We start from the raw sequence: 144,179 nt of genomic DNA, 5'->3' as shown, positions 1-144,179 counted from the left end.
CCTGCTAGTCTTTAGCAGAATGTTATATAGCTACTAGCAGGCTGCTAATTGGAGAAAGGAAATGTCTCAAAACTCAGAGATTGGCACCAGGCCCCTCACCCACAACATGCATTTTGAGATAACATTGGCACAAGGTGAGTTGTCCCGGGCCATAAAACGATTGACATGAATCTTGAAGAAAGGCAGGTTTCCAAGCAAATAAAGTGTTTCATTAACATAGATTAGGAGAACAATTGTTCATGAGTAAAACATACTGGTTTGTTGAGCCATTATCGGTTCTGAGTCTCTTTAGCAAACCGACTTGAAGAAACAGTCTAGGGTAAATACATAGTTCATTAACATAGCTTAATAAAAACATTTCCATAAGAAAAATGCATTGGTTAGCTCAAGGTTTGAGAAAACTTCAGGTGGAACCAGGTGTCATCAGAGCAACACAGAATTTTAAGAGAAACCTCCTATACAAAATTAAAATTTTGAATAGAGAAGGGAAAAATATCTGGCAGTTGTAGTTTGTTTCCTCCTCCTGCCGCTTAGAGAAAGATAAAAAATGTTGACACTTGCAGCCTATATCCTCCATTTGGGGACCCCTGACCTTCCTGTGTGTTACCCTCTCACTATGATCATTTCCAGGCCCATTCACTTTTATGTTTAATTTTGTTTTCCCAACATTGTTGAGTATTTCTTGGATAATTCAGTTCAGTTTGTGTTTACTATTTCATATGTGCTAAGTCCTCAGTACATCTACTCTTAGAATTTGGTGAAGACTTTCCCCCAGGTGTCTGGGCCAAACCGTTTTAAGATAACACCACATCTGTCCACATCCGTGTGTACTGTCTGCATGTGGAACGTTGACAATTCACATGCAGCTTTCTTTCTCAGGGCACAGAAAACAACTGACTGCTTTTTCACTTTATTAATGAAGAAAGGCTTATTCTCACCAGCTATTTCTTCACCAGAGTACAGCTGGTAAAAGAGGAGATAAGGGGATAATTTAGTTACATCAGTATGATAGTTCATTATTGTCTAATCATACACATAATATCCAGGATGCTGTGCAAAGACTTTTTTTCCGTGATCACCAGAGAAATAGCAAAATGGAAAATATTTTTCCTAGTATTGAAGCTGCAGAGCAGGGCCCTGTGGGGGTCCCAGGCACAGAGGCCTTTTTGGTTCTCATTTCTTATAGGCAGGACTACAGCCTTCATGACCTTCTGTGAGTTCCAAGGGGCAGAACAGTTGCTAATCAAAGAAGGATCCTCACGCCGGGTCAATTGTGTCCAACTCTCTTGTGACCCATTGGACACAAAATGGGTTGCCATTTCTTCCTCCAGGGATCTTCCCGACCCAGGAATCAAACCCAAGTCTCCTGTACTGGCAGGTGGATTCTTTAACACTGCACTGATTAGGAGACCAGACCACCTAAGACCCTGCACACAACTTAATCTTGTCACCAACCCCATCCTTTTACAACTTTGCAGAGGAAACAAGAATACAAGACTGTTACTGCCTTGATCCTTAGCATATATCCCTAGCAGACGATATAACCTCTCCCTACTCACAAGTAGAGGGCTGAAAGTGTTCCCTTTTAACTTCGCACATATAGAAAGCCACTCTTACTCCTCCATAACTCTGTCTCTGTGTTTGTATTTCAAGTATTTCAGTTTGGCATTTGCGCAGAGAGAGCCAAGATTTTGGCGTCAGTATAACCACTGGGTTCTGGTTCAACCCAGACCTCTAACTTGTTGATTCAGGGGAACATCTTTCAACACGTACTGATGTCTCTAAGATGTGACAGGACTGGACACAACACAGCCCAAAGGAACACGCAGCGCCCCTCACCGACATTCTAAGGTACATACACCGAGGTTCTCAGGCTTTTGTTGTTTTTTTTAGTATTATTGGGTTAATATTCCTAAGGTTCCATTTTTAAACTATTACATGTGTATTTATCTTCTTTGACTTTTCTTGGTATTATAGCTTATGATGACAGAGTTGAAGCTTATTTCAGATCCTGTAATTATGGAAAAAAGCAAGGATTAAAGAATTCTCCCACTTCACTTCCAGGAAAAGGCTTACTGCCAAGAGCCACCCTTCCCCATTATCACTGATTTGAGACCCCCACTAGGCCCCCTGTTTGCCTGGGAAAAAACCAGACACACCCTCCACAAATTCCCAGTCTATGCCCTATCAGTGATGTGTTGTTGTTGCTGTTCTTTAGTCGCTCAGTCATGACTGGCTCATTGCAACCTCGTGGACGCCAGGCTTCCCTGTCTTTCACCATCTCCTGGAGTTTGTTCAGACTCATTGAGTTGGTAATGCCATCTAACCGTCTCATCCTCTATCATTCCATTCTCCTCCTGCCTTCAAAATGGAAACTCTTTCCCAGCCTCGAGGTCTTTTCCAGTGAGTCCGATATTTGCATCACGTGGCCAAAGTATTGGAGCCTCAGCTTCAGCATCAGTCCTTCCAATGAATATTCACGGTTGGTCTCCTTTCGGATTCACTGGTTTGATCTCCTTGTTATCCAAGGGACTCTCAAAACTGATCTCCAGCACCAGAATCCAAAAGCATCGATTTTTCTATGCTCAGCCTGTTAGGGGAAGCACACTGACTGAAACCGCCCACCCTTGCCAGGCACCACAGTAATTATTTGCATGAGTTGTTTTATGACAGGAGATCCTGATAAGGAATGCTGCTGCTAAGTCGCTTCAGTCGTGTCCGACTCTGTGCGACCCCATAGACGTCTGGCAGCCCACCAGGCTCCCCTGTCCCTGGGATTCTCCAGGCAAGAACACTGGAGTGGGTTGCCATTTCCTTCTCCAGTGCATGAACGTGAAAAGTGAAAGTGAAGTCGCTCAGTCGTGTCTGACTCTCAGCGACCCCATGGACTGCAGCCTACCAGGCTCCTCCATCCATGGGATTTTCCAGGCAAGAGTACCGGAGTGGGGTGCCATTGCCTTAATACAGAACTAATAAGCCATCACCAACCGGAATAGTTCAGGAAAGGTCTAAAGGAGACACTGCGTGTCCGTCCACTTCCCAGAATCCCTCTCGCTAGCATCCATCTTGGCTGAGCGATGCGTGTGCCACCAGGAAAGACTGAATTAGAATGATTGGCCAAAGACCACCCGGAAACTAATCCCATCACCATAAAACCCAAGACCGCGAGCCACGCGGCAGAGCAGTTCTGGGTTCCCTTACCCTGCTGCTCTCCACCGGAGTGGCCTTTCCCAATAAAATCTCTTGCTTTGTCAGCACATGTGTCTCCTCGGACAATTCATTTTCTAGTGTTAGACAAGAGCCCAGTTTCGGCCCTGGAAGGGGTCCCCTTTCCTGCAACAAGCCTTCTTTATGGACCAACTGTCACATCACATTTTTAATCACATCCCTAGCTGACTACGGGAAAAACCATAGTTTGTCTATAGGGACCTTTGTTGGCAACGTGATTCCTTTGCTTTTTAATACACCATCTAGTTCTATCATAACTTTCCTTCCAAGGAGCAGTTATTTTTATTTCCTGGCTGCAGTCACCTTTAGCAGTGATTACAGTATTAAACTGTTTCCTTCGCTCGCTGCGCCGCGACGCCGCACCCCTCCCGCCCCTCCGGCCCCTCCCGCCGCGCAGGGACGCCCCGCCCCGCCCCTCCGTGCAGCGAGGTTCCGCCTCACCTTTCAAAGACCCTATGCTGGTCGGGCTTCTCCTCACCAACGACCCCCTGACGGCCCGACCCGGCCTGCTGGCCGGTCAGCTATTTGTCTGCGCTTGCGCGCACCGTGACTCACGCGGAAGCGGAGAGCGGAGAGTGGAGGTCCCAGCGCCGCGTGAGTTTCTGTCTTTGGCGTCAAACCTGCCTCTCGGAGTCTCCTTTTCTTTGTAATCCGGGTCTGAGGGTTGCTACTGACTCTAAATCCCCGCTCCCTCCCCACCACCCCCAGCAAATTCAGACGTCTCCGTAAGCGGTGAAGGGGCGCCTGGCTTTTGGTTTAAAGTCCGCACTGAAGCCGGTTCCTGCTTTTGAAACACTGAAACTCTGCGTTTCTCACCTGTTTCCGGCTTAAAACCGTTTACTGACCTCAAGGACCCCTCTACCCTTTCTGCACCAAATACAATTCTATTAGGCGAGGTGGTTTATTCGCTCCGCGTTCTTCAGCCTCTCCTTCTCGGGCCCTGGAGGCCTCGCCGGCCGCCCCTCTCCGGGAGAGGTCGCGTTCTCTCCCGGGTCCTGGGATTCTGGAGAGCCCGCGCCGCTCCTGAGACCCCCTCCCTCCCAGCCCTCGGTCCTCACGTCTCCTAAGGCCGGTCCTTCTGCCCTTCAGAGTGACCTTTCCCCTGATCCCTGGTTGGGGGAGGTGACCTGAGCCAGCCACGTGACACCCATGGTTCTTCGGCCCCGAAAACCACCCGCTGGAATTTGGCTCTTGCGGGAGGGCCATTCTTATTCAGTCTCCTATCCTGTAAATAGTGGACGGAAGGCGGGATCAGGAGAAGCAGAGACAGCGACTCCTAGAGAAATGGAAAATTGAGAAAAGCATGGACAAGCGATGGCAGTGAAAAGGATTGTGAGGAACTTGGAAGAGACAGCTTCATGAAAGAGAATGAGCCTTGAAGGCAGCGGGTGAGGAAAGGAGAGAAATTCGGAGAAAAGCAGGGTCTCCGGAGAGTTAAGGGTTAGCAACACAGGGAGGTGTGGTTGTTCATTCCGACTCTTTGCGACCCCTTTATCTCCCAGAGTTTTCTCAAATCCATGTCCGTTGAGTCCAGGGATGGTATCTCACCATTTCATCCCCTGCCGCCCCCTTCTATAGCCTTCAAGGGAGAGGGTCTGTAAATCAGGGGTCCCAAAGAGGGCGACAGTGGACAGGTAGTTCTCACAGACAGCCCGCAAAGGGGATACAAGAGTTCGGACCTTGGCTTACAGAGCAACAATATCCTGGTGGGAGAGAAAGGGGACTCCTAGTGATTGGAGGAGCTGAGGAAAAAAGCGAGCTGAAAGGAAGCATAGCCACTTGGGAGTGCCAGAGTTGGAAGGAAGGGAGGGCAGAGATGGAGGAAGAAAGGCAGAAATACAGGGAGACCGAGGATCACCAGGGAGGTTGGAGAGAAAGTAACTTGAAGGCGAACAGATGGCAGAGAGAGGCGGGATAGGAGGCAGGGAAGAAGTAGAGAGAAGGACGGGCACAGCAGGAGAGCAGAGAAAGGGAGACGTAGAAAGAAGTAGGGAAACAGATCAACCAAATGGAGTGGAAATAGCTAGTGTGCAGGTGATGATGGGGACTAGATCCAGAAGAGTGCTGAATCAGTTGGGTAAGAATTATTAAGTCTTTCTTCTTTAAATTATACAGATTAGAATGAGAATTGCAAAACTTCTGTCTGTGAGGCATGTGTATTTTGTAATTATTTGTATTAAAAGAGCATGCATGTGTAGAGCCTGTTGAGGTGCGGGCTGCGGCAGTAACTTGATTCTCTCAGATGTGGGTCACCCCCTTCCCTATTCCTGGTGAGGAGTAGAGGTTATGTGAGAGAAGAAATGGGGCAAGAACTGACTGACTCTTACTACATGATGCCTTTTCAAGGAATTTTAACATGTTCTTTGTGATGGTTTTACTTTTGGCTTTCTGCTTTCTTTACATTTAATTATTTTTGTAGCTTGGGATAAAGATTTGTTAGTTCAATAGCGACTTTCTTGTAAACAGTTCTGGAGATTTGTCTCACTTGGGATAACTTGGATGAATGTAGACAATATTATGGTAAGTGAATTAAGACAGACAGCGAAAGACTGGTATTATATGTCCTTCCATTATATGGAATGTAAAAAAAAAAAAAAAAAGAAACTCACTAGTACCAGAGGGTAGGATGGTGGTCATCTGGGGCTGGAAGGTCGGGAAGATGGCGAGATGTTGGTCAAAAGCTACAGACTTTGAGTTGTGAAATGAGTGCGTCCTGGGGAGGTGTGTGCAGCACGCTGACCGTGGTTAATCCTGTTCTGTTACCGCCTGCTGGGAATGTGTCAGGAGAGTACGTCGTCAGTGTTGTCACCACACACAGAACATGGGGATTTGGACGTGATGGACGTGTTGCTTAGTGGTTTGTTATAAATATTTCATGGTGTACACGTGTCACAGGGTGTATGGTATATGTACACATAACCCTTTCATTAGTCGGTTCTCCCCCATCAGACACTCTCCTCCCCCATCAGACACGCTCCTCAGGTTCTTGTGTGGGGCCTCGCCCCAAGAATGTGCACAGGCCCCAGATGATTCCGATCTGGATCCTGCATTGAGCACCAGGGCTCTTAGCCTCCACTTCTGAGACTCAGATCACGCCCTGGGAGATGGGAGGGCGCTCTGCTCTCAATGGGGCTGGACCAGGGCCTGCTGTGTGACCTGAAGGGCATCGTGTGGTCATCGGAGGTGACCCTGCTGCTGTGTGCATGATGCCTCACCAGGAGGGGAGTGTTATCTGAGGGAAAGTGTGGGAAAGTCCCGTGTTGGTCTCTGTGCGGGAGTTGGCTGTCCTGAGTACCTCCTGAGACAGTGGGCACAGAGGACTGTCTGTTCCCCATGGTGGGGGCTTCCCTGTGTGTGTGGTTGGGGCTCAGGAAGGGGATTTGTTGGGTCTAAACATTAAATAGCATGTTTTCCACCTTCTTGATACCCCATTAAGACTCGTGTTACTTGAGGAAGCCCAGAAGAGGAGGAAGAGGAAAGAATAGGAGTCAGGCATGGCTCTTTCTCAGGTAAGGTCATATTCTTAGTGGATTCTCAGTTTGTCCTTCCTGAAATGCCCTTCCCTGGACTCGCTAATCGTGTCTGACTCTGAAGTATCCTGTTTGAGTCCTATATATGCACACTCACCCGGGGCCTTTCCCTCAGGCTTTGTCATCTCCACTTAGATCTCATCTCCCCATGACCCGGTGACCTGGCCCTTGTGAGGAGGCTCCCCTGGGCACCGTCCTGGGCAGGGCTTCACACCCATGGGTTGGAGATGGAGTTTCAGTGCTGTTGGGCAGCAGGGATTGCTTAGGGCCCATCTCGATTCCCTGTCTGCCTTCTGTCAACCAGGATAAGGAAGCTGCATGCTAGACATAAGGTATTAACATGCACAGTACCTGCTAAAATCTGGAAAAGAGGCCAACAAGGGGAAATCAGATCTGAATTTTTATAGGACATTTAAAACTAAATGAGGACCTCCGTGAAAATCTGAAGTGTTTGGAAATGGAATGGAAAGTTCAGAAACAAACCTCAGGTCTAGAGAGTGTTTTATTACAGCGTCTACTTTAAACTATGAAATATAGTTTGCTAATTATTTTTTCTTCTTTTTTGGCCATACGATGCAGGGTCTTAGTTTCCTGAGGAGGCATTAAACCCGAAACCCAGTGGTGGAAGTGTGGGATCTTAACCAGTGAACTGACAGGGAATTCCCCCAACTTTCCCAATCTTCATGCAATATTTGGTCATGGAGTAAAAAGATACACATTGGATTTTGTTAATAACTACATCCCTTACGTTAAGGATAAAATCATATTACTATTTTTTTTTAATATATTTAAAAATATATATATCGGCTGTACTGATCTTCAATGCAGCAGTGGCTTTTATCTAGTTCTGGTGTGTGGTGGCCACTCTTTAGCTGCAGTGTATGAGTTTCTCATTACGGTGGCTTTTCTTATCTTGCAACACAGACTGTAGAGCGTGCTGGCTTCAGTAATTTCACCAGCTGGGCTCTACAGCTCTTGCTCAGAAATTGAGGCTCATGGGCTTAGTTGCCCCTCAGCATGTGGGATCTTATCAGATCAGGCGCCACTCATATTATTTTTTAAATCTGTATATTATTTTCTGTTTGTATTAATTTTTTTTTTTTTTGAGCTAGTATAAGATAATGTTGAGGACTTCCCTGGTGGTACAGTGACTAAGAATGTGCCTGCCAATGTAGGGTGCATGGGTTCCACCGCAGGGCCAGGAAGATGCCTCAGAGCAACTAAGCCCATGCGCCACAACTACTGACTGTGTTCTACAGCCCGGGGGCCATAACTCCTGAAGCCCACACACTGTAGAGCATGTGCTCAAAAACAAGAGAAGCCGGATTGAGAAGTCCGGGCATTGCAGCCGTAAGTACAGAAAGCGTGCTCACAGCAACAAAGACCCAGCAAAACCAAAATAAATAAGCTTTAAAAAAGACAGAGAATGCTGACAAATTACTGAAGTGCAATTGATTCCTTTTTAATGTCCCAAAGATGCTGAAATACACATGAATAAAAGAAGACAGGAGTATCATCCCAGAATGTGTCAAAAGGCATCTTTTTGGAGAAGGGAACCGCCACCCACTCCAGTATTCTTGCCTGAAAATCCCATGAACAGAGGAGCATAGCAGGCTACCATGAGGTTGCAAAGAGTCTGAACTGACTGAGTATCTAAACAATAAAAACCTCCACACACTGGAGAGTGAGCTCTGAAAAACAAATCTAAACCTCTGATTTACCTCCTGCAGATTCTTCCAAGTGACTTCCAGGTACTTTTGGAATAAAGTCCTAAATCCAAAGACCTTGTAGAAAGCAGCCTCTACCTGGCATCACCCCTCTTTTTGCCACGTCCCAGTCAGACTGACTGGCTTTCTGTTCACTAAATATCTTCCTGCCTCAGAGCCAGCACTCAGGCTGTACTACCTGGTTGCATCACTCTTCCACTTCCCACCTTGCCAATCCACGTGTTTCTTCTTCACAGATACCTTGTCTGATTTATCAATGTAGGTCAAGACTTTCTGTTGAATCTTCTCTTAGCACCAGGCCTGTTTCAGAGCACATATAACGATAGTGATGTTAAAATTATGGATGTAATTGGCTGGCTGGCTGCTAGATGGTAAGCTCCATCACGTTCACTGCTATATTCCCACTTTGGGGTCCAGAGTTGACGCTCAGTAAATTTTGATTGAAAGAAAAAAGTAAAGACAACTCTTCCTTGTTTCAACCAGTTGTGTGTTTATGTGTGCATGTGTGAGTGCATGGATCTGTAATTCCCTGGTTTTATTACAGAACATCATCTCATAAATACGTTTTATGCTTTGTAGCAGTTGAAATTGTATCTTAAGTGTTTTCCATGGCCTTAAGTTTTTTCTACTTCAGCACATGAGTGATGGAAATAGTGGTAAGATTATTGACATTGTGTGGGTTGGTGGGGAGAGGGGGTGACCCTATACAGTAACCATTTATCTGATAGTCATGTCTGCCTCTTTGTGATCCAATAGACCATAGCCCTTCAGGCTCCTCTGTCCCTGAAATTCTCCAGGCAAGAATACAGGAGTGGATTGCAATGCCCTCCTCGAGGGGGATCTTCCCCATGCAGATATCAGCCCCATGTCACCTCCATTGCAGGCAGATTCTTTACTGCTGAGCCTCTGGGGAAGCCCAGATACCTACATATTATACTGTATATTATACTCTTCTCTGGCATTCAGAAGGAGGCAGATAGTAAATTAATTTGTGAATATTTTTCTCTCTGTCTATAATGTCCATCATTTCTTGGCTGACAAAAGATCTGGGATTCTACACCTTCATTGCTCTTCAGCTTTCTTGAACTTGTTTCAGGTATTCTCAGAAAACTCTCTGTGGATGCACTTTCCTGCTCTGGTACTTAACTCATTGGTTCCTTAGGTTCAGTTGTCTCTCCCAACCACCTGACCTCAGGTGCTGTTGCCTCATTTCTTAACTGTTTGATCTGAGCAATTCCTTAGAATGACAAAGTTTTCTCCCCAGTAAGATGGACACGCATCTTTCTCTAATGTGCTGTCATGTTGATGATAAGTTCCTCCGTATAAAGTCTTTAGAGTAATGCTTCGTGTGTAGGACGTGCTGAAACACCTGTCATCAGTGTGATGATGTCATAATCATCACAGTGTGTGTTCTTTTAAAGCCACTGTGGACTTTGTCGTCTCTGAGGACACCAGTCTTGTTATAACTCATCTAGATAGTGAATATCACTTAGTGTGTAGAGTGTAACAATTCTGCCTAGACAACTCACTGATTGAATTTTATTTGTATATTCTTCATGTATTGTCCACACAAGTAACAAATTCATATTGATTGGAAGATGTCATACTCTTATGAAACAACCTGGAGGCCCACAGTTTGTTCCAAATAGCTTTTAATGGATCTGTCATAATATTACAGTACCTGAATTAACCCTTATCCCTCTCACCTTTTCTCATTTCATGTGAAAATAAGAATCCTCCTCAGCGCCTGTTAGTGAAATGTGCTTTCATTTCAGACACAGTTGACCATCAAGGATGTGGACATCAAGTTCACTCCAGAGGAGTGGGAATGCCTGGACCCTGCTCAGAGGGCCTTGTACTGGGACGTGATGGTGGAGACCTACAGGAACTTGCTGTCTGTGGGTGAGGATCACATCCCTGTGAAGTTGGAATCTGGTTTGGGGTATCTCTGTATTTTCCCTCTGTGTCTCTTGGGAGCCCCTGTTTTGCTTGACTGAGTTCGTAGCCTTGTTGATTCAGACTTCAAAAAATTTCGTGATTGGCATCAGGAATTTAAGCTTGTCCTTTCTTCAGGTAATCTGCCCACTGTATGATACACAGTTTTCCACAGATTGAGTATTTATAAAGCTGATTTTGATCTTTGAAATATCCAATTCCCTATTTTCTACTCCTGTGTTCTTGGTTCAGTAGTTCTTGGAAAGGAACTAGATACATGGATGCCTGTGTGCTCAGTTGGTACAGTCGTGCCTGACTCTTTGCAACCCAGTGGACTGTAGCCCTCCAGGCTCCTCTGTCCATGAGATTCTCCCAGCAAGAATGCTGGAGTGAGTTGCCATGCCCTCTTCCAGGGAATCTTCCCCACATGGGGATGGAACCCACATCTCCTGCATGGCAGGTGGATACTTTACCTTTGAGCCTCAGGGAAGCCCAGGTATCTGCATATTATACTTTATATTATACTGTTTCCTGTGCATTCAGAAGGACGCCGATAGTAAATTAATTTGTGAATATTTTTCTGTCCATCTGTAATGTCCATCACTTCTTGGCTGATGAAAGAGGTGGGATTTTACACCTAGCAATGCAGGAGGCACAGGGTCTAGGTCCTCTCTAAAGCAGGCCTCTGAGCTTGCTTCTAACCTGGCTGGACACTGCCCTGACTGTGAGTGTCCTGACTGCCTGCTGTGAGTGCAAGGCTTGCAGCACCAGAGATAAGACAGGGGACAAATATTGAGATTGTCGAGCCCTTGGGGGGCCCTGGCCTACTCAGCTGCAGGCTTAACAATATTGTAAGTTTTGTAAGACAAACAAATAGCATTAACATGCAACCAGAGCTGCTATTTGCTCACAGGTTCCTGATGATATCAGTTAGCGTCCTGGGATTATAAATGGAAACCCAAAACTGCAATCTTTGAAGTCTCACCCATGGCTGTAACAGGCTGCCTGGGATCTTTTCTTCACTTGGTCTCTAGTTGCGCTGTACCGCAGGACTTCCCAGCGCTGTTTGAGTCTGGATGTTGGTCAGAACCCAATTTGGTGTTGTATCTTCTGCTGTTTCTACTTCTCTTTGCTTTTATTGTTAGCATATTGAAAGTTAGCTAGATGATTCTATAATAAGAATTTGTGTTATTTATTTCTACAGAATGAATGGCTTATTTTGTTAACAAATCTTTGAACCTGAGACGAAAGTGACAACTTCTGCAAAACTTTGATTGGCCCTGTGAGCAGTATTTGTGTGACAAAATGCCACTCTGTAAGAATAAAGAGGTTAAGGTTGATGAAGTTTTTGTTCCCTAATGCAAAGATTTGCCTTTCTACTAGTTAGCTAATACATGGGACGTCTTCACTGGATGGTGTGAGAATTGGAACCTTAAATTAAAGAGGGCTGTACCCTTAGAAGTTACTGAATAAACATTCTGCTTTGCTGGATGAGAGGCTAAATCCTCTCTCCTACCATGAGGTACATAAAATGAAAGTGAAAGTCACTCAGTCGTGTTGGACTCCTTGCGACCCCATGGACTATAGAGTCCATGGAATTCTCCAGGCCAGAATACTGGGATGAGTCACCTTTCCCTTCTCTATGGGATCTTCCCAACCCAGGAATCGAACCCAGACTTCCAAATTGCAGGAGGATTCTTCACCAGCTGAGCCTCTGTCATCCCCTTCTCCTCCTACCTTCAATCTTTCCCAACATCAGGGTCTTTTCCAATGAGCCGGTTGTTTGCATCAGGTGGCCAAAGTATTGGAATTTCAGCTTCGGCATAAGTTATAAGGGCTACTCTCTAGTTGCACATGCGGGCCCCTCATGCCAGTACTTTCTCTTTTTGTGGTATGTAGGCTCTGTGCGTGTGCTCAGGAGTTGTGAATCCTGAACTTGAGAGTACAGGATCTTCAGTTGGGGCCCACAGGCTTAGTTGCTCCGAGGCATGTGGGAACTTCCTGGATCAGGTGTGTGCCTTGCATCAGCAGGCAGATTATTCACCTCTGAGCCACAGGGAGGCCCCAAAACTTGTTCCTTTACATGTATCTTGGAGCCAATGAACTGAGTAAATTAAGGTTACTGTATAGAACGGCAATTGCAATATTGAATGGCCATTATTTAAGCAGAGAATGTTTCATTTATTAATTCTTTGTTATTTAAAGATGAAGGTCTTTATGTTTTACACAGTATAACTGACATAAAACGCTTCTAGTTATAAAATGCCTGTATGTGTATCTACGAATAGATTTATAGGAGGTATTTAGAAAAGTGTTCTTTCTTTCTTTTTTTTTTTTTAATTGGGAATTCCCTGACAGTCCAGTGGATAGGATTCAGCACTTTCACTGCAATGATTTTGGTTTTAATCCATGGTCAGGGAACTAAGATCTCATAAGCCCCATGATGTGGGGGGGCAGGGAGACTTTTTTTTTTTTTTTAACAAATTCTTTATTTTCACTATGCAGTATTTGTTGAACAGTTGTCAACTGCCATTTATCTTTTACAATATTCATTAGAATACTTCTTTTGGATTATTTACCATTACACTGTATTTCCTCTTTGATCCTTGCTTACTTAGTCCTGTCTGACTCTTTGTGATCTCATGGACTGTAGCCCTCCAGTCTCCCTGTCAATGGATTTTTACTGTTTTTTTTCTCCTCAGTTATGAGACAGAAGAGTATTTACTACCAAGTAGAATGAGCTTTGAGGTCATGGTGGGAAAATAACTTTTTCTATGAGGCCTGACACGAGTTTGCATAAAATGAATGTTTTCCTGATTCTGTCTTTGAAACTTGGCTACCCTAAAATTAATTTGAATTCTATGTGATTGCTGTTTTTTTTTTTAGAATTCTTTTCCTTTAGTGTTCCTTATATTTTTAAGTTAATAATTGGGAAGATTAATAATTCAGTTCAGGATGGGTATGACTTTTGGTATAATATCATGTGCTCAACATAAAAGAATTTATTTATGAATTGTAATTAATAGGATACCTATGGTTCTTTATATCTTGTAGGTTTGTCTCGTATACATATGACCAAGAAATTACAAGCAAAAGGAAACAGTGGGAAAGGAGAAATTTTGCAAAGAGTGATGTTTGGAAGAGCTGAAACCTATGAAACCAAAGATTATTTCCTCAGGAAGATACAGGAAACTGTGCATGGTTTTGAGAGTCTCTGGACAGCTGCTGAAAGAAATGACAAAGGAATGTCTATATCCCATAACAGAAACCTCACTGGTGGAAGAGATCATCAGAGTAGAAATGATGTAGGAGATAAGCCTATTGAAATGCACAAATCAAGCTTTCATGATGAATTGCAGATGCTTCAGTCTGAAGAGACACTTTTTGAATGTAGTCAAGTTGTGATGAATATCAACAGTAGTGCCTCAGGTTTGCCACCTCAGAGAACATGTAGTGTCCATAAAGGCATTTCTCATAAACATGAGAGTGCTGTTATGCATTCCTCGGAACTGGCACCAGACCAGGAATCACACAAGAAAAAATCTTACAAATGTAATGAGTGTGATATAATGTTTCTTCAGGACTCAGAACTCACTAGACATCAAAGAATCCATACAGGAAGAAAACCATATAAAGGTGACGTGTGTGGCAAGGCCCTTAATGATAATGTGAGCCTTGCAGTTCATCAGAGAAATCATACTGGAGTGAAGCCATATACATGTGATGTGTGTGGAAAGGCCTTTACTCGCAGAGAAAGCTGTGCACTTCATCAGATCCTTCATACTGGAGAGAAACCATATAAATGTGATGTGTGTGGAAAGGCCTTTACTTACAAAAAAAGCCATGCACTTCATCAGACCCTTCATACTGGAGAGAAACCATATAAATGTGATGTGTGTGGAAAGACTTTTACTCGCAAAGAAAGCCGTGCAGTTCATCAGATCCTTCATACTGGAGAGAAACCATATAAATGTGAAGTATGTGGCCATGGCTATACTCGAAGCACACATCTTGCAATTCATCAGAGGGTTCATACCAGAGAGAAACCATATACGTGTGATGTATGTGGCAAGGCCTTTAGTGTAAATGGAAGCCTTACATATCATCGGAAAATTCATTCTGGACAGAAACCATATAAATGTGATGTATGTGGCAAGGCCTTTAGTGTAAATGGAAGCTTTACATATCATCGGAAAATTCATACTGGAGAGAAACCATATAAATGTGATGTATGTGGTAAGGCCTTTAAGGTAAATGGAAGCCTTACATCTCATCGGAAAATTCATTCTGGAGAAAAACCATATAAATGTGATGTATGTGGCAAGGCCTTTAGTGTAAATGGAAGCTTTACATCTCATCGGAAAATTCATTCTGGAGAGAAACCATATAAATGTGATGTATGTGGCAAGGCCTTTAGTGTAAATGGAAGCCTTACATATCATCAAAGAATTCATACTGGAGAGAAACCATATAAATGTGATTGTGGTAAGGCCTTTAGTTTCAGTGCAAGCCTTGCAGTTCATCGAAGAATTCATACTGGAGAGAAACCATATAAATGTGATGTATGTGGTAAGGCCTTTAGTGTAAATGGAAGCTTTACATATCATCAGAAAATTCATACTGGAGAGAAACCATATAAATGTGATGTATGTGGTAAGGCCTTTAGTGTAAATGGAAGACTTAAATCTCATCGGAATATTCATACTGGAGAGAAACCATATAAATGTGATGTATGTGGTAAGGCCTTTAGTGTAAATGGACGCCTTACATATCATCGGAAAATTCATACTGGAGAGAAACCAGATAAATGTGATGTATGTGGTAAGGCCTTTAAGGTAAATGGAAGCCTTACATATCATCGGAAAATTCATTCTGGACAGAAACCATATAAATGTGATGTATGTGGTAAGGCCTTTAGTGTAAATGGAAGCCTTACATATCATCGAAAAATTCATACTGGAGAGAAACCATATAAATGTGATGTATGTGGTAAGGCCTTTAAGGTAAATGGAAGCCTTACATCTCATCGGAAAATTCATTCTGGACAGAAACCATATAAATGTGATGTATGTGGCAAGGCCTTTAGTTTCAATGCAAGCCTTGCAGTTCATCGAAGAATTCATACTGGAGAGAAACCATATAAGTGTGTTGTGTGTGGAAAGGCCTTTAGACAAACTGCATCCTTTGCAGTTCATCGAAGAATTCATTCTGGAGAGAAGCTGAAAGGGTAACATGCAGGAAGGACAGGGGTCTCCAAACAGAGGAAATAGGCTGCAAGTGTCTCTTAAAATTCTGTGTTGCTATGATGACACCTGGTTCCACCTGAACTTAACTTTTCTCTAACCTCGAGCTAAACCTCAAGCATTTTTCTTACAGAAATGTTTTTCTTAAGCTATGTTAATTAAACTATATATTTGCTTTGGAATTGGCCTTTCTTCAGAATGATTCTTCCTAAGACTATCATCAAACCATGGGCTGATGATAGCTCAACAAAACAGTATTCGTATCAGTTTTATGGCTGGGGGATGACACATCTCTTGCCATCCTATCTCAAAAATGCATATTGTGGGAGAGGGGCCTGCTGAAACTCCCTCAGCCTTGAGGTGTCTCTCTTATCTGATGAATAACTTTCTAACCGACATAAAACAGCTTGCTAAAACTAGCAGGGGGGCACTCTCCATCCCCCTTCTGATGTATATGTCAGAAGCTTTCTCTGTCCCCTTTTCACTTTAATAAAACTCTGCTACACAAAAGCTCTTGATTGATCAAGCCTGGTCCCTGGTCCCAAAGCTAAATCTTCTTGGGAGATCACGAATCCCACACTATTCATGAAAAGTTATCAGAACCTTACAAATGTAAGAATTGTGACAAAGGTTTTAGTGCACAGCCAGCCTTAACTCACCATCAGGCAGTTCATTCAGGAGAGAAAGCATAGAAATGTGATGTATGGCTGGTGCTTGAAATGACCATCATAGGAACCATTAGATAATTCATAGTAGAGAAAAACAATTCATCAGAGTATTCATACTGTATAGAAAGCATACAAATGAAATGAATGTGGCAAAGCTTCCATTTCATGTTCAGCCTTAACTGACCATTGGGCCGTTCATACAGGAGAGAAACTGAAGAGGAAAAGTTAAAATTTTACCTCCTCCTTCTGCCTCTGTAATTCAGCTTGCTTCTTGCAAAGTCTAAATCACGTAGGTCTCAGAAAGTGGGGACTCACAATACTAGTAACTGGAGCTTATCCCATTCACCCTTGTCCTGCTGTTTGCAATCACCCTAGCCCCTGCAAACCAGCTTAATCATGCCTGTCCATGTAGAAAAACTAACCTCTTTGTTTGGGGCTCAGAGCTTAGAGTGTTAACTCCTCTGGGCACAGCAGCAAAATAAACCTGAGTTCTCCAACCCCCCAAGTGTGGTGCTTGGTTTCTCGAGTACTGGTTTGTGCAGCATTTCTGGAGGCCCCAGCTAGATTCCACCCACACTGGCCCCTTGAGTTGCTGGACTGGTGGCTTGGTTGAGTCAGAGCAGAGGAGCCCCGAGTCAAATGAGGAGGTGCATCACCTGATAGTATTCCAGGTTCTCTTTCAGACCGTCATTCCGACTCTCCAGATGGCCAAACCCAACCAGACTCACCAGGAATGGCCACAGCATAAGGTAAGGCCCCAGGGCCGGTCCCCAGTTAGGAGGTCCTACCCCAATGGGTAGAAGAGGAGACTGATCACATCCTTAGGAAGGGAGCATCAGATAGGGAGACCTGGGGACTTGGGAAAAGGGACATATTGTGATAAAGTGAGTGATTGTGTATGTATGATTGCTGACTGAAGGAAGTAAAAGTGAGTTTCACTGTCCTCAGAGTACAGAGCCTGAGAGGGTCCAAAACCTGTGGTTCCATGACGACCTCATAAGGCTGAAAGGTGGTGCCAGTCTCTGGGGGATTTGATCCCTCCCTGTGAGGCTGGTCCAGGTCAGGGATTTATACCGACCTGCCAGTGATAAGAGGCGTCTTAAGTCTCCCTCAGGAGAGCGGCCAGGTGGACAAAAAATGAAGGTGAACGACTGTGCGACCTGATTTGCTGGCGCTTCAGGCTCGATTGTGTGGCTTCACGGCCTTCATGGCTATGGAGTCCGAGTTGGCCCTAGCTTGCAGTTCCGTGGCGACCTCATATGGCTCAAGAGTGTGTCAGCCTGCGGGACACATCCAGATCAAGGGTTTATACTGATCCGCCAATGCTATGAGGCACCTAAGTTCCCCCTGGGGACGCAGCCAAATGGGCATCCAAATGGTCTCCTCTTTTGAGAGGGCACCCACCCTTGTTTGTTTCTGTGCCACCGACTCAGGGTGGGATACACAGGGAGGAAAAAATTATTGGTTACCGGTTAGTCTGTCGACTGACTCCTTGAGCCAACATCTAAGAGATTAGGTTTTCCTCAAAACACTGCCAGGTAGATGAGATTTGTCAACATGGATGGAAGTTCCTTGAAGCCAACTGTTTTGGATTGCATGATAAAGAATTTTAAGAAGGGCTTCTTAGGAGATTACGGAGTCAAGATGACCCTCAGGAAGCTCAATAACATGTGAACTTGATTGACCATCCTTTGACATTGGATGGCTGCCAGAGAACACTCTCGACCTGCCCACTGTCTAAGCAGTGCACCAGGTAGTCACTGGGACTCCAGGACATCCAGATCAGTTTCCATACACAGACTCTTGGCTTCTAATAGCACAGACCCTGGCCCCATGGGCAAGATTTTGCATAAACGTACAGGAATAGAGTAGGATATTTGTGGCCCAACCACTCAGAAAAAAGAAGCAGCAAAAAACCCCTATATTCCAGGGAGATCCAGTGGAACACCCACTACTGCCCCCACCATACATTCCCCTGACTCCACAAGCCCTGGCACAACTAGTGCCGGGCCCATTGCCAGACAGTCCACCTCCCTCCGTGTCCCCCTGCATCACCTCATGAACAAGACTCCAGCCCCGAGCCAGCAGGGAAGCAGCTCTGCTCAGCCAAACAATCTAACCAGCTGGCCATGGCCCGTCAGATGCTGCTGCGAGAAACTCAAGGTCCTCAACAAGTGAACGAGGATGGCTTAGTCCAGCCTGGCCGCTCCATCTTCTATTACCAGCCCTTCAGCACTACTGATCTAAACTGGAAACACCATAACCCAGTGTACTCTGATAAACCACAGGCTATGGTTGACCTCCTGGAGTCCATTTTCCACACTAATCAGTCTACATGGGATGACTGTTATCAGCTCCTTATGTCTCTCCACCACTGAGGAAAGGTGGTGCATTTTGACAGAAGCCCGAAAATGGCTCCAAAGACAAGCCCCCGCAGAGGGCTTAGATGTAGAAGGATGGGCATAAGAAGTGATGCCAGAGATGAGACTTAATTGGGATTTCAATACCAGGGAAGGACAAGAAACCCTGGGTTGCTACTGTGATGCCCTTCTACATGGACTTCAAGCAGGAGCCAAAAAGCCCACCAATATGTCCAAAAGTACAACGATAATCCTAAAAGTGGATGAGACCCCCACAGATTTCTGTGAAAGACTGTGTGAAGTGTTCCAGACATAGACCCCGTTCGACGCTGAGACAGCTGAGAATCAATGAATGATTGACCCTGGCTTTGTGGCTCAATCCTGTGCAGACATCCAACGAAAGCTCCCAAAACTGGAAGGGTTTGGCTGGTATGAATGCCATACAGCTCCTGGAGGTAACAAATAAAGTCTTTGTGAATCGAGACTGTGAAGCCCAACAAGAAGCAGATAAAAGAATGAACCAGAAAGCAGCCCTGCTAGCAGTGGCACTGAGGAGGTCAGATCAAGTGAAACAGTTTCCTCATGGAAAGGGGAAACTAAGAAGGGACTACCTCTATGCCACGACCAGTGTGCCTATTGCAAAGAGACCGGACACTGGAGGAATGAGTGCCCCCATAGCAGAGGGACATCTAAAGGGTCGAAGAAGTTCAGTCGACCCAGCACAGAGAGGTACCAGCCTGAGCCAACTGTCCAAAACCTTTTCGGCCTGACTGGAGCAGAATCAGACCAGGGAAGACCAGGCTGTCTGATCCTGGGCCCCCGGGAGCCCACGGTCACAATGAAATTAGGGGGCCAATCAGTGACTTTTATGGTGGATACCAGAGCTGAACACTGTGGTGATCACACCTGTGGCTCCCCTCACAGGCCAAACAGCAACTATTGTTGGGACCACAGGGAACATAGCAGCCTGCTCATTTTGCAGGGCCCGTTCGTATCAGGTAGGGGGCCATCTGGTGACTCATGAATTTCTCTACTTACCGGAATGCCCCATTCCCCTGCTGGGTAGAGACTTACTGACAAAACTGAGGGCAGAAATCACCTTTGCCTCCAGAAAGTCTGTAAGCCTGACCTTGGGGAGACAGTCGGCTCTGATGATGGCCTTGACCATGCCCAGGGAAGATGAATGGCATCTCTATTGCTCAGGGAGGGAACAAATAAATCCCCCCAGACTGCTAAAAGAATTCCCTGATGTCTGGGCAGCAGGGGCTCAGGTTTGGCCAGAAAGTATATGCCCATTGTAGTGGACCTGAGGCCAGGAGCCACTCCTGTTAGAAACAATATCCAGTACCACGGGAGGCACGCCTGGGAATTCGGGACCACATCCAGCGCCTACAAGATGCCAAGATCCTAATCGAATGTCAGTCTCCCTGGAACACTCTGCTCTTACCAATCAAAAAGTCTGGAGGGAACGACTACCACCACCCCCACCACCCCCACTGTTGACCTTTGCGCTGTCAACAATGCAGTCATCACCAAATCGCTACACTCTCCTGAGTCTCTTACAGGCTCAGACAAGCTGGTTCCCCTGCCTGGATCTCAAGGATGCATTCTTCTGGCTCCGACCAACCAACCAACCAGCCCTTGTTTGCCTTTGAATGGGAAGATCCACACACTGGGAGAAAGACACAGCTGACTTGGACCCGACTGCCACAAGGCTTCAAAAACTCACCTACCCTATTTGATGAAGCCCTGGCTGTGGACCTTGCTGCATTTCTCGGAAAAACTTTCAACTGCACCCCACTCCAATACGTGGATGAGCCGTTGCTAGCCAGTCCCACCCAGGGGACTGCTGGAGGCACCAAAGGCCTGCAGGCTCTACTCTCCACCACAGGGTACAAGGTTTCATGGGAAAAGGGCATTGGGTGCTGGGACATGAGAGGAAGCAAGCCATCTGTTCAATAGCTCAGCCAAACACCAAGAAAGAAATCAGTGAGTTCCTTGGGACTGCTGGATTCTGCCAGGTCTGGATACTGGGTTTCTCTGAAATTGCCAAGCCTTTGTTTAAAGCCACAGGAGGGTCTGATATGGACCCCCTGGAGTGGGGACCTGAACAGGAAAAGGTCTTTAAGAAGATAAAGAGAGTCTTGACCAGTGCTCCAGCATTAGGGCTACCGGATGTGACACAGAACTTTAACCTCTTTGTACATGAAAAAGTCACACTGCACTGGGGGGTCCTCACACAAACAGTTGGGCCATGGCAGCGCCTAGTCACATACTTGTCCAAACCACTGGATCCAGTGGCTGCAGGATGGCTGCTATGCCTCTGGGCATTAGCTGTCACTGTGGTTTTGATCAGAGAAGCAGATAAGCTTACTCTAGGACAAAATATAAATGTAAAGGTTCCTCATGCTGTTACTGCCCTGATGAATAGCCAGGGGCATAAGTGGCTGACCAACTCCAGGATGACTCACTCTGAAGAACTGCTTTGCAAAAGCCCACAGGTCCAACTCGAGACTGTGCAGACACTGAACCCTGCCACCTTTTTACCTACAGAAGCAGGAATCTCCAATTGTAACTGTGAGGAGCTCATAGATGAAATTTACTCGAGCAGGCCAGACCTGACGGACACTCCCCTCCAGAACCCAGAACTGGAACAGTTCACTGACGGAAGCAGTTTCATCCAAGACGGGCAGCACAAAGCAGGCTCTGCCATAACAACAACTGACGAGGTAGTGAAGGCCAAGGCCTTGCCACAAGGGTGGTCACCACAGCAGGCTGAGCTATGGGCACCCACCCAGGCACTACAGCATGCCAAAGGGAAAGGAGTCAACTTCTATACCGAGGCAAGGTATGCCTTTGCTACTTTACATGTACATGGAGCCATTTATAAAGAAAGGGGACTATTGGCAGTGGGAGGAAAGGAGATTAAAAAACAAAAAAGAAATCCCTCAGCTGTTAGAAATAGCCTGGAAGCCTTCACAAGTGGCAGTCATCCATTGTAAAGGCCATCAGCGAGGAACTGATCCAATCAGCAATGGGAATCGGTTGGCGACCAGGCAGCCAAGGAGGCAGCAACCCATCCGAGCCCCACAGTGGGCCCCGAGTCAATCTTTAAGGTCCTCTTGGCACCAGAATTGCCTCCATCCCCGAGATAAACCAAGGAAGAAGATCAATGGGCTCTAAATGAGGGAGGAATAAAAGAAAAGGAGGGCTGATGGAAGCTCCCACACCAAAGACTGTTTGTCTCCAGCAATACAGAAATTCAGCTGGAAAAACATCATGAGAAAACGCGTTTAGGAGAAACTGCGCTGGAGAGCTTACCGAGCCACTACTATTTCTTTCCAAAGCTCCCAACCCTGTGTGCCCAGATCAGTGCTAGATGTGTGACTTGTGTGCAAAACAACGCCAGGCAACAACACTTCCGTTTGAAGATCTAGAAGTGGACTTTACTGAATCAAGCCCTATAGGGGCCCTAAGTATTTCATTTCCTTGTGGTAGTCTGCACCTACTTGGGATTGGCTGAGGCCTTCCCCACGTGCACTGAACGGGCACGAGAAGTGGCCAAGGCCCTGTGAAGAGACATGATCCCGAGGTATGGGCTGCCTCTCTCCATAGAGTCTGACAATGGGCCAGTTTTTGTGTCTGGGATAATCCGAACTCTATCCAGGACACTGGGAATCAAATGGAAGCTTCACACTGCTTACAGGCCACAAAGCTCAGGGAAAGTTGAACGCATGAATTATACCCTCGGGACTACATTACCTAAACTCTTTCAGGAGACCAGTTATCTTGGATCGACATGTTACCCCCTCAGCCTTACTCCAAGCCCGATGCACCCTGAGTCCTCAGGCTATTCTCCCTTTGAGATCTTATATGGGAGAAAACCCCCAGGGATAGGAAGACTCAAGGGAAACCCCCAACAACTAGCTGACCTGGAAATGTCCCAATACCTCTGGATCCTGGGAAAAGTCTTGCACCGTATTGCCTGAGAAACCTTAGAAAGGACACCCATTCCTTGGGGCAACTGGGTTCATCCCAATCAGCCAGGAGATGAGGTATGGATTAAAGACAGGAAAAAACAACCACGTCAGCAAGTTGGGACAGGCCCTCACACGGTTGTCCTGGCAACCCCTACTGCTGTTAAAGTTACGGGCATCATCCCTTGGATCCACCACATCAGAGTCAAGAAGGCAGTGGCTTCCTGTAATGAGTACACCTAGAAAATAGTTCGGGACCCTGAAAATCCCCTCAATGTCTGGTTCCAAAAGCAATGGTCCTCACTTATGAAAGATGCTGATCCCTGCTCTAGTCACTCCAGAAGCTGAGTAGTCCACGCAAGGCAGAAGCTTGAGGCTTCTTCAGCCTTGCTCCAGCCACACTCCAGCAGCTGTTTGGTCAACGCATGGCAGAAGCTTAAGGATCTGGCTATCAAAATATCAATGGATATTTATTGTCAACCCTGGCCTCTATCTCTGATTGGTATTATTGCTGTGCTCTTTGCTACAGGACTGGCTTCAGTCACAGCCCAGGACTGGGATTTGGATCAGAAGCTGCAGTTAGCGCTCTGTTATCTCATCATAGTGGGAAGCCTCATTCTTATTAGATGTCTCTTATGATCAATTCTCCAAACTAAATTGCTCCACGGTATAACTGACCCCCCTTCACAATAGGTTCAGTTGCTATAGCCATGACAACCCAAAGATGCGGAGAAAACCTTTTTCTCATGTTCAGTTATCTGTTATGGGCAGGTTGCTTTGCAGCCTTTTGATGTCCCTTGCTGTAACAGATGGTGCCGTTCCTTATCCATCATGCACCTGTCAACATTACAGACAACGCTTGGAAAATCGCTTACTTAACCATCAGCTAAAACAATGTATAGATAGCCAATCCCATAGGCTGATCACCTACTGCCTTCATAACCATGCGATGTTTATCCAGGGCCCTGGTGCCAAAAATGTTTTCCAGTTATGCCACCGCTGCTGCTACCTTTCCCCCACTAGAGGATCCAAACCCTGGGTGGTATTCTGACACTATGGCATTGCCACCATGCCCCCGCACCTCCATCTACCCCCAAATGCCACTAAGATGTTACACACAGAACAGCTGTCTGTCTCCCAAATAAATGGAAAAACCTACTGGACAGGGACAATAATGCAGACAAATGAAATCACAGACCAACTTTGCCCTAAAAATCAGCCTCTGCCTGTTGGCAGTATGATGCAAGTTACAGAGCTAACTCCCCTTAGACCCTTGTCTGTACCAGGTTCTCAATGCAACTCATCACCTTCTTAATGACACCAACCCCCAGCTGGCCAGGGATTGCTGGCTTTGCTTGTCCTTAGGAGCTCCACAGTATTTAGCTAAACCAGTACCATTAAATATTGCAACAGCCATGGGAACTCCTATAGATCCACCCTTACAAGGGCCAGTCTTTTTTTTTTTTTAATATAAATTTATTTATTTTAATTGGAGGCTAATTACTTTACAATATTGTATTGGTTTTGCCATACAGCAACATGAATCCACCACGGGTGTACATGTGTTCCCCATCCTGAACCCCACCCCCCCACTCCCCTCCCCGTACCATCCCTCTGGGTCATCCCAGTGCACCAGCCCCAAGCATCCTGTATCATGCATCGAACCTGGACTGGTGATTCATTTCATATATGATATTATACATGTTTCAATGCCATTCTCCCAAATCATCCCACCCTCGCCATCTCCCACAGAGTCCAAAAGACTGTTCTATACATCTGTGTCTCTTTTGCTGTCTTGCATACAGGGTTATCATTAAGGGCAATGGAGTTAACTCAAAAGGTTCCAGAATGCTTTAAATGATGGAGGAATTAAACCTGTAGGCAGTTTAGCCAGGGACCAATGTAATCATGGATGAGTGGCCAACTGGTCCTCCCACAAACACAATATGGTGCCGCCCCCATCAAGGCCTTTTCTTTGTTTGTGGGACAGATGCTTATGTCTACCAATCAACTGGATGGGTATCTGCACCTTAGCTTTCCTCACTCCCCAGATGAATATTGTCCCTAACAACCAGACTCTCATTGTACCTCTGACAGCACATCCGTGGTCAAAAAGAGCCATCCAGTTTATACCCCTACTAGTTGGTTGGAAAATTATGGCTGGGATAGGTATGGGAATAGGAGGAATTGCTTCATCAACCACCTTCTACCATACACTGTCCAAGGACTTCACAGAAGACATTGAGAGAGTAGCCACATCTTTAGTGGCTTTACAAGACCAACTAGATTCCCTGGCTGAGGTGGTTTTACAGAATAGGAGAGGGCTTGACCTACTAACAGCCGAACAGGGAGGACTCTGCTTCTTCTTGAATGAAGAATGCTGCTTTTATGTAAACCAATCAGGAATGATCAGGGACATAGCCCAACAGCTAAGGGAATGAATCATAAAAAGGAGACAGGAACTAGCGAATTCTTAGGCTAACTGGAAGAATATCTGGAGCTGGGCCATCATGGCTTCTCCCTTTACCCAGTCCTCTCTTCATGTTCATTGTGGTGCTCTTGTTTGGCCCTTGTATTCTCAATGCAATTACACAGTTCATAGGCTCTCGGAAAGAATCCATAAAGTTACAAATAGCAATAGCTCAGTATAGCCCCCCTAAACAATGGAGAGCTCTGAATGTCCTACCAAACCTGAGATGATGCTTTGTACAATGAGTGATAGAAGCATCAAGAAGGGGCAGTGAAGAGGAAAAGTTAAAATTTTACCCCTTTCTCCTCCTGCCTTTGTAACTCAGCTTGCTCCTTGCAAAATCTACATCATGTAGGTCTCAGAAAGTGGGGACTCACAGTTCTAGGAACTGAAGCTTATCTCTCTCACCCTTGTCCTGCTCTTTGCAATTGCCGTAGCCCCTGCAAACCTACTTAATCATGCCTGTCTGTGTAGAAAAACTCTAATCCCTTTGTTCAGGGCTCAGAGCTTAGAGTGTTACAACCTCTGGGCCCGCCAACGTAATAAACTTGAGTTCTCCAACTCTCTGAATGTGGTGCTTGGTATGTTGAGTACTGGCTTCTGCAACAAAACCACACAAATGGAATTTATATGACAAAGCCTGCAGTCACAAAGAATGACTTTGCAGATTATCTGAAAATCAACACTGCAGTGAAAACTTACAAATGTAGTGAATACAGTAAGGTATATGAAGTTTTTGGCCTTCAGAGAAGTCAAACTGGAGGAAAACTGTGGTAGATGTGGCAAAGCCTTGATTCTGTATTCAGACCTAACTAATCCTCAGGTAATTCTGAATTGAAATCTTACCCTCGTAATGCATGTAGTAAGGCTTTTGGAAGGCATTCACTTTTTTACAAAACATGAGAAAATACAGACTGGTGAGAATCCATACATTCAGAGCACAGTCAATCACATCAGTGGAGGAAATCATATAATGTGTGTGGCTAGGATTTCAGTAATGGGCCAATCATTCCCATCATCAGAGAATTAATAATGCAAATAAACCTTAAAAATATAAGAGTGTGGCAAATCCTTCAGGTGGCATTCAGGCCTAAAAAGACATCAGGTGACCCATACTCCAGAGACCTTTCAAATGTAATCAATGTGGCCAGATTTCTTGTTTACACCTTAGGCTTCTTGAGAATATTCACACTAGATAAAAATTGTATCAATGTAATAAGTGTGTCAGGGTTTTTAGGCAACAATCTGAAGTCAGGCTTCAGTAAAGAAGTCATTTTGCAGAGAAAGCTTACAAGTGACATGAGTATGTAAAAGCTTTACTCGGGATCACGTCTCACCACCCACCAGATCATCCATACTAGAGAGAACCTTACCAGTGTAGAACATGTGGCAAGGCTTTTAGGTGCCCCCTGCATCTCAGTGTTCACCAAATGCCTTATACTTAGAAATGCAACTGTTATGGCAGTTGGCACAATTACTGCTCAGTCTTTAGGCTTCTAAGAATAAATATCCTGGAGATAAACCACACTAATACAATATTTGTGGAAAGAATTTTACCCAAACATCAAAGTTGGGGAACATTCTGGAGCAGTGCTTTACAAATGCAATGGAGGTGGAGAAAGTTTCAGCTTGAGTTGAAGTATTAGACAACAAGACTCCACAGTAAAGAGGAGTCTTGGAATTGGGTGGGGAAGGGCTTTCTGCAGGCTTCAGAGTGCACTAGACTTCAGAATGTATGTCTTTCAGACAAACCACACAGAAGTAATATGCACGCTAAAGCTGTAACACAAAGATCAAAATGATGGAACATGAGAGGTTTTATATGGAGGGCAACCTTACACAGATAATGAATTTTTTCATGAGATATTCACGCCTAGGGCATAATGAGGTGATTTATGCAGGTCAGAAATTACAGATACGCTGAATTTGGAAACACATTTAAGAAAATGTATTTCCTCAAGATTCCACCCAAGATTCATATTGGGGAGAATCCTTAGAATTGTAATGACTTTTGTAAAATTTTGGGACAGTTCTTACAACAGATCACATGAGACGATTCATTTAGGAATAAATAAATCTAATTTTCCAACAATTAACCTACTGTGTTCTGGCAGTATAATTATGTTAAGTATGTTGAAACTTCATGACCTGTGGAAATGACCCTTAATCTTTAGTACGTATTTAATTACTTGAGTTTTCTTGAGAAGGCAGCATTATTTTTCATGCCATTTCAACAAGGTTTGAAAACTTAGAGAATTTCATGATGGTTTCTGCAAATAAATCAGTAAAATGAGAGGCAGACTTCATTAGATGTGGATCATTAATATCCATCTTTCATGGGTAAACAGGGACACTAAAATGTCAAATTCAATGGAGTGTGAATTAGGATCAGTGAGGGACAGTGAACCATGTCAAACCATGACATGGCTCAGCATGCTCATTATGTTCAGGATGCCCTTCTGTACACGGGCCACCGTGGTTATAGGACTGAGTGCTGTACCATCTGACCATGTAAAGAGCAAACTGTACATTAAGGGAGTTCGGCTTTTCATGGGAGGAGTGTTGACAGCATAGTGGGGACTGGTTACATGGGAGAAATTGTACCAAGGAAATGTTGGTCATTTTCTCCCTTGACTGGCAATTGCTGTTGCATATAAATAATTAATGGAAAGTTATTCTTGGAATCAAGATTGCCGGGAGAAATAGCAATAACCTCAGATATGCAGATGACACCACCCTTATGGCAGAAAATGAAGAGGAACTGAAAAGCCTCTTGATGAAAGTAAAAGTGGAGAGTGAAAAATTGGCTTAAAGCTCAACATTCAGAAAACGAAGATCATGGCATCTGGTCCCATCAGTTCATGGGAAATAGATGGGCAAACATTAGAAACCGTGTCAGACTATATTTTTGGGGGCTCCAAAATCACTGCAGGTGGTATTGCAGCCATGAAATTAAAAGACGCTTACTACTTGGAAGGAAAGTTATGACCAACCTAGATAGCATATTGAAAAGCAGAGACATTACTTTGCCAACAAAAGTCCATCTAGTCAAGGCTATGGTTTTTCCAGTGGTCATGTATGGATGTGAAAGTTGGACTGTGAAGAAAGCTGAGCGCCGAAGAATTGATGCTTTTGAACTGTGGTGTTGGAGAAGACTCTTGAGAGTCCCTTGGACTGCAAGGAGATCCAACCAGTCCATCCTTAAGGAGATCAGTCCTGGGTGTTCGTTGGAAGGACTGATGCTGAAGCTGAAACTCCAATACTTTGGCCACCTCATGCGAAGTGTTGACTCATTGGAAAAGACTCTGATCCTGGGAGGGACTGGGGGCAGGAGGAGAAGGGGACGACAGAAGATGAGATGGCTGGATGGCATCACCAACTCGATGGACATGAGTTTGAGTGAACTCTGGGAGTTGGTGATAGACAGGGAGGCATGGCGTGCTGCAATTCATGGGGTCACAAAGAGTCGGACACGACTGAGCGACTGAACTGAACTAAACTGAACTGATTCTTGGAAATTGAAGAGAGAAGTTTTTTTGAAAAAAATTGAGTCAAAACAAACAGAAAAGTACGAGTGTGTATCTGCTTCAACATTAACTGCTGCCATTTATGTTGTGCCTCTGTTTTGTTCAGAATGTAGCTTAAGTCTTGTGTCCTAATAAAATTTGTATCATTTTTCCATAACCCTGAATAGATTTAAGTGATATCTCTTTTTGAACTTGGAGCATTCTGAAATAAATTATTTATTTTGTATTATTCATTTATTATTGGTTGAATAGTTGTGGCTCACGGGATAATGCCACAGCATGTAGGAATTTCCCAGACCAGGGATCTCTCCCATGCCTCCTTCTTAGCAGGTGGATTCCTTACCACTGAGCCACCAGGGAAGCCCCAGAAATAGTTTAGAATCCACACTATATGATGAGAATTCTTTTTGCTTGATCAACTAGAAATTTCATATATTCAGTCCCCAACATGTTGGTTCTTGTTACTTTACAGTCACCGAAAGAACAAAATGAAACCAAATCCAAAGTTTGGTTTGGATATTGAGACAGATGAAGGCATATGCTGAAATGTTATGAGAAGGTTTATTAACTGCTGAAGCTTTCCAGTGGGAGCACAGTAGACTTCCAAGCTGTTGGGGAAAAAAATTTGACTAATGAGGAATGGTGACATTCTCAGAGTGCTAAGATGATTACTGGATGGCAAGGAGGGGAGGGTTCCTGCTCTGGTGAACTACTGGTTGGTATCAAAGGAAGGAGGGCTTAGTCTTTTGTCTCAGCCTGCCCAGAGAGGCAGCACAGAAAGTGGTTGTTTTTGAAGTCTAAAGGAGTCAGGAGTCAAACATGGAAAAACCACAGTGAGACTGTGTAAGAAAGCACTGAATATTTACTCATGCTATGAATTTATAACATTCCCTTATGGTACACATATGTTCCATTGTTCATACAGTTGTTGAAAATGGTAGTGGCTTAATATTTATCTATCTTACTAAATAGATAAATTACTGTTTACTATCTATTGCCTAAGGTATTTTTACAGTAGCCTAATGAACATTATATATCTCTATAAAAAAGATCTTCATGACCCATAAAACCACGATGGTGTGATCACTCACCTACAGCCAGACATCCTGGAATGCAAAGTCAAGTGGGCCTTAGGAAGCATCACTATGAATAAAGCTAGCAGATGTGATGGAATTCCAGTTGACCTGTTTCAAATTCTAAAAGATGATGCTATTAACTCTGTGGGAGAGGGCGAGGGTGGGATGCTTTTAGAGAATGGCATTGAAACATGTATAATATCATATGTGAAACAGATCACCAGTCCAGGTTTGATGCATGATACAGGATGCTCGGGCCTGGTGCACTGGGATGACCCAGAGGGATGGTATGGAGAGGGAGAAGGGAGGGGGGTTCAAAATGGGGAACACGTGTACACCCGTGGCGGATTCATGTTGATGTATGGCAAAACCAATACAATATTGTAATTAGCCCACAATTAAAATAAATAAATTTATATTAAAAGAAAGACTATGCTGTTATAGTGTTGCGCTCAATATGCCAGGAAATTTGGGAAACTCAGCAGTGGTCACAGGACTGGAAAAGGTCAGTTTTTATTCCAACCCCAAAGAAAGGCAATACCAAAGAATGCTCAAAATACCGCAAAATTTCTCTCATCTCACAGGCTAGAAAAGAAATGCTCAAAATTCTTGAAGTCAGGCTTCAACAGTATGTGAATTTCAAGATGTTCAAGCTGGATTTAGCAAAGGCAGAGGTACCAGAGATCAAATTGCCAACATCTGTTGGATCATGGAAAAAGCAAGACAGTTCCAGAAAATCATCTACTTTTGCTTTATTGACAATGAGAAAGCCTTTGACTGTGTGGATCACATCAAAATGGAAAATTCTTCAAGAGATGGGAATACCAAAACACCTGACCTGCCTCCTGAGAAATCTGTATGCAGGTTAAGAAGCAACAGTTAGAACTGGACATGGAACAACAGACTGGTTCCAAATTGGGAAAGAAGTACATCAAGGCTACATATTGTCACCCTGCTTATTTTATGTATATGCAGATACATCATGCAAAATGCCAGGCTGGATGAAGCACAAGCTGGAATCAAGATTGCTGGGAGAAATATCAACAATCTCAGATATACAGATGACACCACCCTTATGACAGAAAGCGAAGAACTAAAGAGTTTCTTGATGAAAGTGAAAGAGGAGAGTGAAAAAGTTGGCTTAAAACTCAACATTCAGAAAACTAAGATCTGGTTCCATCACTTCATGGCAATTAGAAGGGGAAACAATGGAAACAGTGACAGACTTTATTTTTGGCCGTTCCAGAATCACTACATACGGTGATTGCAGCCATCAAATTGAAAGATGCTTGCTCCTTGGAAGAAAAGTTATGACCAACATAGAAAGCATATTAAAGATCAGCGACATTACTTCTCCCACAACAGTCCATCTAGTCAAAGCTATGGTTTTTCCAATGGTCATGTATGGAAGTGAGAGTTGGACTATAAAGAAAGCTGAGCGCCAAAGAATTGATACTTTTGAACTGTGGTGTTGGAAAAGACTCTTGAGAGTCCCTTGGACTGCAAGGAGATCCAACCAATCTATTCTAAAGGAAATCAGTCCTGAATATGCATTGGAAGGACTGATGCTGAAGCTGAAACTCCAATGCTTTGGCCACCTGATGCGAAGAACTGACTCATTTGAAAAGACCCTGATGCTGGGAAAGATTGAAGGCAGGAGGAGAAGGGGACGACAGAGGTCGGATGGCATTACCGACTCTATACACATGAGTTTGAGTGAAACTCTGGGCGTTGATGATGGACAGTGAAGCCTGGCATTCTGCAGTCCATGGGGTCGCAGAAAGTCAGAGGTCATTAAGTGAATGAACTGAACTGAATGAACATTATATGTCTGGAAATGTTTCAGATCAGATCAGATCAGTCACTCAGTTGTGTTTATTAGATAATAAATACTAAATAGAAGTCTAGTTTTCCAGAGGATACTAAAGTGTTGATGTCACATTATAGAAATAAATATGTTCCTTGGTTCATTGTCAGTTGTAATAAATTTTTTCTTTCTTTCTTTCTTTTTTTTTTTTTTAATTTTGTGATGGTTTTGCTGTACAGGAACGTGAATCGGCCATAGGCATACATATGTTCCTTCCCACTGAACCCACCTCCCTCCCCACCCTATCCCTCCAGGTCTTCACAGACCAGTGGCTCTCAGTGCCCTGTGTCATACATCAAACTCCTTCTGGCTATTTTACATATGGTAATATACATGTTCCAGTGCTATTCTCTCAAATCATGCCACCCTATTTCTATTTATTTATTTATTTTTCAATAGTTTTTCTTTCAGTTCAATTCAGTTCAGTTCAGTCACTTAGTCGTGTCCTGCTCTTTGGGATCCCATGAATTGCAGCATGCCAAGCCTCCCTGTCCATCACCAACTGCCAGAGACTGCTCAAACCCATGTCCATTGAGTCGGTGATGCCATCCAACCATCTCATCCTGTCCCCTTCTCCTCCTGCCCTCAATTTTTCCCAGCATCAGGGTCTTCTCAAATGAGTAAGCTCTTTGCATCAGGTGCCCAAAGTATTGGAGTTTCAGCTTCAACATCAGTCCTTCCAATGAACACCCAGGACTGATTTCCTTTAGGATGGACTGGTTGGATCTTCTTTCAGTCCAAGGGAATCTCAAGAGTCTTCTCCAACACCACAGTTCAAAAGCATCAATTCGTCAGTGCTCAGCTTTCTTTATAGTCCAACTCTCACATCCATACATGACTACTGAAAAACCATAGCCTTGACCAGACGGACCTTTGTTGACAAAGTAATGTCTCTGCTTTTTAATATGCTGTCTAAGGTTGGTCATAACTTTTCTTCCAAGGAGTAAGCATCTTTTAATTTCATGGCTGCAGTCACCATCTGCAATGATTTGGGAGCCCCAAAAAATAAAGTCAGCTGCTGTTTCCACTGTTTCTTCATCTATTTGCCATAAAGTGGTGGGACCAGATGCCATGATCTTAGGTTTCTGAATGGTCATAGCAAACACCCTCTTCCAACAACACAAGAGAAGACTCTACACATGGACATCACCAGATGGTCAACATTGAAATCAGTTTGATTATATTCTTTGCAGCCAAAGATGGAGAAGCTCTATACAGTCAGCAAAAACAAGACCAGGATCTGACTGTGGCTCAGATCATGAACTCCTTATTGCCAAATTCAGACTTAAATTGAAGTGTTAGGTAGGTAGACTAGGGAAAAGGAGTCCAAAATGGCGGTGGCTAAAAGACAAGGAAGGTCCGAGGACCAGAGTGAAGACTTCAGGCAGAACAAACAGAACAAACAGCACTCCTGGCTAAGCCCAATTTGCATAGGGCAGGCCCAGGTGGAGGAAAAAACATATAAAAGGAGGAGCCAAAGCGCTTTCTCTCGGACTCTCTCTCCCGCGTGCATGCGCTCTATCTCTCTCTCTCTTTCTCTCTCTCTCTCACTCTCTCTCTCACTCTCTCTCCCTCCCTCCCCATGCACTCCTCCACTCTCTTCTCTTCAAGTCTTGGATTCTCCTGCTATCTTCTAAATAAAATAGAGCTGTAACACTGATTTGCCTAAGAGCTGTAGCACGATTTGTCCAAGACCCAAGAGCTGTGACGTGCTGAGGGCTTTAATGTCCGTTGCTCCAAATCTTTCTTGTGTCGAGACAAAGAACCAAGGAACATACACTCACGTGACAGAAGAATGTGGGAAAACCACTAGACACCATTCAGGTATGACCTCAATCAAATCCCTTATGACTATACAGTGGAAGTGAGAAATAGATTTAAGGGACTAGATCTGATAGACAGAGTACCTGATGAACTATGGATGGAGGTTCATGACATTGTACAGGAGACAGGAATCAAGACCATCCCCAAGGAAAAAAAATGCAAAAAGCAAAATGGCTGTCTCAGGAGGCCTGACAAATAGCTGTGAAAAGAAGAGAAACAAAAAGCAAAGGAGAAAAGGAAAGATATACCCATTTGAATGCAGAGTTCCAAAGAATAGCAAGGAAAGATAAGGAAGCCTTCCTCAATGATCAATGCAAAGAAATAGAGGAAAACAATAGAATGGGAAAGACTAGAGATATCTTCAAGAAAATTAGATACCAAGGGAAGATTTCATGTAAAGATGGGCTCAATAAAGGACAGAAATGGTCTGGACCTAACAGAAGCAGAAGATATTAAGAAGAGGTGGCAAGAATACACAGAAGAACTGTACAAAAAAAGATTTTCCTGACCCAGATAATCATGATGGTGTGATCACTGACACTCACCTAGAGCCAGACATCCTATAATGTGAAGTCAAGTGGGCCTTAGCAAGCATCACTACGAACAAAGCTAATGGAGATGATGGAATTCCTGTTGAGCTATTTCAAATCCTGAAAGATGATACTGTGAAAGTGCTGCACTTTATATGTCAGCAAATTTGGAAAACTCAGCAGTGGCAACAGGACTGGAAAAGGTCAGTTTTCATTCCAACCCCAAAGAAAGGCAATGCCAAAGTGTGCTCAAACTACCGCACAATTGCACTCATCTCACACGCTAGTAAAGTAATGCTCAAAATTCTCCAAGCCAGGCTTCAGCAATATGTGAACTGTGAACTTCCAGATGTTCAAGCTGATTTTAGGAAAGACAGAGGAACCAGAGATCAAATTGCCAACATCCACTGGATCATTGAAAAAGCAAGAGAGTTTCAGAAAAACATCTATTTCTGCTTTATTGACTATGCCAAAGCCTGTGACTGTGTGGGTCACAATAAACTGTGGAAAGTTCTTCAAGAGATGGGAATACCAGACCACCTGACCTGCCTGAGAAACCTGTATGCAGGTCAAGAAGCAACAGTTAGAACCGGACATGGAACAACAGACTGGTTCCAAATAGGAAAAGGAGTACGTCAAGGCTGTATATTGCCACCCTGCTTATTTAACTTATATGCAGCGTATGTCATGAGAAACGCTGGGCTGGAAGAAGCACAAGCTGGAATCAATATTTGCTGGGAGAAATATCAATAACCTCAGATATGCAGATGACACCACCCTTATGGCAGAAAGTGAAGAAGAACTAAAGAGTCTCTTGATGAAAATGAAAGAGGACAGTGAAAAAAAGTTTTTCCTTACCTTTCTTTTTCTGTCCACATGTTATTGAGAAAGTCAGTTCCTAGGCAGGTTGATAAGAAGTCTGGGGTCCACGAGGAGAAAGGGATTTGGGGTTCTCAACGAGAAGCTAGGGATCTGGAATTCTCAAGGAGGAGGAAAGGACAAACTTTTTTTTTTTCCTCTCTGCTTTCCTCAGTCTTAGTCACATAAAACAGTTTTTTTTTTTTGTTGTTGTTGTTGGTTTTTTTCTTCTTCAAGCCTGGAACTGATGATCATACAACTCAGTTTAAACTCTGTACTAGGGATTATATAACAACAAAGTATCCTGCTTGAGGACAGTTTCTTCTTCCTCAAAACCTTCTGACTAATCCTGATATCTTAGAATGTATATTATGCGAGTGGGTCTGGTAGGATCTTTCTATTGTTAAGTTCTAATCCTATTATCCTAAAATGTAAATTGTGGGTGTGGGTCTGGTGAAATTTTCACAAACTTGGTTTTTTATTTATTGTAATAACTAATTAAAAACACCCAGTTTCCCCATCAGTCATTCTCTCCCATCAGGAATATTCCATAAGCCTCTTATCCTTCTCCATCAGAAGGCAGACAGACTGCAAACCACAATCACAGAAAACTAACCAATCTGATCACACGGACCACAGCCTTATCTAACTCAATGAAACTATGAGCCATCCTGTGTAGGGCCACCCAAGATGGACGGGTAATGGTGGAGAGTTTTGACAAAACGTGGTCCAATGGATAAAGGAATGGCAAACCACTTCAGTATTCTTGCCTTGAGAACCCCATGAACCATATGAAAAGGCAAAAAGATAGGACACTGAAAGTTGAACTCCCCAGGTCGGTAGGTACCCAATATGCTACTAGAGATCAGTGGAGAACTAACTCCAGAAAGAATGAAGAGATGGAACCAAAGCAAATACAACACTAAGTTGTGGATGTGACTGGTGATGGAAGTAAAGTTCAAGGCTATAAAGAGCAATATTGCAGAGGAACCTGGAATGAATCAAGGAATGAACCTGCAGTGAGTCCATGAATCAAGGCAAATTGGAAGTGGTCAAATGGGAGATGGCCAGAGTGAGCATCGATATTTCAGGTATCAGTGAACTAAAATAGACTGGGATGGGTGAAATTAACTCAGATGACCATTATATCTACTACTGTGGGCGGGAATCCCTTAGAAGAAATGGAGTAGCCATCATAGTCAACAAAAGACTCCAAAATGCAGTACTTGGATGCAGTCTCAAAAAAGACATAATGATCTGTGTTCGTTTCTAAGGCAACCCTTCAATATCACAGTAATCCAAGTCTGTGCCCTGACGAATAATGTTGAAGAAGCTGAAGATGAACAGTTCTATGAAGACCTAAAAGACCTTCTAGAACTAACACCCCCAAAAGATGTTCTTTTCATTATAAGGGACTGGAATGCAAAAGTAGAAAGTCAAGAAATACCTGGAGTAACAGGCAAATTTGGACTTGGAGTACAGAATAAAGCAGGGCAAAGGCTAACAGAGTTTTGCCAAGAGAACACACTGGTCATAGCAAACACCCTCTTCTAAAAACACAAGAGAAGACTCTAAACATGGACATCACCAGATGGTCAATACTAAAATCAGGTTGATTATATTCTTGTGCAGCCAAAGATGGAGAAGCTCTATACAGTCAGCAAAAACAAGACCGACAGCTGACTGTGGCTCAGATTAAGAATTCCTTATTGCCAAATTCAGACTGAAATGGAAAAAAAGGAGGGAAAACCATTAGAGCCTTCAGGTATGACCTAAATAAAATCCTTTATGATTATACAGTGGAAGTGAGAAATAGTTTTAAGGGACTAGATCTAATAGAGTGCCTGAAGATTTATGGATGGAGGTTCATTACATTGAACTGGAGGCAGGGATCAGGACCATCCCCAAGAAAAAGAAATGCGAAAAGCCAAAATGGTTGTCTGAGGAGGCCTTACAAACAGCTGTTAAAAGAAAAGAAGCAAAAGGCAAAGGAGAAAAGGAAAGATATACCCATTTGAATGCAAGTTTGAAAGAATAACAAGATAAGGAAGCCATCCTCAGTGATCAATGCAAAGAAATAGAGGAAAACAATAGAATGGGAAAGACTAGAGATCTTTTCAAGAAAATTAGAGATACCAAGGAATATTGTCATGCAAAGATGGGCACAATAAAGACAGAAATGATACGGACCTAACAGATGCAGAAGATATTAAGAAGTGGCAAGAATACACAGAAGTATACAAAAAAGATCTTCATGACCCACGATGGTGTGATCACTCACCTAGAGGCAGACATCCTGGAATGTAAAGTCACATGGGCCTTAGGAAGCATCACTACAAACAAAGCTAGTGGAGGTGATGGAGTTCCAGTTGAGCTATTTCAAGTTCTAAAAGACGATGCTGTGAAAGTGCTGCACTCAATATGCCAGCAAATTTGGAAAACTCAGCAGTGGCCACAGGACTGGAAAAGATTTGTTCTCATTCCAATCCCAAAGAAAGGCAATGCCAAAGAATGCTCAAAACTACCGCACAATTTATTTCATCTCACATGCTAGCAAAGTAATGCTCAAAATTCTCCTAGCCAGGCTTCAACAGTATGCAAACCGTGAACTTCCAGACATTCAAGCTGGATTTAGAAAAGGCAGAGGAACCAGAGGTCAAATTGCTAATATCTGTTGGATCATGGAAAAGGCAAGACAGTTCCAGAAAAACACTTATTTTGCTTTATTGACAATGCCAAGGCCTTTGACTGTATGGATCACAACAAACTGGAAAATTCTTCAAGAGATGGGAATACCAAAACACCTGACCTGCCTCCTGAGAAATCTGTATGCAGGTTAAGAAGCAACAGTTAGAACTGGACATGGAACAAAAGACTGTTCCAAATTGGGAAAGGAGTACATCAAGGCTGCATATTGTCACCCTGGTCATTTAACGTATGTGCAGAGTACATCATGTGAAATGCCAGGCTGGATGAAACACAAGCTGGAACCAAGATTGCCAGGAGAAATATCAATACCCTCAGATATGCAGATAACACCACCCTTATGGAAAAAAATGAAGAAGAACTAAAGAGTCTCTTGATGAAAGTGAAAGAGGAGAGTGAAAAAGTTGGCTTAAGGCTCAACATTCAGAAAACTAAGATCATGGCATCCGGTACCATCACTTCATCTCAAATAGATGGGGAAACAATGGAATTAGTGACAGACTTTATGTTTTTGGGCTCCAAAACAACTGCAGATGGTGACTGCAGCCATGAAATTAAAAGACGCTTGCTCCTTGGAAGAAAAGCTATATCAACCTAGACAGCTTATTAAAAAGCAGAGACATTATTTTGCCAACAAAAGTCTGTCTAGTCAAAGCTATGGTTTTTGCAGTAGTAATGTATGGATATGAGCTGAGTGTCAAAGAATTGATGGTTTTGAACTGTGGTGTTGGAGAAGCCTCTTGAGAGTCCCTTGGACTGCAAGGAGATCCAACCAGTCCATCCTAAAGGAAATCAGTCCTGAATATTCATTGGAAGGACTGATGCTGAAGCTGAAACTCCAATACTTTGGCCACCTGTTGAGAATAACTGACTCATTGGAGAATACCCTGATGGTCGGAAAGATTGAAGGCGGGAGGAGAATGGAACGACGGAGGATGAATTGGTTGGATGGCATCACCGACTTGATGCACATGAGTTTGGGTAAGCTCCAGGAGTTGGTGATGGACAGGGAAGCCTGGCGTTCTGCAGTCCACAGGGTTGCAAAGAGTTGGACACAACTGAGCGACTGAACTGTACCGAAAAAGTAAATAATTTCCTTGCTAAAGACTATCAAGGGGGACACTCTCTACCCCCTTCCGATGTCTATGTCAGAGGCTTTCTCTGTCCCTGTTTATCCTTTAATAAAACTCTGCTACACAAAAGCTCTTGAGTGAATAAGCCTGGTCCCTGTTCTTAAAGCTAAATCTTCTTCAGAGATCGAGAATCCAACACCGTTCACAGTAAGCTATCATCCTGCAGGCTTGTCTGGAATCTTCAGGAAAAGGTAAGAACGTTCAGAGCTTTAGCCTGTCTGCTTATCAATATACACATTTTCTGCCTTACCTTACTAACTCTACGATGTGCTTGTGTGAATGAATGACACACCCTGCACGAAGAGTGATGAGCCCTGCTCTGTGGTTTCGCAGTGCCTCGTAATGACTGAAGGCAGCCCCCAAAAGGGAAGCCTTGTCGGGGGTTTGTATCGACCTGCCAATGCCAAGAGACAACCAACATCCCTGGGAGGGGAGAGGCCAGAGATGGGCAAAGCGTGTGGACTGAACTTTCCTTTCTCAGTCTTTTCCTGGTCTCTTTGACCATTTTGTAATTGCTTGGGGAATTAGAACAACTGTCGGATCATAGACTTTCAAGGGACTTGTGATCCATGCTGTTACTATGTACTTTTACTTAGACCCCAAGTATGGAAGCGCCTAGCCTTGCTAGGAGCCAAAAATTACTAGAAGCACGTATGGAGCAAGGTGGAACTCTAGCTTCAGGAATGTCTCTCAAGCTAGAGGTCTCTCTTGCCTGCCTGCCTAAGGGGCCAGCGACCTGAAAATGAGTCTTTGTCATGGCTGTGCCTCCTATCTATATGGACAGAAGCACTGCTGGTGACCGTGAGGTTTTTGAGGATGCAGATCGGTAATTGCAGGATCTGAACGGATTGGAAGTACAGTGGGCTTCTTCCTTTGGTAGTGTTGACTGTTAGTGGATCAGAGGAGGCTCTCTAGTGGCTTTTGTCTCAACTCCCTAGATATTTCTTTTGTGGAATCTGGGAATGAACTGGAAGGATTGGCCCTAGTAGCTTGAGGACAAAAATCACTTTTTCCTCACTGGCAAACCCTCCACCACCTCTTTTGCTATCACATATACTGGCGTGGTGACACTCAGAAGGGACATCTTGGTTGCTGTTCATCCCTTTATGACTCATGCCTTCTACTGCGGTCAGGACTGTACTCGGGAATGTGCCCAGGCACACGTAAGACGGATGCTTTCCCTAGTAGTCCTAGCTTGGGAAACATTGTGGGAAACTACTCTGGCAAATCAAAGAAATGTCTTGGTGGTAAGGAACTGAAAAATCAATCTGGGATGCCATCAGGTCTACCCCTGGTGCATCTCCAGTCCGTCTCGGTGGTAAAACTGGGAGGGACGAGTAAGACACCTGTGTCAGTAAGGGACAGACTAAGTCCCACCAGGGAAGGAAAGCTTCAGTGGAGAGTTTGTCTGCACCCCCATCTAGACCAGGGAGGGACGCTTCCGGTGGAAAGAAGCCATGGCTGTGGATGCTGCTTTTTTCTCTCTCACAGATGGGAGCTAACAGTTCCATAACCACTCATTTAAAATGTATTTTTAAAAGTGGGACAAGTTTGATCCCCAGAGTTTAAATAGACATGCCTGATCTTCTTCTGTGATACCGAATGGCCACGGTATCCTTTGGAAGACTGGGGACGCTGGCTTGTTGAAGGGTCTCTTAATTAAGATACTGTTTTACTAGACCAGTTCTGTGGAAAACAAGAGAAATGGGTAGAAGTGCCATATGTGTTGCTTTATTTTTCTGCGAGACATTCCAGACTTGTACCCTAAGGGTGCAGATTTGGGTGTAAAACCTTCAGCTCCCTCCTGTCTTCTTACTTTCCTCCTGTATCTGGGACTCCCAACTGAACAGGCTGAGAGTCAGGGCACCCTTCCAGGAGGGGTTGCCTCAGTCTCGGTAGAAATTCAAATAGTACCAATTGCAATCGAGACTATTGAGAGGATCCAAAAAGTACACAGAAGACTTTAAGGGACTAACTTTACTTTATGAGCTTACTTGGAGAGATGTAATGTATGTCTTGGGACAGATGCTAACTCCTGACTCGAAAACTTGAGTTTTGGAGAAGATGCTACTTTTGGAGATGAATGGCTTGAACATAAAACAAGGGAAAGGGGGAACATGAAATAGCCCTCCTTCCTATTAGGAGCCAAGCAGTTCCTATAACAGAGCCACTTTGTTAGACGTATTCTTGAAGGACTCAAGGGAGCATGTGCTAAGACTGACATATGCTAAGTTGTTTGACATAGAACAGGGAGAGAAAGAACAGGGAGACATAGAACAGGAAGAGAGAGAAAGTCCTGGTAAATTCCTAGATAGACTAACGGGAGGCTCTCCGCAAGTTTACTGATGTTGATCTCAAAATTACAGAGGGGGAAATGATCTTAAAAGATCGATTTCTCAGTCGGCTCCAGATATCTGCCATAATTTATGAAAACAGGGTATGGACCAAATAAGTCTTTAGATAATCTGTTGCAACTGGCTCAGACAGTATATTATGGTAGAGAATACAAGGAGGAAAATAGGAGGAAAAAAAGAACCAGGCAAAATATTGAAGCCCCAACAATGGCTGTTAGACCTGCTCTGAAATAGCCTGAGAAAAATGCCCAGAGGGACCCAGGTGAAAAGGGATGAAATTGTTATTACTGTGGGAAGGAAGGACATCTCAAGCAGAATTGACCCCAGCTCCATGTCCAGTCTGCAAGGGACCACACTGGAGAAGAGACTGCCCTCTGAGGTTTAGGTCCCAGGGGTCAGACTCTCAAGACAACCAGGACCGAAGGTGTCCAGGGGTCCCCACACAAGCTCCCAATCTATTAACTCCTGAGGAACCCCGGGTATTAATAACTGGAGGGCCAATCAGTCGATTTTCTTTTGGACATCAGGGCAACTTCTGCTCCTTAAAGCCCCTGATCTGCTTTCTTCCTGATCTACTACAGTAATGGGGCTGTCTGGACGAGCCAGATCTATTTCAATCATTGATTTGAAGGATGCTTTCTAGAGTTAAAGCTATATTAGATCATCCTCTACCTATGACTTTAAGACAATTGAGAGGATTCTTGGGCATTACAGGCTACTGCCACATTTGGATTCCAGGTTATGGGGACTTACCCGTCCTTTATATAAACTTATAACTGGGATTCAGCAGGCCCAAACCAACAAGCTGGTTTCGTCCTTAAAGACTCCAAAGGCTTTTAAGTCTCTTTAAACTGCTCTCTTGCAGGTCTGACTTTGAGCTTGCCCATAGGATCAGAGTTTGTTACTGAAGAAAACCAGGCTATGGCCACATTAACAGTAATTGTTATTATTGTTTTGCTAATTCATAAAGCTCAAAAGTTTACTAATGGGTGAAATTTTACTGGACTGACTTCTCATGATGTAAGTGGGATCTTAAACTCCGAAGTTCAGAGCAACAATGCTCCGTTTTTAAAGCTTCCATAACTCAAGAGTTGTCAAAAATTCTAGGAATAGAATATCACTTACACAGTTCCTGGAGACCCCAATCTTCAGAAGTTGAAAAGGCTAATGGCATTATTAAGAGGCATCTGTGTAAGCTAACTCAGGAAACACATGACAGTTGGTTTAAAGTTCTACCCGTAGCTTTAATGAGGACTTGAACTGCCACTAAGAAGGTATTCTCTCTATGACAGACTGTTTTCATGCACAGATCCTGAAGCTTTAAAATTAACTATGTGACTTAGCTTTTAGCTTTTCAACAGACATTACCAGGAGGTTAACTCCTGACTTAGCCTTTAAGTGAAACTAGCCACTGTTTGGGAAAATGCAATGGCAACCCATTCCAGTACTCTTGGCTGGAAAATCCCATGGACGGAGGAGCCTGGTGGGCTGCAGTCCATGGGGTCGCTAAGAGTCGGACACGACTGAGCAACTTCACTTTCACTTTTCACTTTCATGCATTGGAGAAGGAAATGGCAACCCATTCCAGTGTTCTTGCTTGGAGAATCCCAGGGGCAGGGGAGCCTGGTGGGCTGCCGTCTCTGGTGTCGCACAGAGTCGGACACAACTGAAGCGACTTAGCAGCAGCAGCAGGAGCAGCCACTGTTTGAGCCAGGAACCAAGATGGGCCTGAGAATCTAGGTGGGCTTGCTTTTGCTGACTCCAAAAATCCTGAGTCTGCCTTTGACCCTCAAGACAACACCTTCCTGTCCTGGACTCATTCTTATGCTGCATTCCACAATCTATCTAATTGCTGGGTCTGCAGAGCACTTCCCTCTTCATCAATTGAAGATTTCCCATGGTGCGTTTCTCTACTTTAAGGAAAGGACTTTCTTCAACTCTGTGATAACATCTAAGAAGCCTAAGATGGACAGGTATAACATACTGTATCTTAACTATGGAGATAATGTGGCTTTCAACTTTGATTATACATTACCTTGGTTTAATGATTATTTTGCTGCACATAAGAAAGTAAATGGCTCTAGATCTGGTGGTTTTCTACTTCGTGTTTATCAAATATGGAATGAGGTCATATGGCTAACTCCTAAAAAGGGACGCCTACTATCTAATGGTCCCATATGCAGGGAACAAATAGAACCAACCCCAGAAGTTAGCTGATGACTGATTATAATGATTAGAAACAATTGGGATTTTTTTCTCAAGAAATATGCAATGTAATCATTCCTGTGTTTTCCAGTCCCAGTTCAGGTCCTCCTTTTGCCTGGCCAGGCACTGATTGGGACTGGATCCCTCAGCCATGCTGTCTTGCACCAAACAGGACCTACTGGATATGTGGCTCTTACCAATGGGCGTGGCTTCCCCCCAGCTGGATAAGTGTGGTGGTCTCAGAGAGGTTTGGAAAAGAATTTCCAGACATGAGACAGAATGAAAGAAGAATACAGTTTATTAGAGTGGGAGACACTGTTAGAACAGCAGGACAGCTCAAAGGAGAAGCTACGTTGAATGTTGAATGGGGGTCCTTAGTCCACTTTTATACCCAGGGTACAAGGAGTGGGATAGGGGTCTTGCAGGTCATTTGCTGACTGGATGAGGCACATACGCATACTGGGTGGGGGGAGGAATAAGGCAAAATACCTCCTCCCTATGGGGTAGGAGGGGAGACAGTTTATACTGTTCTATTAATACTTACAGTGGAGGAGGGAAGGATGATAAGAGTCTGGTTTCTCCATTCCTGCATTCCAAGACCCTCCTTGGTTATCTGCTCTTTTGTCTTTGGGTCACCACATTCGTCCCTCTCTCTATGTTTAGGGCCAATTCTTTGGCCCCTTTTAGTACCCTGCTCATGTCTAACTGTCTACCTATTTCCCTTCTCAAGCATTTGGGAACCCAGTCTCAGGGTAAAATGGGCCATGACCACTCTGTCTTCTTCAGGCTGTACAGGGGTGTCATGGGGCTCTGGGTTCTCTTTGCCTGCTCTCTGTCAGGGTACATTTACAGTGGAAGATGAGAGTCCATGGAATGATAAGGTGGCTTGTTCCAGCACTGTCTGGGTGTTGGCCAGGGAATGTTCTTGTCAAACTATCACTTGGAGATTTGTTGTATTCTAGAAGAAACAAACTTAACAAGAAATTTAAAGGTACATGGCCCAAAGATTAATAGAAATAGAAAAGCTGCTCAGGGGCTAGTCAGGAGAATCAGGACTAGACATTGGTTTGTGATGTTAATATTTGTCTAGGTTTGAGAAGATGCAAGAATTTGGGCTCATAAAATCTTTACTTGAAAACATCTGACTATCTGAAGGCCGGTTCTTGTGGGGGTTTTTCCCAGAGCACAGCGTGCTCTGATCTCCACCCTGAACTCCTTTCAGGGGATGTTGAAGGTCAGCAGCTTGTAGTGGTCACAATGTAATTCTTGTAGAGGCAGCTGGCAAGTGCCAACTTCCAGTCAGCAGGGGCCGCTTATTTGACCATGCTTTGGGGGCATTTCATGGCCATTGTGTCCCACGGTGCTGGGAAGGCTCATTCCCAGGTCTAATGAAGATTCCTTTGACAGGCCACTCAGTGTGCTATTATTGGACCAGGCCTTGCGAGTAGCAAAAGTCTCTGGACCCTACCTGTCTTACTAGCCTCTTGGTTCAGGAAAATATTCCCTCTTGTTGCTTCTTCCCATATCTAGAGTTACTTTATTACAATCATTGATACCATGTGGAACTGCACATCAACATTTTATCACAGACTCAGTCACACATTTAGTAACGTAAGAAACAATCTTCTGAAACAAGTGACATAGAAAATAATATAGTTATAGCTAGCAGTTATTAGTAAGGCCATAAGTAAGAATTATAAGTCAAGGATTTTCATTAGGTATAGCCCAGTATACTCTAGGTCATCTGACTTCATTTGTTAAATGACTATACCCTGATGTTTAAACTGTGGTGTTGGAGAAGCCTCTTGAGAGTCCCTTGGACTGCAAGGAGATCCAACCAGTCCATCCTAAAGGAAATCAGTTCTGAATGTTCATTGGAAGGACTGAAGCTGAAACTCCAATACTTTGGCCACCTGATGTGAAGAGCTGACTCATTTGAAAAGACCCTGATGATGGAAAAGATTGAGGGCAGGAGGAGAAGGGGACAACAGAGGATGGGATGGTTGGATGGCATCACCGACTCAATGGACATGAGTTTGGGTATGCTCTGGGAGTTGGTGATGGACAGGGAGGGCTGGCGTGCTGCAATTCATGGGGTCACAAAGAGTCGGACACGACTGAGTGACTGAACTGAACTGAACTGGTGTTAATCTCCTGGTTGTACGTCATGGAGCATCGGATCTTTATCTGAAGATTGCTTCCTGAGATAAGCTTTAGAAACATACGTAGAGTGTCCGTTTTAATAACTTAATTAACTCTTTTAGCAATATAACATAACAACAAGGAACTATCTCAGAAGTGTGTCTTAGTAAACACTATACCTTAATTAACAAAACTAGAAACTTAGTTTAACAATTAACAAAGCTTAATATTCAGTGAAACAAAATTTTTTCATTATGAGAGCATTAACCCTGTGGCCAGGGAAGGCTTTAACCCATCAAAAAAAAAAAAAAAAAAAAAATGAGGTTTGTCAGGGAACTGGAAAAATCCAAGTGGCCATCTTTGGATTTCCCATAGCCCTGACTCTTTGATTATAGCTATTGTTCACCCATTTTTAATGCCCGACTTAGGAGTAGACTGTTGCCATATTTTAAGGACATCAGGATAGCAAAAGTCTAACCATGAGGGTTTATTTTTTTTGTAATTTCTATGATATCTATATAAGTAACATCAGCCATACAATATAACCTGAGAAGATTCATCACTCCTCCAACAATACTTCCCATGTAATTTAACATGTCAAATGAACTCAGGTAGTTTAATATCTCTCTTTGGGATGCTTCAGGGGCCCTCTGAAGCATCCCAAAGTTAGCTAGAAGGAAAATGATTTAGGAAGTGTTTTCAATAAACATCAAAAGGGTTTATAACACTCAGTCAGATAGAATCATAGAGATCACTGTGAAACAATATATTCACTTAGCCAAAGTAACAAAGAAGATTTCAAAGGTGAACATAGAACAGATCACTTCAGAGGTAAAGAAAATTACAACCCATTATCAAAGGCAGCTCAACATCTCAAGAAAACTTGTATTTATGCACAAAACTCTTCCCTTGGGGTACACTTTCTGTCAAACCTTCTTATCACTTTCTGTACCTATGACTTTGTTCTCCCATCTTGAAAGAGCCACCTATAAGTCAGACCTACTTCCTTTTACCTTCATAAAATGTAATTTCATTCCCCATACCTTCTTTACTGAAAACACACATCATATTTTCCTTAAGCAACCAAGAACTGACCTTTATATTAGCATTCTATAGATTGGTGAACATAAATACCAGTGATAATTTCTAAAAAAAAAAAAAAAAATTGCTTTCTTATAGAGAACATCTCAGGATGGCATCAAACATTATTCATGAATAGTCCAAAATCTTTAGTTTCTCTGTAAGAGGAAGTTAGTGTTTAGTAATTAATGTTTCAAAACCTTATTTTAATTGGATATGATCTAGCTATTAAACTTCTAATAAACTTTCGTCACCTAGTTTAGCACAACCCTAGAAATTTCAGGTTACCAAAATCTAGAGAGGCTGTTTTAGACAGACATTTCTAAAGTGTAATATTCTTAGTAGAGTTTATCTAAATGCTCATATCTCATTTACATTTTTTTTGAAGTTTCTTCACTTGAGGTACTTTCCTTTCTGACAAACTTGTAACACATATAACAATATAACAGTATTTAACTTATAATAAACCTAGGCACAATGAAAACATTATGCTTAATGTTAATGACTCTTAGACATGTCTATATTAGATTAGCAAACAAACATTAATACTAGATATTTAATATTGAATATTTCCCAGTTAACATGGTATTCATTTAGGTTAATTTCTCTTGTATTTAGAATTGTTTGATTTGTAAGCACTTACTTTTCTTTAGGCCAACTAAATTAGAACTCATTTACAACTTCAGCAATAAAAACAAAAACAAAAACAAAAAACAAAGACACACACTGAGACATACACAAATCCAGACAGACGGACAGATCTTATAGTTTTCCGATTGAGATTTAAAATGTTTGATACACCCCCTCACCTTTTTTTTTGGTTTAAAGTTTTAATCTATCCTAAGCTGAAGTCTCAGACAAAGTGGGCAATGTATTTCAAGGACATGGAAAAGGTTAACATCAAGTTTTTCCCTAGGAAGGCATTTTAACAAGCTATTTGTTTTTAATTGCATATACAAAAAGAACCGGTTTTGCAGTTTCCAAGAAAAAAAAATTTCATTTTAACCAGTTTTCTCCGGAGTCTAAAGAATATCATTGCCATCCTGTGTCAAAGTCATCTTTCATTTCTGTAGTCATAATTTTATAGCTAAAATATAGACCAAATAGTGCTCAAATTTACTCTGATATCAGGAGCAGATCAGCTGATAAAAATCTTGAATTGTCCCTCTGGTGGGAAGTGAGGTCTTTGTCCTATCAGACGAATTTGAAGGGTTAAGGGAATTTGCAGGAGTGCTGCAATCAAGATTGCCGGGAGAAATATCAATAACCTTAGATATGCAGATGACACCACTCTTATGGCAGAAAGTGAAGAGGAACTAAAAAGCCTCTTGATGAAAGTGAAAGTGGAGAGTGAAAAAGTTGGCTTAAAGCTCAACATTCAGAAAATGAAGATCATGGCATCCGGTCCCACCACTTCATGGGAAATAGATGGGGAAACAGTGGAAACAGTGTCAGACTTTGTTTTTTTGGGCTCCAAAATCACTGCAGATGGTGACTGCACCCATGAAATTAAAAGACACTTACTCCTTGGAAGGAAAGTTATGACCAACCTAGGTAGCATATTCAAAAGCAGAGACATTACTTTGCCAACAAAGGTCCGTCTAGTCAAGGCTATGGTTTTTCCTGTGGTCATGTATGGATGTTAGAGTTGGCCTGTGAAGAAGGCTGAGCGCCGAAGAATTGATGCTTTTGAACTGTGGTGTTGGAGAAGCCTCTTGAGAGTCCCTTGGACTGCAAGGAGATCCAACCAGTCCATTCTGAAGATCAGCCCTGGGATTTCTTTGGAGGGAATGATGCTAAAGCTGAAACTCCAGTACTTTGGCCACCTCATGCGACGAGTTGACTCATTGGAAAAGACTCTGATGCAGGGAGGGATTGGGGGCAGGAGGAGAAGCGGACGACAGAGGATGAGATGGCTGGATGGCATGACTGACTCGATGGACGTGAGTCTGAGTGAACTCCGGGAGTTGGTGATGGACAGGGAGGCCTGGCGTGCTGCGATTCATGGGGTCGCAAAGAGTTGGACACGACTGAGAGACTGAACTGAACTGAACTGATGTAAGTTAATACTGCTGCTGCTGCTGCTAAGTCGCTTCAGTCGTGTCTGACTCTGTGCAACCCCAGAGATGGCAGCCCACCAGGATCCCCGTTCCTGGGATTCTCTAGGCAAGAACACTGGAGTGGGTTGCCATTTCCTTCTCCAATGCATGAAAGTGAAAAGAGAAAATGAAGTCGCTCAGTCGTGTTGACTCTTAGCGACTCCGTGGACTGCAGCCCACCAGGCTCCTCCGTTCCTGGGATTTTCCAGGCAAGAATACTGGAGTGGGGTGCCAAAGTTAATACATTGCCATATAAAATTTGGTGTCCTCAACCAATAACTGGGTGATCTAAAAACCAGGAGACAATTCTCTAAACTTATCTGGACCTGCTGAGGAGGAAGATGGGCCCAAGCAGCCCTTCCAGGTCTACCAAGGCCAGAATGTCCAAAGCACAGAATGGTGCCTGCTTTTCTCAATCTTGCATTTCCGTCAGGGTGCACTGTCGCTGGGCCACTGCAGTGACTACTAAACTTGATCCTTGGATAAGTGGTATGTCAAGACATTTTTCTCCCTAGAAGTGTTAGTATGAAGCAGCCAGCCCATTTTAAGAGTTGTGTGGTTTATATTCTAGCTTGTCATTCCCACACAAATCCAGTTCTTCTTTACTTAAACTGCTTACATTAATTCTAATAGCAGGAATATTCCTGGGTCCATCCACCACCCCACATCAACCCCCACCCCACCCCCACAACCGCCTCACATCAACCCTCACGCACCCTCAGCCGTGCGGCCACACCAGGTTTCAGTTCCCTGACCTCTGAATCGCTTCAGCCTCATCCGCAGGAATCCTATTGTTAAGAGACAACCTTCTTCGTTTCAAACGTAATTATCCCACAGAATTTTACGCTTTTACTTTAAAACTGTTACAGTTATTTAAACTAATGAAGAATCTATGGTGCAACCCAAGACGTGTAAAACCCTCTGTGTGCGTGTGTGAGTTCTTAGTCTCTCAGTCGTGCCCACCTCCTTGGGACGCTACGGACTCTAGCCAGCCATGCTCCTGTCTATCGGGATTCTCCAGACAAGAACAGAAGTGGATGACCACGTCCTCCTTCAGGGGATCTTCCCAACCCGGCGATGGAACCCAGGTCTCCCGCATTGCAGCCGGATTCTTTTCCGGTCTGAGCCACCAAGAAGCCCTCAGGTACTTCTCAACACTGATAAGATGCCTCGGGAACCGAATGTAGAAGTGCGGTGGTGTCCTCTAGGCTCCGCTCGGTCCGGCTGGTCGCCGCTCGGTTCATTTCGGGCCACTTCGGCCCCGCTCGGCTCCGCCCTTCGCAACCCCAGACAGAGGCAAGTCCTACGCCACGCCCCTCACACGCCCAGATGCAGGGTGGGGGTCCTATGCCCCGCCCCTCACGATCTGGACGCAGGCCTGTCCTACTTCCCGTCCCTCACAAGCCCAGAGGCAGGCGAGTGTCGTACGCTCCGCCCCTCGCTGAGGCTTTAGTCTTGTACCAAGGCCGGAGGATTTTTTGGCGTCTCTACACGACGCAGGCGAGTTTACAGCAAATTCTGAAGCCAGCTATTGGTAGGTGCGGTCGCCCCAGGAATCGTGAGGTAGTTTTATATTTTATTTTTCTTAACTTGCGCCTGCGGTATCCCCCTCTCCTCCATATCCGTGGTCTTGGGTCACCTTGGACCTCCTTGTTCCCCCACCGTTCTGTCAGAGATAAGAAATCGTTGAAAATGCTTCCAGCTAATAGAGCTTTGATGGAGTTGAGTAGGAGTGGGTTGTCTTCTAATTAAAATTAATTGGAGAAGGGAGATTGTTTTAGAATTGGGAAGATGGTAACAGGAGTGCTGTACATAGTTGTGCGGGATGTAGATGTAGTTGTGCGGGTTATTAATAGGCTCAGGTCTTGGTGTGCAGCATGTGGGCGGATTGAATAAAAGATCTGTAGAGTAGAAGCCTGTTGAGGAATGGTATTCCTGTTAATGGGAGACTTCATATGAGGGCTGTTGCACGCATTGCTTCCAGCAGTTTATCTGCTCAGAGCGGAGGATACTGATTTTACTGTGGTTAGAGTGGCCAGAAGCTTTGGAATCTAAGGGGGTATGAAGGAGGCCCCCCTGTCCTTAAAGAGCTGGAGTATCTTCCATTTAGGTCTAAGTGGGGGAGGACACTGGGCAGTGACATTGGGGCCTCTCTCTCTTTGTGACTTCTTCACTGAGCTCAATCCAACCAAATCTCAGGGAGCTAAACTTTGAGATGTCCCCAGTTGCTGGCAGGTTTTCCCTGGAGGACCAGCTTCTTGGTCTCCGTACTGAGTGCCCAGTGTCCTCGGAGTTGCAGCTTGTGTGTTTCTGTTGCAATGCCCATGCCCAGTGGTCTCTGCCGTGTAGCCCTATTGCTCAGCTGTGCATGAAAACTGGTGAAAAATGGGAGAAAGTGGAGGGGAGCGTTGGGGTCTGCAGGAGAGCTGTGGGAAGAAGCAAGTGTGAGCCTCTGGTTGAGCCCCATGCGTGGCAATGGGTATGTTCCAAGATTAGTGGTGTGACCAAGTTCAAGCTGACTCTGTCCCCCGTAAGACAGGCCAGTGCTTCAGAGTGATTGTCATGGTCCGTGCACAGCTTGAAAAAGGATTTCCAGACATGAGGCCGAAAGGGAGGAGAATAAAGTTTATTAGACTGGATGACAATGTTAGCACAGAAGGTCAGCTCAAGGGAGAGTGGAACACTTTCCCAGGCTTGCAGCCAAGTTTTATAGCCCTAAGACAGAGAAAATTCCTACTGGAATGGTAGCATTAGGTGATTGCTTATGATGCTGTTGTTGTTCAGTTGCTCAGTCATGGCCCACACTTTGCAACCCCATGGAGTGCAACAAGCCAGGTTTCCCTGTCCTCCACCATGACCCAGAACTTGCTCAAACTCTTGTCCATTGAGTCAGTCTTGCCATCCAACCATCTCATCCTCTGTTGTCCCCTTCTCCTCCTGCCTTCAGTCTTTCCCAGCATCAGGGTCTTTCCTAATGAATCAGCTCTTTGCATCAAGTGGCTAAAGTATTGGAATTTCAGCTTCAGCATCAGTCCTTCCAATGAACATTCAGGACTGATTTCCTTTAGGATGGACTGGTTGGATCTTCTTGCATCCAAGGTACTCTCCAACACACAGTTCAAAAGCATCAATTCCTTGGTGCTTATCTTTCTGTATATTTCAACTCTCACATCTACATATGACTACTGGAAAAACTATATCTGTGACTATACTGACCTTTGTCAGCAATGTAATGACTCTGCTTTTTAATATTCTGTCTAGGTTTGTTACAGCTTTTCTTCAAGTGAGCAAACGTGTTTGAATTTCATGGCTGTGGTCACCATCTACAGTGATTTTGGAGCCAAGAAAATAAAGTCTGTCACTCCACTGTTTCCCCATTTATTTGCCATGAAGTCATGGGACCTGATGCAGTGAAATCAACAAATGTCTTTAAAAAAGAACTCAGAAGTGTTTATTAGACGCTGAGTCTGTGGTTCTTTTGTTCTAACCAATATGTGCTTGAGCCTTTCTCTTGTGTGTCACTGGGTTCTGGGAGACTTCAGCTTTTCTATCAACAAGAGACAGAAGAGAAAGACATATATCACATGGTATCACTTATCTATGGAATCTAAACAAAGGGTACAAATGAACTTCTCTACAAAACAGGAATAGAGTTGCTGACATTCAAAACAAGGTATGGTTATCAGGACGTGAGAGGTGAAGGAATAAATTGGGAGATGTGGATTAACATACCTTTCACTTCATCTCGCTACTATGCATTAAGTGAATAAGGAATGAGGACCTACTATATAGCACAGGGAATTCTACTAAATACTCTGTAATGAGCTATATGGAGAAAAAAAACCTTAAAAAGAATGGATATATGTATATGTGTTCTGTTGTTCCCTTGCTCAGTGGTGTCCAGAGTTTACGACCCGATGGACTGCAGCATGCCAGGCTTCCCTGTCCTTCGCTGTCTCCTGGAGTTTGCTCAAATTCATGTCCATTTTGTCAGTGATGCTATCTAACCATCCTGTGTCACCCCCTTCACCTCTTGCCCTCAGTCTTTCCAGATCATTGTCTTTTCCAATGAGTCCGATATTTGCATCAATTGGCCAAAGTATTGGAGCTTCAGCATCAGCATCAATCCTTCCAGTGAATATTCAGGGTTGATTTACTTTAGGACTGACTGGTTGATCCCCTTGTTGTCCAAGGGACTCTCAAGATTCTTCTCTATCACCACAATCCAAAAGCATCAATTCTTTGGTCAACTTTGTTTATGGACCGACTCGCACATCTCTACCTGTTACTGGAAAAACAACAGCTTTGGCATTAGGGACCTTCGTTGGCAAAGTGATGCCTTTGCTTTAAAATACACTGTCTACTTTTATGATACCTTTCCTTTCAAGGAGCAGGCCGTCTTTTCATTTCCTCACTGCAGCCACCTTCAGCAGTGAGGCCCCGGCCGTTGCCCCCTGGCCGCCTCACCCTCCCACTGTCCCTACAGAAGCCTGACTTCTCAACGGCCCGCGCCCCTGACCGCCGGGCTTCGCTCGGCCCCGCCTCCAGGCCGCTCCGCCTTTTCACTGCGCGTGCGCACAACGTCACACACCCGGAAGCGGAGAGCAGCGAGCAGAGGTCTCAGCGCAAAGTGAGTTTCTCTTTTTCTAGTCAAGTCTTCCTCTCGCAGTTGTCTTTCCTCTGTACCGTGGGTTGAGGGTCGCTGCTGCATCTAAATCTCCGCTCCCGTCCCACCACCCCCAGCAAATTCAGATTTCCCTGTGTAGTCAAGAGGCGCCTCCATTTTGCTTTAAACTCGCTCTGAAGCGGATGCCTGCGTTTGTTCCCTGAGACGTCTCATTTCGCAACTCTTGGCTGCTTAAAACCAATTTCTGATCTCAGTGACTCCTCTGCCCTTCCTGCACCGCATGAAATTCTCTTGGGCGATGTGGGTTTATTCGCTCTGCGGTCCCCAGGCTCGCGCTCTCGCTCCCAGGAGGCCGCGCCGGCCCCTGCTCCCGGAGAGGCCCGGTTCTCTCCCATGTCCTGGGATTCTGGAGAGCCCGCCCTGCTCCTGAAACTCCCAGCCGCTCAGTCGTCGCGTCTCAGCTGGCCGGTAGTTCTGTTCCTCAGGCATACGTTTCTTAGACCGTCTCCCCCGACCCTGTGTTGGGGGAGGTGCCTGGGCCAGCCACGTGACACCCATGGTTCTGTGTCCCAAATACAACCCGCTGGAATTTGGCTCTTGCGGGAGGGGGCTTCTTATTCAGTTGCCATCCCTTTAAATAGTAGGCCAGAAGGGGTCAGGAGAAGCAGACGGCGACCTCGAGAGAAATAGAAAATTGAAAATATCATGAGGGAAAAGTGATGGCAATGAAGAGGATTGGTGAGGGACTTGCGAAGAGATAGCAACATGAAAGAGCCTTGACGGTAACGGTGGATAAATGATAGAAATTTAGAGAAAAGCAGGATCTCCAGAAAGTTAAAGGTGAGCAACATATGGAGATGGTGGTGTTGAGTGTGAGTCTTTGCGACCCCTGTATCTCCCAGAGTCTGCTCAAATTCATGTCCAGGGATGCTGTGTAACCATCTGACCCTCTGCCGGCTCCTTCTATAGCCTTCAAGGGAGACGGGCTGTAAATCACGTGTCCTAAAGAGGGCGACAGGGGAGAGGCAGTTCACACAGAGAGCCGGAAAAGGGGATACAAGAGTTGGAACCTTGACCTACAGACAATATCATGCTGGCAGAGTACTAGTGAACAGAAACAGTGACAGACTTTATTTTCCTGGGCTCTAAAATCACTGTAGATGGTGACTGCAACTATGAAATTAAAAGATACTTACTCCTTGATAGAAAAACTATGACCAACCTAGACAGCGTATTAAAAAGCACAGAGATTACTTTGCTGACAAAAGTCTATAGTCAAAGCTGTGGTTTTTCCAGTAGTTACGTGTGCTTATGAGAGTTGGACCATAAAGAAAGCTGAGCGCCGAAGAGTTGATGGTTTTGAACTGTAGTGTTGGAGAAGACTCTCGAGATTGCAGGGAGACCAAACGGCCCAATCCTAATGGAAATGTGTCCTGAATATTCATTGGAAGGGCTGATGCTCAAGCTGAAGGTTCAATACTTTGGGCTCCTGATGAGAAGAACTGAGTCACTGGAAAAACTGTTGCTGGCTAAGATTGAAGGTGGGAGGAGAAAGGGCTGGCATCACCGACTGGATGGACATGAGTTTGAGCAAACTCCGGGAGTTGGTGATGGACAGGGAAGCCTGGCATGCTGCAGTCCATGGGGTCCCAGAATCCGACTCTACTGAGCAACTGAACTGAGTGATTGGAGGAGCTGAGAAAGAAAGTGAGCTGAAAGGAAGCATTGCACTTGGAGGTGCCAAAGAGTTGGGAGAAACGGAGGGCAGACGTGGAGGAAGAAAGGCAGAAATACAGGGAGATTTTGGATTATCAGGGAGGTTGGAGAGAAAGCATCTTTATGGGGAACAGATGGCAGAGAGAGGCCAGATGGGAGTCAGGGAAGAAGTAGAGAAGAGGACAGGCACAGCAGGAGAACCGAGGAGAAGACAAAAGGAGACAGAGAAAGAAATAGGGAAACAGATAAACCAAATGAAGTGGAAATAAGTAGTGCGCAGGTGGTGGTGCAGACTAAATCCAGAAGAGTGCTGAATCAATTGAATAAAGAATTAAGTCATGATATATTGATTTTTAGCTTTACAATTAATAAATTTAAATCTTGCTCCTTTAAATTATACAGAGGAGGATGGGAATTGTAATACTTCTGTCTGTAAGGCTTGTGGTTGTTGTAATTATTTGTATTGAAAGATAATATCCATGTGTAGAGTCTGTTGAATTGGGGAGTAAGGCAGTGACTTGACTCACAGAGGTGGGTCACCTGCTTCCCTTTTCCTGGTGTGGAGTAGAGGTTGTGGGAGAGGAGAAGTGGTTAAAGAATTGACAGACTGTTACTGCATGGTACCTTTTCAAGGAACTTTAAACATGTTCTTAGTGATGGCTTTCCTTTTTGCTTTCTCCTTTGTTTACATTTAATTCTTTTTTAGCTTGGGTTAAAGATTAGTTCATCTCAATATCTACTTTGTTGTAAACAACTATTCACATCTGAAAAGATTTCGTGGTCTCCTGAAATTAGTTCATGTTATTCTTTTGTAAATATGCTGTCTTATCAATTGGTTTTTATTTTTCTCCACTTTGTACCAGAGTTTTTCAAAGAAAAAATTTTTAATAAGCTGATTAACTTAGGTTTGCTTCACATTTATTTGAAGCCCATTTCCTGTCTTCTCTTTACATTATATCTTGGAAACATTTTTTTGGTAACTAGTAAATAATTGTAAACTGTTTTGATGAGTACTTAGTAAGGATGTCAGTGATCTTTTTTCTTGAATCAGGACCAAATTTAACCAGTTAGTATGATGGTCTATTTTCCTCTCTTTCATGTGGTCTGGTGACTAGTGAGCCGTGAGTTAATCTGATATTTACTCAGGCCCAGAAGCTGAGCTAAAGTGACTCCTGAAATGATTGGCCAAATTGGGTGTGTGACTGTGTGTGGCAGTTTTTCTTGGAGGGAGTTCCCACTTGTTATTAGAATTTGAAATGAATCCCAGTTTTCCACGATGCAAAGGACAACTGTAGGATGGAGGTGGGAGCATAAGCTCAGAGTCAGAGAGAATCATGAGCTGTCTTCTGTGAATAAAGGTCGATGTGAAGGGAGGCCTCCCACCTCCACTGGCTTCCCGGTGTCCTCAGAGCAGCATCTTGACTCCTCAGGTGGCTCCACAGCCCTTTGTCATCCTCAGGTCGCTGCCAGGGTCTCCAGCCTCATCCTGAGAGCTGATCCCGTTCTCATGGTCAGTCTGTCCTGGTCACATTTACGTAGTCCTTGTTCATAGACACCAAAACCTTCTCTGTCTCGGATCTTAGGTTTTTCTCCTACCTTTGGTCATTAAATTGTGACCGTGGCTCTCTCTCTTTCTGTTCCTTCAGCTCTAGGCTAGCGAGGTCTCCGCATCTCCTTCTGATATTCGCTGTCAAGTTAGCCATGTTTACTGCCTCTGTATCACCTTCATCAGGCATGCCCTTCTCCTTTAATTATTTGGAGTGGTTCCTGTTTTCCCTTTATGGAGTGTGCACCGTGTTCCTGTTCCTCCCAGGGTGCTTTCAGCATTTCACTCTCGGGGTGAGGACTAGGACTGTGTGATGGGCACACACTTCTTATTCTAGCTCCACCTTACTGCAGCAGGAGTCAAAATGAAGTCAAAATAAAGAAAGTCCCTGAATTTCTCCTTTGGTCTCTTAACTAATGCAGTTGATTAAAGAGCCCAGGTTCCAGGTCAGTAACATACACACAAGTGAACACACAAGTATATAATGACATATTGTGTACCCATAAAACTGACGATTTTTGTCACTTGGGACAATTGGATGAATGTAGAAAACATTGTGTTAAGTGAATTAAGACAGACAGGAAAAGCCTGATTCAATATGTGCTTCCATTATGTGGAATGTGAAAAAGTGAAAATCACTAGTAGCAGACGGTTGGATGGTGGTTATCTGGGGCTGGGAGGTTGGGAAGAAGGGGAGATGTTGGTCAAAAGGTACAGATTAGAGCTGTAAAATGAGTGCATCCTGGGGAGGTGTGTGCAGCATGCTGACCGTAGTTAATCCTGTGTTACTGGAAGTTTGACAGGAGAATAAATCATCAGTGTTGTCACCACACGCAAAGCACGGGAATTTGGAGGTGATGGATGTGCTGGTTAGTGATCTGTGATAAATATTTCAAAGTGTATACATGTGTCACATGGTCACAACATGCATGGAATGTATACACAACACCTTCTTGATAGGCCGTTCTATGTCAGTAAAGCTGGTAAAGAAGAAAGTGGCATGTGGGCTGGACTTGAATCCTTGAGTGGCATTCAACCCAGGCTTCACATGAGATCATGAGGCATTTTGCCTGGGCATGTTTTGTCCCCTCCCCCCATCAGATACGCTCCTCAGGTTCTCCGCGAATGTTTCCAATCTACATTGAGCCCAGGGCTCTTAGCCTCCACTTATGAGACTGAGATCAGGCCCTGGGGGAGGGGAGGGCTCTCTGCTCTGAGTGGGGCTGGACCAGGGCCTGCTGTGTGACCTGAGGGGATTGTGGGGTCAGCGGAGTTACCCCCTGCTGCTGTGTACATGAGGCCTCACCAGGAGGGGAGTGTGATCCGAGGGAAAGTGTGGGAAAGTCCTGTGTTGGACTCTGTGCAGGAGTTATGGTCCTGAGTCCTCCTGAGACAGTGGGCCCAGAGGACTGTCTGCTCCTCATGGTGAGGGCTTCCCTGTGTGTGGGGTTGGAGCTCAGGAAGGGAGTGTGTTGACTCTAAGCATTAAACACCATGTTTTCCACCTTTTTGATATGCCTTGAAGATTCGTGTTACCTGAGGGTGAAGCCCAGAAGAGGAGGAACATGAAAGAAATCAAGTCAGGCATGACTCTTTCTCAGGTAAGGTCATATTCTCAGTTGATTCTCAATCTGTCCCTCCTGAAATACCTGTCTTTGGACTGGCTAATCTTCTCTGACTCTGAAGTGTCCTGTCTGACTCCTGTACATGCACACTCACCTGGGCCTTCCCTCAGGGCCAGTTGTCTCCACTTAGATCCCATCTCCCCATGACCTGATGACCTGGCCCTTGTGAGGGGGCTCATTGGCCACTGTTCTGGGAAGGACTTCTCACCCACCGGTTGGAGAGAGGGTCTCAGTGCTGTTGGGCAGCAGTGATTGCTTAGAACCCATCTGGATGCCCTGTGATTGCTTAGAACCCATCCGGATGCCCTGTCTGCTCTCTGTCAACCAGGGTAAAGAAGCTGCACATAGATGTGAGGTACTAACATCCACAGTACATGCTGAAATCTGGAAAAGAGGCCAAGGAGGGGGAATCAGTCCTGACTTTTTATAGTACATTTAAAACTAAATTAGGACCTCCTTGAAAATTTTAAGTGTTTGAGAGTGAAATGGAAAGTTCAGAAACAGACCTAAGTGCTAGAGAGTGTTTTTAAACTATGAAATGGAGTTTGCTGATTATTTATTCTTCCTTTTTGGCTGCACGATGCAGCTTGCAGGGTCTTAGTTCCTTGAGGAGGCATTGAACCTGAAACCCTGTGGTGGAAGTGCGAGATCTTAAACCCTGGACCGATAGGGAATTCCTCCAACTTTTCTAATCTTGATGGCAATATTCGCTCATGGAATAAAAAGATAAACTTTGGATTTTGTTAATAACTACATACGTATCACTAACAATAATATCATATTATTATATTTAAATATACTTTTCTGCCGTACTGGCTCTTCATTGCTTCAGTGGCTTTTATCTAGTTCTGGCGTGTGGTGGCCACTCTCTAGTTGTGGTGTGTGGGCCCCTCATTATGGTGGCTTCTCTCATCTTGCAGCACATGCTCTAGAGCGCACTGACTTCAGTAGTTTCACCTACTGGGCTCTAGAGCTCTGGCTCAGAAATTGAGGCTCACAGGCTTATTTGCCCCTTGGCATGTGGGATGTTACTGGTCCAGATATCAAACCCGGGTCTCTTGCACTGGCCAGTGGATTCTTTACCACAGAGCCACCATGGAAGCCCTCATATTATTTGTAAATACAGGTATTTTTATTCTGATTAGAATAAATCTTCTGTATATTATTTCCTCCTTGTTTTTCATTTTTTTGAAGTAGTATAAGATAATGTTGAGGATTTCCCTGGTGGTACAGTGGATAACAATATGCCTGCCAATGTACAGTGCACGGGTCCCATCCCGTGTCCAGGAAGATGCCTTAGAGCAACTATGGTCATGTGCCACAACTACTGAGTGTGAGCTCTGGAGCCCGGGAACCATAACTACTGAAACCCACACACTTTAGACCCTGTGCTCCAAAACATGAGAAGCCCATGCACTGCAGCTGCAAGTACAGAAAGCCTCCTCACAGCAACAAAGGCCCAGCAAAACCAAAATAATTAACTTTTTAAAAAGACATAGAATGTGGGCAAATTACAGAAGTACAATTGATTCATTTTTAATGTCCCAAAGATGCTGAAATACAGATGAATAAAAGAAAATGAGAGTGTCATCCCAGAATGTGTCAAAAGGCATCATCTTGGAGTAGGAAATGGCCACTCAGTCCAGAATTCTTTCCTGAAAATCCCATGAACAGAGGAGCATGGCGGGCTACTATGAGGTTGCAAAGATCTGACACAACTGAGCAACTAAGCAACAACAACCTCCACAAACAGCAGAGTGAGCTCTGAAAAACAAATCTAAACCTCTGATTTACCTCCTGCAGATTCTTCGGTGACTTATAGTTACTTTTGGAATAAAGTCCTAAATCCAAAGACCTTGTAGAAAGCAGCCTCTACCTGGCATCACCCCTCTTCGTTCCCTGTGTCCCAGTTAGACTGGCTGACTTTCTGTTCACAAAATACCTTCCTGCCTCAGAGCCAGCACTCAGGCTGTTCTCTCTGCTTGCAACACTCTTTCCCACCTTGCCAATCCTAACTGTTTCCTCCTCATGGAGACCTTGTGTGATTTCTTGATGTACGTCAAGACTTTCCAATAAATCTCTTAGCACCAGGCCTGTTTCAGAGCACATGTTGCAATAGTAACTTTAAAATTATGGATGTAATTGGGTGGCTGGCTGCTAGACTGTAAGCTCCATTATGTTCACTGCTGTACTCCCAGTTTGGGGCCCACGTTGACACTCAGTAAATTTGGATTGAAAGAAAAAATAGACAGGTCTTCCTTGTTTCAACCAGTTGTGTGTTTACATTTGCATGTATGAGTGCATGGATCTGTAATTCCACGGTTTTATTACAGAACATCATCTCATAAACATGTTTTATGCTTTGTAGCAGTTGAAATTGTATCTTAAGTGTTTTCCATTCCCTTAAGTTTTTTTTACCTCTTTACGTGAATGATGGAAACAGTAGTAAGAGTATTGACATTGTGTGGTTGGTGGGAAGAGCGGGTGACCCTGTACAGTGACCATTTATCCTATAGTCGTGTCCGACTCTTTGTGACCCAATGGGCCATACATAACCCTTCAGGCTTCTCTATCCCTGAAATTCTCCAGGCAAGAATACGGGAGTGGGTTGCCATGCCCTCCTCCAGGGGGATCTTCCCCCCGTAGATATCAACACCATGTACCCTGCATTGCAGGCGGATTCTTTATTGCTGAGCCTCAGGGCAACCCAGATACCTACATATGATACTGCATATTATAGTGTTCCCTGTGCATTCAGAAGGAGGTAGATAGTAAATTAATTTGTGAATATTTTTCTGTCCATCTATCATGTCTGTCTTTCCGTGGCTGGCAAAAGATCTGGGATTCTACACCTCCATTGCACTTCAGCTTTCTTGAACTTGTTTCAGGTATTCTCAGGGAACTCTCTCTGGATGCACTTTGCTGCTCTGGTACTTAACTCACTGATTCCTTAGGTTCAGTCGTCAGTCCCAACCACCTGACCTCAGGTGCTGTTGCCTCATTTCTTAACTGTTTGAGCGAATTCTTAGAATGACAGAATTTTTGCTCCAGTAAGATGGACACAGATCTTTCTCTAACGTACTGTCATGCTGATGATAAGTTCATCTGTGTAAAGTCTTTAGAGTAATGCTTAGTGTGTAGGAAGTGCTGAAACACTGTCATCAGTGTGATGACATCATAATCATCACAATGTGTGTTCTTTGAAAGCCCCTGTGGACTTTGTTGTCTCTGAAGACACCGGTCTTGCTGTTACTCATCTAGATAGTGAATGTCACTCCATGTGTAGAGTGTAACACTTTTGCATAGACAACTCACAGATTGAATTTTATCTGTATATTCTTCATGTATTGTTCACACAAGTGACAAATTCATATTGATTGGAAGATGTCATAGTCTTATGAATCAACAGGAAATTAGAGAGCCACAGTTTGTCCAAATAGCTTTTAATGGGTCTATCAGAATGTTACATTACCTGAATTGATCCTTACCTCTCTTACCTTTTCTCATTTTGTGTGAAAATAAGAATCCTCCTGAGCGCCTGTTAGTGAAATGTGCTTTCATTTCAGACACAGTTGACTGTTGAGGATGTGGACATCAAGTTCACTCCAGAGGAGTGGGAATGCCTGGACCCTGCTCAGAGGGCCTTGTACTGGGATGTGATGGAGGAGACCTACAGGAACCTGCTGTTTGTGGGTGAGGATCGCTTCCCTGTGAAGTTGGAATTTGGTTTGGGGGTATCTCCGTGTTTTCCCTCTGTGTCTCTTGGCAGCCCATGTTTTGCTTGACTGAGTTCATAGCCTTGTTGACTCAGACTTGAAAAAACTTTGTGACTGGCATGAGGTGTTTAAGCTCGTCCTTTCTTCAGGTGATCTGTGCGCTGTGTGATACACAAGTTTCTCCACATCTTGAGTATTTATAAAGCTGATTTCCAACTTTGAAATATTGAATTCCCTGTTTTCTACCCCTTTGTTCTTAGTTCAGTAGTTCTTGGAAAGGAACTAGATACACGGATGCCTGTGTGCTCAGTTGGTACAGTCGTACCTGACTCTTTGCGACCCAGTGGACCGTAACCCTCCAGGCTCCTCTGTCCATGGGATTCTCCTGGCAAGAATACTGGAGTAGGTTCCCATGCCCTCATCCAGGGGGATCTTCCCTCTCAGGGGTCTAACCCACGTCTCCTGCGTGGCAGGCGGATACTTTACCTTTGAGCCCTGTGGAAGCCCAGTTATCTGTATTATACTGTATATTATACTGTTTCCTGTGCATTCAGAAAGACGCTGATAGTAAGTTAATTTGTGAATATTTTTCTGTCCATCTGTAATGTCCATCACTTCTTGGCTGACAAAAGAGGTGGGATTCTACACCTAGCAATGCAGGAGGCACAGGGTCTAGGTCCTCTCTAAAGCAGGCCTCTGAGCTTGCTTCTAACCTGGCTGGACACTGCCCTGACTGCCTGCTGTGAGTGCAAGGCTTGCAGCACCAGAGATAAGACAGGGGACAAATCTTGAGATTGTTGAGGCCTTGGAGGGGCCCTGGCCTACTCATCCCCAGGCTTAGCAACATTATAGGTTTTGTAAGACAAACAAATAGCATTAACAGAAAAACAGAGGTGCTATTTGCTCACAAATTGCTGATGATAACAGATAGCATCCTGGGATTATAAGGGGGAACCTGAAACTGCAACCTTTGAAGTCTCACCCACGAGATCGTAACATGCTGCCTGGGACCTTTTCCTCACTGGGTCTCCAGATGGGCTGTGTCCCAGGACTTCCCAGCGCTGTTTGAGTTTGGATGTTGGTCAGAACCTAATTTGGTGATGTATCTTCTGCTCTTTCTACTTCTCTTTGCTTTTATTGTTAGCATATTGAAAGTCAGCTTGATAATTCTATAAGTATGTGTATTATTTATTTGTACAGAACAAGTCACTAATTTTGTTAACAAATCTTTGAACCTGAGACGAAAGTGACAACTTTTGGCAAAACTTTAATTGGCCCTGTGAGCAGTATTTGTGAGACAGAATGCCACTCTGTAGGAAAAAGGAGATTAAGGTTGATGACGTTTTTATTCCCTAATGTGAAAGTTCGCCTTACTACTAGTTAGCTCATACATGGGACGTCTACACTGGGTGGTGTGAGAATTGGAACCTTAAATAAAGAGGGCTGTACCCTTAGAAGTTACTAAATGTTTGTGACTCTTGCCCATTGAGAAAGGATAAGAATCTGCCCTGCTGGCTGAGAGTCTGAATCCTCCTCTCCTATCATAAGGTACATAAAATGAAAGTGAAAGTCACTCAGTCCTGTTGGACTCTTTGCGACCCCATGGACTATAGAGTCCATGGAATTCTGCAGGCCAGAATATTGGAGTGGGTAACCTTCCCCTCCTCAGGGGATCTTCCCAGCACAGGGATCAAACCCAGGTCTCCCCTTCATTGCAGGAGGATTCTTTACCAGCTGAGCCACCAGTGAAGTAATGTGAGGTACATAAAGGTAAATTATAAAATTGTCAGAAAAGAAGTTACACCTGGAAACAGAATTGTGCAATTAGTGAGGATGATTGTCCATATTACAATGTCAAATTATATTTCAGCTGATCAGCTCCTCACTTTTTAAGTGGGCTCTCTCTTGAGCTGACCCACAGCTTTAACAGTGTCCACCACTGCCCTTTCTGTCTCTGTTAAAAATCTTTGTCCTGTTGTGGCCTTTCACCCCTCTCAATCCCTCTGTCTCCCTCTCCATCAGCTAGTCCCCTGATGAAGCTAACTTCCCCTGTGTCTCAGTGGGGGGATGGGGGGGGGGCAGCTTCCCCCACTGCTGTCCCCACCCTGGCAAATTTCTTTACCCCTTCAGATTGTTCTGATCAAGTGAAGACCCACATCTACCCAGAGGGACAATCCAAGATTTTCATCATCCATGTGTCCCTGTTACCACAGTCAATTTGAGAACTATTTGATCTGTATTTTAGATATAAAACTATGACTATAGAAAGGGATGATAACGTTTTTGACACAGGGATTGCTGTGATATTCTTTAGAGTCTGGAGAATACTGGTTAAAATGATTTTTCTTTTTTCTTTGAGAGTACAAAACAATTTCTTTTTGCATATGGAATAAAAACAGCTGGCTTCTTAAAAAGCCCTGCCTACAGAAAAGCTTGCAGTTAACCTTTACCAGGGATCCGAGATGACTCTAGTGGTAAAGAAGCTGCCTGCCAGTGTGCGAGACGCAGGAGATGTGGGTTCAATCCCTGGCTAGGGAAGATCCCCTGGAGGAGGCAATTGCAATCAACTCCAGTAGCGTCAGAGAGACGTTTTAAATCTGTCTGGATTTATGTATGTCTCAGTGTGTGTCTTTGATTTTGGATAATATTGCTGAGGTTTATTTGTAAATGAGCTCTTACTCAATTGGCTTTAAAAGAAAGTCAGCACTTGGCTCAATGGTAAAGCATCCACCTACCAGTGCAGAAGATGGATTCGATCCCTGGTCTGGGAAGATTGCACATGCTACAGAGCAACTAAGCCTGTGCAGCTTTAAAAGAAAGTCAGCACTTGGCTCAATGGTAAAGCATCCACCTACCAGTGCAGAAGATGGATTCGATCCCTGGTCTGGGAAGATTGCACATGCTACAGAGCAACTAAGCCTGTGCAGCACCACTACTGAACCCCCGGTGCTCTAGCGCTTGTGGTCCACAAGAGAAGTAACTACAATGAGAAGCTTATGCACCACAACTAGAGAGAGTAGTCCCCACTCGACACAAGGAGAGAAAGATGGAGCAGCGACAATGATCCATTGAAGCCAAAAATAATAAATAAATTTTTAAAAAAAACAGTAAGTGCATACAAATCAGGTTCATGTGAACTGAGAAATATTCGATATTAAATATGTAGTATTAATGTTTGCTCATCTAATAAAGACATATCTTGAGTCATCCACATTGTGTAATACTTCTATTGTATTACACTGAGAGATTTTGGACTATTGATGACTATTCTGAGATGCTGTCTATAATAAAGCAAATGTTTTTAGAAGCTATCACTGGTATTTTTGTTCACCAATCTAGAAAATGCTAATAGAAAGCACAGTTCATGATTGCTTAAGGAAACTAAGATGGGTGTGTTCAGTAAAAAAGGTATGAGAAATGAAATTGAGTTTGGATGCTCATAGCAGTGAGCGGAAGCTGGAAGCAGTGTCTTTGTTTCTCAGACTGAGAGTCCTGATCATTGGACCACAGCAGCCAACAGTTAGGGCTAAGGTCCCTAGTCTTGCCTGCCTAGTCAAGAAAGAATTCAGATGAAGAGGCACAAGGTAAAGAGTAAAGGAAAAAGTTTATTGAAAGGAAAAGTACATGCAGAAAGACACATGGGCTAGCTCAGAGAGAGAGCCCCACCTTTGGGAAGTGTCAATTCTTTAGAAAGGTACAGTTTTCCAGGTCTTCGTGTCCCCTCAGGCCAGTCACCTTCCTTTGTCCCCTCTGGTTAATTTGTCTCAGCACTCTCCCCTGGGGTGCAGACGCATATCCTAGCCAAGATGAATCTCAAAGTGGAGGCTTCTGGGAGGACCAAGACTCATTATGGCCTGGAATTATCCTCTGACTTGACCTCAACGAACTTTTGTGCACATGTGTAGTGTCTACCTTAATGGAAAGGTTTTTTTCCCTTTCTTTGTCCTTTCCATGATTATTCCCTTGAGGTAAGAGACAAAGACTGGCCATTTACCCTGTTTTTGTTATAGATTCCTCAACTGGAGGCCAGCTATGTCTTATCTCAGCAAGTGCAGAGATGAAGAGACTGATTGTAGATATTCAACCTGTAGCCCATCTGTCTCCTATGTGAAAATTATATTTTATTAGGGAAAAACAAATTAAGTCTGATTTACAAGTGGCTGTTTATAAATGAAAAAAGTCATTTAAGGAAAAAAAGAGTGAGAGGTTTATGGAAATTGGATTCCAAAGAAAGAAGTCCCAAAGGGTAGGTCTTTATATGATCTTTACAGTGTGTCATTTGACTCCTGTTAATGTTGTTGCTTCACTTTGGGGAGCATGTAATAAGGTGTTTCAAAGGGGTCTGTTTCCTGTTTGTCCCCTTTCTGTGGTGGATTCCATGGGATGTCCACTTTTGGTCCATGTAGAGCAATGGTAACACCTCCAGAGCCATAATCCTTGGAGCCAGCCTGGTTCTCTTCCTATTTGCTGCACTTGGGAGACCTCATTGGAAGAAGGGGAAAGACTGGCAGCTCTTCAATTGCATTTGGTGTCTCAGCTCCTACACAGAGCTGCCTTCAACCTGTCTTCCTGTTCAGAGCCCTCAGCTAGTCCTGTTGTTACTGCATTTACTACAACCTTCAGGGGTGTAAGTAACAGGAATGTGGTTTGGATCTTCTGTGATTGTAACTCAGGAAACCTGTAAGGACAGTGGACATTGAGGTCCTGTCTTGGATCCCCAGTGATGCATATATGAATCAGGCGGCATGTTCCCTCCTTGCTCATACTGTACGAAATGACCCGTGCTCATCCACTGAACCACATTTTCAGGACATGACCTGAATTGAAATGTGGAGGGTGGTACCTTGGAAACCATTTCTAGGTGAGATGGCTGAGTAGGGCTGTTAGTTACGCAGATCAGTTCTTGTGTCTCACTTGACCTTATCTTTTTAAACTCCTGGAGTTTGTTGTAACCTTTAGTAATCTGCTTTGCCCAAGTGGGCCCTGTTGGTTAAGAACATGTATGAGTCTGTAGGTCTGGGTTTCAGCCCTGCTTTGCTCATTCCTTTCATGTACCATGGGTTGTGTACATGAACCCTGTGTATCCACTACCTTTATTTGAAAAATTGAGTTAATTCATGCTCTTAGTTATCATAGAATTTTGACTGTTTTACTGAAAAGGTCAGAAGTTACTTTTTTTTTTTTTTCCTGAACCATGTGGCAGATGTGATCATAGTTCTCCATTCAGGGATGGAATCTGTAACTCTTCAGTGTAATCATGTAATGCTATCCACTGGACCATCAGGAAATTTGCCTCAAAGGTTACTTTTACATAAAATGTCTATTTACTTCATGTCATGGTTATTGTAGCATGTCTCTTTGTCTGCATTACATATTGTATATTGTTAGTTTATATTTCCCTTCCAAGAGTTTGCCTCTGACTCTAGTTAATAAGTTTTCAAATAATATTCCTTTTTTTTATAGCAGGTTCTTTACCTCTGAGCCATAAGGAAGTCCCCAAAGCTTGTTCTTTTACATGTATCTTGGAGCTCATGAACCGAGTAAGTTAAGGATTCTGTATAGATAGGCAATTGCTGTATTGAATGGCTGTTATTTAAGTAAAGAATGTTTCATATTTTTAATTCTTTGTCATTAAAAGATGATGGTCTTTATGTTTTACACAGTATAACTGACATGAACCACTTCTTGTTATAAAATGTCTATATGTCTGTTTGCTTATAGATTTATAGGAGGTATTTAGAAAAGTGTTCTTTCTTTTGTTTTTAAAATTATTTTAGGGAATTCCCTGACAGTCCAGTGGACAGGATTCAGCATTTTCACTGCAGAGATCCTGGGTTTAATCCATGGTCAGGGAAGTAAGATGTCATGAGCTTTGTGATGGGGAGTGGGGGGCCGGGGGTTGAGCTGTTTTAACAGATTCTTTATTTTCACTATGCAGTGCTTGTTGAACAGTTGTCAACTGCCATTTATGTTTTACAATATTCGTTAGAATGCTTCCTTTGGATTATTTACCATTACAGGGCATTGCCTTTTTGATCCTTGCTTGGTCAGTCCCTCAGTCCTGTCTGACTCTTTGTGATATGGAGTGTAGCCTGCCAATCTCCTTGTCCACGGAATTTTTAGTGTTTTTTCTCCTCAATTATGAGACAGAAGCGTGTTTACTGCCAAGTAGAATGAGCTTTGAGGTCATGGTGGGAAAATACCTTTTTCTTTGAGACTTGACATGAGTTTGCATAAAATGAGTATTTTCCTGATTGCATCTTTGAAACTTGGGTATGCTAAAATTAATTTGAATTATGCGTGATGACTTTTTTTTGTTAACAAGTTCTATTTCTTTGTAAATGTTGCTTATATTTCTAAGTTCATCATCGGAAAGTTTCTTAATTCTGTTCAGGATGGGTATGACTTTTGGTATAATATGTGTTCAATATGAAAGAATTTATTTATGAATTGTAATTAATAGGACACCTATGTTTTTTATATCTTGTAGATGTGTCTCATATACATATGACCAAGAAATTACAAGCAAAAGGAAACAGTGGAAAAGGAAAAAATTTTCAAACAGTGATGTTTGAAAGAGCTGAAACCCATGAAATCAAAGATTTTTTCCTCAGGAAGATAGAGGAAACTGTGCATGGTTTTGAGTGTCTGTGGACAGATGATGAAAGAAGTGACAATGGAATATCTATATCCCATAACAAAAATCTCACTGATGGAAAAGATCATCAGAGTAGAAATGATGCAGCAGATAAGCCTGTTGAAAGGCTCGGATCAAGCTTTCATGATGAATCTGAAGGGACAATTTTTGAATGTAGTCGAGTTGTGACGAGTATCAACAGTAGCGCCTCAGTTTTGCCAATTCAGAGAACTTGTAGTGTCCGCAAAAGCATTTCTTATAAACATGAGAGTCCTGTTGTGCATCCCTCAGAACAGGCCCCAGACCGGGAAGCATACAAGAAAAAATCTTACAAAACTCGTGATTGTGGCATAACCTTTCTTCAGCACTCAGAACTCACTAGACATCAAAGAATCCTTACAGGAAGAAAACCATATAAAGCTGACATAGGTGGCAAGGCCTTTAATGATAATGAGAGCCTTGCAGTTCATCGGAGAAATCATACTGGAGAGAAACTGTATAAATGTGATGTATGTGGCCACAGCTTTAAACAGAACACAGCCCTTCAAATTCATCTGAGAGTACATACTGGAGAGAGACCATATAAATGTGATATATGTGGCCACTCCTTTAAGCACAAGACACACCTTCAAAATCATGGGAGAACTCATACTGGAGAGAAGCCATATAAATGTGATGTGTGTGGAAAGGCCTTTACTCGCAAAGAAAGCTGTGCACTTCATCAGATCCTTCATACTGGAGAGAAACCATATAAATGTGATGTATGTGGCCGTGGCTATACTCGAAAGTCACAACTTAGAATTCATCGAAGAGTTCATACTGGAGAGAAGCCATATACATGTGATGTGTGTGGAAAGACCTTTTCTCGCAAGGAAGGCTGTGCACTTCATCAGATCCTTCATACTGGAGAGAAACCATATAAATGTGATGTGTGTGGCCGTGGCTATATTCGAAAGTCACAACTTGGAATTCATCAGAGAATTCATACTGGAGAGAAACCATATAAATGTGATGTCTGTGGAAAGGCTTTTACTCGTAAAGAAAGCCATGCACTTCATCAGATCCTTCATACTGGAGAAAAGCCATATAAATGTGATGTGTGTGGACAGGCGTTTACTCGCAAAGAAAGCCATGCACTTCATAAAATCCTCCATACTGGAGAGAAACCATATAAATGTGATATATGTGGCCGTGGCTATACTCGAAGCACACAACTTGCAATTCATTGGAGACTTCATACTGGAGAGAAACCATATCAATGTGATGTATGTGGCCATGGCTATCCTCGAAAGTCACAACTTGTCATTCATCAGAGAATTCATATAAGAGAGAATCCTTATAAATGTAATGTATGTGGCTGTAGCTTTACTGGAAAAAGACAACTTAGAATTCATCGGAGAATTCATACTGAAGTGAAATCTTACAAATGTAACAATTGTGGTAAACATTTTTTTGCACTGTTTTCCTTAAATAAACATCAAGCAGTTCAAACAGATGAGAAAGCATGTAAATGTAATTTGTGTGGGAAGATGTTCAGTTCCAGGTGTTATTTAGCAGTTCACCAGAGAACTCATACTGGAGAAAAACCATATACATGTGATGTGTGTGGAAAGGCATTTACTCGCAAACAAAGCCATTCACTTCATCAGATCCTTCATACTGGAGAGAAACCGTATAAATGTGATAGGTGTGGCCATGGATATACTCGAAAGTCACGACTTGTAATTCATCACAGAGTTCATACTGGAGAGAACCCTTATAAATGTGATGTATGTGGCTGTGACTTGAATGGAAAGAGACAACTTAGAACTCATTGGAGAAGTCATACTGAAGTGAAATCTTACAAATGTAATACCTGTGGCAAAAGTTTTTTTGCACTGTCATCCTTAAATAAACATCAGGCAGTTCAAACAGATGAGAAAGCATGTAAATGTAATTTGTGTGGCAAAATATTCAGTTCTAGGTGTTATTTAGCAGTTCATCAGAGAACTCATACTGGAGAGAAACCATATAAATGTGATTTATGTGGCTGTGGCTATCCTCGAAAGTCACAACTTGTAATTCATCAGAGAATCCATGCTGGAGAGAATCCTTATAAATGTGATGTTTGTGGCTGTGGTTTTACTGGAAACAGACAACTTAGAACTCATCGGAGAATTCATACTGAGGTGAAATCTTACAAGTGTAACAACTGTGGCAAACGTTTTTTTGCACTATCATCCTTAAGTAAACATCAGGCAGTTCAAATAGATGAGAAAGCATGTAAATGTAATTTGTGTGGCAAAATATTCAGTTCTAGGTGTTACTTAGCAGTTCATCAGAGAATTCATATTGGAGAGAAACCATATAAATGTATTGTGTGTGGCTGTGGCTATGCTCGAAAGTCACAGCTTGGAATTCATCAGAAAGTTCATACTGGAGAGAAGCCATATAAATGTGATGTATGTGGCTGTGACTTTACTGGAAGGAGACAACTTAGAAATCATCAGAGAATTCATACTGAAGTGAAATCTTACAAGTGTAACAACTGTGGCAAACATTTTTTGGCACTGTCATCCTTAAATAAACATCAGGCAGTTCAATCAGATGAGAAAGCATGTAAATGTAATTTGTGTGGCAAAATGTTCAGTTCCAAGTGTTGTTTAGCAGTTCATCAGAGAACTCATACTGGAGAGAAACCATATAAATGTGATGTATGTGGAAAGGCCTTTACTCGCAAAGAAAGCTGTGCACTACATCAGATCCTGCATACTGGAGAGAAACCATATAAATGTGAAGTCTGTGGCCATGGCTATACTCGAAAATCACAACTTGAAATTCATCAGAGAGTTCATACTGGAGAGAAGCCATATAAATGTGATGTGTGTGGAAAGGCCTTTACTCGCAAAGAAAGCCATGCACTTCATCAGATCCTTCATACTGGAGAGAAACCATATAAATGTGATGTATGTGGCCGTGGCTATATTCGAAAGTCAAAGCTTGGAATTCATCAGAGAATTCATACTGGAGAGAATTCATATAAATGTGATGTATGTGGCCGTGGCTTTACCGGAAACAGACAACTTGGAATTCATAGGAGAATTCATACTGAAGTGAAACCTTTCCAATGTAACAGCTGTGACAAACGTTTTTTCACTCGGGCATCCTTAAAAATACATGAAGTAGTTCATACAGATGAGAAAGCACGTAAATGTACTTTATGTGGCAAAGTCTTCAGTTCCAGGTGTTACCTTGCAGTTCATCAGAGAACTCATACTGGAGAGAAACCATATAAATGTGATGTGTGTGGAAAGGCCTTTACGCGCAAAGAAAGCCATGCAGTTCATCAGATCCTTCATACTGGAGAGAAACCATATAAATGTGATGTATGTGGCCGTGGCTATACTCGAAGCACACAACTTGCAGTTCATCAGAGGGTTCATACTGGAGAGAAACCATATAAATGTGATGTATGTGGCAAAGCCTTTAGAGTAAATGGCAGCCTTACATCTCATCGGAAAATTCATTGCCGAGAGAAACCATATAAATGTGATGTATGTGGCAAGGCCTTTAGTGTAAATGGAAGCCTTAGAACTCATCAGAAAATTCATACCGGAGAGAAACCATATAAATGTGATGTGTGTGGAAAGGCCTTTAGAGTAAACGGAACCCTTACATCGCATCAGAAAATTCATACTGGAGAGAAACCATATAAGTGTGATGTATGTGGTAAGGCCTTTACTATAAATGGAAGCCTTGCAACTCATCGGAAAATTCATACTGGAGAGAAACCATATAAATGTGATATATGTGGCAAGGCCTTTAGTTTAAATGGAAGCCTCACATATCATCAGAAAATTCATTCCGACGAGAAACCATACAAATGTGATGTATGTGGCAAGGCCTTTAGAGTAAAAGGAAGCCTTACATCTCATCAGAAAATTCATACTGGATAGAAAGCATATAGATGTGATGTATGTGGCAAGGTCTTTAGTTTCAAATCAACCCTTGCATTTCATCAAAGAATTCATATTGCAGGGAAATGTTACAAATTAACAATGGTGACAGAGGTTTTAGTGCATAGTCGTCCTTATCTCTCCATCAGGCAATTCATACAAGAGAAAAGCATAGAAATGTATCTATGAAGCAAAGTCTTCAATTCCAGCTGTTACTTTGCAGTTCATTGGAGAACTGATATTTGAGCGAAACCATATAAATGTGATGTATGTTGGAAGGCCTTTAGTCAAACTGCAAACCTTGCAGTTCATTGGAGAATTCACATTGGAGAGAAAGCATATGAATGTGTTGTCTTTGGCAAGGCCTTTAGTCATATTGGTAAGCTTGCAGTTTATCCAAAATTCATACTGGAGAGAAACCATATAAATGTTTGTGGCTGATGCTTTACTTGATGTGCACAACTTGGAATTCATCTGGAAATGAAATCATACTGGAGAGAAAACACATAAATATTATCTCAAGGTCAAGGCTTGTAATCTAAATGCAAACCTTATGGTTCATCGAGAATTCATGTTGGAGAGAAACCTTAAAATTGAAACAATGGTGGCAAACGTTTTAGTGGACAGTCAGTCTTAGCTCACCATCAGGGAGTTCATACAGGAGAGAAAGCATAGAAATGTGATGTGTGTGCTTTACTTGAAATGACCATCATAAGAAGCATCAGGTAGTTCGTAGTCGAGAAAACTGTTACAAATGGAACAACTGTGAGAGACATTTTAGTGCAAATGTAATGAGTATGGCAAAGCCTTTAGTCTTAGTTCAGGCCTTATAATTCACCAGAGAATTCATACTGTCTAGAAGGCATAAAAATGAATATGGCAAAGTTTCTAGTTCACGTTCAGCTGTAACTGACCATTCGGCAGTTCATACAGGAGAGAAGCCACATAAATGGGATTTGTATGACAAAGCCTGCAGTCACAAGGAATGACTGCAGATCATCTGAGAGTAGTGCAGTGAAAACTTACAAATGTAGTGAATGAAGTAAAGTATATGAAGTTTTGGGCCTTCAGAAAAGTCAGTCTGGAGGAAAACTGCATGAATGTGGTAGATGTGTAAAGCTTTGATTTTGTATTTAGACCTAACTGATCCTCAGGTAATTAATGTGAATTGAAACCTTATCCACGTAGTGCATGTGGTAAGTCTTTTGGAAGGTGTTCAGTTTTTTACAAAACATGAGAAAATTCCTACTGGCAAGAATCCATACATTCAGAGCACAATCAATCCCTCCAATGGAAGAAATCATATAAAGATAATGTCAGTGGCCAGGATTTCAGTAATGGGTGGATCATTCCCTTCATCAGGAAAATGCATTATTCCTTCAGGTGCCATTCAGGCCTAAAGACATCAGGTGATGCCTACTTGAGGGACCTTCCAAATGTTATCAATGTGGCCGGGCTTTTTGTTTATACCTTAAGCTTCTTGAGAATATTCACACTAGATAAAAACTGTATCAGTGTAATAATAAATGTGTCAGGGGTTTTAGGCAACAATCTGAAGTCAGGCTTCAGTAAAGAACTAATTTTATAGATAACTCTTACAAGTGACATGAGTATGTAAACCTTAACTTAGGATCACATCTCATGATCCATCAGATCATCTATACTAGAGGGAACCTACCAGTGTAGAATACGTGGCAAGGCTTTTAGGTATCCCCTGTATCTCATTGTTCACCAAATACTTTGTACTTAGAAATGCAAATTTTATGGCAGTTGTGACAATTACTGCTCACTCTTTAGGTATCTAAGAACATATATCCTGGAGATAAACCACTAATACAATATTTGTGCAAAGTTATTGTGAAGAAACTTGAGTCAAAAGAACCAGAAAAGTATGCATATGTATCTGTTTCATCATTGATTGCTGCCATTTCTGTTGTACTGTTGTTTTCTTCAGAATGTATCATAAGTCTTGTGCTCTAATAAAATTTGTGTAATTTTCCCCATAACCCTGAATGGATCATGTTTCTTCCAACAACACACAGTTTTTGCCATCTCAGTACTTCATAACAGAAACTAGCAACACACCAAAGGCTCTCAAGGTTGAAAGAACATATGAGAATTTCTTTTCATGATTAAATCAAACAATAGACAATTTTGGGATTATATTCTAATAATTTGCACTTGAGTTATTCTTTCCACACTCTGTACGTAACAGTGCAGTTATATTTCCTGAGTCCTCTTGTGCCAAAATGAAACTAATAGCATGTGCCTAATTTACATGAAATGAAAATAGGAATAATAACTGCAAAAATGAAATAAAAAGCTTTGGAAATAAGGTTAAAAGTGAACTGGGAGCATTCTGAAATAAATTATTTTTTATTATTCACTTGTTATTAGTCATATAGTTGTGGCTCATGGGATATCTGCAAAACATGTAGGAATTTCCCAGACCAGGGATCTGTCCCATTTCTCCTCCTTGGCAGGTGGATTCCTTACCACTGACCACCAAGGAAGACCCGGAAATAGTTTACAATCCACACTATATGATGGGAGTCTTTATTGTTTGATAAACTAGAGATTTCATATATTCAGTTCCCAGCATGTTGGTTCTTGTTTACTTTGCAGTCACTGAAAGAAGGTGGAACCACACCCAAAGTTTGGTTTGGATATTGAGACAGATGAAGCCATACGTTGAAGTCTTATGAGAATGTTTAACTGCTGAAGCTTTCTAGTTGAATCATGGTAGACTTCCACGTTGTTCAGTTTAGTCACTTAGTAGTGTCCGACTCTTTGCGACCCCATGGACTGCAGCATGCCAGGCTTCCCTGTCCATCACCAACTCTTGGAGCTTGTCAAACTCATGGCCATCAAGTCGGTGGTGCCGTCCAACCATCTCGTCCTCTGACATCCCCTCCTCCTCCTGCTTTCAATCGTTCCCAGCATCAGAGTCTCTTCAAATGAGTCAGTTCTCATCAGGTAGCCACCAGTATTGCAGTTTCAGCTTCAGCATCAATCCTTCCAATGAGTATTCAGGTCTGATTTCCTTTAGGATGGACTCGTTGGATCTCCTTGAATTCCAAGGGACTCACAAGAGTCTTCTTCAACACCACATTTAAAAGCATCAATTCTTTGGTGCTCAGGGTTCTTTATAGTCCAAATCTCACATCCATACATGACTACTGGAAAAACCATAGCTTTGACTAGCCAGATTTTTGTTGGCAAAGTAATGTCTCTGCTTTTTAATATGCTGTTTAGGTTAGTCATAACTTCTTCCAGGAAGCAAGTGTCTGTTAATTTCATGGCTGCAGTCACTATCTGCAGTAATTTTGGAGACCAGGAAAATAAAGTCTGCCACTGTTTGTGATATTTCCCCATCTATTTGCCATGAAGTGATGGGACTGGATGCCATGATCTTAGTTTTTGGAATGTTGAGTTTAAGCCAACTTTTTCACTCTTTCACTTTCATCAAAAGGCTCTTCAGTTCTTTGCTTTCTGACATAAGGCTGGTGTCATCTGCATATCTGAGATTATTGATATTTCTCCTGGCAATCGGAGAAGGCAATGGCAACGCACTCCAGTACTCTTGCCTGGAAAATCCTATGGACGGAGGAGCCTGGTAGGCTGCAATCCATGGGGTTGCCAAGTGTCGGACACGACTGAGCAACTTCACTTTCACTTTTCACTTTCATGCATTGGAGAAGGAAATGGCTATCCACTCCAGTGTTCTTGCCTGGAGAGTCCCAGGGACGGCGGAGCCTGGTGGGCTGCCGTCTCTGGGGTCACACAGAGTCGGACACGACTGAAGCGACTTAGCAGCAGCAGCAGTTCCTGGCAATCTTGATTCCAGGTTGTGTTTCATCCAGCCCAGGATTTCTCATGATGTAGTCTTCATATAAGTTAAGTAAGCAGGGTGACAATATACAGTCTTCATATACTCCTTTCCCTATTTGCAACCAGTCTGGTGTTCCATGTCCAGTTCTAACTGTTGCTTCCTGACCTGTATACAGATTTCTCAAGAGGCAGGTCAGGTGGTCTGGTATTCCCAACTCTTGAAGAATTTTCCTGAGATTGTTGTGATCCACACAATCAAAGGCTTTGGCATAGTCAATAAAGCAGAAGTAGATATTTTTCTGAAACTCTCTTGCTTTTACAACGATCCAACAGTTAGGTTCAGTCGCTCAGTCATGTGTGACTCTTTGTGACCCCATGAACCGCAGCAAGCAAGGCCTCCCTTTCCATCACCAACTCCCGGAGTCTACCCAAACTGATGTCTATGAGTCGGTGATGCCATCCAACCATCTCATCCTGTCATCCACTTCTCCTCCTGTCCTCAATCTTTCCCAGCATCAGAGTCTTTTCAAATGAGTCTGCTCTTCGCATCAGATGGCCAAAGTATTGGGAGTTTCAGCTTCAACATCAATCCTTCCAATGAACAGCCAGGACTGAACTCCTTGCAGTCCAAGGGACTAAGATTCTTCTCTATCACCACAATCCAAAAGCACCATTTCTTTGGTCAACTCTGTTTATGGACCGACTGTCACATCTCTACCTGCTACTGGAAAAACAATAGCTTTGACATTAGGGACCTTCGTTTGCAAAGTGATGCCTTTGCTTTAAAATACACTGTCTACTTTTATGATACCTTTTCTTTCAAAGAGCAGGCTGTCTTTTCATTTCCTGACTGCAGCCACGTTCAGTGAGGCTCCAGCCGCCTCACCCTCCCACTGTCCCCAGGCAAGCCTGACTTCTCTCCAGCCCGCGCCCCTGACCGCTGGCTCCACTCGGGCCCCGCCTCCAGGCTGCCACGCCTTTTCACTGAGCGTGCGCACAGCGTCACACACCGGACTCGGAGAGGGGAGAGCGGAGGTGTCAGCCCAAAGTGAGTTTCTGTCTTTCCTGTCAAATTTTCTTCTGGTAGTTAGTTTTCCTCTGTAATGTGAGTTGAGGGTCGCTACTGAACCTAAATTCCCGCGGCCGTCCCACCACCCCCAGCAAATTCAGATGTCCTTGTGTGGCGAAGAGGCGCCTCCATTTTGTTTTAAACTCGCTCTGAAGCGGATGCCTGCGTTTGGTCTGAGACGCTTCTTTTCGTACCTCTTTCCTGCTTAAAACCAATTTCTGAGCTCAGTGACCCCTTTGCCCTTCCTGCACCACGTGAAATTCTTTTGGGCGACGTGGGTTTATTCGCTCCGCGGTCCCCAGGCTCGCCCTCTCGACCCCTGGAGGCCGCGCCGGCCCCCGCTCCCGGAGAGGCTCGGTTCTCTCCCTGGTCCTGGGATTCTAGAGCGCCCGTCCCGCTCCTGAGACCCTCAGGCTCCCAGCCGTTCAGTCGTCGCGTCTCATCAGGCCGGTAATTCTGCCTCTCAGGCATTCCTTTCTTAGAGCGTTACCCGGACTCCGTGTGGGGGGAGGTGGCCTGGGCCAGCCACGTGACACCAATGGTTCTGTGTCCCAAATACAACCCGCTGGAATGTGTATCTTGCGGGTGGGGGCTTCTTATTCGGTCGCCATCCCTCCCTGCAAATAGGAGGCCAGGAGGGTTAGGAGAAGCAGAGAGAGCGACTCCGAGAGAATTAGAAATTGAAGAAAGCATGATGGAGAAACGATGGCAACGAAGAGGATTGGTGAGGAACTTGGGAAGAGATAGCAACATGAAAGAGCATAAGCCTTGAAGGTAACGGTGGGTAAAGTAGAGAAGTTTAGAGAACAGCAGGGTCTCCAGTAAGTTAAAAGTGTGCAACATAGGGAGGTGGTGTTGAGTCCAGGGATGCTGTCTAACCATCTAATCCTCTGCCGCCCTATTCTATATCCTTCAAGGGAGAAGGGCTGTAAATCAGCGGTCCCAAAGAGGGCGACAGTGGAGAGACAGTTCACACAGAGACCCCGCAAAGGGGATACAAGATTTGGAACCTTGACCTACAGACAATATCCCGCTGGCAAAGAAAGGGGACTACTAGTGAATGGAATCAGCGATGCACTTTATGTTCCTGGGCTCCAAAATCACTGCAGACGGTGACTGCAGCCATGAAATTAAAAGACACTTGCTCCTTGAAAGAAAAGCTATGGCCAACCTGCTGCTAAGTCGCTTCAGTCGTGTCCGACTCTGTGTGACCCCATAGACGGCAGCCCACCAGGCTCCGCCGACCCTGGGATTCTCCAGGCAAGAACACTGGAGTGGGTTTTCATTTCCTTCTCCAGTGCATGGAAGTGAAAAGTGAAAGGGAAGTCGCTCAGTTGTGTCTGACTCTTAGCGACCCCATGGACTGCAGCCTACTAGGCTCCTCCATCCATGGGGTTTTCCAGGCAAGAGTTCTGGCGTGGGGTGTCATTGCCTTATGAGCAACCTAGACAGCATATTAAAACATGGAGACATTAATTTATTTGCAGATGAAGTTTTATATAGTCAAAGCTATAGTTTTTCCAGTAGTTATGTATGGATGTGAGAGTTGGATCATAAGGAAAGCTGAGCACAAAAGAATTGGTGCTTTTGAACTGTGGTGTTGGAGAAGACTCTTGAGAGTCCCTTGGACTGCATGGAGATAAAACCACTCAATCCTAAGGGCAATCAGTCCTGAATATTCATTTGAAGAATTAATTGATTCTGAAGCTGAAGCTCCAATACTTTAGCCAGTTGTTGCGAAGAGCTGACTCTTTAGAAAAGACCCTGATGCTGGGAAAGACTGAAGGCAGAAGGAGAAGGGGATTACAGAGGATGCGATGGTGGAATGGCATCACCAAGTGGGTGCATGTTCAGCAAACTCTGGGAGTTGGTGAAGTGAAGTCGCTCAGTCGTATCCGACTCTTTGCGACCCCATGGACTGTAGCCTACCAGGCTTCTCTGTCCATGGGATTTTCCAGGCAAGGGTACTGGAGTGGGTTGCCATTTCCTTCTCCAGGGGATCTTCCTGACCCAGGAATTGAACCCCAGGTCTCTTGCATTGCAGGCAGGGGATTTACCCTCTGAGCCACCAGAGAAGCCCAGGGAGTTGATGGACAGGGAAGCCTGGCATGCTGCAGTCCATGGGGTCACAAAAAGTCCAACGCAACTGAGCAATTGAACTGAACTGAATGATTTGAGGAGCTGAGAAAGAAATTGAGCTGAAATGAAGCATTGCACTTGGAGGTACCAGAGAGTTCAGAGGAAGGGAGGGCAGAGATCGAGGAAGAAAGGCAGAAATACAGGGAGATTTTGGATTATCAGGGAGGTTGGAGAGTAAGCATCTTTATGGGGAACAAATGGCAGAGAGAGGCAGGATGGGAGTCAGGGAAGAAGTAGAGAGGAGGACAGGCACAGCCGGAGAGCAGAGGGAAAGAGGAAAGGAGACAGAGAAAGAAATAGGGAAACAGATAAACCAAATGAAGTGGAAACAACTAGTGTGCAGGTGGGGGAGGGGACTAGATCCAGAAGAGTGCTGAATCAATTGGATAAAGAATTAGGACGTGATACATTGATTTTTAGCTTTACAGTCTAATAAATTTAAATCTTCTTCCTTTAAATTAAACAGAGGAGGATGAGAATTTCTAAACTGTCTGTAAGGCTTCTGGGTGTTGTAATTATTTGTATCGAAGGATAGCATCCATGTGCAGCGCCTGTTGAAGTGGGAGCTAAGACAGTGACTTGACTCTCAGAGGTGGGTCACCCGCTTCCCTTTTCCTGGTGTGGAGTAGAGGTTGTGGGAGAGAAGTGGTCCAAGAATTGGCAGACTCTGTTACTACATGGTACCTTTTCAAGGAACTTTAAACATGTTCTTAGTGATGGTTTTCCTTTTTGCTTTCTCCTTTTTTTACATTTAATTCTTTTTGTAGCTTGGGTTAAAGATTAGTTCACTTGGTACCTACTTTCTTTTCAACAACTATTTGCTTCTGACAAGATTTCGTGGTCTCCTATAATTAGGTTGAGGCATTCTTTTCTAAATATGCTATATTAACAGTTTTTTCTTTCACTTTGCACCAGAATTATTCAGTGAAAAATTTTTAATAAGCTGATTAACTTTAGGTTTGTTTGATATTTATTTGAGGCCCTTTTGCTGTCTTCTCTTTACGTTATATCTTGGAAATGTTTTTTGGTAACTAATAAATATTTATAGACTATTTTGATGAGCACTTAGTAAGGATGTCAGTGATAATTTTTATTGAATCAAGACCTAATTTAAGCAGGCAGTATTATGGTCCATTTTCTTCTCTTTTATGTGGTCTGCTGACTAGTGAGCTATGAGTTGATCTGATGATGTTTCCTCAAGTCCAGAAGGTGAGCAGCAGTGACCCCTGAAATGATGGCCAAATTGGGTGTGTGACTGTGTGTGGCAGTTCTTGGAGGGAGTTGCCACTTGTCCTTAGAATTTGAAGTGCATCAGTTTTCCACAATGCAACAAGGACAAAAGTAGGATGGATGCGGGAACATAGGCTTAGAGTCAGAGACAATCATGAGCCATCTTCTGTGAATAAAGGTCAATATGAAGCGATGCCTGCCACCTCCACTGGCTTCCCCGTGTCTTCAGGGCAGCATCCTGACTCCTCAGGTGGCTCTACAGCCCTTTGTCATCCTCAGGTCTCTGCCAGTGTCTCCAGCCTCATCCTGGAAGCTGACCCTATTCTCATGGTCTGTCTGTCCTGGTCACATTCACTTAGTCCTTGTTCATAGACACCAAAACCTTCTCTGTCTCGGATCTTAGTTTTTCTTCTACCTTTGATCATTACATCACCATGGCTCTTGCTCTTTCTGTTCCTTCAGGTCTAGGTCAGAGAGGTCTCCCCATGTCCCTCTGATATTTGCTGTCACATTAACCAGATTTACTGCTTCTATATTAATCACATTCATCAGAGATGCCCTTCTTCCTTAATTATTTGTAATCTTTCCTCTTTTCCCTTCACTGAAGGATGCCCCATATTCCTTTTCCTCCCAGGATGCTTGCAGCATCTCACTCTGGGGGTGAGGACTGGGAATGTGGGTTCAGCTGAAGAATTCTCAGAGGAGACAGAGGGCAAAGGGTAGGTGATGATGGTTGCTATATCTGTTCTAGACATTTCAAGTCTAATTGATCCTTACCCCATGTTCACTTAATTACTCAATAACAAAAAGATGTGAGGAATCCTGAAAAGCCCGATAGATCTATTGTCTTGAAGTGCCACCTTGTTTTAGTCTGCTGTGTCTGCTCACTGCAGCCCCCAGGTCTTCTAACCTCTGTCCATCCAGGGACTGTTTGCCATCTTGGACGGCAGCTTTGCCTTCTAGCAGTTCATCTACTCAGAGCAGGGGATGCTGAGTTTACTGTGGTTAGAGTGGCCAGAAGGTATGGAAGTTAAATGCATATGAAGGAGACATCTCCCCATCGGACAAGCACACACCCCCTTAATGACCTGAGGTATCTGGCAGTGAGCTGTGAGCACAGAGAAGAGGAACCAGTGAGATGGGACCTCTCTTTTGTGACTTCTTTACCAACCATCCCTCAACTGCATAAAGTCTGCCATTGCTGATAGGTTTTCCCAAGAGGATCAGGTTCTTGGTCTCCGTTCTGAATGCTCAGTGTTCTTGGATTTACAGCTTGGGCGCGTTTCTGTTGTGATGCCCATGCCCAGTAGTCTCTGCTCTTTAGCCCTCTTGTTCAGCTGTGCCTGGAGAAGAGGCAGTGAAAAGGGTTTCAGGTCAGCTGAGGTGCCCCCTGCTGCTGTGTACATGAGGCTTCACCAGGAGGAGAGTGTGATGCCAGGGAACGTGTGGAAAAGTGCCTGTGTTGGACTCTGTGCTGGAGTTGACTGTCCTGCATCCTTCCTGAAGCAGCGTGTGACAGAGAACTGTCTGTTCCACATGGTGAGGTCCTCCCTGTGTGTGTGGTTGGGACACAGGAAGGGGCTGTGTTAACTCTAAGCATTAAACTGCATGTTTTCCACTTTCTTGATACCCCTCTGAAGCCTCCTGTTGCCTGAGGATGCCCAGAAGAGAAAGAAGAGGAAAAAACAGTTAGGAATGGCTCTTTCTCAAGTAAGATCGTATTCTCAGTGGATTCTCAGTCTGTCCTTCCTGAAATACCCATCTTTGGGCTCGCTAATCTTGTCTGACTCTGGAGTATCCTGTCTCACACCTTTACATGCACACTCAACCAGACACCTTCTGTCAGGGTCTGTCGTCCTCACTTAGATCCTGTCTCCCCATACCCAGTGACCTGGACCTTGTGAGGAGGTTCCCCTGGGAACCATCCTGGGCAGGGCTTCTCACCCACGGGTTGGAGACAGGGTCTCAGTGCTGTTGGGCAGCAGGGATTGCTTAGGGCCCATCTGGATGTGCTGTCTGCTCTCTGTCAACCAGGGTAAGGAAACTGCAGGTGGACGTCAGGTATTAACATGCACTGTACGTTGTAAAATATGGATAGAGGCCACTAAGGGGAAATCAGTCCTGACTTTGTGTAGTACATTTAAAAGTAATTGAGCCTCCTTGAAAATCTTAAGGATTTGGGGATGGAATGGAAAGCTTAGAAAGAGACTTCGGGGCTAGGGTATGTTTCATTATAATATATAATTGAAACTATGAAATCAACATTTTTAAAAAAATTTATTTTCTGGCCACATGATGCAGCTAGTGGAGTCTTAGTTCCCTGAGTAGGAATTGAACCTGAAACCCTGCAATAAAATATGAGTACTTAACCACTTGACCCCCAGGAAAGTCCCCAACTTTCCTAATCTCAGTGTAATATTTTGTTCATGGAATAAAAAGATAAGCTTTGGCTTTTGTTAATAACTGGATACCTAACATTAAGGATTAAATCGTATTACTGTTTTTTAAATATATTTATTTGTTGTACTGGCTCTTCATTTTTGCAGTGGCTTTTATCCAATTCTGTGTGATGGCCACTCTCTAGTTGCAGTGTGTGGGCATTGTTGGGGCTTCTCTTTTCTTGCAGCATAGGCTCTAGAGGAGGCTGGCTTCAGTGGTTTCACCTTCTGGGTTCTGGAGCCTGGCTCAGAAATTGAAGCTCATGGGCTTAGTTACCCCTTGGCATATGGAATTGTTCCAGAGCAGGAATCAACGCCATGTCTCTTACACTGACCAATGGGTCCTTTACCACTTTGCTACCAGGGAAGCCCTCATATTATTTTTAAATATAGATTTTATAGAGATTGTAGTTAAAGTCTTTTGTATGTTACTTTATGCTTACAGTACTTTTTTTTTTTTTTTTGAACTAGTATAAAATAATGTTGAGGACTCCTCCTAGTACAGTGGAGAAGAATGTGCCTGCCAATGTAGGGTGCACAGTTCCACCCCAGGTCCAAGAAGATCCCTCAAAGCAACTAAGCCCATGCGGCTCAACTACTGAGCCTGTGCTTCTAAACAAGAGAAGGCACTGCAGTGAGAAGCCTGTGCACTGCAGCCTCAACTGGAGAAAATCCGCTCATAGCAATGTTCTGTGTGGCAAGGGCTTTAATCAAACTGCAGAGCTTGCAGTTCATCAGAGATATCATGCTGGGGAGAAACTTTGTAAATGTGTGTGTGGAAAGGACTTCAGGCAAACTTCAAGCTGTGCGGTTCATGGAAGAATTCATACTGGAGAGAAACCTGACAAATGTAACAATTGTGACAAACGTTTTATTGCACAGTCATCCTTAACTCCGCATCAGGCAGTTCCTATAGGAGAGAAAGCATAGAAATGTAATTTGGTGGAGGAGTCTTCAGTTCCCGCTCTTACTTTGCAGTTCATCAGAGAATTCTTACCGGAGAGAAACCATGTAAATGTGATATCTGTTGCAAGGGTTTTAGTCATATTGGAAAACTTGTAGTTTATTGAGGAAGTCATACTGGAGAGAAAGCATATAAATGAGATCTCAGCAGCAAGTCCTTTAATCTAAATGCAAACCTTGAAGTTCATTGTAGAATTCATACTGGGGAGAAACCTTAGAAAGGTAACAATTGTGCCAAACATATTAGTGAACAGTCAGCTTTAACTCACTGCCATGCAGTTCATGTAGGAGAGAAAGCATAGAGATGTGATGTATGTGGCCAGTGCTATATTTAAAATGACCATGTTAGAAATCACGGATAATTGATAGTGGAGAAAAATGTTAAGAATGAAACAATTGTGAGACACATTTAGTGCAAATGTAATGAGTATGGCAAAGCCTTTAATCTGAATTCAGGCCTTATAATTCATCAGAGAATTCATACTGTATAGAAAGCATTCAAATTTGGCAGAGCTTCTAATGCTTGTGCAGCCTTAACTGACCGTTAGGCGGTTCCTAGAGGGGAGAAACCACATAAATGTAATTTATGTGACAAACCCTTTGGTCACAAGGAATGACTTTGCCGATCATCTGAGAATCCATATGGCAATGAAAACTTACAAGTATAGTAAATGCAGTAAAGTATATCCACTTTTTGACTCTCAGAAAAGTCAAACTGGAGGAAAACCACATGAAATGTGCTAGGTGTGGCAAAGCTTTGATTCTGTGTTCAGATGTAACTAACCATCAGATAATTAATTAGAATTGAAATCTTACCCATGTAGTGCATGTGTTATGTGTTTCGGAAGCCATTTGGTTTTTACAAAATTCATACTGGTGAGAAGCCATACATTTAGAGCGCAGTCAATCCCTCCAGTCTAGAGTGGAGGGAATCATAAATTTAATGTATGTGGTCACAGCTTCAGTAACAGGCTGATCATTCCCATCATCAGATTATTCATAATATAGAGAGACCTTACAAGTGTACGAGGGTGGCAAATCCTTCAGTTGGCATTCAGGCCTGAAAAGATATCAGGTGATTCCATACTGGAGAGACCATCCAAATGCAATCAATGTGGCCAGGCTTTTCAGGTGTTTACACATTTGGCTTCTTGAGAATATTCTCTAGGTAGAAGCTATATCAATGAAATGAGTGCATCAGGGGTTTTAGACAACAGTCTGAAGTCAGGATTCATTAAAGAACTCATCTTGGAGAGAAAGCTTACAAGTGACATGAGTGTGTAGAACCTTTACCTCAGGGTCACACCTTACCAACCATCAGATTCTAGTGAGAACCTTGCTAGTGTGCAGAATGTGGCAAGGCCTTCAGGTACTGCTTCAAACTCGTGGTTCACCAAACACTTTATAATTAGAAATGCAGTGACTATTATAGCTTTCAAAATTGCGTCTCGCTCTTTAGGGATTCTGGAATTATATATGTCTTTTCTTTTTAATACAATGTCTGGTTTTATCATAACTTTGCTTGCAAGGAGCTGCTGCTACTAAGTCACTACCATCGTGTCCGACTCTGTGCGACCCCATAGACAGAAGCCCACCAAGCTCCCCCGTCCCTGGGATTCTCCAGGCAAGAACACTGGAGTGGGTTGCCATTTCCTTCTCCAATGCGTGAAAGTGAAAAGTGAAAGGGAAGTCGCTCAGTCGTGTCGGACTCTTTGCAACCCCATGAATCGCAGCACGCCAGGCCTCCCTGTCCATCACCAACTCCCGGAGTTCACTCAGACTCACGTCCATCGAGTCAGTCATGCCATCCAGCCATCTCATCCTCTGTCGTCCCCTTCTCCTCCTGCCCCCCAATCCCTCCCAGCATCAGAGTCTTTTCCAATGAGTCAACTCGTCGCATGAGGTGGCCAAAGTACTGGAGTTTCAGCTTTAGCATCATTCCTTCCAAAGAAATCCCAGGGCTGATCTTCAGAATGGACTGGTTGGATCTCCTTGCAGTCCAAGGGACTCTCAAGAGGCTTCTCCAACACCACAGTTCAAAAGCATCAATTCTTCGGCGCTCAGCCTTCTTCACAGTCCAACTCTCACATCCATACATGACCACAGGAAAAACCATAGCCTTGACTAGACGGACCTTTGTTGGCAAAGTAGTGTCCCTGCTTTTGAATATGCTACCTAGGTTGGTCATAACTTTCCTTCCAAGGAGTAAGTGTCTTTTAATTTCATGGCTGCAGTCACCATCTGCAGTGATTTTGGAGCCCCAAAAAATAAAGTCTGACACTGTTTCTGTTTCCTCAACTATTTCCCACGAAGTGATGGGACCAGATGCCATGATCTTCGTTTTCTGAATGTTGAGCTTTAAGTCAACTTTTTCACTCTCCACTTTCACTTTCATCAAGAGGCTTTTTAGTTCCTCTTCAGTTTTTGCCATAAGGTAGTGTTATCTGCATATCTGAGGTTATTGGTATTTCTCCCCGCAGTCTTGATTCCAGCTTGTTTCTTCCAGTCCAGCATTTCTCATGATGTACTCTGCATATAAGTTAAATAAGCAGGGTGATAATATACAGCCTTGACGTGCTCCTTTTCCTATTTGGAACCAGTCTGTTGTTCCATGTCCAGTTCTAACTGTTGCTTCCTGACCTGCATACAGATTTCTCAAGAGGCAGGTCTGGTGGTCTGGTATTTCCATCTCTTTCAGAATTTTCCAGTTTATTGTGATTCACACAGAGGTGATTACAGTAATGAATTGTTTCTCCCCGCCGCCCACCCCGCCCACTGCGCCCGGAGTCCCGGCCCCCTACGCCCCGAAGTCCTCCTAACACTTCCGCTGTCCCCACGCGTGTTCGGCTTCGCTCAACACTCCGCCCCCCGGCGGCTAGGCTCCGCTGAGTCCCCGCCCCAAGGCCGCTCCGCCCTTTCACTGCGCGTGCGCGCAGCGTCCCACAAACCAGGAAGCGGAGCCGGGCGAGTGGAGGTCTCAGCTCAGCGTGAGTTTTTCTCTTTCTAATCAAACCTGCGGCCTGCTGCCTCATTTCCTCGGTACCACGAGCCTCAGGTTCGCTAGTGACTCTAAATCCCTGCGCTCGTCCCCTCAACCCCAGCAAGTTCAGACGTCTTGGTGAGCGGCAAAGGGGCGCCTCCATTTTGCTTTAAAGTCGCTCTGAAGCCGCTTCCAGCTTTTAGTCCACAGCGACGCTGCTCTTTCCTGCTTCAAACCATTTACTGACCTCACTGACCCCTCTGCCCTTCCTACACCATATACAATTCTCTTCGGCGAGGTGGGTTTATTAACTCCGCGGCCCCCATCCTCGTCCTCTCGGCCCCTAGCCGCGCTGACCACCTCGCTCCCCGGTCCTGGGATTCTGGAGAGCCCGCCCCACTGCTGAGACCCCTTCCCTCCCAGTCCTCACCTCAAGCCTCCTCAGGCGGGTCCTTCCGCCCTACAGGCCTTGCCTTCATAGTGACGTTGCCCTGACCCGTGTCTTGGAGGTGACCTGCGCTAGCCACATGACACCCGAGGTTCTTCCATTACAGATTCCACCCATTGCACTTTGGCTCTTGCGGGAACTGGGCTTCTTATTCAGTCGCCATCACTGCAAATAGGAGGCGGGGGGGGGGGGGGGGGGGGGCGGTCAGAAACAGCAGAGACAGCGACTCCTAGAGAAATATTTAATTGAGATAAGCATGAGGGAGAAGCGATGGCAATGAACAAGATTGTGAGGAACTTGTGAAGGGACAATAGCCTGAAAAAAAAATCGGCCTTGAAGGTAGCGGTTAGGGAAAAAGTTTAGAGAAAAGCAGAATTTCCTGAGAATTAAAGGTGAGCAGGATAGGGAGGTAGTGGTGTTCATTCCAAGGCTTTACGACCCCCCTATTTCCCAGAGTTTGCTCAGATTCATGTCTGTTGAGTCCAGGGATGTTATCTAACTATCTCATCCTCTTCGGCCCCCTTCTATAGCCTTCAAGGGAGAGGGGCTGTAAATCACGGGTCCCAAAGAGGGCAACAGTGGAGAGGCAGTTCACACAGAGAGCCCGCAAAGGGGATACTAGAGTTGGGATCTTGACCTACAGAGCAATATCCTGCTGGGAGAGAAAAGGGACTCCTAGTGATTGGAGGAGCTGAGAAAGGAAGCTGAGAGGAAGCATAGCCACTTGGGGGTGCCAGAGAGGGGAGGAAGGGAGGCAGAAATTCATGGAGGTTTAGGATCATCAAGGAAGTTGGATTAGAAGCATTTTACAGGGAACAGATGGCAGAGAGGCCGGATGGGAGTCAGGGAAGAAGTAGAGAGGAGGACAGGCACAGCAGGAGCGCAGAGGGGAAGAGAAAGGGAGACGGGGAAAAAAGTAGGGAAACATAAACTAAATGAAGTGGAAACAACTGGTGTGCAGGTGGGGGAGGGGACTAGATCTAGATGAGTGCTGAATCGATTTGATCAGGATTTTTAAGTCGTGATACATTGATTTTTGGCTTTAGAATCTACTAAGTTTAAAACTTTCTCTTTTAAATTATACAGATGAAAATGAGAATTGCAAAACTTCTATCTGTAAGGCTTGTGCTTCTGTATTAAAAGATAACATCCATGTGCAGAGGCTATAGAGGTGGGGGCTGCGGCAGTGACTTGATTCTCTCAGAGGTGAGTCACCCCCTTCCCTTTTCCTGGTGCAGAGTAGAGGTTATGGAGAGGAGAAGTGGGGCAAGAACTGACTCTCTTACTACATGATGCCTTTTCCAGGCACATTAAAAATATTGTTTGTGATGGTTTTACTTTTTGCTTTCTCCTTTCTTTATATTTCATTATTCTGTATCTTGGGATAAAGATTAGTTCATTGAATACCTACCTTCTTGTAAACAATTATTCACTTGTGAAATAAGATTTGGTGAACTCCTGTAATTAATTCATGTCATTCTTTTCTAAATACTCTATATTCTGAATTTTTTTTTTTTTTACTTTTATACCAGAATTCTTCAATGAAAAAAATTTTAATAAGCTGATTCACTTTAGGTTTGTTTCACATTTATTAGAGGCCCATATGCTGTTTCTTGTTTATGTTATATCTTGAAAACATTTTTTGGTATCTAATAAATAGTTATAGACCACTTTGATGAATGTTTGGTAAGGGTGTCAGTGATCTTTTATATTAAGAGTCACAACCTAATTTAAGCAGTTAGTCTGATACTCCATTTTCCTCTCTTTTATGTGATCTAGTAACTAGTGAGCTATGATTTGGTCTGATGATGCTTTCTCAGGTCCAGAAGCTGAGCAACACTGACCCCTGAAATGATTGGCCAAATTGTGTGTGTGACTGTGTGTGTGGCAGTTCTGCTTGTAGGGAGAGCCTACGTGTTATTAGAATTTGAAATAGGTCCCAGTCTTCCAAAATGAAAAAGGACAACAGTAGGATGGAGGCGGGAACATAAGCTCAGACCCTGAGAGGAAATCATGAGCCATCTTCTGTGAATAAAGCTCAGTCTGTAGGGAGGCCTCCCACTTCTTGCCAGGGTCTCCAGCCTCATCCTGGGAGCTGACCCCGTTCTCATGGTCAGTCTGTCCTGGTCACATTCACTTAGTCCTTGTTCATAAACACCAAAACCTTCTTGTCTCGGATCTTAGTTTCTACTCCTACCTTTGGTCATTATATCACTGTTGCCCTAGCTTTTTCTGTTCCTTCAGGTCTGGGCCAGAGAGGTCTCCCCATCTCCTTCTGATATTCTCTGTCATGTTAACCAGGTTTACTGCTTCTGTATTAATTACCCTCGTCAGATATGCCCTTCTCCTTTAATTATTTGGAGTCTTTCCTCTTTTCCCTTCGTTGAAGTGTTCACCGTATTCCTCTTCCTCCCAGGATGCTTGCAGCATCTCACTCTGGGGGTGAGGACTGGGACTGTGGGCTGGGCTGAAGAATCCTCAGGGATGATAGAGGTTATAGGCTTGGTGATGATGGCTCCCATATTTGTTCTGGACATGTCAACTCTGATTGATCCTTTCCCTATGTGGAGACTTAATTACTCAAAAGCAAAAGGATGTTGGAGTCCTAAAAGGCCTGGCAGATCCAGTGTCTTGAGGTGTCCCCATGTTTTAGTCTGCAGTGTCACTGCTCACTGCAGCCCCCAGGCCTTCTAAGCTCTGTCCATGCAGGGACCAGTTGCCATCTTGGACAGCAGCTTTGCCTTCAGTTCATCTGCTCAGCAGCAGATGCTTAGTTTCTTGTGATTAGACTGGTCAGTATCTTAAGGGAGTATGTAGGAGAGGACACCTCCCTATCCCCAAACCACCCTTCCCCCGTTAATGAGCTGACTTATCTTCCAGTTAGCTATGAGCAGGGAGAACAGGAGCCAGTGAGATTGGGGTCTCTCTCTCTTTGTGACTTATTTACTGAACGCAGTCCAACCATCCCTCAACACATAACGTCCTTGTTACTGAGTGGTTTTCCCAAGAGGACCAGCTTCTTGGTCTCCATACTGAGTGTCCAGTGTCCTTGGATTTGCAGCTAGGGCACATTTCTTTTGCAACGCCCACGCCTAGAGGTCTCTGCTCTTGTTCAGCTGTGCACGGAGAAGGCGTAGAAAAATAGGAGAAAGTGAGGGGGAGCGTGTTGGGGTTTCCAGGAGGGTTGTGGGAGCAGGAGTGTGCCTTTTAATGAACCCAATGAATGGTGTGTGTGTGTGTGTGTGAGAGAGAGAGCATAGTTGTGGGATCACGGGGCGTGTGGACCTGTTGACAAAGGCGGTCCCAGTTCTGGCTGGAGGTCCTGGACTTGGGCTCATGGCTAATTGTGGGCTGCGTGGAATGGTGGGTGTGCCAGTGTCTTAGCTCAGTTTTCCTGGGACACAGATGCTGTGACTGAGGTTTGCATGATTGGGTTTAATTGGGAATCTTGTGATCACACCTGTGGAGGAAGGAAGGCTGTGGGTGTTGGGGGCCAGAGTGAGGCACTTGGCTCATGGCAAAGGTCATGAGGAAGGAGGCTCGACATACACAAAGGTGGGATCGATCCTCAGGAGTCCCCCTGGAAATCCTCAAGCATCTACCCTCATAACCAGAGCCTGCCTGCTTTACTACTTTGTGCTCCCACCTACACCTCTGACTTTACGGGGGGCTGTCCCCCACCACCTCTTTCGGAGAAGGAGTTAACCTAGAGCTCCAGTTAATAAAAACTCCTGGGTGTGACAAGGGTGTTTTAACCTACAAACTCCTCTGAAGGTTCTCTATCCTGCCTGACAGGCTTGTCCGGCCACATGTGATTGCTCACAGCCTCCCAACCGTGAGAGGCACGAGATGCTTTAAACCTTCTAAAAACAGGTTCCTTAGAAAAGTTAGAAAACTATTAGCATAAGTATAGTGGGCTGATTAGAAATTGTATTGGTGAAGGGTTTTTCATTTGTTGTGCCAATGTTTGTTGCTAAGTCTCCATATCTCCTGCCCTTACACGCATTAATGAATATATAGAAGAAATAAGTATTAAAATTTGATATTAATCACATTAGACCTTAGGCTAAGTAAATTCTTTCCTTAACTAAAACCCACCACAACCTCACCCTATAGGAGTGTAACTTTATTTGGGTGGCGTCTGTTTTAAGAATAATCACCCCTGGAGAAATAAGTGTCCTGGTTGACTGACCGCTGTCACAAGGAGAGGGTCATAAATTGTCAGCAGGCCCCCTGGCCAGAAGATGATGTAACACCCCTAAGACCTCTGTATACATTTGTATGAAGCACCTGACTTTGATAAAAGTCAGGACTGTTGACCCCGCGTGACTTTTGCATAACATCTCAGTGTATAAAAGTAGACCATGGAAAATAAAGAATTGGGATCAGTTTCTCGAAAGACTGGTCTCCCCATGTCTCTCTCTCTCTCACTCTGGTTGAGTCTCCATCTGGAGCGCGGAACCCGCCATGCTTACTAATTATGCCTGGGCTTCTAAGATCCGACCGGGGAGGCCTCAGTGTCTCCTCTCCTTTGGGAGAACGGAAGGACACCTGCGGCCTCCGTAAGTGGTGCAAACTTCTTGTCTTGAAGTTTTATTGGTCTCCCGCGTAAACCAAGATACTCAGCCTCTTTTCTCCACTGAATTTTCCTACTGAGCTATCCTTATTCTATTACTCTTTATATCTTTAATTAATATCTAATTGAAGCTATTGTATCCTGATCCTCGCCGACACCGTCCCTGCTTTGAATACCCTGAATCAGCCGGGGCTGGACCCCGGCATGTGGGATTGGGAAGAAGAATGTTATCCTGCAGTGTGTTAGAAGCAAGGCTTGAGCTGAGCCCACAGGGAGGTCTGGGTGCAGGAGGATGGGCACAGTGGTCCCAGAGAAGGGGGATGTGATCCCAGAGGTGCCCCACAGCACCCCCTCCACACAGTGGATTTTTTGTGGTCTTTAGGGAAGGCGAGAATTAAGTATGCAACCCATAGAATAACTGTCAGTAAAACCCCAGAGACACTTTGTGGGTTACCTTTGGTATTTCTGTTATTTTGAGTTGCTCATGAAGAAAGTTTCAGATGCAATTTGGAAGTTAAAAAAAACCACAAAACTTGGAGTGTTTCTGTGGAAGATGTTGAAGTCACATTGAGATATGTGCATCAGCCTACGTATCTGATGTACATATCTCAATGTGATATCTCAAAAAACTTTGTCTTTTATTATTAGAGTTTGGAGATAACAGTTTGGGGACTGGCTGGTGTCACTCGTGTCTGACTTTTGCAACCCCATGGCCTGTAGCCTGTGAGGCTCCTCTCCATGGAATTCCCCAGGCAGGAATACTGGAGTGAGCTGCCATTCTCTTCTCCAGGGCGTCTTCCCAACCGAGGGATCAAACCCGGCTCTCCAACATTGACAGTGGATTCTTTACCGTTTGATCTACCAGAGAAGTCCTGGTTGGTAGCATACACTCAGAGAAACACAAACATGTATATAATGACATGCACCCATAAAAATGGCGATTTTTGTCACTTGGGACCACTTGGATGAATGTAGAGAATATTATGGTAAGTGAATTAAGGCAGGTAGGAAAAGACTGATTGTATGTGCTCGCTTATATGTGGAATGTAAAAATCTGAAACCACTAGTAGCAGACAGGGGGATGGTGGTTATCTGGGGCTGGGAGGTGGGGAAGATGGGGAGATGTTGGTCAAAAGGTAGAGACTTTGAGTTGTGAAATGAGTGTGTCCTGGGGAGGTGCGTGCAGCACGCTGACCGTGGTTAATCCTGTTCTGTTACTGCCTGCTGGGAATGTGTCAGGAGAGTAGTCATGAGTGTTGTCACCACACACGGAACATGGGGATTTGGAGGTGATGGACGTGTTGGTTCATAGATTGTGATAAATATTTCACAGTGTAGACGTGTGTCACATGGTCACATCGTGCATGGTATGTATACACATCCCTTCTTGTTAGTCCGTTCTATGTCAGTCAGGCTGGAAAAGAAGAAAGTGGGAGGTAGGCTGGACTTGACCCCTTGAGTGGTGTTCAAACCAGGCTTCACATGAGATCATGAGGCATTTTGCCTGGGCATGTATTGTACCCCTCCCCCAACAGACACGCTCCTCAGGTTCTCGTATGGGGCCTCGCCCCAGGAATGTGCACAGGCCGCAGATGATTCTGATCTGGACACTGCATTGAGCACCAGGGCTCTTAGTCTCCACTTCTGAGACAGATCAAGCCCTGGGAGAGGGGAGGGCACTCTGCTCTGAGTGGGGCTGGACCAGGGCCTGCTGCATGACCTGAAGGGCATCGGGTGAACCCTGAAGGGCATTGGGTGAACGGAGGTGCTCCCTCCTGCTGTGTACATGAGGCCTCACCAGGAGGGGAGTGTGATCCGAGGGAAAGTGTGGAAAAGTCCCGTGTTGGACTCTGTGCGGGAGTTGACTGTCCTGAGTCCCTCCTGAGACTGTGGCCATAGAGGACTGTCCGTTCCACACGGTGAGGGCTTCCCTGTATGTGTGGTTGGGGCTCAAGAAGGGGATGTGTTCGCTCTAAGCATTAAATACCATGTTTTCCACCTTCTTGACACTCCTTTGAAGACTCCTGTTACCTGAGGAATAAGCCCAGAAGAGGAGGAAAAGTGAAAGAAAAAGTGTCAGGAATGGCTCTTTCTCAGGTTAGGTCATATTCTCAGTGGATTCTCAATCTGTCCTGCCTGAAATACCCATTTTTGGACTCGCTAATCTTGTCTGATTCTGCCGTGCCTTGTCTGACTCCTGTACATTCACACTCACCTGGGGCCTTCCATCAGGGTCTGTCGTCCTCACTTAGATCCCATCTCCCCATGACCCGGTGACCTGGCCCTTGTGAGGAGGCTCCTCTGTGCACCGAACGGCTTGGCTTCTTACCCACTGGTTGGAGACGGGGTGTCTCAGTGCTGTTGGGCAGCAGGGATTGCTTAGGGCCCATCTGGATGTGTTGTCTGCTCTCTGTCAACCAGGCTAAAGAAGCTGCATATAGATGTGAGGTATTAAAATGCTTAATACATGCCAAAATCTGAAAAAGAGTCCAATGAGGGAAAATCAGGCCTACTTTTTATAGTACATTTAAAACTAAGTGAGGATCTTCTTGAAAATCTTAAATGTTTGGGAGTGAAATGAAAAGTTCAGAAAGAGACCTCAGGGCTAGAGAGTGTTTCATTACAGCATCTAATTTAAACTATGAAATATAGTTTGCTAATTATTTATTCTTCCTTTTTGACCACACGATGCAGCTTGCAGGGTCTTAGTTCCTTGAGGAGGACTTGAACCTCAAACCCTGTGGTGTAAGTGCAAGATCTTAAACCCTGGACCGATAAGGAATTCCCCCAGCTTTGCTAACCTTGATGCAATATTTGGTCATGGAATGAAAAGATAAACTTTGGATTTTGTTAATAACTACATACCTAACATTAAGAATAAGATAATATTACTATATTTAAATATACTTTTCTGCTGTACTGGCTCTTCATTGCTTCACTGGCTTTATCTAGTTCTGGCGAGTGATGGCCACTCTCTAGTTGTGGTGTGTGGGCTCCTCATTACAGTGGCTTCTCTTTTCTTGCAGCCCAGGCTCTAGAGCATGCTGGCTTCAGTAGTTTCACCTGCTGGGCTCTAGAGCTCTGGCTCAGAAATTGAGGCTCACAGGCTTAGATGCCCCTTTGCATGTGAAATCTTACCTACCAGGGATCAAACCTGTGTCTCTTGCACTGCCCGGTGGTTTCTTTACCACTGAGCCTCCAGGAAAGCCCTCATATTTTTAAATACAGCTATTATATACAGATTAGAATGCATGTTCTGTATGTTACTTTCTGCTTGTATTTTCATTTTTTTAAACTAGTATACTGAGTGACTGAACTGAACTGAACTGAAGATAATGTTGAGGACTTCCCTGGTAATACAGTGGATAAGAATGTACCTGCCAATGTATGGTGCACGGGTCCCATCCCAAGTCCAGGAAGATGCCTCAGAGCAACGACGCCCAGGTGCCACAACTACTGAGCGTGAGCTCTGGAGCCCGGGAGCCATAACTACTGAAACCCACACACTCTAGAGTCTGTGCTCCAAAACAAGAGAAGCCACTGTAATGAGAAGCCCATACACTGCAGCTGCAGATACAGAAAGCCTGCTCACAGCAACAAAGACTCAGCAAAACCCAAGTAAATAACTTAAAAAAGACATAGAATGAAGATAAATTACTGAAGTACAAATTGATGCATTTTTAATGTCCCAAAGATGCGGAAATACAGATGAATAAAAGAAAATGAGAGTATCATCCCAGAATGTGTCAAAAGGCATCACCTTAGAGTAGGAAATGGCCACCCACTCTAGTATTCTTGCCTGAAAATCCCATTAACAGAGGAGCATGGCTGGCTACCATGAGGTTGCAAAGATCTGACACGACTAAGTGACTAAGGAGCAGCAACCTCCACACACAGCAGAGTGAGCGCTGAAAAACAAATCTAAACCTCTGGTTTACCTCCTGCAGATTCTTCAGTGACTTCCAGTTACTTTTGGAATAAAGTCCTAAATCCAAAGACCTTGTAGAAAGCAGCCTCTATCTGGCATCACCCCTCTTTGTTCCCTGTGTCCCAGATAGACTGGCTGACTTTCTGTTCACTAAATATCTTCGTGCCTCAGAACTGGCACTCAGGCTGTTCTGCTTGCAACACTCTTCCATTTCCCACCTTGCCAATTCTAAGTGTTTCCTCCTCATGGAGACCTTGTGTGATTTCTTGATGTACATCAAGACTTTCCAATAAATCTTCTCTTAGCACCAGGCCTGTTTCAGAGCACATGTTGCAATAGTAACTTTAAAACTATGGATATAATTGGGTGGCTGGCTGCTAGACTGCAAGCTCCATTATGTTCACTGCTGTATTCCCAGTTTGGGGCCCACGTTGACACTCAGTAAATTTGGATTGAAAGAAAAAATAGGTCTTCCTTGTTTCAACCAGTTGTGTGTTTTCATTTGCATGTGTGAGTGCATGGATCTGTAATTCCATGGCTTTATTACAGAACATCATCTCATAAACATGTTTTATGCTTTGTAGCAGTTGAAATTATATCTTAAGTGTTTTCCATTCCTTTAAGTTTTTTCTACCTCATCACGTGAATGATGGAAACAGTAGTAAGAGTATTGACATTGTGTGGTTGGTGGGAAGAGCAGGTGACCCTGTACAGTGACCATTTGTCCTATAGTCGTGTCCGACTCTTTGTGACCCAATGGGCCATAACCCTTCAGGCTCCTCTGTCCCTGGAATTCTCCAGGCAAGAATATGGGAGTGGGTTGCCATGCCCTCCTCCAGGGGGATCTTCCCACCGTAGATATCAACACCATGTCCCCTGCATTGCAGGTGGATTCTTTACCACTGAGCCTCAGGGCAACCCAGATACCTACATATGATACTGCATATTATAGTGTTCCCTGTGCATTCAGAAGGAGGTAGATAGTAAATTAATTTGTGAATATTTTTCTGTCCATCTATCATGTCTGTCTTTCCGTGGCTGACAAAAGATCTGGGATTCTACACCTCCATTGCACTTCAGCTTTCTTGTATTTGTTTCAGGTATTCTCAGGAAACTCTGTCATGCACTTTGCTGCTCTGGTACTTAAGTTGTCAGTCCCAACCACCTGACCTCAGGTGCTGTTGCCTCATTTCTTAACTGTTTGATGTGCATGAATTCTTAGAATGACAGAGTTTTCTCTCCAGTCAGAGGGACACAGATCTTCCTCTAATGTGCTGTGATGTTGACGATAAGTTCATCTGTGTAAAGTCTTAGAGTAGTGCTTCATGTGTAGGAAGTGTTGAGACACCTGTCATCAGTGTGATGATGTCATAATCAAAACAATGTGTGTTCTTTAAAGCCGCTGTGGACTTTGTCGTCTCTGAAGACACCAGTCTTGTAACTCATCTAGATAGTGAATGTCCCTCGGTGTGTATAGTGTAACACTTATGCATAAAGAACTCACTGATTGAATTTATTTGTATATTCTGCATGTATTGTCCATACAGGTGACAAGTTCATGTTGATTGGAAGATGTCATAGTCTTATGAAACAACAGGAAAATTACCTGAATTGATCATTACCCCTCTAACCTCTTCTCATTTCATGTGAAAATAAGAATCCTCCCGAGCGCCTGTTAGTGAAATGTGCTTTCATTTCAGACACAGTTGACCATTGAGGATGTGGACATCAAGTTCACTCCAGAGGAGTGGGAATGCCTTGACCCTGCTCAGAGGGCCTTGTACTGGGACGTGATGGTGGAGACCTACAGGAACCTGCTGTCTGTGGGTGAGGATGACTTCCCTGTGAAGTTGGATTCTGGTTTGGGGATATCTCTGCATTTTCCCTCTGTGTCTCTTGGGATCCTCTGTTTTGCTTGACTGAGTTCATCTCTTTGTCCTTTCTTCAGGTGATCTGCCCACTGTATGATACACAAGTTTCTACACAGCTTAAGTATTTATAAAGCTGATTTCAAACTTTAAAATATCCAATTCCCTGTTTTCTACCCCTGTGTTCTTGGTTCAGTAGTTCTTGGAAAGGAACTAGATACATGGATGCCTGTGTGCTCAGTTGGTACAGTTGTGCCTGACTCTGCGACCCAGTAGACCGTAGCCCTCCAGGCTCCTCTATCCATGGGATTCTCCCAGCAAGAGTACTGGAGTAGGTTCCCATGCCCTCGTCCAGGGGGCTCTTGCCCCGCAGGAGTTGAAGCCACATCTCCTGCATGGCAGGTGGATACTTTACCTTTGAGTCCTGGGGAAGCCCAGATATCTGCATATTATACTGTATATTTTACTGTTTCCTGTGCATTCAGAAGGACGCAGATAGTAAATTAAGTTGTGAATATTTTCTGTCCGTCTATATTGCCCATCACTTCTTGGCTGACAAAAGAAGTTGGATTCTACACCTGGCAATGCAGGAGGCACAGGGTCTAGGTCCTCTCTAAAGCAGGCCTCTGACCTTGCTTCTAACCTGGCTGGACACTGCCCTGACTGTGAGTGCCCTGACTGCCTGCTGTGAGTGCAAGGCTTGCAGCACCAGAGATAAGATAGGGGACAACTCTTGAGGTTGTTGAGCCCTTGGAGGGCCCCTGGCCTACTCAGCTGCAGGCTTAGCAACATTATAAGTTTTGTAAGACAAAGAATAGTATTAACATGCAACCAGAGCTGTTATTTGCTCACAGATTACTGATGATATCAATTAGCATCCTGGGATTATAAGGGGGAACCCAAAACTGCAATCTTTGAAGTCTCACCCATGACCGTAACATGCTGCCTGGGACCTTTTCCCCCCTGGGTCTCCAGATGGGCTGTGTCCCAGGACTTCCCAGCGCTGTTTGAGTCTGGATGTTGGTCAGAACCCAATTTGGTGATGTATCTTCTGCTGTTTCTACTTTTCTTTTATTGTTAGTATATTGAAAGTCAGCTTGACAATTCTATAATAAGTATTTGTATTATTTATTTCTACAGAACGAGTGACTTATTTTGTTAACAAATCTTTGAACTTGAGACGAAAGTGACAACGTTTGGCAAAACTTTAATTGGCCCTGTGAGCAGTATTTGTGAGACAAAATACCACTCTGTAAGAAAAAAGAGGTTAAGGTTGATGAAGTTTTTATTCCCTAATAGGAAGATTTGCATTACTACTAGTTAGCTGATACACGGGACGTCGTCACTGGATGGTGTGAGAATTGGAACCTTAAATTAAAGAGGGCTGTACCCTTAGAAGTTACTGAATATTTGTGACTCTCACCATTTGAAAAAGGATAAGAATGTAATGCTGGATGAGAGGCTGGATCCTTCTCTCTCCTACTGTGAGGTACATAAAATGAAAGGGAAACTCACTCAGTCATGTCGGAGTCTTTGCGACCCCATGGACTATAGAGTCCATGGAATTCTCCAGGCCAGAATTCTGCAGTGAGTAGCCTTTCCCTTCTTCAGGGGATCTTCCCAACCCAGGGATCGAACCCAGGTCTCCCATTCATTGCTGGAGGATTCTTTACCAGCTGAGCCACCAGGGAAGTACAGGAGATACATAAAGCGATCTTAAAATTGTTTGAATAGAAGTTACAACTGGAAACAGAATTATGCGATTAGTGATGATGGTTGTCCATATTACAATGTCAAATTATATATTAGCTGATCAAATTCTCACATTTTAAGTGGGCGCTCTCCTGTGCTGGCCCACATCTCTTAACAGTGTCCCCCACTGCTTTTCTGTCTCCATTATGTCCTGTTGTGGCCTTTCACCCCTCCCACCCCTCTGTCTCCCTCTCTATCAGCTAGTCCCCTTCTAACTTCTCCTGTCTCCAGTGGGGAGGGGGAGCCCAGCTTCCCCCACTCCTGCCCTGACTCTAGCAAATTTCATTTCCCTTTCAGATTCTTCTAATCAAGTGAAGACCTCCATTTCCCCAGATAGACAATCTATGATTTTCATCATCCATCTGCCCTGGTTAATCACAGTCAATTTGAGCACTGTTTGCTCTGTATTTTAGATATAAGACTGTGACTATTGAAAGGGAAGATTTTTTTGACACAGGGATTGCTGTGATATTCTTTAAACTCTGGAGAAAACTGGTTAAAATGATTTTTCCTTTATTTTTTTGAAAGTACAAAACCATTTCTTTTTGCATATGGAATAGAAACAGCTAGCTTCTTAAAAGCCCTGCCTACAGAAAAGCTTGAAGTTAACCTTTACCAGGAATCCCAGATTACTCTAGTGGTAAAGAAGCTGCCTGCCAGTATGGGAGACGCAGGAGATGTGGCTTCAATCGCTGGCTTCTGAAGATCCCCTGGAGGATAACAACTCCAGTAGAGTCAGAGAGACATTTTAAATCTGTCTGATTTATGCATGTCTCAGTGTGTGTCTTTGATTTTGGATAATATTGCTGAGGTTTATTTGTAAATGAGCTCTTACTCAATTGGCTTTAAAAGAAAGGAAGCACTTGGGCTTCCCTGGTGGCTCAATGGTAAAGAAGCCACCTGCCAGTGCAAAGGACAGGTTCTATCCCTGGTTCAGGGAGACGCCACGTGCCGCAGAGCAGCTAAGCCCCATACACCACCACCACTGAAGCCCACGTGCTCTAGAGCTCATGATCCACAAGAGAAGTAGCTACAATGAGAAGCTCATTCACCACAACTAAAGAGTAGTCCCCGCTTGACACAATGAGAGAAAGACAGAGCAGTGATGATGACCCAGTGAAGCCAAAAATAATAAATGAATTAAAAAAAAAAAACAAAACAGTAAGTGCATACAAATCAATTAGAAGGGAAGTTAACCTAAATGAATTTCAGGTTTATGTGAACTTGGAAATATTCAATATTAAATATCTAGTATTAATGTTTGCTCATCTAATTAAGACTTATCTTGAGTCATCCACATTGTGTAATACTTCTATTGTATTACATTGAGAGATTTAGGACTATTGATGAATATGTTTGGTGCTACCTTGAGATGCTGTCTATAAGAAAGCAAATGTTTTTAGAAGTTATCAGTAGTATTTATGTTCACTAATCTAGAAAATGCAATATAAAGCACAGTTCATGGTTGCTTAAGGAAAGTAAGATGTGTGTTTTCAGTGAAAGAGGTGTGAGAAATGAAATTGAGTTTGGATGCTCATAACAATGTGTGGAAGTAAGTGGAAGCTGGAAACAAGGTCTTCGTTTCCCAGGCCAAGAGTCCTGACCATTGGACCACAGCAGCCAATAATTAGGGCTAAGGTCCCTGGTCTTGCCTGCCTAGTCAAGAAAGAATTCAGATGAAGAGGCACAAGGTAAAGAATAAAGGAAAATGTTTATTGAAAGGAAAAGTACATGCAGAAAGGCGCATGGGGCTAGCTCAGAGAGAGAGCCCCACCTTTGGGAAGTGTCAATTCTTTTTAAAGGTACAGTTTTCCAGGTCTTTGTCTCCCCTTGGGTCAGTCACCTTCTTTTGTCCCCTCTGGTTAATTTGTCTCAGGCCCCTCCCCTGGGGTGTGAATGCACACCCTAACCAAGCTGTATCTCTAAGTTAAGGAAGGCTTCTGGGAGAAGCAAGACTCGTTATGGCCTGAATTACCCTCTGACTTGACTTTAAGCAACCTTTCTGCACATGTGTAGTGTCTCTGTTAATAGACAGGGTTTTTTCCTTTCTTTGTCCTTGCCATGATTATTCCCTTTAAATAAGAGACAAAGACTGGCTATTAACCCTGTATTTGTTGGCTATAGATTCCTCAACTGGAACCCAGCTATCTCTTATCTCAGGGAATGCAGAGAGAAGGGTGACATATTGTAGATATCCAATCTGGAGCCCATTTGTCTCCTACGTAAAAATTACATTTTACTAGGGAAAAAGAAATTCGGTCTGACTTACAGGTGGCTGTTTACAAATGAAAAAAGTGATTTAAAAAAAAAGGAGAGAGGTTTATGGAAAGTGGGCCCCAAGAAAAGAGGTCCCAAAGGGTAGGTCTTTCTATGATCTGTAATTAGACTCTTGTCAATGTTGTTGCTTGACTTTGGGGAGCATGTGATGAGGTGTTTCAAAGGGATCTAATTCCTCTTTGTCCCCCTTCTGTGCTGGATTCCGTGGGATATCCACTTTTTGGTCCATGTCGAGCAATGGTAACACCTCCAGAGCTGTAATCCCTGGAGCCAGCCTGGTTCTCTTCCTATTTGCTGCACTTGGGAGACCTCATTGGAAGAAGGGAAGAAAATGGCCAATCTTTGATTGCATTTGGTGTCTCAGATCCTACACAGAGCTGCCTTCAACCTGTCTTCCTGTTCAGAACCCTCAGCTATTCCTGTTGTTACTGCTTTTACCACAACCTTCAGGGGTGTGTGTAACAGGAATGTGGTTTGGATCTTCTGTGATTGTAACTCAGGAAGCCTGTAAGGACAGTGGACTCTGAGATCTTCTCTTCGATCCCGTCTTGCATATATGAATCAGGCTCCAGGTTCCTTCCGTCCATGCTCATACTGTACAAAATGACCCGTGCTCATCCACTGAACCACATTTTCAGGACACGACTTGATATGTGGGGGGATGGTACTTGGGAAACTATTTATAGGTGAGATGGCTGAGTAAGGCTGTTAGTTACACAGATCAGTTCTTGTGACTCACTTGACCTTATGTTTTTAAAGTCCTGAAGTTTGTTGTAACCTTTTGTAATCTGTTCTGCCCAAGTGGGCCCTGGTGGTTAAGAACATGTATGAATTTGTAGGTCTGGGTTTGACTCCTGCTTTGCTCTTTACTTTCATGTGCCATGGAGTTGTGTTCATGAACCCTGGGAATCTACTACCTTTATTTGAAAAATTGAGGTAATTCATGCTTTTAGGTGTCATAGAATTTTGACTGTTTTATTGAAAAGGTCAAAAGTTAACTTTTTTTTTTTTCTCCTGAACCATGTGGGAGGCGGGATCTTAGTTCTCCACTCAGGGATGGAATCTGTACCCCCTACAGTGTAATCATTTAATGCTATCCACTAGACCATCAGGAAATTTGCCTCAAAGGTTACTTTTGCTTAAAATGCATATTTACTTCATGTTATGGTTATTGTGACATGTCTCTTTGTTTGCATTACATCCTGTATATTGTTAGTTTACATTTCGTTCTGAAGAGTTTGTCTCTGACTCTAATTAGTAAGTTTTCAAATAATATTTCTCTTCTATAGCAGATTCTTTACCTCTCAGATGTAAGAAACGCCCCAAAGCTTGTTCCTTTACATGTATCTTAGAGCTGATGAACCGAGTAAGTGAAGGATACTGTTTTGATAGGCAATTGCTGTATTGAGTGGCTGCTATTTAAGTAGAGATTTCATTTATTAATTCTTTGTCATTTAAAGATGATGGTCTTTATGTTTTACACAGTATAACTCACATGAACCACTTGTTATAAAATGCCTGTATGTCTATCTACTTATAGATTTATAAAAGGTATTTAGAAAAGTGTTCTTTGTTTTTTGTAAAAATTATTTTAGGGAATTCCCGGACAGTCCAGTGGATAGGATTCAGCACTTTCACTGCAGTGATCCTGGGTTTAATCCATGGTTAGAGAACTAAGATCTCATAAGCCCTGATGGGTAGGGGGACTGTTTTAACAAATTGTTTATTTTCACTATGCAGTGTTTGTTGAACAGTTGTCAACTGCCATTTATGTTTTACAATTTTCGTTAGAATGCTTCCTTTGGATTATTTACCATTACAGTGTATTGCCTTGTTGAGCCTTTCTTGCTCAGTCACTCAGTACTGTCTGACACTTTGTGGTGTCATGGACTGTAGTCCACCAAGCTCCCCATCCATGGAATTTTTACTATTTTTTTGTCCTCAATTATGAGACAGAAGTGTGTTTACTACCAAGTAGAATGAGCTTTGAGATCATGGTGGGAAAAAATCTTTTTTGTTGAGAATTGACATGGGTTTGCATAAAATGAATGTTTTCCTGATTGTGTCTTTCAAACTTGGGTACCCTAAAATTAATTTGAGTTCTGTGTGATCGCTCTTTTCTTTTTTAAAGAGTTGTTTTCCAATAGTGTTCCTTATGTTTTTAAGTTCATCATTGGGGAGATTCATAATACTGTTCAGGATGGGTATGACTTTTGGTATATCTTGTGTTCAACAGGAAAAAATTTATTTATGAATTGTAATTAATAGGATACCTATGGTTCTTTATCGGAGAAGGCCCTGGCACCCCACTCCAGTACTCTTGCTTGGAAACTCCCATGGACGGGGGAGCCTGGTGGGCTGCAGTCCATGGGGTCTCTAAGAGTTGGATACGACTGAGCGACTTCACTTTCACTTTTCACTTTCATGCATTGGAGAGGGAAATGGCAACCCACTCCAGTGTTCTTGCCTGGAGAATCCCAGGGACGGTGGAGCCTGGTGGGCTGCCGTCTATGGGGTCGCACAGAGTCAGACACGACTGAAGCGACTTAGCAGCAGCAGCAGCAGCAGCATGGTTCTTTATATCTTGTAGATGTGTCTTGTAGAGATATGACCATGAAATTACAAGCAAAAGGGAACAGTGGAAAAGGAGAACTTTTTCAAAGAGTGGTATTTAGGAGAGTAGAAACTTGTGAAATTAAAGATTTTTTCCTCAGGAAGATACAGGAAAATGTGGCTGTTTGGGACAGTCTGTGGACAGATAGTGAAAGAAGAGACAACGGAATATCTATATCTCATAACAAAAATCTCACTGATGGAGGAGATCATCAGAGTAGAAATGATGCAGGAGATAAGCCTGTTGAAAGGCTCGGATCAAGCTTTCATGATGAATTGCAGATGCTTCAGTCTGAAGGGACAATTTTTGAATGTAGTCAAGTTGTGACGAATATCAACAGTAGCACCTCAATTTTGCCAATTCAGAGAACTCATAGTGTCCGTGAAGGCAGTTCTCATAAAAATGAGTGTGCTGTTATGCATCCCTCAGAACAGGCCCCAGACCCAGAAGTACACAAGAAAAAATCTTACAAAAGTAATGAGTGTGGCATAACCATTCTTCAGGACTCAGAACTCACTAGACATCAAAGAATCCATACAGGAAGATTACCATATAAAGCTGACGTATGTGGCAAGGCATTTAATGATAATGTGAGCTTTGCAGTTCATCAGAGAAATCGTACTGGAGAGAAAGCGTATAAATGTGATGTATGTAGCCACAGCTTTAAACAGAACACAGCCCTTCAAATTCATCTGAGAGTTCATACTGGAGAGAGAGCATATAAATGTAATGTATTTGGCTACTGCTTTAAGCACAATGCACACCTTCAAAATCATGGGAGAACTCATACAGGATAGAAACCGTATAAATGTGATGTGTGTGCAAAGGCCTTTACTTGCGAAGAAAGCCGGGCACTTCATCTGCTCCTTCATACTGGAGAGAAACCATATAAATGTGATGTACGTGGTAAGGCCTTTAGTGTAAATGGAGGCCTTGCATCTCATCAAAAAATTCATACCAAAAATAAACCATAAAAATGTGATGTATGTGGCAAGGCCTTTAGAGTAAAAGGAAGCCTTACATCTCATCAGAAAATTCATACTGGATAGAAAGCATATAGATGTGATGTATGTGACAAGGTCTTTAATTTCAAATCAGCCATAACTCTCCATCAGGCAGTTCATACAGGAGAGAAAGCACATAAATGTATCTATGGGGCAAAGTCTTCAATTCCAGCTGTTACTTTGCAGTTCATTGGAGAACTCATATTCTAGAGATGTTTGTGGCAAGGCCTTTAGTCAAACTGCAAACCTTGAGGTTCATCGGAAAATTCATTCTGGAGAGAAAGCATATGAATGTGTTGTCTGTGGCAAGGCCTTTAGTCATATTGGTAAGCTTGCAGTTTATCCAGAATTCATACTGGAGAGAAACATATAAATGTGTTGCATGTAGCTGATCCTTTACTTGAAGTGCACAACATGGAATTCATCAGAGAACTAATACTGGAGAGAAAACATAAATGTGATCTCAAAAATCTAAACACAAACCTTGTGGTTCATCAGAGAATTTATATTAGAGAGAAACCTTACAGTTGGAACAATGGTTACAAACTTTAGTGCTCAGTCAGCCTTAATGGAGAGAAAGCATGGAAATGTGATGTATGTGGCCAGTGTTTTACTTGAAATGACCATCATAGGAAGCATCAGATAATTCATAGTGGAGAAAACTGTTACAAATGGAACAATTGTGAGAAGCATTTTATTGCAACTGTAATGAGTGTGGCAAAGCCTTTAATCTGAGTTCAGGCCTTATAATTCATCAGAGAATTCATACTGTATAGAAAGCGTACAAATGAAATGAATGTGGCAAAGCTTCTAGTTCACGTTCAGCCTTAACTGACCATTCAACAGTTCATACAGGAGAGAGCCACATAAATGGAATTTATATGACAAAGCCTCCAGTCACAAGGATCATCTGAGAATCAGTACTGCAGTGAAAACATACAAATGTAGTGACTGAAGTAAAGTACGGAAAGTTTTTGACCTTCCGAAAAGTCAAACTGGAGGAAACTGCACAAATGTGGTCGATGTGGGCAAAGGCTTGATTCTGTATTCAGATCTAACTAATCCTCAGGTAATTAATTCTGAATTGAATCTTACCCACGTAGTACATGTGGTAAGTCTTTTGGACGGCATTCAGTTTTTTACAAAAACAAGAAAAAATGCCTACTGGCAAGATTCCATACATTCAGAGCACAGTCAATCCCTCCAGTGGAGGGAATCATGTAAATGTGTGCAGCCAGGATTTCAATAACAGGCTGATCATTCCCATCATCAGAGAATTCATAATGCAAAGAAATCTTTGCAAATATGAGTGTGGCAAATCCTTCAGGTGGCATACTGGCCTAAAAAGTCATCAGGTGACCCATACTAGAGAGGATTTCCAAAGATAATCAATGTGGCCAGGCTTTTTGTTTACACCTTAGGCTTCTTGAGAATATTCACACTAGATAAAAATTGTATCAATGTAATAAGTGTGTCGGGTTTTTAGGCAGCAATCCAAATTCAGGCTTCAGTAAAGAAGTCATTTTGCAGAGAAAGCTTACAAGTGACATGAGTATGTAAAACCTTTACTCGGGGTCACATCTCACCAACCATCAGATCTTCCATGCTACAGAGAAGCTTACTAGTGCAGAATATGTGACAAGGCTTTTAGGTGCTCCCTGTATCTCAGTGTTCAGCAAATACTTTATACTTAGAAATGCAACTTTTATGGCAGTTGTCACAATTACTGCTCCCTCTTTAGGTATCTAAGAACATATATCCTGTAGATAAACCACACAAATACAATATCTGTGGAAAGAATTTTACCCAAACATCAAAGTTGGGAAAGATTCTGGAGCAGTGCTTTACAAATACAATGGAGGTGGAGAAAGTTTCAGCTTGAGTTGAAGTATTAGACAACAAGACTCCATAGTAAAGAGGAGTCTTGGAATTGGATGGCAAAGGCCTTTCTGCAGGCTTCAGAGTACACTAGGCTTCAGAATATATGTTTCAGAGAAACCACACAGAAGTAATGTGCTCACTAAAGCCTTAAGGCAAAGATCAAAATGATGGAACCTGAGAGGGCAAGCTTACAGAAGTAATGAATTTTTTCATGAGATATTCACACCTTGGGTGTGATTTATGCAGGCCAGAAACTACAGATACACTGAATTTGGAAATACATTTAAGAAAACGTATTTCCTCAAGATTCCCCCCAAGATTCATATCGGGCAGAATCCTTAGAATTGTAATGACTTTCGTAAAATTTTGGGACAGTTCTTACAACAGATCACATGAGATGATTCATTTTAGGAATAAATAAATCTTTAGTTTTCCAACAATTAACCTCCTGTGTTATGGCAATATAATTATGTTAAGTATGTTGAAACTTCATGACCTGTGGAAATAATCGCTAATCTTCAGTGTATATTTAATTACTTAAGTTTTCTTGAGAAGGTGACGTTATTTTTTATGACATTTCCGCAAGGTTTGAAAACTTTTATAGCTTTCTTAGGGATTTTCATGATGGCCTCTGCAAAGAAATCAGTAAGATGAAGGGGCAGACTTCATTAGGTGTGTTTCGTTAATATCCATCTTTCATGGGTAAACAGGGACACTAAAATATCGAATTCAATGGTGTGTGAAGTAGGATCAGTGAGGGACAGGGAACCATGTCAAACCATGACATGACTCAGCATGCTCATTATGTTCAGGATGCCCTTCTGTACACAGGCCACCGTGATTATAGGACTGAATGATGTACCATCTGCCTATGCAAAGAGCATATGCAAAGAGCAACCTGGACATTAAGGGACTTGGACTTTTCATGGGAGGGGAGTTGACAGGTTATTGAAGACTGATTATGTGGAGAAATTATAGCAGGAAAATGCTGGTCATTTTCTCCCTTAACTGGCAGTTGCCATTGCATATAAATGATTAATGGAAACTTCTTGGAAGTTGAAGAGAAATGGGATCAAAAGAACCAGAGAAGTATGCGTGTGTATCTGTTTCATCACTGATTGCTGCCATTTATGTTGTACTTCTGTTTTCTTCAGAATGTATCCTAAGTCTTGTGATCTAATAAAATTTGTATCATTTTCCCCATAACCCTGAATGGATCATGTTTCTTCCAACAACACAGTTTTTCACCACCTCAACTTCATAACAGAAACTAGGAATGTACCAAAGGCTCTTCAGGTAGAAAGAATGTAGAATTTCTTTTCATGACAACATCAAACAATAGACAATTTTGGGATTATATACTAATAATTTGCACTTCAGTTATTATACCACACTCTGTCCATAACAGAACAATTATATTTCCAATGTCCGCTTGTGCCAAAATGAAACTTATAGCATGTGCCTAATTTACATGAAGTGAAAATAGGAATAATAAATGTGCAAAAATTAGGAAATAAAAAAACTTCGGAAATAAGGTTAAAAGTGATAGCTCTTTTTGAGCTGGGAGGATTCTGAAATAAATTATATTTTGTTATTCATTTGTTTTTGGTTGTATAGTTGTGGCTTAGGCATATCTCCAAAGCATGTAGGAATTTTCCAGACCAGGGATCTGTCCCATGTCTCCTATTTGGCAGGCGGATTCCTTACCACTGAGCACCAGGGAAAACCCAGAAATACTTTAGAATCCACACTATATGATGGAATTTTTTTTTGTTTGATAAACTAGAAATTTCATATATTCAGTCCCCAATATGTTGGATCTTGTTACTTTGCATTCACAGAAAGAACAAGATGGAACCAAACCCAAAATTTGGTTTGAATTTTGAGACAAATCAAGCCATATGTTAAACTCTTATGAGAATGTTTGTTAACTGCTGAAGCTTTCTAGTAGAAGCATGGTAGCCTACCAAGCTGTTTGGTTCAGTTCAGTCGCTCAGTGGTGTCTGACTCTTTGTGACCTCATGGACTGCAGCATGCCAGGCTTCCCTGTCCAGCTTTCAAAATTGCTTCTCACTCTTTAGGTATCTGAGAATATATATTCTGGAATTAAATCACACAAATACAGTATTTGTGAAAAGGATTTTACTCAAATGACTAAGTTGGGGAACATAACTGGAGCAGTGCTTTACAAATGCAGCAGGACTGGAAAAAGTTTCACCTTGGATTGAAGTATTAGGTAAGAGTCCATAGTGAAGAGGAGTCTTGGAAATGGATGGTCAGGGGCTTTCTGTAGGGTTCCGAGTGCACTAGACTTCAGAATATATGTCTTTCAGAGAAACCACACAAATTGTGCACACTGAAGCTTTAACCCATTGATCAAAACTGAAACGTGAGAGGATTTATATGGAGAGCAAGCTTGCACAGGTAATGAATATTGTGTGGTTTTTTACATCAAATATTCACCTTGGATATAATGAAGTGATTTGTGCAGGTCAGAAACTGTACAGATATACCGAATTTGGAAACACATTGAAGAAAACCATATTTCCTCAAGATTCCTCCCAAAATTCATATCGGGGAGAATCCGTATAGCGGTAATGAATTTGGTAAAATTTTGGACTTAACAACAGATCATATAAGAGATAATTCATTTTAGGAATAAATAAGTCTTTAGTTTTCTAACAATTAACCTATTATATTAAGGCAGTATAATTATGTCAGGTGTGTTGAAACTTAATAACGTGTGGAAATGACCCATTATCTTCAGTGTGTATTTAGTTACTTGAGTTTTCTTGAGAAGGTGACATTGTTTTTCATGACATTTCCACAAGGTTTGAAAACTTTTATAGCTTTCTTTGAGACTTTCATGATGGTCTCTGCAAAGAAATGAGTAAGAGGAAGGGGCAGACTTCCTTAGCTGTGGTTCATTCATATCCATTTTTCGTGGGTAAACAGGGCCACTAAAATATGAAATTCAATGGTGTGTGAATTAGAATCAGTGAGGGACAGAGAATCATGTAAAAAGTTAAGACATCATTCATATTAGGGTGCCTTTCCATAGACAGGCCACCTTGGGTTATAGGACTGAATGCTGTACCATCTGACCATGAAAAGAGCAGGCTAGACATTATGGGACTTGGGCTTTTCTTGGGAGGAGAGTTGACAGGTTACTGGGGACTGACTGTGTGGGAGAAGTTATACCAGGGAAATGCTGGTCATTTTCTCCCTTAACTGGGAACTGCTGTTGTATATAAATGAACTGGGAATTCCTGTTGTATATAAATGATTAATGGAAACTTATTCTTTGAAATTGAAGAGACCAGTTTTCTTGAAAATTTAGTCAAAAGAACCAGAAAAGTATGTATGTGTATCTGCTTCAAAATAATTGCTGTCATTTATATTGTGGCTGTGTTTTATTCAGAATGTATCATAAGTCTTGTGCTCTAATAAAGTTTGTATCATTTGTTCCATAACTCTGAATGGATCTTGTTTTTTCCAGCTACACAGCTTTATGCCACCTCAGTTCTTCATAACAAACTAGGAATGTGCCAAAGGCTCTCAAGGTTGAAAGAAGGTAGAAGAATTTCTTTTCATGATGAAATCAAAGAATAGACAAATTTGGGATTATATACTAATAATTTGCACTTGAGTTATTCTCTCCACACTGTCCATAGTGGAGCAATTATATTTCCTGATGCCTTTTTTTGTGCCTGAATGAAACTAATAGCATGTGCCTAATTTACATGAAGTGAACATAGGAATAATAAATGGGCAAAAATTAGGAAATAAAAAACTTTGGAAATAAGGTTAAAATGATAGCTCTTTTTGAGCTTGGAACATTCTGAAAGTATTATTATTATTTATTATTAGCCCAATAGTTGTGGCTCATGGGGTCAGTAACTCCACAGCATGTGGGAATTTCCCCAACCAGGGATGTGTCCCATGTCTCCTGCATTGGCACGTGGATTCCTTATCACTGAGCCACCAGGGCAGCTGCGGAAATAATTTAGAACCCACACTATATGATGGAATTTTTTTTTTGTTTGATAGAGTAGAAATTTCTTATATTCAGTTGACAACGTATTGGTTCTTGTTACTTTGCAGTCACCCACTGGAACAGGATGGAATCAAACCCAAAGTTTGGTTTCAATATTGAGACAGATGTAGCCATATGCTAAAATGTTATGAGAATGTTAACTGCTGAAACTTTGTAGTGGGAGCAGGGTAGACTTAGAAGCTGTTGGGGGAAAAAGCTTGACTAACAAGGAATGGTGACATTCGTGGAGTGTTAAGATGATTACTGATGGCAAGGAGGAGAAGCTATCTGCTTTGGTGAGTTACCAGTTGGTATCAAAGAAAGGAAGCCTTAGTCTTTTGTCTCAGTCTGCCCAGAGAGGCAGCACAGGAAGTGGTTGTTTTTAAAGTCTAAAGAAGTCAGTAGTCAAACATGGAAAAACCACAGTGAGACTGTGTAAGAAAACACTGAATGTTTACTCATGCTATGAATTTATAACATTCCTTTTACTGCAGTACCAATATGTTCCATTGTTCTATACGGTTTTTGAAGATTGTAGTAGCTTACTATTTGTCTATCTTACTAAACAGATAAATTACTATTTACTGTCTCTTGCCTAAGGAACTTTTACAGTAGCCTAATGAACATTAATGTTTGGAAATATTTATTAGGTAATAAATACTAAACAGAAGTCCAGTTTTCCAGAGGATATTAGTGTTAATGTCACATTATAGAAATAAGTAATATGCTCCATGGTTCTTGTCAGCTGTAGTAAAATTTCTTTTCTTTTTTTTTTTTTTTTTTTTTTAACAATATTGTGATGGTGTTTGCCGCACATTAACATGAATCAGCTGTAGGCATACATAGCTTCCCTCCTTCCTAAACCCACCTCCCTCCCCAGCCTATCTCACCAGGTTGTCACAGAGCAGTGGCTCTGGTGCTCTGTCATACATCAAACTCCCACTGTCTGTCTATTCTACGTATGGTAATATACATGTTTGAATGCTATTCTCTCAAATCATGCCACCTTATTTCTTTTGTTTTCTCAATGGTTTTTCCTTAGCATTCTTGTCTGTCCACATGTTGTGAGCTAGGTTTAATGTTTAATTTCTATTTCTTCCATGCCTTACACTAACAAATACATTAGTCTATAGGTTATTTTGAGACTTGTAAGATTAAAATGCACATAAGACAATGAAAGGGGACATAGTACATGCCTTATAAATATGAAGAAAGTTCCTTTAGGACTTGAGTTCAGTCTGTTAATAAATGTAGAAGTATTTATAAATAGTGCAAAGTTGATAATTTTGGTGAAAATAAACTTTTCTCAAGACTTTATATTTTACAGTCTTTGTTGTCCACATCTGACAGCTTTCTGTAACAACAAAGAAAAGAAAGAAAATATATTACAATGTTTAAACAAAAAGTAACTGATATTCCCTTTCATTGAAGAAGTATTGACTGAAGTATTATATATTATGATGTATACAAGTTTTTCTCAAAAGTATTTGAAGCTATGTCATCACAAGCATGGAACAGAAACATTTTTTATAAAGAAGGCAGTTCTCGGTGAAGGGTTTTTTTTTTCTCTTTAATAATTATAAAATGTATTTTTGGCTGTGGTGGGTCATCATTGCTGCACTGGCTTTTCTCTCCTTGCAGTGAGCAGGGGCTATGAATTTTGTACATAAAATACATAAACCTGGCTGGGGCTTGCTTGGACACAGGAGGCCTGATGCCCCTTGTTTTGGTCAGTGCACAGCACTCAATGTCTTCTCTGTTTCCAGCTGTGCTGATTTGGTTTTGCTGCACGTGGACTTTCTCTAGTTGCAGCCAGCAGGAGCTACTCTCTAGTTGCTGTGTGAAGGCTTCTCACTGCTGTCGCTACTCTTGTTGCAGAACACAAGCTTTAGAGGACAAGCTCAGTACTTGTGTTGCACAGGCTTGTTGCTCCTAGACACGTGGTATCCTCACAGACCAGGGACCAAACCCATGTCCAGTGCATTGGCAGGTGGATTCTTTACCACTGGACCACCAGGGACGTGCCACTAAGTGTCCTTCAACTGAGGAAATCCCAGTATCTTTCAACCAGGATCCTCATGCACCTTTTAACTGGGGGGCTATGTATGTTAATATAGTGCCAAATAAAATTTGGTGTCCTTAAGCAATAACTACGTGATCTGAAACCAGGAGAGAATCCCCCAAACTTATCTGGACTGCCTGAGGGGGAGGATGGGCCCAAGGGCCCTTCCTGGTCTACCAAGGCCGGAATGTCCAAAGCACAGAACAGTGCCTGCTTTTCTCCATCCTGCATTCCCCTCAGGGTGCACTGTCGCTGGGCCACTGCAGTGACTACTAAGCTTGATCCTTGAAGAAGTGGAATGTTAAGACATTTTTCTCCTTAGAACCGTTAGTATGAAGTAGACCATTCTAAGAGTTGTGTGTTTTATATTCTAGCTTGTCATTCCCACACAAAGTTAGTTCTTATTTACTTAAACTGCTAAATAATTCTAATTCCTGGAATATTCCTGGGTCCAGCCACTGCCCTACATTAATCCCCACCCCACTCCCACCTACCCCCAGCCCTGTGGCCACGCCTGGTTTTAGTTCCCAGGCCTCTGAATCACTTCAGCCTCATTCGCAGGAAACTTTACTTTTGGCAGTTATTATCCCACAGAATTTCCAGCTTTTATTTTGAAACTGTTACCGATATTTACTTAAACTAATGATGAATCAGTGGTGCAACTCAAGACGTGAAACACTGTGTGGGTGCTTAGTCTCTCAGTCATGTTAACTCTTTGGGTCCACATGAACTGTAGCCTGCCAGGTTCCTCTGTTGATGGGGTTCTCCAGGCGAGAAGACTGGAGTGGGTTGCCATGCCCTCCTCAAGGGGATGTTCCCACCCCAGGGAGCGAACCCAGACTCCTGCATTCTGGGTGGATTCCTTTACCATCTGAGCCACCAGTAAAGCACCAAGTACTTCTAAAGGCTGACAAAAGGCCTCGACAACTAAAGGATGGAACATGCCAGTATCTGCTCTGGCCCACTTGGGCCCGCCCCTCATGCCCAGAAGCGGCGTTCAAAGCAAATGGTAGGTGTAGTCACTGTAGGAAACATGTGGTACTGTTTTTGTTCTTTTTTTCTTGTTAAACTGCGCCTCTGCTCCCTATCTGTGGTCTCGGGTCACTGGACTTTCCTACTCATCCACCCATTCCTCCACCCCAAGTAAATTCAATTGTGGACATGAGAGGTTTGATTCCTTTCCATGTAAAATCCTGACACACATAGTGCATAAAATATACAGTAAATTTTGGGGAAAATCATTTTAATTAAGACATGACACTTAATAATTTTACAAATATCCTGAAATAAGTGTTCAGGAACTAGTTTAGAATTTCAACTTTCGGGACCGGTGATGGAGCTGGAGTTTTTTCTCCAGCGTTAGGGAGGCTTATTACTGTCCTTTTCTGGTTTATATGACCAGAGTAATAAATTGACTACAAAGACTCTTCATTTTAGGAGATTATTTTCAGTGATGCTAGGTACTTGTATCAGCACTAGAATCATTGTATCAGCACTAGAGTCCAAGAGAAATATAGAATGGTTGCTGTGCTCTGTCGCCTCTGACTCTTTGAAACCCCATGGAGTGTAGCCCACCAGGCTCTGCTGTCCATGGGATTTTCCAAGCAAGAATACTGGGGTGGGTTGCATTTCCTAATCCTGGGGATCCTTGACTCAGGGATTGAAGCCCCATCTCTTGTAGCTTCTTCATTGGCCGGCAAATTCCCAACTGAGCCACCTGGGTAGCCCATATAGTCTGACACTAGTGTAGAAAATTTTCTATGAATTAAAGAAGTGGGTTTTTGTTGGATGTTTTCCAGTCAATGAAACCCAGTGGGGATAGGGCTGAATTTTGGATTGCTGACATGTGCGGTGGGTTGTGCTGTGTAATAGTGGGGAAAGATCCTAAGAGATTGGAGAATGTGAAGACATTTGAGGGGTAATTTTACATGTTGTGCATTAAGGTTGATTGCCAGTGCTGGACTCAAGCCTGAGATGATTTTATGGCATGGGTGGGGCGAGGAGCAGTTATTGTTCAGTACCTCAGTCGTGTTCGGCTCTTAGCGACCCCATGGACTAAAGCAGCCAGGCTTCCCATCCTGCATCTCCTGGAGCGTGCTGAAACTTGTCCACCCAGTCGGTGATGCCATCCAACCATCTCGTCCTCTGTTGTCCCCTTCTGCCTTCAGTCTTTCCCAGCATTCGGGACTTTTCTAAGAGTAAGGTTTTCCCATCAAGTGGCCAAAGTACTGGAGCTTCAGCTTCAGCCTCACTCCTTCCAATGAACATTCAGGACTGATTTCCTTTAGGATTGACTGGTTTGATCTCCGTGCATTCCAAGGGACCCTCAAGACTCTTCTTCAGCACCACAATTCAAAAGCATCAGTTCTGCGATGCTGAACTGTTGGGGGCCGGCGTGAGGCACTCCGCCCATGGCAAAGGTCATGAGGAAGGAGGCTTGACATACGCAAAGGCGGGATCGAGCCTCAGGAGTCCCCCTGGAAATCCTCAAGCATCTACCCCCATAACCAGAGCCTGCCTACTTTACTACTTTGTGCTCTCACCTACACCTCTGACTTTACGGGGGGCTGTCCCCCACCACCTCTTTCGGAGAAGGAGTTAACCTAGAGCTCCAGTTGATAAAAACCCCTGGGTGTGACAAGAGTGTTTTAACCTACAAACTCCTCTGAAGGTTCTCTAGCCTGCCTGACAGGCTTGTCCGGCCACATGTGATTGCTCACAGCCTCCCAACTGTGAGAGGCACGAGATGCTTTAAACCTTCTAAAAACAGGTTCTTTAGAAAAGTTAGAAAATTATTAGTATAAGTGTAATGGGCTGATTAGAAATTGTATTGGTGAAGGGTTTTTCATTTGTTGAGTCAATGTTTGTTGCTAAGTCTCCATATCCCCTGCCCTTACACACATTAGTGAATATATAGAAGAAATAGGTATTAACGTTTGATATAAATCACGTTAGACCTTAGGCTAAGTAAATTCTTTCCTTAACTAAAACCCACTACACCCTCACCCTATAGGAATGTAACTTTATTTGGGTGGCGTCTGTTTTAAGAATAATCACCCCTGGAGAAATAAGTGTCCTGGTTGACTGACCGCTGTCACAAGGAGAGGGTCGTAAATTGTCAGCAGGCCCCCCGGCCAGAAGATGATGTAACACCCCTAAGACCTCTGTATACATTTGTATGAAGCACCTGACTTTGATAAAAGTCAGGACTGCTGACCCCGCGTGACTTTTGCATAACATCTCAGTGTATAAAAGTAGACCATGGAAAATAAAGAATTGGGATCAGTTCCTCGAAAGACTGGTCTCCCCATGTCTCTCTCTCTCTCACTCTGGTTGAGTCTCCATCTGGAGCGCGGAACCCACCATGCTTACTAATTATGCCTGGGCTTCTAAGATCCGACCGGGGAGGCCTCAGTGTCTCCTCTCCTTCGGGAGAACGGAAGGACGCCTGCGGCCTACGTAAGCGGTGCAAACTTCTTGTCTTGAAGTTTTATTGGTCCCCCGCGTAAACCAAGCTACTCAGCCTCTTTTCTCCACTGAATTTTCCTACTGAGCTATCCTTATTCTATTACTCTTTGTATCCTTAATTAACGTTTAATTAAGCAGTTGTTCCCTGACCCTCGCCTAGGCCATCTCTCCTTCGAATACCCTGGATCAGCTGGGGCTGGACCCCGGCACTGAACCTTCTTTATGGACCAAGTCTCAGATCCCTGACTACTGCAAGAACCATAGCTTTGAGTATAGGGACCTTTGTTGGCAAAGTGATGTCTTTTCTTTTTAATACAATGTCTGGTTTTATCATAACTTTCCTTGCAAGGAGCAGGCCTGTTTTAATATTCTGGCTGCAGCAGCAGCAGCAGCAGCAGTCACCTTAAGAGGTGATTACAGTAATGAATTGTTTCTCCCTGCCCACCGCACCCCAAGGGCCTGCCGGCTTAGACCTGTGCGCCCCGCCCCGCCCCGCCCCCGCCGCGCCGTGCCGCCCCGCCAACTGCGCCCGGAGGCTCGGCCCCCTACGCCTTGAAGCCCCTCCTTACACTTCCTCCGTACTCCCGCGTGCTTGTCCTCGCTCAACGCCAGGCTCCCCGACGACCCTGCTCTACTGAGTCCCCGCCCCCAGGCCGCTCCGCCCTTTCACTGCGCGTGCGCGCAGCGTCCCACAAACCCGGAAGCGGAGCGAGGGGAGTGGAGGTGTCCCAGCTCAGCGTGAGTTTCTTTCTTTCTAATCGAACCTGAGTTCAGTCTCCTTTCCTCTGTACCCCGAGCCTCAGGTTCGCTAGTGACTCTAAATCCCTGCGCCCGTCCTACCATCCCCAGCAAGCTCAGACCTCTTGGTGAGCGGCAAAGGGGCGCCTCCATTTTGCTTTAAAGTCGCTCTGAACCTGCTTCCAGTTTTTGGTTCATAGAGACGCTTCGTTTCGCAACTCTTTACTGCTTCAAACCATTTACTGACCTCACTGACTCCTCTGCCTTCGTACACCGCATAGGATTCTCTTCGGCAAGGTGGGTTTATTAGCTCCGCGGCCCCCACCCTCCTCTTCTCAGCCCCTGGCCACGCCGACTCCCCCCCTCCCGGAGAGGTCGCGCCGGCTCCCTGTTCCTGGGATTCTGGAGAGCCCGTCCCGCTGCTGATACCCCTTCCCTCCCAGTTCCTCTAACCTCAAGCCTCCTCAGGCGGGTCCTTTCGCCCCGCAGGCCTTGCCTTCATAGTGACGTTGCCCTGACCCGTGTCGGGGGAAGTGACCTACTCCAGCCACGTGACACCCGAGGTTCTCCGTCCCAAATTCCACCCGTTGCAGTTTGGCTCTTGCGGGTGGGGGGCTTCTTATTCAGTCGCCATCCCTGCAATTAGGAGGCCAGGAGGGGTCAGAAGCAGCAGAGACAGCGACTCCTAGAGAAATAGATATTTGAGAAAAGCATGAGGGAGAAGCGATAGCAGCGAAGAGGATTGTGAGGAACTTGCGAAGAAACAATAGCATGAACAAGAATCGGCCTTGAAGGTAGCGGTTAGGGAAAAAGTTTAGAGAAAAGCAGGATTTCCTGAGAGTTAAAGGTGAGCAAGAAAGGGAGGTGGTGGTGTTCATTCCGAGTCTTTACGACCCCTTTATTTCCCAGAGTTTGCTCAAATTCTTGATCGTTGACTCGGTGATGGTATCTAACCATCTCATCCTCTGCGGCCCCCTTCTATAGCCTTCAAGGGAGAGGGGCTGTAAATCAGGGGTCCCAAAGAGAGCAACAGTGGAGGGGCAGTTCACACACAGAGCCCGCAAAGGGGATACTAGAGTTGGGACCTTGGCTTACAGAGTAATATCCTGCTGGGAGAGAAAGGGGACTCCTAGTGATTGGAGGAGCTGAGAAAGGAAACTGAGAGGAAGCATAGCCACTTGGGGGTGCCAGAGAGGGGAGGAAGGGAAGGCAGATATGGAGGAAGAAAGGCTGAAATACAGAGATTGAGGATCACCAGGGAGGTTGGAGAGAAAGCATCTTGACGGGGAACAGATGGCAAAGAAAGGCAGAATGGTAGGTAGGGAAGAAGTAGAGGAGGACAAGCACAGCAGGAGAGCCGAGGGGTAGAGGAAGGGAGACGGAGAAAGAAGTAGGGAAACAGATAAACCAAATGAAGTGAAAACAACTAGTGTGCAGGTGGGGGAGGGGACTAGATCCAGACGAGTGCTGAATCGATTTGATCAGGATTATTAAGTCGTGATACATTGATTTTTGGCTTTAAAATCTACTAAGTTTAAAACATTCCTTTTTAAATTATACAGATGAAAATGAGAATTGCAAAACTTGTCTGTAAGGCTTGTGCATTTTGTAATTATCTGTATTAAAAGATAACATCCATGTGCAGAGGCTATAGAGGTGGGGGCTGCGGCAGTGACTTGATTCTCTCAGAGGTGAGTCACCCCCTTCCCTTTTCCTGGTGCAGAGTAGAGGTTATGGAGAGGAGAAGTGGGGCAAGAACTGACTCTTACTACATGATGCCTTTTCCAGGCACATTAAAAATATTCTTTGTGATGGTTTTAACTTTTTTCTTTCTCTTTATATTTCATTTTTTGTATCTTGGGATAAACACTGAACACCTACTTTCTTGTAAACAATTATTCCCTTGTGAAATAAGATTTGGTGGACTCCTGTAATTAATTCATGTCTTTCTTTTCTAAATATTCTGTATTCTCAATTTTTTACTTGGCACCAGAATTCATAAGTGAAAAAAAATTTTTAATTAGCTGATTCACTTTAGGTTTGTTTTACATTTATTAGAGACCCATTTGCTGTTTCTTGTTTATGTTATATCTTGAAAACATATTTTGGTAACTAATAAATAGTTATAGACCATTGTGATGAATACTTTGAATGTCAGTGATCTTTTATATTAAGAGTCAGGACCTTATTTAAGCAGTTAGTCTAATACCTCATTTTCCTTTCTTTTATGTGATTTGATAACTAGTGAGCTATGAAGTGATCTGATGATGCTTCCTCAGGACCAGAAGCTGAGCAACACTGACCCCTGAAATGATTGGCCAAATTGGGTGTGTGACTGTGTGTGTGGCAGTTCTTCTTGTAGGGAGAGCCCATTTGTTATGAGAACTTGAAATGGGTCCCAGTCTTCCAAAATGAAAAATGACAATAATAGGATGGAGGTGGGAGCATAGGCTCAGAGTCAGAGAGAATCATGAGCCGTCTCCTGTGAATAAAGGTCGATGTGAAGGGAGGCCTCCCACCTCCACTGGCTTCCCTGGGACTTCAGGGCAGCATCCTGACTCCTCAGGTGGCTCCACAGCCATTTGTCATCCTCAGGTTGCTGCCAGAGTCTCCAGCCTCATCCTGGGAGCCAACCCCCTTTCTCTTGGTCAGTCCGTCCTGGTCACATTCACTTAGTCCGTGCTCATAAACACCAAAACCTTCTCTGTCTTGGCAGATCTTAGTTGCTACATCTACCTTTGATCATTATATCACTGTTGCTCTTGCTCTTTTTGTTCCTTCAGCTCTAGGCCAGAGAGGTCTCCCCATCTCCTTCTGATATTCTTTGTCATGTTAACCAGGTTTATCGCCTCTATATTAATCACCCTCATCAGAAATGCCCTTTAATTATTTGGAGTCTTTTCTCCTTTCCTTTAATTGAAAGATGCCCCTCCTCCTCCCAGGATACTTGCAGCATCTCACTTTGGGGGTGAGGACTGGGAATGTGGGTTGGGCTGAACAATCCTCAGGGGAGACAGAGCATACAGGGTCGGTGATGATGGTTCTTGTATCTGTTCTGGACATTTCAAGTCTAATTGATCCTTACCCCATGTGGACACTTCATTACTCAAAACCAAAAAGATGTGAGGAATCCTGAAAAGCCCGAAAGATCTAGTGTCTTGAGGTGTCCCCATGTTTTAGTCTGCCGTGCCACTGCTCACTGCAGCCCCCAGGTCTTCTAAGCTCTGTCCATCCAGGAACCAGGTGCCATCTTGGACAGCAGCTTTGCCTTCCAGCAGATCAGCTGCTCAGCGGCGGATGTTAAGTTTACTCCGATTAGACTGGTCAGTATCTTAAGGGAGTATGTAGGAGACAACACCTCCCTATCCCCAAACCACCCTCTCCTCTTTAATGAGCTGGGATATCTTCCAGTTAGTATGAGCAGAGAGAACAGGAGCCAGTGAGACTGGGGCCTCTCTCTCCTTCTGACTTCTTTACTGAACTCAGTCCAACCATCCCTCAACTACTTAACATCCCCGTTGCTGACAGGTTTTTGCAAGATGACCGGCTTCTTGGTCTCCATTCTGAGTGTCCAGTGTCCTTGGATTTGCAGCTAGGGCGCATTTCTTTTGCAATGCCCACGCCTAGAGGTCTCTGCTCTTGTTCAGCTGTGCATGGAGAAGAGGTAGAAAAATGGGAGAAAGTGAGTGGGAGCTTGTCGGGGTTTCTAGGAGGGTTGGAGCAGGAGTGTGCCTTTTAATGAACCCGATGAATCGTGTGTATGTGTGAGAGAGGGAGAGACAAGCATTGTTGAGATCACGTGGTGTATGGACCTGTTGACACAACCGGTCTCAGTTCTGGCTGGAGGCCCTGGACGTGGGCTCATGGCTAATTGTGGGCTGCGTGGAATTGTGGGCATGCCAGTGTCTTAGCTCAGTTTTCCTGGGACACAGATGCTATGACTGAGGTTTGCATGACTGGGATTAATTGGGAATCTTGTGATCACACCTGTGGAGGAAGGAAGGCTGTAGGATTGGGAAGAATGTTATCCTGCAGTGTGTTAGAAGCAAGGCCTGAGCTGAGCCCACAGGGAGGTCTGGGTGCAGGAGGATGGGCACAGTGGTCTCAGAAGGGGGGCGTGATCCAGGAGGTGCCCCACAGCACCCCCTCCACACAGTGGATTTTTTGTGGTCTTTAGGGAAGGTGAGAATTAAGTATGCAACCCATAGAATAACTCAATAAAACCGCAGAGATCATTTCGTGGGTTACCTTTGGTATTTTCTGTTATTTTGAGTTGCTTATGGAGAAAGTTTCAGATGCATTTGTAAGGTAAAAAACAAAAACAAAAACAGAGCTTGGAGTGTTTCTGTGGAAGATATTGAGGTTGCATTGAAATATGTGCATCAGCCTACACATCTGTCTTTTATTATTAGAGTTTGGAGATAACAGTTTGGGGACTGGCTGGGGTCACTGACTAAAATGAAGATGCCTTGAGTCTGGTCGGTGTTTGGCTGTCTTCTTGAGTATTATTCCATCATAAGTGCAGGAGTTGTTAAGACTTTGAACTTTCTGGGGTTTGCATAGCAGGGTCGATTATTACTAGGTGTCTGGGGAGTGTGTTGGAACAGATGGAGGTTTGAAAGTTTCAGCCTTGAAGGGAATTGATTGGCCCTGGGCGTTGATGGCAGAAGGATTCTGTCAGGGTGGGGCCTTCAAATTGCCTGATGTCGGGAAGGAGTGTTCCTAGAATCCAGAGACCTCAACTCTACAGCAGCTTATACTACAAAGGCTTGTTCTGGACGTTCAGTGCGGAGGTTCCCCAATGATTAAAAACAGAACATACATAGGATCTCACATTCTCACTCCTGATTCTATTTCCAAAGGAAGAAAAATCAGAATTTTTAAAAATGGTTATGTATTTGGCTTTGCCTGCGTCCTGCAGAGTCTTTAGTTTCGGTGCACGGACTCTCTAGTTGTGGTGCTCGGGCTTAGTTGCTCCACCGCATGTGGGATCTCAGTACCCCCACCAGCGTTTAAACCCACATCCCCTGTGTAGCTTGGCAGGTTCTTAACTACTGGGCAACCGGGGAAGTCCTGTGCAAAACCAGTGTTATGAAGGAGTTACCTGCTCTCTCATAACCAATACTGCATGATTTACAACAGCCATTTGTTAGAGAAACAACCTGAATGTCTGTTGTAGTCAAACTGGATAATGAAAACATGTTGTGTGTATGACACAGTCTGTGTCCTGGGGCCCTTTACTGCACTGCTTGCACCTGGACGAACCCTTTGACAACAGACCACAACGAAAGTGTAACAAAACGAAGAAACCATAACCACACTCCTGTGGGGTCAGCAATTCTGAACAATAAGGAGGAAAAGGGCCAAAACCAACTGTGATCTGAGTCTCCAGAAGCAAAAGAGGTCACTGCCTGTTACCCCTGCCCACAGCACTACCAGAGGATATGGGGGACAGATCACCTCAGCTTCTGACCTTAACCACCAATGCACACCTACCTGCACCCTCACTTAAGGGACCAGCTTGCCCCCTTTTGGGGAGGAGCAAGGACACTCACTTCTTGTTCTCACTTCCCCTTACTGCAGCAGGAGTCCCAGTAAAGCCTTCCCTGAATTTCTCCTCTGATGTCTTATCTATTTGTATTGATTAAAGAGCCCAATCATCCAGGTTGGTAACCTGTAAGTGCAAGTAAGTGTAACTTAGTCATTCAGTTGTGTCTGACTCTTGCAGCCCCATGGAGTGGAGCCTGCGAGGCTCCTCTCCATAGGATTCTCCAGGCAGGGATACTGGAGTGAGCTGCCATTCTCTTCTCCAGGGCATGTTCCCAACCGAGGGATCGAACCCGGCTCTCCAACACTGACAGTGGATTCTTTACCGTTTGAGCTACCAGAGAAGTCCTGGGTGGTAGCATACACTCAGAGAAACACAAACACGTATATAATGACATGCACCCATAAAAATGGCGATTTTTGTCACTTGGGACCACTTGGATGAATGTAGAGAATATTATGCTAAGTGAATTAAGGCAGGTAGGAAAAGACTGATTGTATGTGCTCGCTTATATGTGGAATGTAAAAATCTGAAACCACTAGTAGCAGACAGTGGGATGGTGGTTATCTGGGGCTGGGAGGTGGGGAAGATGGGGAGATGTTGGTCAAAAGGTAGAGACTTTGAGTTGTGAAATGAGTGCATCCTGGGGAGGTGCGTGCAGCACGCTGACTGTGGTTAATCCTGTTCTGTTACTGCCTGCTGGGAATGTGTCAGGAGGGTAGTCACGAGTGTTGTCACCACACATGGAACATGGGGATTTGGAGGTGATGGACGTGTTGCTTCGTGGATTGTGATAAATATTTCACAGTGTAGACGTGTGTCACATGGTCACATCGTGCATGGTATGTATACACATCCCTTTTTGTTAGTCCATTCTATGTCAGTAAGACTGGAAAAGAAGAAAGTGGGAGGTAGGCTGGACTTGACCCCTTGAGTGATGTTCAAACCAGGCTTCACATGAGATCATGAGGCATTTTGCCCGGGCATGTTTTGTACCCCTCCCCCAACAGACACACTCTTCAGGTTGTTGTGTGGGGCCTCGCCCCAGGAATGTGCACAGGCCACAGATGATTCTGATCTGGACCCTGCATTGAGCACCAGGGCTCTTAGTCTCTACTTCTGAGACTGAGATCAAGCCCTGGGAGAGGGAAGGGCACTCTGCTCTGAGTGGGGCTGGACCAGGGCCTGCTGTGTGACCTGAAGGGCATCGTGGGGTAAGCGGAGGTGCCCCCTGCTGCTGTGTACATGAGGCCTCACCAGGAGGGGAGTGTGATCCGAGAGAAAGTGTGGAAAAGTCCCGTGTTGGACTCTGTATGGGAGTTGAGTGTCGTGAGTCCCTCCTGAGACTGTGGGCACAAAGGACTGTCTATTCCACGTGGTGAGGGCATCCCTGTATGTGTGGTTGGAGCTCAGGAAGGGGGTCTGTTGACCCTAAGCATTAAACAGCATGTTTTCCACTTTTCGTAATAGACCTCTAAAGACTCGTGTTACATGAGGAAGAAGCCCAGAAGAGGAGGAAAGTGAAAGAAAACGTGTCAGGAATGGCTCTTTCTCAGGTAAGGTCATATTCTCAGTGGATTCTCAGTCTGTCCTGCCTGAAATACCCATCTTTGGACTCGCTAATCGTGTCTGACTCTGGAGTATCCTGTCTCACTCCTGTACATGCACACTCGCCTGGGGCCTTCCCTCAGGGCCTGTCGTCTCCACTTAGATCCCATCTCCCCATGACCTGGTGACCTGGCCTTTATGAGGAGTCTCCCCTGGGCACCGTCCTGGGCAGGGCTTCTCACCCACAGGTTGGAGACGGGGTCTCAGTGCTGTTGGACAGCAGGGATTGCTTAGGGCCCATCTGGATGTGCTATCTGCTTTCTGTCAACCTGGATAAAGGAGCTGGACATAGACGTGAGGTATTAACATGCACAGTACATGCCAAAATTTGGAAAAGAGACCAATGAGGGGGAATCAGTCCTGACTTTTTATAGTACATTTAAAACTAAATGAGGACTCCTTGAAAATCCTGAGTATTTGGGAGTGAAATGGAAAGTTCAGAAAGAGATGTCAGTGCTAGGCAGTGTTTCATTATACCATCTAATTTAAACTATGAAATATAGTTTGTGAATTATTTATTCTTCCTTTTTGGCCACATGATGCATCTCGCAAGGTCTTAGTTCCCTGAGGAGGCATTGAACCTGAAAATCTGTGGTGGAAGTACGAGATCTTAAACCCTGGACTGACAGGGAATTCCCCCAACTTTCCTAATCTTGATGGAATATTTGGTCATGGAATGAAAAGATAAACTTTGGATTCTGTTAATAACTACATACCTAACATTAGTCAGGAAGCAACAGTTAGAACTGGACATGGAACAACAGACTGGTTCCAAATAGGAAAAGGAGTACGTCAAGGCTGTATGTTGTTACCCTGCTTATTTGAGTTATATGCAGAGTACGTCATGAGAAACGCTGGGCTGGAAGAAGCACAAGCTGGAATCAAGATTGCCGGGAGAAATATCAATAACCTCAGATATGCAGATGACACCACCCTTATGGCAGAAAGTGAAGAGGAACTAAAGAGCCTCTTGATGAAAGTGAAAGAAGAGAGTGAAAAAGTTCGCTTAAAGCTCAACATTCAGAAAACTAAGATCATGGCATCCAGTCCCATCACTTCATGAAAAATAGATGGGGAAACAGTGGAAACAGTGTCAGGCTTTATTTTTCTGGGCTCCAAAATCACTGCAGATGGTGATTGCAGCCATGAAATTAAAAGATGCTTACTCCTTGGAAGGAAAGTTATGACCAACCTTGACACCATATTAAAAAGCAGAGACATTACTTTGCCAACAAAGGTTCGTCTAGTCAAGGCTATGGTTTTTCCAGTGGTCATGTATGGATGTGAGAGTTGGACTGTGAAGAAGGCTGAGTGCCGAAGAATTGATGCTTTTGAACTGTGGTGTTGGAGAAGCCTCTTGAGAGTCCCTTGAACTGCAAGGAGATCCAACCAGTCCATCCTAAAGGAAATCAGTCCTGAGTGTTCATTGGAAGGACTGATGTTGAAGCTGAAACTCCAATACTTTGACCACCTGATGGGAAGAGCTGACTCATTTGAAAAGACCCTGATGCTGGGAAAGATTGGGGGCAGGAGGAGAAGGGGACAACAGGGGATGAGATGGTTGGATGGCATCACCCACTCAATGGACATGGGTTTGGGTGGACTCCGGGAGTTGATGATCGACAGGGAGGCCTGGCATGCTGCAGTTCATGGGGTCGCAAAGAGTCAGACATGACTAAGCGACTGAAGTGAACCTTACATTAAGAATAAGATCATATTACTCTATTTAAATTTATTTTTTTGCTGTACTGGCTCTTCATTGCTTCAGTGGCTTTTATCTAGTTCTGGCGAATGGTGGCCACTCTCTAGTTGCAATGTGCGGACTTCTCATTGTGGTGGCTTCTCTCATCTTACAGCACAGGCTCTAGAGCCCACTGGCTTCAGTAGTTTCACCTGCTGGGCTCTAGAGCTCTGGCTCAGAAATTGAGGCTCATGGGCTTAGTTGCTCCTTGGCATGTGGGATCTTACCGGATCAGGGATCAAACCTGTGTCTCTTGGATTGGCCAGTGAATTCTTTACCACTGAGCCACCAGGGAAGCCCTCATATTATTTGTAAATACAGGTATTTTTATACTAAGTAGAATAAATCGACGGTATATTATTTTCTGATTGTATTTTCATTTTTTTGAGGTACTATAAGATAATGTTTAGGAGTTCCCTGGTAGTACAGTGGATAAGAATGTACCTGCCAATGTACGGTGCATGGGTCCCATCCCAGGTCCAGGAAGATGCCTCAGAGCAAGTACGCCCATGTACCACAACTACTGAGCATGAGCTCTGGAGCCTGGCGGCCATAAGTAATGAAACCCACATACTCAGGAGCCTGTGCTCCAAAACAAGAGAAGCCACTGCAATGAGAAGCCTGTACACTGCAGCTGCAAATACAGAAAGCCTGCTTACAGCAACAAAGACCCAGAAAAACCAAAATAAAGAACTTTAAAATACATTAAATGAAGACAAATTACTGAAGTATAAATTGATGCATTTTTAATGTCCCAAAGATGCTGAAATACACATGAATAAAAGAAAACGGGAGTATCATCCCAGAATGTGTCCAAAGGCATCTCATTGGTGTAGGAAATGGCCACCCACTCTAGAATTCTTGCCTGAAAGTCCCATGAACAGAGGAGCATGGTGGGCTACCATGAGGTCGCAAAGATCTGACACGACTTGGAGAAGGAAATGGCAACCCACTCCAGTGTTCTTGCCTGGAGAATCCCAGGGATGGAGGAGCCTGGTGGGCTGCCGTCTGTGGGGTCGCACAGAGTTGGACACAACTGAAGCGACTTAGCATCAGCAGCAGCATGACCCATTAAAAGAGACATACACACACGAAGAAAGGAAAATTTGTACTTTGTACCAATAGGAAAATGAACCAATAATAAAGTTTTCAGACTAGGGAAATGATGTTAAACAAGAAACAAATTTGAGTTCAAAATGAGTCGTAAAGCAGTGGAGACAACTCGCAACATCAGCAACACATCTGGCGCAGGAAGTGCTAACCAATGTACAGTGCAGTGGTGGTTCCAGACGTCTTGCAAAGGAAATGCGAGCCTTGAAGCTGAGCGTAGTGACTGGCCGTTGGAAGCTGACAATTACCAATTGAGAGCCGTCATCGAAGTTGATCCTCTTACAACTACAGGAGAAGTTGCTGAAGAACTCAACGCTGACCATTCTACAGTCATTCAGCATTTGAAGCAAATTGGAAAGGTGAAAAAGCTTGATAAGTGGATGCCTCATTGCATATAAAAAAATTGTCGTTTTGAAGTGTCACCTTTTATTCTACCCAACAACAGTGAAACATTTATTGATTAGATTGTGATGTGAGATGAACAGTGGATTTTATATAACAACCAGTGATGACCAGCTCAGTGGCTGGACCAAGAAGCAGCTCCAAAGCACCTTCCAAAGCCAAACTTGTACCAAAAAAAAAAAAAAAAAAAGGTCCTTTGTCACCGTTTGGTGGTCTGCTGCCAGTCTGACCGCAGCTTTCTGAATCCTAGCAGAAGCATTACATCTGAGAAGCATGCTCGGCAAATCAGATGCACTGAAAACTGCAGCACTTGCAGCCAGCATTGGTGAGCAGAGCGGGCCCCATTCTTCTCCACACCACCACCCAACGGCACCACCTCACATCCAGCTTTTCACAAGTTGGACGAATTGGGCTATGAAGTTATGCCTCATCCACCACATTCACCTGACCTCTTGCCAACCACCCACCACTTCAAGGATCTCGAAGCTGTTTGCAGGGAAAATGCTTTCATAACCAGCAGGATGCAGAAAACGCTTTCCAAGAGTTCGTTGAATCCTGAAGCACGGATTTTTATGCTATGGGAATAAACAAACATTTCTCATTGGCAAAAAATGTGTTGACTGTAATGGTTCCTATTTTGATTAATAAAGATGTATTTTAGCTTGGAAAAAAAAAAAAAGATCTGACACGACTAAGGGACTAAGGAGCAGCAACCTTCTTACACAGCAGAATGAGCTCTGAAAAGCAAATCTAAACCTCTGATTTACCTCTTGAAGATTCTTCAGTAACTTTCAGTTACTTTTGGAATAAAGTCCTAAATCCAAAGACCTTGTAGAAAGCAGCCTCTACCTGGCATCACCCCTCTTTGTTCCCTGTGTCCCAGTTAGACTGGCTGGCTTCCTGTTCACTAAATATCTTCGTGCCTCAGAGCCGGCATTCAGGCTGTTCTCTCTGCTTGCAATTCTTCCATTTCCCACCTTGCCAATGCTAAGTGTTTCCTCCTCACGGAGACCTTGTCTGATTTGTCGATGTATGTCAAGACTTTCCAATAAATCTTCTCTTAGCACCAGGCCTGTTTCAGAGCACATGTTGCAATAATAATGTTAAAATTATGGATGTAATTGGGTGGCTGGCTGCTAGACCGTAAGCTCCATTATGTTCACTGCTGTGTTCCCAGTTTGGGGCCCACGTTGACACTCAGTGTATTTGGATTGAAAGAAAAAATAAAGACAGGTCTTCCTTGTTTCAACCAGTTGTGTGTTTACATTTGCATGTGTGAGAGCATGAATCTGTAATTCCATGGATTTATTACAGAACATCATCTCATAAACATGTTTTATGCTTTGTAGCAGTTGAAATTGTATCTTAAGTGTTTTCCATTTCCTTAAGTTTTTTCTTCCTCATCACATGAATGATAGAAATAGTAAGATTATTGACATTGTGTGGTTGGTTCGAAGAGGGGGTGACCCTATACAGTGACCATTTATCCTATAGTTGTGTTCAACTCTTTGTGACCCAATGGGCCATAGCCCTTCAGGCTCCTCTGTCCCAGGAATAATCTCCAGGCAAGAATACAGGAGTGGGTTGCCATGCCCTTCTCCAGGGGGATCTTCCCCACGCGGATATCAACACTATGTCATCTGCATTGCAGGCAGATTCTTTACTGCTGAACCTCCGCAGAAGACCAGATACATATGTATTATACTATATATTATAGTGTTCCCTGTGCATTCAGAGGGAGGTAGATAGCAAATTAATTTGTGAAACTTTTCTGTCCATCTATCATGTCCATCATTTCTTGGCTGACAAAAGATCTGGGGTTCTTCACCTCCATTGCACATCAACTTTCTTGAAGTTATTTCAGGTATTCTCAGAGAATTCTTTGTGGATACACTTTCCTGCTCTGTTACTTAACTCGTTGATTCCTTAGGTTCAGTTGTCAGTCCTAACCACCTGATCTCAGATGCTGTTGCCTCATTTCTTAACTGTTTGATCTGAGCGATTTCTTAGAATGTTGACAAGAGTTTTCTCCCCAGTCAAATGGACACAGATCTTTCTCTAACGTGCTGTTATGTTGCTTCTAAGTTTGTCTGTGTAAAGTCTTAGAGTAATGCTTAGTGTGTCAGAAGTGTTGAACACCTGTCATCAGTGTGATGATGTCATCATCACCACAATGTGTGTTCTTTTAACACCGATGTGGACTTTGTTGTTTGAAGACACCAGTCTTTGCTGTAAGTCATCTAGATAGTGAATGTCACTTAGTTTGTAGAGTGTAACACTTCTGCATAGACAACTCACTGATTGAATTTATTTGTATATTCTTCATGTATTCTCCACAGAAGTGACAAATTCATGTTGATTGGAAGATGTCATAGTCTTATGAAACAACAGGAAATTAGAGACTGACAGTTTGTTCCAAATAGCTTTTAATGGATCTGTCATAATATTACATTACCTGAATTGATCCTTATCTCTCTAACCTCTTCTCATTTCGTGTGAAAATAAAAATCCTCCTCAGTGCCTGTTAGTGAAATGTGCTTTCATTTCAGACACAGTTGACCATTGAGGATGTGGACATCAAGTTCACTCCAGAGGAGTGGGAATGCCTGGACCCTGCTCAGAGGGCCTTGTACCAGGATGTGATGGTGGAGACCTACAGGAACCTGCTGTCTGTGGGTGAGGATGACTTCCCTGTGAAGTTGGAATCTGGTTTGGGGTTATCTCTGCATTTTCCCTCTGTGTTTCTTGGCAGCCCCTGTTTTGCTTGACTGAGTTTACAGCCTTGTTGATTCAGAGATAAAAAAGCTTCATGATTGGCATCAGGACTATAAGCTTGTCCTTTCTTCAGGTGCTCTGCCCAGTGTGTGATACACAAGTTTCTCTATAGCTTGAGTATTTTTAAAGCTGATTTCCAACTTTAAAATATCCAATTCCCTGTTTTCTACACCTGTGTTCTTGGTTCAGTAGTTCTTGGAAAGGATCTATACATGCATGTCTGTGTGCTCAGTTGCTACAATCGTGCCTGACTCTTTGCAACCCAGTGGACCATAGCCCTCCAGGCTCCTCTATCCATGAGATTCTCCCGGCCAGAGTACTAGAGTGGGTTCCCATGCCCTCGTCCAGGGGGATCTTCCCCATGCAGGGGTTGAACCCGCATCTCCTGTGTGGCAGGTGGATACTTTACCTTTGAACCACCGGGGAAGCCCAGGTATCCGCATATTATACTGTGTATTATACTGTTTCTTGTGCATTCAGTAGGATGCAGATAGTAAATTGTGAATATTTTTCATTCCGTCTATAATTTAAATCACTTCTTGGCTGACAGAAGAGGTGGGATTCTACACTTGGCAAAGCAGGACGCACAAGGTCTAGGTCCTCACTAAAGCAGGCCTCTGAGCTTGCTTCTAACCTGGCTGGACAGTGCCATGACTCTAAGTGCCCTGACTGCCTGCTGTGAGTGCAAGGCTTACAGCACGAGGGATAAGATAAGGGACAAATCTTGAGATTGTCGAGCCCTTGGAGGTGCCCTGGCCTACTCATCCCCAGGCTTAGCAACGTTATAGGTTTTGTAAGACAAACAAAGAGCATTAACAAAAAGCAGAAGTGCTATTTGCTCACAGATTGCTGATGATAACAGTTAGCATCCTGGGAATATAAACGGAAACCCCAAACTGCAATCTTTTAGTCTCACCCATGACCCTAACATGCTGCCTGGGACCTTTTCCCCACTGGGTCTTCCGATGGGCTGTGTCCCGGGACTTCCCAGCACTGTTTGAATCTGGATGTTGGTCAGAACCCAATTTGGTGATGTATTTTCTGCTGTTTCTGCTTATCTTTTCTTTTAATGTTAGCATATTGAAAGTCAGCTTGATAATTCTTTAAGTATTTGTATTATTTATTTCTACAGAACGAGTGGCTTATTTTGTTAACAAATCTTTGAACCTGAGACGAAAGTGACAACTTCTGGCAAAACTTTAATTGGCCCTGTGAGCAGTATTTGTGAGACAAAAATGCCACTCTGTAAGAAGAAAGAGGTTAAGGTTGAAGTTTTTATTTCCTAATGGGATGATTCACCTTTCTACTAGTTAGCTAATACATGGGACATCTTCACTGGATGGTGTGAGAATTGGAACCTTAAATTAAAGAGGGCTGTACCCTTAGAAGTTACTGAATATTTGTGACTCTTGCCCGTTGAGAAAGGATAAGAATGCCATGCCGGATGAGAGGCTGGATCCTCCTCTCTCCTATCATGAGGTACATAAATTGAAAGGGAAAGTCGCTCAGTCATGTCGGACTCCTTGCGACCCCATGGACTATAGAGTCCATGGAATTTTCCAGGCCAGAATACTGGAGTGGGTAGCCTTTGCTTTCTCCAGGGGATCGTCCCAACCCAGGGATCGAACCCAGGTCTTCCACATTGCATGGGGATTCTTTACCAGCTGTGCCACCAGGGAAGTACATGAGGTACATAAAGCAAGCTTAAAATTGTCTGGAGAGAAGTTATAACTGGAAACAGAATTATGTGATTAGTGAGGACGATTGTGGATATTACAATATCAAATTATGTATTAGCTGATCAGCTCCTCACTTTATAAGTTGGCTCTCTCTTGAGCTGGCCCACATCTCTAACAGTGTTCCCTACTGCCTTTTCTGTCTCCGTTATCTTTGTTCTGTTGTGGCCTTTCACCCCTCCTACCCCTCTGTCTCTCTCTCTATCAGCTAGTCCCCTTCTAACTTCCCCTGTCTCTCAGTGGGGAGGGGGTGCCCAGTTTCCCCCAATCCTGCCCCAACTCTAGCAAGTTTCTTTACCCCTTCAGATTTTTCTGATCAAGTGAAGGCCCACATCTCTCCAGATGGACAATCTATGATTTTTATCATCCATTTGCCCCAGTTCAGTTCAGTTCAGTCACTCAGTCGTGTCCGACTCTTTGTGACCCCATGAATTGCAGCACACCAGGCCTCCCAGTCTATCACCATCCTGGAGTTCACTCAGACTCACGTCCATCGAGTCAGTGATGCCATCCAGCCATCTCATCCTCTGTCATCCCCTTCTCCTCCTGCCCCCAATCCCTCCCAGCATCAGAGTCTTTTCCAATGAGTCAATTCTTCGCATGAGGTGGCCAAAGTACTGGAGTTTCAGCTTTAGCATCACTCCTTCCAAAGAAATCCCAGGGCTGATCTCCTTCAGAATGGACTGATTGGATCTCCTTGCAGTCTAAGGGACTCTCAAGAGTCTTCTCCAACACCACAGTTCAAAAGCATCTGCCCCGTTTAATCACAGTCAATTTGAGCACTGTTTGCTCTGTATTTTAGATATAAAACTGTGACTATTGAAAGGGAAGATAAGTTTTTTGACACAGGGATTGCTGTAATATTCTTTAGATTCTGGAGAAAACTGGTTAAAATGATTTTTCCTTTATTTTTTTGAAAGTACAAAACCATTTCTTTCTGCATATGGAATAAAAACAGCTAGCTTCTTAAAAGCCCTGCCTACAGAAAAGCTTGAAGTTAACCTTTACCAGGGATCCCAGATGACTCTAGTGGTAAAGAAGCTGCCTGCCAGTGTGGGAGACGCAGGAGATGTGGCTTCAGTTGCTGGCTTGGCACGATCCCCTGGGAGAGGGAATGATACCAACTTCAGAAGAGTCAGAGAGACATTTTAAATCTGTCTGATTTATGCATGTCTCAGTGTGTGTCTTTGATTTTGGATAATATTGCTGAGGTTTATTTGTAAATAAGCTCTTACTTAATTGGCTTTAAAAGAAAGGAAGCACTTGGGCTTTGCTGGTGTCTCAATGGTAAAGAATCTGCCTGCCAGTGCAGAAGACGGGTTTGATCCCTGGTCCAGGGAGACTCCACATGCTGCAGAGTAGCTAAGCCCATGCACCACCACTACTGAAGCCCACGTGCTCTAGAGCTCATGGTCCACAAGAGAAGTAGCTACAATGAGAAGCTCATTCACCACAACTAGAGGGTAGTCCCCACTTGACACAAGAGAAAGCCAGAGCAGTGATGATGACCCAGTGAAGTCAATAATAATAAATTAATTAAAAAAAAATTAAGTGTGTACAAATCAATTATAAGAGATATTAACCTAAATGAATTTCAGGTTCACATGACTTGGGAAATATTCAACGTTAAAAATCTAGTATTAATGTTTGCTTATCTAATTAAGACATGTCTTGAATCATGCACATTGTGTAATACTTCTATTGTATTGCACTCAGATTTAGGACTATTGATGAATATATTTGGTGCTACCCTGAGATGCTGTCTATAAGACAGCAAATGTTTTTAGAAGTGATCACTGGTATTTATGCTCACCAATCTAGAAAATGCTAATAGAAAGCTCAGTTCATGGTTGCTTAAGGAAAGTAAGATGTGTGTTTTCAGTAAAGGTGTGAGAAATGAAATTGAGTTTGGATGCTCATAGCAATGAGTGGAAGCGAGTGGAAGCTGGAAGCAAGGTCTTTGTTTCCCAGACCAAGAGTCTTGACCATTGGACCACAGCAGCCAACAGATAGGGCTAAGGTCCGTAGTCTTGCCTGCCTAGTCAAGAAAGAATTCAGATGAATAGGCACAAGGTAAAGAGTAAAGGAAAATGTTTATTGAAAGGAAAAGTACATGCAGAAAGGCACATGGGCTAGCTCAGAGAGAGAGCCCACCTTTGGTAAGTGTCTATTCTTTTTAAAGGTACAGTTTTCCAGGTCTTTGTCTCCCCTCGGGCCAGTCACCTTCCTTTGTCTCCTCTGGTTAATTTGTCTCAGGCCCCTCCCCTGGGGTGTGAATGCACACCCTAACCAAGCTGTATCTCGAAGTGAAGGCTTCTGGGAGAAGTAAGACTCCTTATGGCCTGAATTTTCCTCTGATTTGATCTCAAGCAACCTTTCTGCACATGTGTAGTGTCTCAGTTAATAGACAGGTTTTTTTCCTTTCTTTGTCCTTGGCATGATTATTCCCTTGAAGTAAGAGACAAAGACTGGCTATTTACCATGTATTTGTTGGCTATAGATTCCTCAACTGGAGCCCAGCTATCTCTTATCTCAGGGAATGCAGAGAGAAGGGTGACATATTGTAGATATCCATTGTGGAGCCCATCTGTCTCCTATGTGAAAATTACATTTTACTAGGGAAAAAAAATTCTGACTTACAGGTGGCTGTTTACAAATGAAAAACGTGATTTAAAAAGAAAAAGGAGAGAGGCTTATGGAAAGTGGGCCCCAAGAAAAGAGGTCCCAAAGAGTAGGTCTTTCTATGATCTGTAGCAGTGTGTCATTTCACTCCTGTCAATGTTGTTGCTTGACTTTGGGGAGCATGTGATGAGGTGTTTCAAAGGGATCTAATTCCTCTCTGTCCCCCTTCTGTGCTGGATACCGTGGGATGTCTACTTTTTGGTCCATGTCCAGCAATGGTAACACCTCCAGAGCTGTAATACCTGGAGCCAGCCTGGTTCTTTTCCTATTTGGTGCACTTGGGAGACCTCATTGGAAGAAGGGAAGAGAATGGCCAATCTTGGATTGCATTTGGTGTCTCAGATCCTACACAGAGCTGCCTTCAACCTGTCTTCCTGTTCAGAACCCTCAGCTATTCCTGTTGTTACTGCTTTTACCACAACCTTCAGGGGTGTGTGTAACAGGAATGTGGTTTGGATCTTCTGTGATTGTAACTCAGGAAGCCTGTAAGGACAGTGGACTCTGAGATCTTCTCTTCGACCCCGTCTTGCATATATGAATCAGGCTCCAGGTTCCTTCTGTCCATGCTCATACTGTACAAAATGACCCGTGCTCATCCACTGAACCACATTTTCAGGACACGACTTGATATGTGGGGGGGGGTGGTACTTGGGAAACCATTTATAGGTGAGATGACTGAATAAGGCTGTTAGTTACACAGATCAGTTCTTGTGACTCACTTGACCTTATGTTTTTAAAGTCCTGAAGTTTGTTGTAACCTTTTGTAATCTGTTCTGCCCAAGTGGGCCCTGGTGGTTAAGAGCATGTATGAATCTGTAGGTCTGGGTTTCAGTCCTGCTTTGCTCATTACTTTCATATGCCACGGAGTTGTGTACATGAACCCTGTGAATCCACCTTTGAAAAATTGAGGTAATTAGTGCTCTTAGGTGTCATAGAATTTTGACTGTTTTACCGAAAGGGCAGAAGTGACTTTTTTTTTTTTATTTTACTGAGCCATGTGGCAGAAACAGTATCAGACTGTATTTTTTGGGGCTTCAAAAATCATTGCAGATGGTAATTGCAGCCAAGAAATTAAAAGACACTTACTCCTTGGAAGGAATGTTATGACCAACCTAGATAGCATATTCAAAAGCAGAGACATTACTTTGCCAACAAGGGTGTGTGTAGTCAGGGCTATGGTTTTTCCTGTGGTCATGTATGGATGTGAAAGTTGGACTGTGAAGAAAGCTGAGCGCCGAAGAATTGATGTTTTTGAACTGTGGTGTTGGAGAAGCCTCTTGAGAGTCCCTTGGACTGCAAGAAGATCCAGCCAGTCTGTTCTAAAGGAGATCAGCCTTGGGATTTCTTTGGAAGGAATGATGCTAAAGCTGAAACTCCAGTACTTTGGCCACCTCATGCAAAGAGTTGACTCATTGGAAAAGACTCTGATGCTGGGAGGGATTGGGGGCAGGAGGAGAAGGGGATGACAGAGGATTAGATGGCTGGATTGCATCACCGACTTGATGCACATGAGTTTGGGTGAACTCCGGGAGTTGGTGATGGACAGGGAGGCCTGGTGTGCTGCAATTCATGGGGTTGCAAAGAGTCGGACACGACTGAGTGACTGAACTGAATGAACTAAACTGTGGCAGGCGGGATCTTCTGTCTGCATTAGGTATGGAATCTGTACCCCCTACAGTGTAAGCGTATAATGCTGTCCACTGGGCCATCAGGAAATTTGCCTCAAATGTTACTTTTGCTTAAAATACGTATTTACTTCCTGTCTCTTTCTTATTGTGACATGTCTCTGTCTACATTACATCTTGTTTATTGTTAGTTTACTTTTCGTTCTGAAGAGTGTCTCTGACTGTATTTAATAAGTTTTCAAATAATATTGCTTCTTTATCGCAGATTCTTTACCTCTCAGCATAAGAAACACCCCAAAGCTTGTTCCTTTACATGTATCTTGCAGCTGATGAACCGAGAAGTGAAGGATACTGTATAGATAGGCAATTGCTGTAGTGAATGGCTGCTATTTAAGTAGAGAATGTTTCATTTATTAATTCTTTGTCATTTAAAGATGACAGTCTTTATGTTTTACACAGTATAACGGACATGAACTGCTTCTCATAAAATGCTTGAATGTCTATGTACTGATAGGTTTATAAGAGGTATTTATAAATGTGTTTTTATTTATTTATTTTTTTAAATTATTTTAGGGAATTCCCTGACAGTCCAGTGGATAGGATTCAGTACTTTCACTGCAGTGATCCTGGGTTTAATCCATGGTCAGGGAACTAAGATCTCATAAGCCTTGTGATGGGGGTGGAGAGGGGACTATTTCAACAAATTGTTTATTTTCACTATGCAGTATTTGTTGAACAGTTGTCAACTGCCATTTATGTTTTACAGTTTTCGTTAGAATGCTTCCTTTGGATTATTTACCATTACAGTGTAGTGCCTTGTTGATCCTTGCTTGCTCAGTTGCTTAGTCCTGTCTGACTCTTTGTGATGTCATGCACTGTAGCCCACCAATCTCCCCAATCCATGGAATTTTTAATATTTTTTTTATCCTCAATTATGAGACAGAAGTGTGTGTAGTACCAAGTAGAATGAGCTTTGAGATCATGATGGGAAAGATCTTTTTCTTTGAGACGTGACATGGGTTTGCATAAAATGAATGTTTTCTGATTGTGTCTTTGAAACTTGGCTACCCTAAAATTAATTTGTCTATGTAATCACTCTTTTTTTTTTTTTTTTTTTTTTTTAAAGAGTTCTGTTCCTTTAGTGTTCCTTATATTTTTAGTTCATCATTGGGAAGATTCATAGTACTGTTCAGGATGGGTATGACTTTTGGTATAATATCATGTGTTCAACATGAAAGAATTTATTTATGAATTGTTATTAATCAGATACCTGGGGTTCTTTATATCTTGTAGATGTGTCTTGTATAGATATGACCATGAAATTACAAGCAAAAGGAAACAGTGGAAAAGGAGAACTTTTTCAAAGAGTGATGTTTGGAAGAGCCAAAACCCATGAAATTAAAGATTATTTCCTGAGGAATATACAGGAAACTGTGCATGGTTTTGAGAATCTGTGGACAGATGATGAAAGAAGAGACAATGGAATATTTATATCCTATATCAAAAATTTCACTGATGGGAGAGATCATCAGAGTAGAAATGATGCAGGAGATAAGCCTGTTGAAAGGCTCGGATCAAGCTTTCATGATGAATTGCAGATGCTTCAGTCTGAAGGGACAATTTTTGAATGTAGTCAAGTTGTGATGAATATCAACAGTAGCCCCTCAGGTTTGCCAACTCAGAGAACTCGTAGTGTCCACAAAGGCATTTGTCATAAACGTGAGAGTGCTGTTATGCATCCCTCAGAACAGGCCCCAGACCCAGAAGTACACAAGAAAAAATCTTACAAAAGTAATGAGTGTGGCATAACCATTCTTCAGGACTCAGAACACACTAGACATCAAAAAATCCATACAGGAAGAAAACCATATAAAGCTGACATATATGGCAAGGCCTTTAATGAAAATAATAGCCTTGCAGTTCATCGGACAAATCATACTGGAGAGAAACCATATAAATGTGATGTATGTGGCCACAGCTTTAAATGGAACGCAGCCCTTCAAATTCATCTGAGAGTTCATACTGGAGAGAGACCATATAAATGTGATGTATGTGGTCACAGCTTTAAGCACCAGACACACCTTCAAAATCATGGGAGAACTCATACTGGAGAGAAACCGTATAAATGTGATATATGTGGCCGTGGCTATCCTCGAAAGGCACAACTTGGAATTCATCAGAGAGTTCATACTGGAGAGAAGCCATATAAGTGTGATGTGTGTGGAAAGGCCTTTACTCGAAAAGAAAGCCATGCACTTCATCAGATCCTTCATACTGGAGAGAAACCATATAAATGTGATCTCTGTGGACAGGCCTTTACTCGCAAAGAAAGCCACACACTTCATCAGATCCTTCATACTGGAGAGAAACCATATAAATGTGATGTATGTGGCCGTGGCTATACTCGAAGCAGACAACTTGCAATTCATCAGAGAGTTCATACTGGAGAGAAACCATATAAATGTGATGTGTGTGGCCATGGCTATTCTCAACAGTCACAACTTGTAATTCATCAGATAGTTCATACTGGAGAGAATCCTTATAAATGTGATATATGTGGCTGTGGCTTTACTGGAAAGAGACAACTTAGAATTCATCGGAGAATTCATCCTGAAGTGAAATCTTACAAATGTAACAGCTGTGGCAAACTTTTTTTTGCACTGTCATCATTAAATAAACATCAGGAAGTTCAAACAGATGAGAAAACATCCAAATGTAATTTGTGTGGCAAAATGTTCACTTCCAGATGTTACCTTGCAGTTCATCGGAGAAGTCATACTGGAGAGAAACCATATAAATGTGATGTGTGTGGAAAGGCCTTTACTTGGAAACAAAGCCATGCACTTCATCAGATTCTTCATTCTGGAGAGAAACCCTATAAATGTGATGTATGTGGCTGTGGCTATACTCGAAAATCACACCTTGAAATTCATTGTAGAGTTCATACTGGAGAGAAGCCGTATAAATGTGATGTATGTGGAAAGGCCTTTACTCGCAAAGATAGCTGTACACTTCATCAAATCATTCATACTGGAGAGAAGCCATATAAATGTGATATATGTGGACGTGGTTATACTCGAAAGTCACAGCTTGGAATTCATCGGAGAATTCATACAGGAGAGAATTCTTATAAGTGTGCTGTATGTGACCGTGGTTTTACTGAAAAGAGACAACTTGGATCTCATTGGAGAATTCATACTGAAGAGAAACCTTTTAAATGTAACAGCTGTGACAAACGTTTCCTTGCATGGTCGTCCTTAAATACACATCAAGCAGTTCATACAGATGAGAAAGCACATAAATGTACTTTCTGTGGCAAAGTCTTCAGTTCCAGGTGTTATCTTGCAGTTCATCAGAGAACTCATACTGGAGAGAAACCATATAAATGTGATGTATGTGGCCGTGGCTATACTCGAAGCAGACAACTTGCAATTCATCAGAGGGTTCATACTGGAGAGAAACACTATAAATGTGATGTATGTGGCAAGGCCTTTAGAGAAAATGGAAGCCTTACATCGCATCAGAAAATTCATTCTGGAGAGAAACTGCCGGGACCCAGCACGGGAGTCCCCACCCATGACAAGGTCATGTGGGAGAGTTCTGGTGGGCAAGGCGAGCCAGAACTCAAGGGGTGCCCCTCTGGGCCTGCCTGAGTGTCTACCCCAAAACCAGAGTCTGTCTGTTTTACTGCTTCATGACTTTCACCAACTCCTCTGACATTAATGGGTGGCTATCCCCGACCACCTTTTCTCTGAAGGAAATCAACTTAGAGCTCTAGCTAATTAGCCTCCTGGGCATAATAAAAGAGTGTTTCAATCCAAACCCCTCAGACGGCTCTCTAACTTGCCTGACAGGTTTACCTGGACTCCTACAGCTACGCATACGATTGTTTACAGTCTCCCAACTGCCAGAGGCATGGGAAGTTTAAGATATTCAAATAGTATAGAGCCTCTCGGAGAGTTAGAAATTGTTAAAATAAAACTAGTAGATTTCATTGTTGAGCCACTGCTTGCTGCCAAGTTTCCACATCCCCTGTATTGTATTTTTGGAAGTGTATTAATTAATGTAGTTGATATATAGAAAAAATAAGTAGTGGCCTTGGTGTTAACAACTTCAGATCCTTAAGGTAATAAATTCTTTCCTTTGTTGTAAGCCCACTGCACCTTTTCCCTATAGGAACGCAACTTTATCTAACACCTTCGGAGGATGGCGCCAAACTTTAAAATAATTGCTCTTAAAGAAAATAAGTCTTATGGCTGACAAACCTTTATCAGAGTCATAAAATGTTAACAGGCCTTCTGGCCAGAAGATGATGTAAATCACCTAAACCATTTGTATATGATAAGTTTGCAGAAAAGAAAGCCTGGTCTCAATAAGGATCAAAGACTGCTGACTTTGCATGATTTCACACCCCCTATTATCTTCTATGCACAATTTAAGGTATATAAGCTCCCTTTGAAAATAAAGCTATGGGCCTTGTTCAAAGCTTGGTCTCCCTGTGTCGTTCTTTCTCTTTCCTTTTCCTTTTCAGGCTAATCCCCTGGAGTGCTGGGGCTTTCTGCATTCACTTTCCTGCCTGGGCTTCTAAGACCCACTTGAGAAGGTGCCTAAGGTGGGGTACCTTCAGCGATTCGAGAGGGCACCTGCAGCCTATGTGAACACAGCAAGTCCCGTGCTGGGGCTTTATTGGCTTTCTGTGTAAACCAAGGAATATTAGCCTCTTTTCTCTCCTCTATTTTCTTAACTGCAAAATTCTTTCCTTATCTCTTTCTCTATTTCTATCCTTTTTGCCAACACCATCATCCTGAGGGAATCACTGGATCCAACCGGGGCTGGACCCCGGTAAGAAACCATATAAATGTGATGTATGTGGCAAGGGCTTTAGGGTAAATGGAAGCCTTAGAACTCATTGGAAAATTCACACTGGAGAGAAACCATATAAGTGTGACATATGTGGCAAGGCCTTTAGAGTAAAGGGAAGCCTTACATTGCATCGGAAAATTCATACTGGAGAAAAGCCATATAAATGTGATGTATGTGGCAAGGCCTTTAGTGTAAATGGGAGACTTGTATCTCATCGGCATATTCGTACTGGAGAGAAACCATATAAATGTGATCTATGTGGCAAGGCCTTTAGTGTAAATGGCAGCCTTAGAACTCATCAGAAAATTCATATTGGAGAGAAACCATATAAATGTGATGTATGTGGCAAGGCCTTTAGTGTAAATGGAGGCCTTCCATCTCATTGTAAAATTCATACTGAAGAGAAATCATACAAATGTGATGTATGTGGCAAGGCTTTTACAGTAAACGGAAGGCTTACATTTCACCGGAAAATTCATACTGGTTAGAAAGCATAAATGTGTAATGCATGTGGCATGGTCTTTAGTTTCAAATCAGCCCTTGCAGTTCATCAAATCATTCATACTGCAGAGAAACTTTACAAATTAACAATTGTGACAAAGGTTTTAGTGCACAGTCATCAACTCGCCATCAAGCAGTTCATACAGGAGAGAAAGCATAGAAATGTATCTTTGGGTAAAGTCTTCAATTCCAGCTGTTACTTTGCAGTTCATTGGCGAACTCATATTCAAGAGAAACCCTTTTAAGTTAGATGGATGTGGCAAGGCCTTTAGTCAATCTGCGAACCTGGCAGTTCATTGGAGAATTCATACTGGAGAGTAAGCACATGAATGCGTTGTATGTGGCAAGGCCTTTAGTCATATTGGTAAGCTTGCAGTTTATCCAGAATTCATACTGGAGAAAAACCATATAAATGTGTTGTGTGTAGGTGATGCTTTACTTGAAGTGCACAACATGGAATTCATCAGAGAATTAATATTGGAGAGAAAACATAAATATGATCTCAGTGTCGAGGCTTGTAATCTAAACACAAACTTTGTGGTTCATTGGAGAATTCATATTAGAGAGAAACTTTACAATTGAAACAATGGTGACAAGCATTTTAGTGCACAGTCAGCCTTAACTCACCATCAGGTAGTTCATACAGGAGAGAGAGCATAGAAATGTGATGTATGTGGCCAGTGTTTTACTTGAAATGACCATCACAGGAAGTATCAGATAATTCATAGTGGAGAAAACTGTTACAAGTGGAACAATTATGAGAAGCATTTTCATGCAAATATAATGAGTGTGGCAAAGCCTTTAATCTGAGTTCAGGTCTTACAATTCATTAGAGAATTCATACTGTATAGAAAGCGTACAGATGAAATGAATGTGGCAAAGCTTCTAGTTCATGTTCAGCCTTAACTGACCATTCAGCAATTCATACAGGAGAGAAGCCACATAAATGAATCGCCACAAGGAATGACTTTGCAGACCATCTGAGAATCAGTAATGAAGTGAAAACTTACAAATGTAGTGAATGCAGTAAAATATATGAAGTTTTTGGCCTTCAGAAATGTCAGGAGGAAAACTGTGGTAGATATGACAAAGCCTTGATTCTGTATTCAGACCTAACTAATCCTCAGGTAATTCTGAATTGAAATCTTACCCACATAATGCATGTGGTAAGGCTTTTGGAACGTGTTCAATTTTTTACAAAACATGAGAAAATGCCGACTGGCAATAATCCGTACATTCAGAGCACAGTCAATCCCTCCAGTAGAGAAAATCATATTATGTGTGCAGCCAGGATTACAATAAAGGGCTTATCATTCCCATCATCAGAGAATTCATAATGCAAAGAAACCTTCCAAATACGTGTGTGGCAAATCCTTCAGGTGGCATTCAGGTCTAAAAAGACATGAGGTGACCCATACTTGAGAGAACTTACAAATGTAATCAGTGTGGCCAGGCTTTTTGTTTACACCTTAGGCTTCTTGAGAATATTCACACTAGATAAAAACTGTATCAATGTAATAAGTGTGTCGGATTTTTAGGCAACAATCCAAATTCAGGCTTCAGTAAAGAAGTCATTTTGCAGAGAAAGCTTACAAGTGACATGAGTATGTAAAGCCTTTACTCAGGGTCACATCTCACCAACCATCGGATCATCCATACTACGGAGAAGCTTACTAGTGCAGAATATGTAGCAAGGCTTTTAGGTACTCCCTGTATCTCTGCTGCTGCTGCTAAGTCGCTTCAGTCGTGTCCAACTCTGTGCGACCCCATAGATGGCAGCCCATCAGGCTCCCCCGTCCCTGGGATTCTCCAGGCAAGAGCACTGGAGTAGGTTGCCATTTCCCCTCCAATGCATGAAAGTGAAAAGTGAAAGTGAAGTCGCCCCCATGGACTGCAGTCTACCAGGCTCCTCCATCCATGGGATTTTCCAGGCAAGAGTACTGGA

General features: G+C 43.4%; 3 protein-coding genes and 2 long non-coding RNA genes across 27 annotated transcripts; all 5 read left to right on the top strand.

The window, feature by feature from the left end:
* The first annotated feature begins 3,683 nt into the window (after positions 1–3,683).
* Positions 3,684–15,845, top strand: LOC129632464 (zinc finger protein 160-like). 8 transcript variants are annotated; one of them, XM_055554100.1, is made up of 6 exons: positions 3,696–3,822; positions 4,464–4,616; positions 6,665–6,737; positions 8,018–8,108; positions 10,261–10,387; positions 13,475–15,845. In XM_055554100.1, the coding sequence occupies exons 4-6, from the start codon at positions 8,058–8,060 to the stop codon at positions 15,649–15,651; spliced, it is 2,355 nt and encodes a 784-aa protein (XP_055410075.1). In that variant the 5' UTR covers positions 3,696–3,822; positions 4,464–4,616; positions 6,665–6,737; positions 8,018–8,057; the 3' UTR covers positions 15,652–15,845. The 8 variants fall into 8 exon arrangements, with proteins under 8 accessions (XP_055410078.1, XP_055410082.1, XP_055410075.1 ...); XM_055554102.1 differs by lacking the exon at positions 8,018–8,108 and having other exon boundaries at positions 3,697–3,822; XM_055554101.1 differs by lacking the exon at positions 4,464–4,616 and having other exon boundaries at positions 3,782–3,822.
* A 34,031-nt stretch (positions 15,846–49,876) lies between these two features.
* LOC129632467 (uncharacterized) lies at positions 49,877–51,996 on the top strand. Its single transcript, XR_008704533.1, has 2 exons — positions 49,877–50,102; positions 51,801–51,996. It is a non-coding gene; the product is annotated as an uncharacterized LOC129632467 (long non-coding RNA).
* A 1,021-nt stretch (positions 51,997–53,017) lies between these two features.
* LOC129632465 (zinc finger protein 610-like) lies at positions 53,018–67,573 on the top strand. Its single transcript, XM_055554108.1, has 5 exons — positions 53,018–53,169; positions 57,954–58,029; positions 61,620–61,746; positions 67,233–67,309; positions 67,547–67,573. Exons 2-5 carry the CDS (start codon positions 57,994–57,996, stop codon positions 67,556–67,558), a joined length of 252 nt encoding a protein of 83 aa, XP_055410083.1. The 5' UTR covers positions 53,018–53,169; positions 57,954–57,993; the 3' UTR covers positions 67,559–67,573.
* Positions 67,574–83,819: 16,246 nt separating this feature from the next.
* LOC129632532 (uncharacterized) lies at positions 83,820–86,296 on the top strand. Its single transcript, XR_008704575.1, has 2 exons — positions 83,820–83,898; positions 85,595–86,296. It is a non-coding gene; the product is annotated as an uncharacterized LOC129632532 (long non-coding RNA).
* A 593-nt stretch (positions 86,297–86,889) lies between these two features.
* Positions 86,890–140,635, top strand: LOC129632531 (zinc finger protein 665-like). Of its 16 annotated transcripts, XM_055554234.1 has the most exons (7): positions 86,890–86,998; positions 88,526–88,645; positions 92,806–93,001; positions 97,644–97,770; positions 124,662–124,747; positions 130,602–130,728; positions 138,164–140,635. In XM_055554234.1, exons 5-7 carry the CDS (start codon positions 124,733–124,735, stop codon positions 140,521–140,523), a joined length of 2,502 nt encoding a protein of 833 aa, XP_055410209.1. In that variant the 5' UTR covers positions 86,890–86,998; positions 88,526–88,645; positions 92,806–93,001; positions 97,644–97,770; positions 124,662–124,732; the 3' UTR covers positions 140,524–140,635. The 16 variants fall into 16 exon arrangements, 15 of the variants coding, with proteins under 15 accessions (XP_055410209.1, XP_055410214.1, XP_055410223.1 ...); XM_055554239.1 differs by lacking the exon at positions 97,644–97,770; XM_055554248.1 differs by lacking the exons at positions 130,602–130,728; positions 138,164–140,635 and adding an exon at positions 94,036–94,112 and having other exon boundaries at positions 124,662–124,681.
* The last annotated feature ends 3,544 nt before the right edge of the window (positions 140,636–144,179 follow it).

Source organism: Bubalus kerabau, chromosome 17 (assembly GCF_029407905.1).
Source record: "Bubalus kerabau isolate K-KA32 ecotype Philippines breed swamp buffalo chromosome 17, PCC_UOA_SB_1v2, whole genome shotgun sequence".
NCBI lineage: Eukaryota > Metazoa > Chordata > Mammalia > Artiodactyla > Bovidae > Bubalus > Bubalus kerabau.
This window is presented reverse-complemented; position numbering and strand designations above follow the sequence as displayed.

Coding starts and splice junctions, on each gene's coding strand:
- LOC129632465 (XM_055554108.1), top strand. CDS start 57,994: ATGAAAGAAATCAAGTCAGGCATGACTCTTTCTCAG. Junction 58,030..61,619: donor CAGGCATGACTCTTTCTCAG/GTAAGGTCATAT, acceptor CTTTCATTTCAG/ACACAGTTGACTGTTGAGGA. Junction 61,747..67,232: donor CAGGAACCTGCTGTTTGTGG/GTGAGGATCGCT, acceptor TTTTTTTTATAG/CAGGTTCTTTACCTCTGAGC.
- LOC129632464 (XM_055554100.1), top strand. CDS start 8,058: ATGTGCTCAAAAACAAGAGAAGCCGGATTGAGAAGTCCGGGCATTGCA. Junction 8,109..10,260: donor GAAGTCCGGGCATTGCAGCC/GTAAGTACAGAA, acceptor CTTTCATTTCAG/ACACAGTTGACCATCAAGGA. Junction 10,388..13,474: donor CAGGAACTTGCTGTCTGTGG/GTGAGGATCACA, acceptor TATATCTTGTAG/GTTTGTCTCGTATACATATG.
- LOC129632531 (XM_055554239.1), top strand. Junction 130,729..138,163: donor CAGGAACCTGCTGTCTGTGG/GTGAGGATGACT, acceptor TATATCTTGTAG/ATGTGTCTTGTATAGATATG.